Source organism: Neopsephotus bourkii, unplaced genomic scaffold (genome assembly GCF_033783945.1).
Source record: "Neopsephotus bourkii isolate Nb327-2 ecotype Australia unplaced genomic scaffold, CSIRO-AGI_Nbou_v1 NB_1634, whole genome shotgun sequence".
NCBI lineage: Eukaryota > Metazoa > Chordata > Aves > Psittaciformes > Psittacidae > Neopsephotus > Neopsephotus bourkii.
Window position 1 is genome coordinate 5,828,095 of NW_026902109.1, and position 108,324 is coordinate 5,936,418.

General features: G+C 39.1%; 1 long non-coding RNA gene across 1 annotated transcript; it reads right to left on the bottom strand.

Moving 5' to 3' along the window:
- Positions 1-25,151: 25,151 nt before the first annotated feature.
- Positions 25,152-95,149, bottom strand: LOC133223260 (uncharacterized). The gene is made up of 5 exons (XR_009728506.1): positions 95,044-95,149; positions 92,372-92,417; positions 80,764-80,880; positions 48,405-48,503; positions 25,152-25,333 (listed from the first exon to the last, which is right to left on the bottom strand). It is a non-coding gene; the product is annotated as an uncharacterized LOC133223260 (long non-coding RNA).
- Positions 95,150-108,324: the final 13,175 nt, after the last annotated feature.

The window sequence follows — 108,324 nt, forward strand, 5'->3', positions numbered from 1 at the left end:
TTGTTAGATCTCTGATATCGTTTTATGACTACAATTTAACATCACACTATGCCTTAGCATTATTCATATTATTTTCCAGTCTAACAGTCACAGGAAGATTTTACAGTCCACCAGAGAGAGGATTTATAGCAGGCAGTGGAGAACACTGGTTTAAGATGTCTTCTGAAACGTTTCAGATGTGGTTGTCCATTACAACGGGCTTTATTTTCTCCTTTGCCTGTTTGTGAATTCTTTTGAGATTAAGAAACTTGACACACCAGCATATTCCTAGTGCTCTCCCAAAATGGTTTCCTTCCAGATCACTAATACTCCTTCAGACTGATAAATCAGAATTAATAGGGCACTGGGGAAAAAAAAAAAGAAAAAGATTCTGAACCTTTTTTCCCCTCTCTCCATAAGAACAGTTATCTGCTCTGATGTAAATTTTCAGCTCAGTGTAGTGATAATTGTTGGCAGGTATTTTCTTTTTCCATGAAATATGCTCTTCATCTTCTTGAGTTGCTTTATCATTTTGTCCGAAGTGAATTTATTTCACCTCTCTGGACTTCACAATTCCAGCTTCTTCTTCTGCCCTAATAAATTTTATTTCTAACGTATTTTTCTATCACTGAGTGACAGGTAGGTTGAACACTGTTTCCTAAAGAAGACATTTCAGCCTCAGGAGCTCTCATATTCTGGGAGTCCAGGAGCCAGATGGACTCTTTATCTCATTGATGTGTTTCTTTCTGATCTGAGAAAAAAAATATTCCTTTTCTTTTCCTTAGCCCTGAAAGTGACTTCTTAATCTAGTGCCTTTTTTTGGAGAAAGGTCTTTGGTAATAGTCTACTCTCAGACAGGATCTTTTTAAGCTTTTTTCACATATAGGAACATTTGCCTGCTTCTTCTGCCTAGAAGGGGGTTTAGGTCTTTATGCTCCACCAGTATGAGTTACATTTATCCCACAGAAGTCAGTAGAAACACGCTACTTCACAAAACCTGAGGAGGTGGCCCAAGGTCTTAAATCTGTGGTTACTTTCAATTTAAGATGCTTTTAAAATGATTCACTCAAAGCTTTCAGCACAGAAAAAACAACTTTTTTTTGGGGGGGGGTGGTAAATGTCATCCTTCCTGAGAACAGGAATTATAGTGAAATTTATGTGTTCTGGCCCCTTAACTGCATTAGTCAGCAGTATGCAGTGTAAAGTATTCTTTGTCTTAGTAAATCAGGATCCCCCTAATCCTATCCTTTCCTCAGATTCATCATGCCTCATAACTCTTCACATGAAGAAGGCTCATGTGGAGGGCTGTGAAGAGTGGTGTCAACAGAATAAGGGGAAAGCAGAGTGATTTTACAGTTACAGAGCCAGCACTGTTTCCTTCTGCATCTCTGCATGGCTTTCCTAGGTCATTATCTGATTACATCATTGTATGATTCTATGATCTTGTGCCTCACCAAATTTGGCAATGATTAAAAAAAAAAAGGGTCTGGGGGGATAAACACCCCAAACAAACAAAAATCACCACAAAAATGAGTGTTTCAGAAAGTCTGGTTGCTTCTCAGAAAAGTTATTGTCAAAGTTTTACTTAAAATTTTTATGTTTTCCTCTGCATTAATTCCCTGAATAAACTCCTGAAAGTGAAAACTATGGAAACACTCTGAAAACCAAGTGATTTTTAGAGTGATGATGAAATCACAGAACCACAAAATAACTGAGTTTGGAAGGGACCTCAGAAGGGATTTAGTCCAACCTTCTGCTCAAAGAGGGTCAGCTGTGGGGTCAGACCAGGTTGCTCAGAGCTTTATCTTTATCATCACAGAAGCTTTCAAGGAAGGATGGAGACTACACAATGTCCCTGGGCAACCTTCATGATTAGACTGTTTTTTCTTTTAGCCAGGCTGAAACTCTCTTGTTCCAATTTATGCCCATTGTGTCTTGTCCTCCCACTATGCACCATTGTGAAAGAGGCTCTGTCTTCATAACATCTTCCTGAGTTCCAGCAGGCTGCTGTTAGGTGCCTTGAAAACTTTCACAACTCTAGGCAACAAGCCCCATTTCCTTAGCCTCACCTTACTGGACAAATGCTCTAGCCCCCCCAAGCATGTCAGTGGCCGTCTGCTGAACTGTTTTGGTTTACCAGTGTCTTTTCTGTACTGACAGAGAATCCAGTTTTGCTCTCTCTCTCCCTTCAATCTGCTGACTCTGCCATGGTTTGTGCAGCTCAGGATGCTGTTGGCTGCCTTTGCTGCCAGGGCACACTGCAGGTTCACGCACAGCTTGCTCCTGCCAGGACACCCAGGTTCTTCCTTCCCAGCCACAGGACTTTGTATTTCTTATTCTCAGGTGCCTTTGTGCTTCTCATTTGGAAATTTGATGAGCCTATACACTCTATTGTCTCCTCCAGGCCATTGGCAAAGATGCTGAAAAGGATAGGTTCAGTAGGTACCCCTGTGGTGCACTTATCATGAGTCTCTGAGTAGGGGACTTCCTCTGAACCTTCTGTCCATCCAATCAGGTCTCCACACACTCTGACTGCAACATTCTGGCCTGGATAGAGTAATACCGTGGAAGAGTGTTGCAAGCCTTGCTACTGTCTTTAGAAAACTATTGTATTGAGCAGTTATTACATTTGGAAAAATACAGCATGGAGAGAACTTTTTATGTTTCACAGTTAACTTTACAAAATGTTCTTTTAATGCCAGTATCCTGCCCTGTCTTTAGTGGTTTTGAGAAACTGTAGACCTAATTTTGGTATCAGACCAGGTCTTCACTGGAGTAACACCGCTGTCACAAAATCTCTTGATTTACATCAACCTAAGTGTTATCAATGTCAAACTCTAACTCTCTCCAAGCTAGGTGACTCAGGGTAGCAATAGTTTATCATTGCTTTTTTCCAGGCATATTGTCAGGATTGTGCAATGTTTTATTTGTGGTGAAATTAAAATATTCTGAGGAGATCTAAGTTTCAGTGTATGTGTGTTGCTTTGAGTAAGAAGCTTGGAGCAAAGAATCAGAATATTTTTGATACGACGTGCAAATCAGAACAGATGATGGCTCTGACTCCTGAGCCGTCCTGAGGCACTTGCCATTATTTTAGTTGCTCTCTTTCCATATTGCTAGTGTAGTCAAAACCAATTGTTTCAATTAGCCCTTCAGAGTAAAGCCATGTCAATGTCTTGCATAAATACAATGATCCCTACAGCAATATGCAAAATGTCTCTTTTCACATCTCACAGCTTCTGTGTTGACTTCTGCAGAACTGTAATTAAGTCTAATTAAGTAGACTTACGGAGTTACACTAATGGTTATGTATAAGTACATGTCCCTCACAGCTATTTGTTCAAGACATTCTTCATATCATTTAACTTGCTTCAATTATGCATATTGTATTTTGCCTGCTGATGTTTTTGCATGGTAATTTTATGAAAGTAAAAGTGGCCTACAGGATTTTTCAATATTATTAACTTGAGATCTAAGAGATTTGACATACAACTTAGTTTCTTTCCACTACTTTTTAAACTCAGCTGCTATTAAAATCACTCCCTGCACTTAAAACTTATTTCATATGTATTTTAATTATACCAGAGTAGACATAAGATAATGAGAAAAAAGATGAAGTTTAAATAAAAGCTTTTCTGTATTTTGATATAAATAACTACAAAGTTTTGAAAATGAAAGTTTGAGAATGGACTTTATATAGAAATAAATTCATTATTATATTAAAGAATATTGCTTGCCTTAGTCACACAAGTTGTATTTTGCAGACAACAGATTTACTAAATTGCCTGTCTTTGCTCTTCAGGAACGCTGCGTATACAATGTAAAGTTGTTAGATTCAAGAAACATTAAACTGTTCAGCCAAAACTTGATGAACTAGCTTGAAGGTATGTTTCTTCTCTTTTTTTGCTTACTTGAAACAGTAGTTTTTCCCACCAGAAGATTAATCCAGCGTTCATCTTGTAGATGTAAACAATTCCTGAAAATAAACAATACTCAAACCAACATCCAGACTTCAATATGTAAATCCTTGATCTTCAGCCACACTCTAGTGTTATCAGCAATTAATCTCCTTTTCAAACCACCTACACCAGTGAAAGCAACTATAATAAATATTAGCAACCTGTTGCTTAGTGTAATCCTGGATTTAGGACTTCCTATTGATGCAAAACACATCTATATGTATGTTGTCTGAGGGGAAGCATCTGTAACACCTCATTATGCTCTCAACTACCCGTAATGTTTGCAGTATGGAAAGAGTTCTACTATATATTTTTACATGTAAGACACAACATATGTGGACAACATGGGGTTTTTGACAAACCCATGGTATATATATGGATATGGATATGGTATATCTAGAAGCAATGAGAATGTATATCAGTTATGAAGGCTTGTCAAGACATAAAGAGATTAAAGACTACAGAGATCCACACCAAAACCCAATAGTTCTCCTATAGACAGGAGGAGACAGAAGATGGCTTACAGAGTGCTAGCATAGCATAGCAGGGAAATTCACACAGGCAATAAAATTACAGAGTACTTTATCTGTGGGGAAAACCACAGAGGCCTGTGTGACACATCTGAACAAACATCTGCTTGTATATCATAATTAGCATGAGAGTTGACAAAAGAAAAAGCTGGCCAGTGTTCTGAGGTAGATATATCTAGACCGCCTGCAGAGGATACTCTACCAAAAAGACTGAAAGATTTTATTTAAATATAAAAAAAAGCCTCGTTTAGTCTTAATAAAGCCTGAAGTGTTTCCTTTAAAACAGAGAGAGCTCACAGCACTGTGTGTCTTTGCTTTTAATCAACTCAGAATCTTTCTAAGTAGCAGCACGCTCTGTCACCAGACCCCTTCAGCCACAAGGAGGCCTGCCTACATGTTCACCACCTCTCCCAGTAGTCCTGGAGTCTTTATATAGGAGATACAGGCTCTTGGCTTCCTGCCGTAACTCAACTGTTTGTCAAACCTTGCTGTTCCACAAGCCTGCTCCCCCAACCACACTCAGTGGCTCTCCACTATCTCCAGGGGTCCCAGGATTGCCCCAGGGGGTCCCATATCACCCTATCTTCTTAGAAGATTGTAGCATACTTTGTGAAGAAGAATACGTGTGTAAAGCAAGTGTGATGTGTCAAATCTGTTATTTTTTTCAATTAAAGGGTTATTGTTGAACTGAGTAATCTAACAACCAAAAAGAGCAAAAAAATGTCTTGAGATACCAGAGAGAGCAGGTGAAAGGGTGATGGATTTCTGAAACTCTAGACTTGTCTGGACGTGGTTTTGGCATCTTAGGGCCTACACTTCCTGTGTCACTGAAGTAGAGACTAAGGAGACATGAGTTACATGGACACAGAAGTCCTGATGTTCTATCAAAGAGAAGCCAAACACTCATTAAAACAATTCAGCCTTAAATGCCTATTATCTACATAGATGAGTAACCTACATCAGGGGAGGAAGTTCAAATGAACTGAAATTAAGAAACAGATGCATGAAGAAACTGAATCAAGCTGGTATTAAAAATGAAATAAAAGGCAGTAGAGGAAAAAAAAGACAGGACTGTTTAAAAATGAAAGCACAAATGAACTGTAAGAAAATTAATTGTGGCTGTTGTTCTTTGGGTAGTTAGGTTGCTGGTTTTAAAAGTAAACATCTATGTTCCCAAACTATGCAGAGGAATAACAGGCTGGTTATCTTCTTGGAGAACTATGAAGTCCTTACAGAAGCATTAAGAAATACAATTTTGCTCAACTTGTTTAACAAATAATTGAATGCACAACTCTGGATGACAGTTATGTAACTTCCCCCAGGCTTTTGTATGGCCAACAGTTGTCAAAGATTCAAATTAGTAAACTTTTCAGATTAATTCAATCTCATGTGTCAATCATCTAAGAAATTATTTCTACCTTAAGGGTAACAAACACAAAAGAACTACCATCCTTGGTGCACTCCATTTTGTTTTGTTTACTGCCTTTGCTGTTGGTATCATATAGATGTTATTGTTCGTTTTGGTATTTTTAGAACACTCTTTTTAATATCTGGCATGTGACTGCCCTGCAGTGAATAGCAATAAGAAGCTGTCAGTTTAATAGGCTTGCTCACAGATTGCTCTTTCTCTGTGCTGTCATTGTATGTAAGATGTACAGAGCCACAAGCTAAAGCAAAATACTCCTTAGTGATGGAACAACTCCCTCCATGCCATTATTACTGTTGTTTCTTGTTGTGTTACTGTGGAGCTCTATTGTACTAGATGCTGTGCAAACTCGGAACAAAAAGTTTGTTCTGCTACAGAGCCTATACTGCGCCAACCATAAAATTAACTTTACACCACAGATCCTGGAAGAGCACAGGAAATAAATTAGCAGATGTGGGAGAAAGCTATAAAGCCTGTCTTGCTACTCAGGACTGGCTCCATGTCAGGTGAAGTCCATGTCTTTAGTGTAAAACCCAGGTCAGAGGCTAACTACATAAATCCTGATACAGCTTTCTGTGGGTGACCAAGAGGTCTCTCTGGGCAACAATCAATGGGAAAGTTGAATTAATCCACCCTTGTACAGTTCTAGTGACTTAGAAAACCCAAATCCATATTTTCCACTAAGGATCAACTACTCCTGAAGCAATTTCTGATGATCCATCCTACTGGCTCGAAGACAACCAGCGGCAACTCCGTAACATCCCCCAAATCCCTTGATCTGTTCCAGCATTTAATCACTCTAGTCATTAGCAGGTTTTCCTGTCTTCTAATCCCACATCTCACCTGCTAAACCCGTTAAGTTTTATCCCCAAAGTAAGCAGAGATGGAGAAGATTCACTTTCTTTTTGCAGCTATCTCACAGAGAGCTGAAAAATTAAATAATGTCTCTCTCCATTTCCCCCTAGTCCTCAGCTTTGTTCTCATAGTCCATGTTTTTGTTACCCTTAATAGTTCTTGCTGCTGTCTATTAGGATCTCTGAAAACTATCCCACATCTTTCTTAATATGCATGCCCACAGCTGGACACTGTAGTATGGCTGAGGCCTTGGCAATGTGAAATAAAGCAGAAGTAAAGCTTTATCTTGTTTTGCAGATTCTTCTCTTGCTTATGACATCCCCACTGGGATGCTTGCCTTTTTCTTCACAACATGACATTGCTGACTCACATTCAGTTTGTGAGCCATTTGTATGTTCAGATTGTTGCAGTAATGGTAGTTGTGCAATTAATTATTCCTGTCTAAATATTGACACTTGTTTGTGTGTAACCTATTATAGCATACCGCATCTTTCACACCTATTTTGTGAGTTCTCAGTTTTAATTCACAAGCTTCCTCAATTCCTCCCTTATGTTTTATACTTGATGTCACATCCCTATGTAGAGTGATGACATTCATCCCCTTAGTGTTAGCATTTAAGTCCATTATTATAGGTCTTGAATTCACACTTACCAGAGAGAGTCTAGTGTCTACGAAGGGCATCACAGCACAGCCAGTAATGCTCCATCCCTGCTTTCCGTGAAGGCTTTGCTGATGATACCTATTCTGGAGCAGCAGCAGCATTAGTGAAGTTGTCCTAGCAAACATGATACGAATGCTACAGACAGAGATTTATAACGACTTTAACACCATAAGAAGGAATTTACAGTACAAATTGGGTTAGAGACTTCAGTAACTTCTCTAAAGCAGCAGTTTGTAATCCTAAAGAGATCTGAAGGGTGATGTCTCAACAGAAATGAATTAAAAACTCAGCACCTTGTCTTGGCATGCCTGGGTATAGAACACAGAAATAGAATAGGCACAAAAGGGTCCCGCAGATTGGCCAGACTGTCCCTTGATATTCAATTATTATATGAACTTCAGTGCCTTTCTAAGACAATCTTTTTAATATGAGAAACCAGTTTAACCACCAGAAATATCAACACATTTTCTTTATGGTGCAATAGTCGCTTTGTGACTTATGAAAATGAGCCTTACAGAAGTTCTACAAGAGCTGAGAAGCTGAAAAGACCAAGCTGCATTGCTCTGAACTTGCACCTTTAGTGCTCTGCTGTTGAAATAGTGTTTCTTTTGATAAAGGCCTAGTCCTGCATAAACCCCACAAAGCTAAGAACATTTGATCATTCCTTTAGGATAAACTAATTTCCCAGAAACCAACTAATACATTTTAGAAATAGCTGCAGGCAAATGTTAATAAGAGATTAATCTTTCATGCCTTTGAGAACCTTTTAGACAAAATGAAGATACATTCAACTTTCCCTTGAGTTCCAAATGTGAATGAGATCAACCAGTTTACATATTAACTTTTGTGATGAGACATCATTTCAAATGGAAAAAACTTTTGCTGAGAGGAAAAAGATAAATACCTTATTGTTAAGCCATGTAAAACCAGTAGCAACAGGAAGTTACAGTAACAAAGCTTGTAATAATTTTCTCTTCAGATGGAACTTTCAGAGAACACTCAGACCTTCTTCTCAGTCTGAAACCTCCTTTGGTTTTAGAGGAAAATTCTTTGCAAGCAAAACAGGCCACCTTTGATTCATTCATGGCAAGGAGAGAGTCCTGCTTTCATTAAATTAGGTAATGAAACACTTCATTTCCATGGATGGAGAAAGAGGCCACTTTTTAGAAGGCTGACAGCTTGTGCATAGGGTGAAAACCAGGAGTGATAACTGGTAACCTCAGCTCTGACAAGCTCCAATAACCACCTCACCAGCACAGATACCAGTGACCTGTCAGCCCCTGTGGGGCACAGCCCTGCTGATGGTGCATAGCCCAGCCCAGGCGAGGGGTTTGCCTGTATTGCTCATAGTCCTTTAGCCTCAGAAACACCAGCTGGCCACCTCCTGTGAGATCTCAGGCCAGTTTCTCTCCACTTAATTCAAGACCAGCTTTCTGTAACAAAATACTGTCCTTTCCCATCAAAGACTATTCTTCCCTAACTTGCAAAGTATGTAACTTGCAAAGTTTGTAAGATTAGATACTGTGAAACCTGTTTCATGCACAAACAGTTCTTTTCACAACACTGGGGCACTGAAACCCCCACTACCACTTCCTGCACCATAACTAAACCAATATGGCCTTAGCATTTTATGAAATACTTGAAACTTCAGTGCATGTCACCCAGTGACTGAGTTTAGTAGATAGTGATAAACTTGTCAAGCAAAACAGATGCCTTTGCATCATGGCTATTTTATACATGTATGTACCTGAGACCAGATAGTATGAACAGCACTGCACCCTAAGGTTTAGCAATCATATTTCTCATTGGTCTTGTCTTTTTTACAAGGTTCATCCCACTGCACAAAAATAAACATTTCTGTTTACTCTCCCTCCAGAAACAGGATCTCAGAAACATCATAGTGATGCAGGTGTTTAAGATGCTGGTGCATCATGTCACAAAAGGTTGAAAAAATTTATCCATTAGAAGCAATAAATAAACTTCCTTGATAGTGCAAGGCTGTGAATACCAGTTTCATGCTACTGCCTGTTTTCAGTAGTTTCTATTCTGTGATTAATTGTTTACATGGTGTTCAGTGTTAAGTGCTAGATAACATATTATTCTTAGTGCTATGACAATATTCCCTGTTGACATCTTTTAGCTGTCTACACGTCTTGCGGCAGACTTGGCAAACATTTCTTGAATATATAATGTTTGCTCACTCCTCTGAGTACAATGTTAAAAATTTAGTTGGGTGAGATTTTTAGATCCCATCTTTGTAGCACAGTTGCTAGTACTCTTGCAGTGTTCTACATTATTAATTTCAGATTAATTTTACCCTCTGGCAGTACACATTTAATGGAACTCCCTGTACAAATACTTCAAGCAAAATGCTGTATTTACTGCACATTTATCTAAACTAACAAAAATCAAAAGAACACTGTTGACATCTATGCATTTGTGAGTGAAATATTGAAACCTCTTAAAAAAAAAAAATCAAATGAACGTATTATATTTCAGTAATACAGCTCCACTTTCAGTGAATGCAGCCAATTAGGTTTGCTGCTTATCTAAAGCAGGATTTATTCATCTGAACAATCATAACTAATCAAGCTCTTTCTACTTATCTTCTGAGCATTTCTCCAGTGTGCAATGTCCAAGTACAATAGAACAAATACCATATTCAAAGCAAAATCTGTATTGACTTTTCTTATGCTTCTCGGTTCTTTCCCCCTATCAGACTGCTTTACATCAGAGTGAGGGAAAAGCAGGCTATCTAGGCAGCTGTTTACACATTCAGTGGACACATCACTGGCTCCCAGACTTTCTTTAGATAAATGGTGATTATCCTTTTCTTCAAAGAAAAATAAGAAAGCCCAAGAAACTGTCGTCACTTTACTTTGAAATAACATAGTGAATGTGCAGAGCAGAACTGTTAAAGATTGGGGTCCATGTGAGTACCTGGTGTAAACAGAACTGAGATGCACTTTGATAAATTATAGCCAAGGAATGGGACTTCAAGCCCTTTTTCATAGAAGCTGACAATTTTTTGAGGTTATCTGTTTGACAGGAAAAGAATATCTGCCATCTGTTAGCGTGCTACTTACACCAATCAGGTGCTCAGATGTAATGGCAAAGGGGGAGAGCCAAACAGGCATGCCTGAGGTCTCTTACTAAAAGTGTATGCTGAAATGTAGACACAAAGTAAAAAGTAGCCTAACAGAAGCTATCTAGGACTGACTCTCCATACCAGGAAGCAGGCCTACATCTTCACTGTGATAGCCAGATACTGTAGAAGTATAGATACCAATCAGTGATAGCTGACAGGAAAACAGGCAGAGCACTGTCAGTGTCAATAGGAACTCATTTTTTGGCTTCAGAGACATGTAATACAGCAGTACAGTCACCCTGGGGTCTACATAATCCCTGTGAAATGAAGAGCAAAAGAAGGCTGGCACCATCATCCCTTCTATCACTGGTACTAATTAGGTCTGGGTTCTTACAAAGGAAAGAAATGGTGTGTATTTGGAAAAAGAACAGAGATTCATCTGAAATGGAACAAAAGTAGTTAGTAGAGAAGACAGCCGTCATGCACATGATCTCTAAGAACATTCTGTTTCCTCAAAGGTATCAGCAGTAAGATAATACACTGAGAACACCTGCCCTATGACTGGTTAATACAAATCAGGCAATTGTCTAGTTAAATATGTAAGGGAAAACATGAGAGGAAAATATATACTTAATAGTAGTTGTCCAACAGTGGATTATAAGGTTTCCATATCTTGCTTAACTGGACAATGCATATTTTTAATTTTATACAAGGGAAAGTCTGTACACCTTTCAGCTCAAGGAGCTATACTGTGCTGCTGGGCTCCATCTGCATTCAATTCAGTTTTCGCATTGCACAGACTACTTAGGCTGAAGGGATTTTCCTCTAGATCCCTCACACTTGGGTGAAGGAGAAGAACTTGGAACCTGCTGGTTTTCAGAGGTAGCTAAAAGGCTATTCTGGTTATGCTGTTCTGGAAAAGGACACAGAAGGAATTTGTGTGCCACTATGGTGAAAGGGAAATAGCAAATGTCTGATACAGTCTTGTCTTTCCCCTGTCCTCCATATATTCACTGAATCCAGTGAGCTTCAGTATATACTGAGACATCTCTCAGGGAACCACTTTTGTATGAGGAAGTATGAAAGTGAAACTTCTCATTTAGAATCTTACTGTAAAGAATGTGGATGGCAAACTAAAACCGAGCTAAAAAAGCAATAAGGATGTTACTGTATGCAAGTAGCCTTGCTAGGTAAAGAGAAATAAAAACAGTGTTTGGTGCAATTTTAATTTTGGGAAGGCACTGAAAAATTCCATTGGTTACAAAACATACAGGGTAATTTCCCAGATTCTGTCATTTATGAATGAGGAAATTGGCTGCAATATTTCTTCTTGACTTTATAACTCTGCTAATAAATAATACACTAGCATACCCAATTTCATAACACTAAATAAGATAAGAAAGATTCAATATTCAGTAAGCTCACTTATAGAAATCAACAGATCTTCCAGCCAGTTTATGTTCAGGAACAGTTGTTCCCCACCTCATCTGAAGTTCACGTTTCCAAAATCAATAGACAACTGAGAAGACCTGTAAGCCCTTTTCATACAAATCAACAAGTTCTGAGCTCTATCCTGCTGTTCCCAGATAGGTAAATTAAATAATAATTGTATTACCAACAAGACCTATAGACTCCCTTCACAAGTCTGATGCCACATGATTTCCGAATTTCAGCCACTCTGTGTGTATTGTAAAACATTATAGAAGAACAGCTCAAAGAACAGAAGTACAAAGTATGTGTGAAGCATTTACATTTCTGCAGTATTTCAAGTATTTCAAGCTTAGTTTTCCACCTTAAACGAGGATTAGCATTCAGGGCAAAGAAAGTGAGGTGGGCTTGGAAATCCAACCAGCTTTTTCTCCAGCCTTCTAACTGGCTAGAAGACTCTGTTAGGGAGTCTGAGACCACAGCCATATGGACAGTAATGACAGTCTGTTCAGTGTCATCCTCCTATATTATTCTGAGACACATGCAGCTTTTTATAATTATTATCTGAACATTGCCAGTTAAATGATATACATGCTGCATGAAAGAAAAATCAGCATCCTTTATAGATTATTTGACTCCTCTTTTGAATATTGCAAGGCTCAATACCTAAGTATAACTCCACGGCTACTGTCCTTTCCTGACAGTGAAATATGAAAGGGTATATTTTCCTCCGTACAGATGAGAATTTCAAGGGCAGTGAATTTCATGCTTTTCTTTGCCAGAAAATTGTTGTGATCTGAATACATGTTAAGAAAAATTACCGTGCTAGCAAGTGATTAAGAAAGAAAACATTGTGTATCAGTGCAAACAAATGAAACGCAAATAATAAAGACGGGTAACAAAGCAGCTCAAAGTAGAATTCTAATCCCCTTCTAAATTAAATATTTTTAAAAAATAAATGCCTAAAAAAAAAGTGAAATGTAGTCTGTTCTGGCCTCATGCCCCCTCCCAGAACATAATTGAATTTACTGCCTCAAAGTTACTCCTGACTTACCAAGGTGCAAACAAGATAAGAATGAATTTCTGAGCATCTGCCTCAGGGTGAACTCTCAGCTGCTGAAAGATTAAGAACAGGAGTCACTGCAATGCTCTATGCCCTCTGCAGCACATCATTGACTAAAACAGTCATGAACCTATTATAACTTATGAGTTAGGATGGCTTATGGTAGCTTTGCATTGCCAAAGCTATAGTCAGGAACCACAATGTATATTGGTCAATGTGTCCCTATGTGCACCGTGAAAAGACCAAAGTGGTGCAATAAAAGTCCCCCACCATTTCTGCGAAGGTTAAAAAAATAATAAAGAAAGAATCAAAGAAAGAAAAAGGAGAGAAACCATGTCAGTAGGAGCTTGGGGCATAAGTTAGAGCAAGAAGGTAGCTTGTAGAACCTAATGATGGCATAGAATCATAGAACAGTTAAAGTTGGAAGAGACCATCTACTTCCAACCCCTCTATGTGGAAAGACAACTTCCACTAGACCAGCTCAAAGCCCCATCCAGCCTGGCCTTGAACACTGACACAGGTGGGGCATCCACATCTTCTCTGGGCAACTTAGGAGACCTGCCATTCCATGGAAGCTCTCATCATGAGCAGAACCTGAGTTACAACAATCCTCTTTTTCCAGAGGCTGTGTCACTGCTCCAGGTCCTCCTGGGTCTTTGAAAACACTGGGAGCTGCAGGAACCAGGTTAAGATCCTGGGCTGCATTATTTGGAGCATATTTAGCAGATCAAGGGAAGTAGCTATTCCCCGTTTGATACCTGTGAGATGACAGCTGCCGTACCCCATCCAGTTTGGGAGCCCAAGCACAAGACAGATGGACATTGATTTGAAGTTGGTGCTGCTTTGATGAGGTGGTTGGACCAGATGATGTCACTTCCAACACAAATTATTCTATAACTTTAACAGATGTATTTTCCTGGGTAGCTTATTTTCTCCTTACCCTGATTGTACATGCTTGAATGCTGCTAATGTCTTTTATAACCTCATCATCACAATCCCATTCTTCATTTTCCTATGGCAGTAGCTATAGGTACATCTCACTGGCTCCTCTTCTTTCTCTTCCTGCTTGTCTCATTTCCCTTACAGCCGCTGTTATACCCTGTCTGGCAGAACAATTTCTAGTAGGTCACACTTATGTTTATGTCAAACTGGGAAGGTTTTGGACCAAAGAGCTGAGATCATGCTGATGAACAAAATGTTCTCTGAGTCACAAACACTTCTTTGCTCCCATTCTTCTTCCTGGTATAATGGAAAATAGTCAGTCTGAGTTGCAGTTCTTCTAAATCCTTTTTACAAGGAACAGTTTAAAAGGGACAAAGCACTTCATTTTCAACCTAGCTTTTTGTATAAATTAGTGTGAATTAGAGGCAGGAGATTCAGATTAGAGTCTCTGATATATCAAACTACACTGCAGATTAGAGGTCAGCCTCAAAAGCCAAGGCACCAGTCTGGCTTTCTTGTCAGCCTCTTTAGGCACCGGATGGCTGCTATAAGGTGTCCCCAGAGTCCTCTCTAGGCTGAAGCAGCCCAGCTCTCCCAACCTGTCTCCATAAGATAGGCTCTCCTGCCCTCGTCTGGACTTGCTTGAGAAGGTCCACATCCTTCTTATATTGGGGACCCCAGAGCTGAGCACAGTACTGTAACAACAAAACTTGTGCTACCTTGTTGTGTTATCATCTTCCAAAACCAATTATTCTAGAACGTGCTGTCAAAATATCAGTCAATCATCAACTCTACTCTCCACAATTTCTAGAACTAATGCATTTTCTTGTATTTGTTTCAGCAGTGAAGAAAACCAGCAATAGCTCCAATGGCTCATAAAGAAGGAAAACATTTTTTAAACTTGTTGGTCACCAAATCACACCAGATTCCAGGGCATGAAGACATACCAGTCTGTGTATAATGCAAACCAATAGGCAAGGTATGCATGACACAGGTTCATTGGATGAGGACTGAGATATGCAGGAAGAGAAGCAGCATTTCATGCTATGTGTGTAGCATTTTTATCACCTATATTTGCATGAAGAGAAAAGGCATAAGTGCGCTTGTCTGGGTAGACATAGTTGAGCCTTGTTTGAAAAGGACTGTCCTGGAGTTCACCACTGTTGTGTCCTGGAACCTGAACAACTCCAATCATATATATACACAGGAGCAACATGATGCCTTTGGGTATTCTACTTACAGGCTGAGAATTAAGCATGATCACAAGTAAGCTGAAGACACGAGGTGCAGAAATTCTGTAAGAGCTGAAACTTCATTTATTAAAGCATTTGATTGAGGGTGGCCAGCAGGAGCTCTCATGGCATGACCACTGATTCTCTCCTGTGGGAGAGCTGTGGCAGTTTAGAGCTGGTGAGCTAGTTCAGCATTTGGATGTGACATTCATGCAAGTGCAGAGTGGAGGCAAGCCACACTTCCTATGGAGCAGCTGGGGGGACAAGGCATAAGGAGATCCCAGTGGAGCGTGCTTCACCATGATCTGGTTTTTTTCCTCCTTCATTTAGTTTTTCGTCCTTCACAAGCACAACAGTAAGAAGTATTTCTTCCTCCTTAATGCTCCCAGTGCAAAACACTAACTGCGTATTCCTGGTTGAAGGGCTCAGATGTTGAAGGGAAAAACCTCCTGAGGTTTACAGGATTACATTTCCACAGCTCTCTCATAGCCCCCTGCATTACAGAAACCCCCCCAGGTATATATAAAATTCAAGTCACACACTGCAAAACACATCCAGCTCAGGAAGAACATTTCCATCTTCCTTTTTTTCACAAGTTACCCCCAAAAATAATCTAGAGAGAAAATATCCTTTTACTTGAGTGTTTATTTGGTCTTGGCAGACCATTATTTGTTCCCAACTGATCGAATGCTTTCCTAGAGATGTTTACTTAAGCACTTAACAGCTTTCCTAATTCAGTAAATATGGGAGGGTATAAACATATTGCACAGCACCAAAAAGGCCACAGGGTCCCTGGATCAATTCTCCTGTCTTTTACTGTTAGGAACTGGAATTTCCATTCTACAGGGGAATTCTCATTATGAAAACAATTTTTAATACTAAAGATATAAACATAAAATTTTGTGCAGAATGGAAATCATCTTCACTGTACAGGGAGACAAGGGGAACTGAAAGAGGCCAGGCAAGAAAGGAACCAGAAAACAAATCAGCCAGACTGGGATTTGCTTATTTACCTACAGACTGCAGCTAGCTTAAAAGACCCCCAAGGACACTGGAAAGGCACAGAGCTGCTAACAGAGGTCCCAGAGAGCCTGCTTACCTTCCAGGCTGCTGTATGGCAAGAACTCTGTTAGGCAAACCTGAATTTCATCTGTGCTGGATCAAAAGTATCAATAGAATTCACACAGTTCAATTTAGTCAAATGACCATTATCCAATCTGGATGGAAAATTTCCATCCAGGGCTTAATAACTTCTTGGGACTGTTAGTCTACAGCTCATGGAATATGAATGCCATACCGACATCATTTGTAAAAATCTTTTGGAAACAAGTGGCTATGCCTTTTCTTACTAGCATGTAATTTCTGAGATTCCAGTTTCATTATGTCAGGACAGATACATATAAGGGGAAGTGTGGGCTGCTCTGAACTTAACTTTTTAAATGACTTTTTACTCAATTTTCTTTCCAATATTCAAGCAATGAGCTTATTTAAATTGAGTAGCTTATTACACTGCCTAGGACAGAAATAACATTAAGATGATAGAAAGGCGAAATGTAAGACGATAATCCACCCTAAGTAAGCTCTGTGAGTCATTTAAACTAGGTGATGTTTTACTTTTTTAATTAATTCAAAAAATATTACTTTTACAGCACTAAGTTTTCACTGCAAGTAAAAAACATGGTACACTAAAACAGGATTGTCTTTAATAATCAGAGCTAGGGCTAAATCTGCAGTCCTCACAGAGGCAAAACACTCAGCTTTTACACCCAAGAAGCAATCCGATTTGGGCTGGAACTGGTTCTTTTAAACCAGATATTGTAAATAGCATGTGAAGAAGGCTTAAATAACCAGGAGGAGCCCAGGATTAACAGAAATTATTTCAAGACGTTTTTCAAAACAATGTTTTGGGTAAAAATGGCAGCTGAGGAAAAAGAATATTTTAATAGGCCTATAAACAGATTCCTATTTCCTTCTGAAATGCAAATGATGAATTCATAGCTTTTCAACTTTTCAAAACAAAAAGCCAGGGTACGGCTTTCACTTTCCTAGTAACAAGTGTTTACGTTGGCACACAGTCATGGGCTCAGAAAGGGCTGTCAATTTGGAAGAAGTCATTTTTAAAACACTTACTCATTTTCAGCTTCCAGAGTTGCAACCGATAATTAAATTCCTAGTTTCATTCTCCACAGACAAGCATGTTCCTGAAAAATGAATGGAGACTTGTCACAGTATATATTTAAAAATGATAAAGTGAGAAAGATCTAGATTGTTCCTCTAAGGATCTGGCCATCACACAGGTCAGGCATGAACTCAGACCTCTTTGTTTCAAATCATGTGGAGTGCAACAGACAAGTAATTGAGATCCAAATAAGGAAGTTGCTTTTCTCCAGTGGCTTCACAGGCCTCAAAGTTGTTCTTAAAGTTGCCTTAAAAACATGGATGAAAAAGCAGGATGTGAAAACAGTAGCTGAAAGGTACTGCGGGTATTTTCTGATCTCTAACCATGTTTCAGTGCCTGATGTAGGAAGCCATGGGCACCTAAATGCATTCGTCACCGTAAATTCCCATACTGAAAGACACCAGTTACCCATGTGGATCAATAGTCTAGACCTCTTAGCTGCTTGACAGAGGTAAAACAAAAAAGGTGGGTGAGACCTCTTCCTCTATAAAGAAATAGCTCTTTCTATGTAATTCAAGCGTCTAAGTGCTGTTCAAACCACTGAGCAGGAGCTGAAATGATGGCTAGGAGGGATAACTTAAGTATTAAGTTTTACTATTGCAACTTTTGTCTTACTATCTATAAATAACCTTTTGGCATATTTATTCTTCCCCAATTCTGTACTCTCAATATGTAATGGAACATTTGTTTCCACTCGTAACAGCCAAATCAGCTACACGTTATTATCTCTAGATTGCAGGTCTGAGCTGCATCTTCTATTTGGTTTCAATGCTTGGACTGAAGGAATGATAGTAATGAAATGAATTAGTGCTATTTTAATGTGAACATCATGTATAGCTGATTAGCTAGCAGGTAGCATTTGTTGTCCATTAATTTGTCAATGGGGATTTTAACATTCCTAGTTCAGCACTATAATCTGGAAAATGTGTGATAGATACCATCTCACAAAGAGCTGTTTTGATCTTTGTTGCAGGCAAGACATTGCTCAACTAGTTGTCTGCTGATTCTAGACACTAGTTCTAAAACTGGAAAGAGGAAAACAAGCATGGTTGTTAGCACAAAGGATATTTCACCATTGTTTCCTGCTTTCCTCCCCCTCTCAATCTTTTTTATCCCTATGAGTTTCTTCTTTAGGCCTAGGCATTCTGGCCTCGGTATAGTACACTTAACTCTGTAATTCACTACACATTAAATTTTATTATTTTCTCATTCAGAGCTGTATCTCATGTTCGCTTTTATTTTCATAGTTATTTCCTTAATAGTTGATTAATAGTCTAATGGAAATAAAAGTTCAAATTTTGTTTCATTTGATAGGAGTGGCTAAGGACTTTGGGCTCATCTAGTTAGGAGAAAAGGAGGCTGAGGGGTGATCTCTTTGCTCTCTGCAGTTTCCTGAGGATGGGATGCGGAGAGGGAGGTGCTGATCTCTTCTCCCTGGTATCCAGTGATAGGACATGTGGGAATGGTTAAAAACTGGGCCAGGGGAGGTTTAGACTGGATCTTAGGAAGCATTTCTTTATCAAGAGAGTGGTCAAACACTGGAACAGGCTTCCTAGAGAGGCAGTCAGTGCCCCAAGCCTTTCAGTGTTTAAGAGGCAATTGAGCAACACCATTAACAACATGCTTTATCTTGGTCAGCCCTGAATTGGTCAGGCAGTTGGCTTAAATGGTCATTGCAGGTCCAATCCAACTGAAAGGGTCTATTCTATTCTAATTTATCTGCAGTCAGAGGTTGACAGTAATTAGGAGCTCTGCTTTGAAAGATAGTGGGATTTAATTTAACCCTTAACAGCTGTTTCCATTTTGTATATTTCATGTAACAAAAAAACCCTACCCTTACGTGGAACTGTAAAAACTCATTTATACAGCTAAAAATGAATCCCGTAGAGCTTTCTAAAATACAGCCCTTTGAAGTATAAAAATTACTAGAATAGCTTTCTGTCACGTAAAATAAATTGATTGCTAGAAAGCAAGATATTGCAAAAAAACCCTATTTGGTAGAATTCAAAAGTAAAATTTAATTCTACCATATATTTTAATACAAGTAATGTATATTCATGTTCATCACTGTTTCCAGATTCATAGATGAGGTAGACATAGCAAATATAAGACAGAAAAAAATCTTCTAATAGATCTTTAAGAATTCACAAGTTAGCTCACAAATTTCAGATTCATAAGAACAGTAGTTCTCTTGCTCTGGACAAAAGCGTCAGAACAGGGATAAATAATATCAATTAAATGTCTTCAACCTCACAGTATTTTATCAGGTATGCCAAAAATAACCTGAGAAGCAGCACCTCTTGCAAGCAACTATTTTTTTATCTACCATCATTTGATCTAATATTAACTAAAAATGCATGGAATGTCCATTTTTATTCTGAAATTTAAAAATTATGTTAATTAGATAATATATAAATTATGTTAACGTGGTAATCTATAAACAGGAAAAGGCTTACAAGAGTTATTTCATCAAGTTGCCAAATCCCTTCAACTCACATTCATTGTGAAGATCACCGGCAAAAATGATCAAGAATTGACTTTCTGAAGCATATTTTTATAAGATTGGAAAATAACTTATTAATATAAAACACACTTTTCCCTGGAGATGAGGTGGTAGTAGGGGAAACCTATTAAAAATCAAGCTCAGCATGGAAATAAAGACCAGATCCAAAAGAGGACCTTGCTCATGCTGAACAGGTTGCTCATCATTCCCCATAATACTTGTTCAGTCTGGTGAGCAAGAATTGTGCTCTAAGATGTGTGAGTACCAAGTATAAGAAACAACAAAACCCAAACCAAGATGGTTACCATTAGCTTTAGACTAGGAAAGTCTACTTAGTCTTCACTAGATTTCCCAGGGCAAATACCGAGAGAAAACTGAGAGTTCTCACATCAATCCTCCCAACTGACCTAAGCAAGACAGACTGAGCTGATTTTAAAGCAAGCACTGCAAATGGATTGCTTTGTATACGCAATTATCTCCAAATCAACCTGAAACTGTACCATGAAGAAATTATACCTTTCTGCATATTAATTTTCAACAGACAACATCTGTTTCACTATAACAGATCACTCTATATGCAGAATACAAACAGTAACAGGGAAAGTCAGTGGTTTATTTCGATGAAAATGGACTAATTCATGTTGCAGCAACTTTCTTTCACACTTCCACATGCCAGAAAGCACCTTTCCATAACAAGTATTTCATTCAAAAAGGCAAGCACAAATAACCATGAATGCAGAAATGACTGGGGGTCATCACTACTGTAATAATAAACATTAGGTGATGTTTTCCAGGATTATGCCATGATTTTGACTTTTTGGCTAAATTGTTTCTTCACCATCTGTTTCATAATGGTCCTCACAGGTGGCTGGCTTACTGACAGACATCTCTTGCATTCTGTAATAGGTGTTATACTTTAGAAGGTGTTATCTTACTTTTTTTTTTAAAGCATGTGATGGTAGTTATCCACAGAAAAGGAGTCTAATAATTTTCATCAGCCATCCCATCAACAGTTTTATAACAGAAATTAAAAATAGGTTGTAGGTAATGTTTAGCATCAATATTAACCTAGCTGTGAGAGAAATTTTCAACACCCTTGTAACTTGCGATGAACTGAGACCTAGGTACACAAACTGGTAGGGCTCATATAACTTTTTTTTTTTATAAAAACCTGCCAAAGAAGTCCACTAAATGATGGGGAGATGTAATCCAACAAGCAAACCTATTTTGTGACTCCTTGTGAGAGGAGCTGGAGTTTTGAGCGCTCATTAACAATGGCAGGGAGTACCTTAGACTCAGCATGTGCATGGGACACTCACACCTGCAACATTCTAAAGTTGGGAGGTTATGGGAAAGGAAACTTGTAAAACTGGAAGGAAAGCATGTCTAGTTTGCTTACAGCACCTTGCTACATATGCAAGTTTCTTGCTAGCAAAATCTGCTTTGTGTCACTGAAGAGGGGTACAATTTCTTATGATACAAACCCTGCTTAGTTCCCTGCTCTGGGAGTAAGATGCAGGGTCACTGGCACTGTAGTGACTGCAGGTGACTAATGCGTTTGTGGCTGACTGTTGTATAAAGCAATGAGAAGCAATACAGCAGTCCAACCTTTCAGCTCAGGCAGTTATCAAAATATTCACCATCAAACCCATTTTTTGGTATTTCTCTTGTGGAAGACTAGATTTATGACACTAACAATTGATACTAAATACTATGATACTAAGTACGACCCTTTTTACTTTATATTAGGAAACAAAATTTGAGTAAAGAATCCATTTTCTGTCTTCTGCCTTCCAGCAGGGCTAGACCAGCATAGTTCAGTATTTTTCTAGGTGGGCACAGAATACCAGGATACCTACCCCAGTCGTACAAAGGCAAGTTAGCAGCTCCTAGGTCTGGCCACATCTGGGTACAGCACCCACCCACCAGACCCTCCCCCTTCACACGTGGATTCAGTACCATGAAAGAGGCCCCAGGGAAAAGCAGTAGATCAGATGTGTTCCAGCCAACTGGCCATTCCCCAAATCACACCTAGGATACAAGGACTATACTTCCTACTTTGGAGGAGAAAAAGAACTACAGAAATGAACAAAATCACCTTCAAACTCCCATTTTCCTTCTGCTTAAAAGTTCCAGAACCTTTGCTAAAAGATTAGGGAAAACAGTGGTCAATTTATGTGCAAAATACAAGCAAAAAAAGACACCCACATAAATCCCATGGAACAATTCAGTCAAAATGTTCATCAGCAGCTACTAGAAGTACCCCTTACCACAACTATTTTAGGTTTGGGGCAAGCTCTGAAAAGCACTCATTCTTATTACACTGATTCTGTGTGGCTTTGATAGCCTACAATATACTAAATATGGAAAATAACAGAGTGTCTCATAAGTTTAGAGATGAAAGAAATACATTTGGTTATCTGTGTCACCTTGACAGGACATTTCTCTCTTCCATATATTCTGCAGTATTTTATCTAGTCTTTTTAAAATTCCTGAAAATTGGTAGTTCCATGCCCTTCAAACAGTTTCCTCAACATATTTCCTTGGCAGAGATTGCTTCGTGATGTTCAGCTCAAACAAATGTGCACTTTGCTCCAACTCAGCCATTTTGAGCTACAGCTCATGGCAGAAAAACATCTATTTCAGCTGTATGGGGATGTTTGGGTTGGTGCAGGGCATGGATTGCAGCATCTTGAAGACCTTTGTAGTCATGTGGCAAGTACCCACCTTTATAGGGGAACTGCTCTTCCACAGAGGATGCAGCATCCTGAAGGAGCATCTGACTCCTCCAGCAACTTCCTATTACTGAGACCAGTATGCTAAGGAAACTTAGGGAGCTAACTCTGTCAAAGCTTCCTGCTCTGCATGCTACATGGCTTCTTTTTTTCTTTTTCTTTTTTTCTTTTTTTTTTAAAGTATCATGGGATTTAGCCTTATGTAGTTACTTCTTCTCTCTATAAATTACTCCAGAGCTGTGCTGGAGAGCCCTGATGGACATAGCTCCATGAAGATTACAAGACAGTAGTTCCTACATTGTTGTCTTCTTATACCTAATGGCATCTCTTTTTTTTTTTTAACTCAATAAATCATATATTAATTCTGATCTTTTAACATTTTTTTCTTTGAAAATTAAGCATTAATAAAATGAATACAAAATTGCTAGTTTAGGCATAATGCTATGAAGAGCTTTGAAGGATATTAAGTTCTACCCTGCAAGCACTGCTTTACATAATTCCTGCTACTAGTTTCATATAATTCAAGGACAAGCAACATGATTTGACTCGAGTAGCCATTTTCACCTGGCCTGGACTTTAAACACGTACTTAGATTCACTCTAGTTCAATTATCTTATAACATACTAGCTTAACTAACCCTGTGCTTAGCATTTTGCTACCTGAAATCCTACAGGCTTTTAAAGCCCTATACAAGACTGCCAGAGCAAAAAAAAACAGGAACCTTCTACTCTAGCTAAACCCCATATGTCACTGATAGGAATGGAAGCAGTTCTAAACCAACAACCTTTCTATGCAGGCAAAGTCTCATATAATTAGAGCTAGCACTCACTTTATCTGATGTACACTTAGTGCATTTTAGAATCACAGAATAGTTAGGGTTGGAAAGGACCTTAAGATCATCTAATTCCAATCCCCCTGACGTGAGCAGAGACTCCTCATGTTGGACCATGTTGCCCAAGGCTCTGTCCAGCCTGGCTTTGAACAATGCCATGGATGGAGCATTTAGCACTTCTTTGGGCAACCTGTTCCAGGGTCTCAATCCCTCACAGTAAAGAACTTTTTCCTTATATCTAACCTGAACTTCTCCTGTATCAGTTTACACCCATTACCCCTTGTCCTATTGCTACAATTTTGCTGAAATAGACTTTTTTTATGGCAAATCTTCATGTTAATATCTTCACTTTCATCCTGTTGTCTCTTACTAGGCAGGTGCAGAAAAGAGCTGGCCTTGTATAGCCTTGACTGTCGGGCTTTTTGTCAGCACGAGGTGCTGTCTCATGTAGATATATATATATTTATACAGACTCTCTCACAAAGACTCATTGCCAAAGGTCAGTAAATAGACAAAGTCAATCTGTAAGAATCCTTCTGTATTAGTATTGAATTTCTCTGATATATTTCTGTTTGGAATACAAGAGAGGAGCACTGATCCATGCTTTTCTTACAGAGCTGCTAAATTGCTGCCATGCATTATACCACTAGACCTGCTGAACTCTCAGGTGCAGTTGTATTTGAAAACTACAGAAAATACACACTAATAAGAATCCTTGTCATGACCTGCTGTCCTCTGCAGATGTGAGGAATCTGACTGACATTCTTGACTGACTTTAAAAGCCCATCACTATTTATTTTTTACTTTTCTGCACAATTTTTTTTAGTTCTCCCCACGTACACAGACAATTACTTTGCACATCCAAGTGCCAGTTAAAAACTAGATATTACCACTTACTCATTTCATATATCACTTGCATGTTTTACTTAGCCAGATGTAACAGCCTTTCTAGCTCCCAAGTGAAAGTAATATTCCTGATGCAAAGCAGGACATACCAAGAAAGTGGCAGGTAGTAATGAAATATGGTGCAGAAAACCCCAAGTTAGTGTGACATGAGCCAGGTTGCTCACACAGCCAATTGCAGCAGTACGAGCTCAGCATGAGAACATATGAATGGAACAGTATAACCCTGAACCCATACTGGCTTCCCATTTCTCCACTTGAGTAGGCAAATGTAAGAGTCAGAGAGGTCAGGGGATGAAGTCTTGGTCACAGTGAAGTCATGTGGGGCAGCAGCATCGATGTGCACTGTGTGGTGCTTAAAGAGCTGATACCTAACCCTGGTTTCCCTTCAGCATAGCACTTCTCTACTCAGGAACTTGCAGAGTTTATCACTCACAGCCAGAGCAGCTTCTTGCAGTTTTAGGTTAGCAAAGCAGAGATGAGATAGCTTCTACTATGCCCCATGAATGAAATTAAGATGATTCCATGAATGATTAAGATGATGTGCATTTGCCTGGAGTTCAAAGTAGGAGTAAAGCATGCCCCTATTATTTGCTAAACAGAAAGCTGTGACTCTCTATTATCTTAATATGCCTGACATATTTCACTTCTCTGACCCCCAAGGTACACAGAAATTGCATACAATAACAGGAAAAAAAAGCAAAGTAAATGCTGTCACGATGACTTGACGTTGCCTCTTGCCTAAAGCGATTTGATATAATTAGCCATCTCACAAGTAAATCCTTTATATTTTATTCTTTCATCCATTTAAAATAAAAACTGTACATTGGCATGGGTAGCTTGTCATTTTAATACACTTTGATGTTTGCAAGCTTTGAAATATCACGTTCAAATTTGTATGCAAATTTGTGTTTCCAATTACATACTCATTAGTTCTTCTGGAACTTCATCTTAATATTCACAAAACATTTGTAGCTTCTTCTGTTGTTTTCCTGAATTGCTTTAGAATGAAACCCACTATATAAAAAAAACAAATGAAGAAATCCATTAACACTCAGTAACTTTCTTAAGCATCACATTTAATTTCTAAGGATGTTATAATTTGTCACTTCAAAAAGTTCAAATATATATGCATACCCCATCTGATAACATATTAAAAAATATAAGCAAATGGTTTTGTGTGTATAGCATTGTCAGCCTCCAGAAATGCCCACCTCTATTACCTACTCACTTGAAAGCCTTGTCTTTAATGTATGTTTTTGTGCACATGAAATACTGGTTCACATCCTTACATGGTGTGAAATTGGCATTACTGCTTAGAAGTCAGTGGAACAAAGCAAATTTACAGCAATTATGAATCTGGTTAATTTTTTGTTTAGTTGTCCACCTCCACTGAAAACATGAATAACATTTTAATCCCAAGTGAAGTAACAGACACATTGTTAAGAGAACAAACCACGAATCTCCACTGCCAGAAAGATGAAATTCTGGATGAAATGTATTGCTTATTAGGATCTAAAATGAGAATGAGAGGAAAGAAAAGCTGGGAGGGAGCATTAGGTCATCCAGTACCTGAAACCACCCTGCTCAGGAGTGATGGAATGGAAATGTACCCAATTCAGATGCTTGTCTAACCAGTTCCCACAGATTTTTCCAAATATCTACTTTATAAACTTTTTTTTCTCTACATATGATGTATCAGAGCCTGAAAGTACGACACATAACAAGGAAATCCCCAACTCATAAATGTGTCAGTGTCCTGTTTAAGAGGTAAAAAGTGGAAGGCAGCTACTAGAAATAATATGAACTGAAATTAAGACTGAAGCTGTGTTGTACCTGTAAATAGACGAGAAACTAGGCAATATGAGAGGCATGTCTTTCCCTCCTTTAGCATTCAAAGCGAATACGGTCCCACTGTGCTCTAAAAATGCTGACTTTCTCAGACTTTCATCCTCTATTTTGGCTAAAACTTGCACTCACTATAACAGCAGAGGAATGACAAAGATAGAGGCCAACTCCATCAAAATAAAAATGGGCAGGTTTCATGCCTATTGCACACTTTTTATATCAGCAAAGAATACTATAAACAAAGGTAACATAGGTTCATACATCACTATATATGTATGTAAGCAGGCTTGAACATGTAACAAGCTTCTTAGCACTAATAAATTTACAACAATATGTTAAGGTTTTTTTAATGACTTTAAATTAACTGATCTTCTTAATTAAACTTTTTTCACTAAGAAGTAAATCTGTGCATGGACCAGATCAATTTATTCTAGCATGCCACCAGCATACAAGATGGGTATTACAGAACACTAGCAATGCAGATGTTGCTCCAGCAGAGCTAGTTCTCTTCCTAGAGGCAGACAACAGTAATTGCAGTGCAGAGAGTGGGAGTAACTCAGATCAAATTTGCAGCATTTTCTCACAGTTCTATATTTGATATGTGTGAGGCTCAGCAGAAATCTAAGGGTTAATTTTGCAGGTCTTTAAAAATAAGGTATTGGAAATATCACCCTCCTTCTGAAAGCAGTATCTTAAGGCAAGTAATTATCTAGAAGAGTGGTAACACAGTGACAGTCCATAGGACTGCTCTCTGAAATCATAAACAGAAAGTGGTAACCTTAAAACAAAAGGCATAAACCAATTTGAAAGGCTTCCTGGATTCTTCTTCATCTTTTTACGCATTTTGGGTATGGTGAAAGCAACTACACACAAATTATCAGCAATTTCAACATAAAGCAGAGAGAATAGAAATGCCTTTGACAAATTATTATAAACTACTATCAAAGGCATTACTTCAGTAGTGGATATTTTGTGTAATAAAGTAAGGGTAATTGCTTCAGGGTCATTTGCAGTTTGCATATGTCAAAGAGGAACCAAACAGCAACAGTGAATTCCCGCCAAGCCCCAGCCATACTGGGGGACCAGCACTTCCCACCACATGGCACCACTACATGACTTGACTGCAGTGAGCAGGCTGCCTGATGGCATATCTGCAACACACCTGCAGCATCGGCAGAAGGCCCCAAGAATACAGGAGCCAGGAAGGCCACCTAGCCCAGCACAGAGGGCCTGAAAGCTGTAGGGTTGTTTTTTCCCTCCTCTGTATTGCTTTAGGGGTGGAAGATGAAGCCAGCTTGCAGGGTTTCAGCCAGTACTTCTGCATAGTGTCAGCTCTCAGTAGAGCCATTTGTTTGGACTGGCAGTGGAAGCATGCTCTGAATTCACTGTAAATACAGACAAATGCCTGCACAGCAAAAACATTGTTGGAGCTGGTTAAAAGGTGGCCACCTCTCCTGGTCCAGACCAGAGGCTAGGAGATAAGAAGATGCAGGTCCTCACCCAGTCTGTACCACTGGATTCTTTCATTTGTTTCAGACAGAATTTCTTACCAACTAAAGCTTGTTCTTAATAGGGGAGATCTCTGTAACTTCTCATATCAAATACGTTTTTATATTTGAAGGCACAATCTGAATAATTTTTATATATTAATAATATCCATGCCAGCCTTTCACCATAGTTACAAAGTCAATTATTTTTTTTAAAGACATATGCTTGCTACTAATTATAGTCTGCTCGCTTCACTGGAAATAGAAGCCAAATGACTGCAAATTAGTTTGTGCCAGAAAATTAGTTTGTGCCAACAGTATTTTATATTGCAACTTCCTCAAAAATTGGCCTTGGAAATGGAGGAGTAGTTAAACAGGCAGAGAATGCTAGAGCTTGGAATGCTCCCACACATCCTGGGCAGCTATGAGCAAGCAATTTTGGACAATGTCCTTCAAAGCTTTCTGCTCCTCAGGATTCACAGTCCTGCTTTTGAAAGTCCAGCCAAGTTCCCATCTGCAACTTTATATAAATCACATTCAAGATAAACAAAAGGAGACCTCAGTATCAAAACAAATTTGTAAGCTATTCACAAGTGAATTCACTGGATCACCTAATGGACAGGTATCCTGGAGAAAAGAAGGAACACTTGTGCACATCTGACTATATTAACACAGGATACAGAGAGACACCCAAGGAATAGAGAAGTGGCAAATACTAAGTTAAGTCAGGAAGAAGGGAAGACCCTTGAATAGATTTTCATCTATTTTCATCAGCAAATGCTGAATTTATGTTCACTTATCATCCCCAGTGATTTGGTAAATCTCCAAATCTCACAATTGTGTGAAGGTGCATTCTCTCTCCTTTCCAAAAGAAGAAAATTTACAAATAATTTATTTTTAGGAGAGAGACAGAATGTTAGATATCTACCATCTCAAGAGGCTAATCTGACAGGTATTCAAGATATATCCATGAATTATGAATAGCCTGTCCATGATTATCAAGAAGTGGAAGTAATATGCCTCAAGAAACTAAGTTAGAGCTATCTTGGCTAATAGCATAATTATGAGAGCAGGAGGACTACTCACAGATAAAACAGCTGTTCCTGTAACTGTATGCTCCTCAGATTTCATCAGGGATTCTTTTTGAGAGGAAGCAACTGACTAGTGGGATATTCCAGAAAAGCAGGACTCTGCCATGGCATTATTCTTATTATAAAAGCACAAGTTTTATGGGGTGGTGCATACATTGGGGATTTTTCTGATTATATCCAGGTCACAGAATCACTGAAGCTAGAAGAGACTTCTAGGAGTCGTCAAGTTTGACACCCACCACAGCCCCTTTCCCCCCAAAAGACAAGTAACTTAGCAAGTTGTTCAGGGCTATGAACTTGGATTTCTACTATCTCAAAGACTGGAGACCCCACAGCTTCTTCAGGTAACCTGTTACAACATTTGGGCACCCTCGCAATAAGAAAATTTTTCTTATGTTTAAATGGATTTTCCAGTTTTGGTTTGTGCCCACTGCCTCTTGCCCCATCACTGGGCATCACTGAGAACAATCTGGCTCCATCTTATTTTCACACTCCTGTCAGGTATTTGTACACATTAATAAGATCCACCTGAGCCTTCTCCTCTCCAGGCTGAACAATCCCAGATCTCTCAGCCTCTCCACATGAGTTCAGTGCTCCAATTTCTTAGTCATCTTTGTGCCCTTTTGTTGGACTCCTTCCAGTATGCCTCTTGTATAGGGGAGCCTAGCGCACAATGCAGCACTCCAGATTTGATCTCACAAAGGCTGAGGGGAAGGATCACTTCCCTCAAGCTGCTAGTTACTCTCTTCCTAATGCAGCCCAGGAGGCAAGGACCCAATCTTGGATCAAGGTCAGCCTGGTGTCCACCGCTACCCACAGGTCCTTTTCTGCAAAGCCATTTCTCTGACATTGGAACCACAAGTTGCACTAAGGTTTGGGATTATTCTTCCAGAGGTGCAGGGCTTGACTTTTCCTTATACTAAACTTCAGGAGCTACATGTCAGCCCATTTCTCCAATCTACCCACATCCCTCTGAACATCAGCACAATCAGCTGGTGCATTAGGCACTCCCCCCACTTACTGTCTGCAAACTTACTGAGCGTGCACTCCATTGTGCCATCTATGTTATTAATAAAGACTTTAAACAATACTGGCACCAACATCAACCCTTGGGATACACCACTCATGACCAGCCTCCACGTGGACTTTGTGCCACTGGTTATGAATGATTCCATTTACACATTACTTCTTCACAGATTACCAATCTGTAATGAGGTCAGGTAAAACTGAACTCCATTCTACACAGGTAGAATGAAGTGTAAGGTAAAACTGAACTCCATTCTACACAAATAGGTAACTGAGGAACAAAACACCAACATAGCACTTGTGATTGTGATGGCTCATCAGAACTCACTGGCATCTCTCAAGCCAGAAAAGAAACAGAGGAAATAAATTGCCACTTCAAACCAGCAGCCATGTGAGATTAGAACTGTGACTGCCAACGGGGCATAGAAACTTCTTTGCAGTAGATTTGGGCTCACATAATCCAGTACTGTCTGATTTTCTTATCTTTAAGTTACTTGCTAGCTTTATGTTTATTTTGATAAATAGAGCCAAGAAAACTTCATCTACCCATTACTGATTAATGCAGGGAAAATCCAAAGGATTATTCCTACAGTATTATCTAACATGTACATGGCTTAGATGAAAATATGTGTTGACAGTGCAGCATATATTTCCTACTGAAATGAAATTGGTCAGTAGAGTTAAAATAGCATCCAGTTGCATAACCTGTCCCAGAGGACCAAGTATTATTCAGAATGTTCCTTACCTTTTAAATCTGAACACAGCCAGGGCATCCAAAAAAGTGGGCCAGGTCTAAGAGAAGGGGATACTCTATGAGTGGAATCCCACACACAAGAACTCAACACACCCACACTGCTCTCTAATGTTCCTGTTTTCACTCATGCATAGGTCTTAAATCATCATAACCTTCTGGAAGATTGATTTATCTGTCCTACTGGAAACTGCTTACTTGTCAGGATCTTGGCAGATAATCTGAAACTAACCTTGTCTGCAAAGTTATTGTCATTATGAGACTCAGTTACACTTTTTGCATTAAACTAAAAAGGAGTAGGGAGCTACATCCTTTCTGCTGCAGGTGTGAGTTGACTCATACACTTCCTCATAAAACTGGGCAAAACAGTTCCAGTAAAGGAATAATACTGCCAAACCTTCATCAAAACCTTGACCCCAAAGTCAAAAATACTCTGATAATTCTCTAACAAAATGTATCATGTCCTTCCTCCTACGTGCCTTTAAGTGGTTCACAGTGATTTGAGATTTCTCCCCAAAGTCAGTGAGTTCTCCCAGTTGAACCTCAAACTCCTCCTCTGAGCACGCTTTGAGTTTTCTTTTGCTTTTGCTGTTGGAGGAATGGTATGATGAAGGAGTGAGTGAATCCTGCAGCAGTGAGAGGTTACTAAAGCATTGCCCTACACTTGATTGGTCTTTTCTCTTTTTCCATTAATGCCATTTCTCCTTTGTAAATTATCTCCCGGACTACAGCCACTCCTGGATCTCAGCAGACATCGGAGCCACGCTTGCTTTTGGTAGCACTGATTTATGAAGTCCTTATAGGGATAGGCTTAATCTATCACAGGAATTGTTTTTTTCTCCTCCCAGAACCCAGTATAGCAGATGTGATGAAGCACCTGTATAATAAGCTTTCTATGCTGTCACTGCTTGAGGATGTGGTTTACCACACTATATGTGAATTATGGCTTGCATTCCGAGCTTAAGTAAGCCTGGGCAGGCTGAATGAATTATGAAAGTGAACTGTGGAGATGACAAACATATGGAATACAGTGGCTGAAGCTCTTGCTGAAATAAATGAATTGGTATTTGGCAGCAGAAAGCGGAAGATCCTGCTTGTGTTAAACTATTCAAAGCAAATATTCCAGTACAGTAAAACAATGAGTCGGAGACCATGGCCCTTTTGAAAAGACTAGCTTGTAGTTATTGTTTCTTTTCCTACCTGTCAAGTAAGTCTGGGAATAGCTGCTTCTGCGTTTGTCCAGCTGCATTCCTTTATTTAGTCGCCAACCTACTTTGTCTATGAGAAACTGTCAAAATTTGCTAATGTGAAAACACAAGGACAGAATTTGACCCTGCATTGAATACTGGATTGTTTGGACAAATATTAAACATGTTTCACGTAAATATTTTAATATTCCAAGATTCAACAGTGCATTCTTTTTCTTTTTCTTTATTTTTTCTTTCATTTGAATACACAGATTTAATATCAGCAAATGCTTAATGTTTTTTTTCCATCAGTCTACCTTCAAGCCATACTCTTGGTAGGCAGAGTTTTTATTTTAGGAAGATATGTGTCTGTCTCATGTAAAAGGACAGGACACAAGATAAGTTAATTTGTTGATAGTTCATCAGGTTAATTAACTTGAAATAATCATCAAGGAATACCCTACTTAATAAATCTAATGGGCTGCTTCTAGTACAGAACACTGCAATCTTTCAATGATATCAAATACTATAACTGGCTTATGTTTTCAGTTATTCAATTAATAAATAAATGGCATTTATGACAGATTAATTTGAAAATCTGCCTCCAAAGATTTTTTTCAAATTATGCAAAAACGTATTTTAGAATCGCGTTTCTCCCTATCAAGAGATGACTGAGGAGTTGTCTGTTCTCCTGGAGTTAAGGCAGCATTACTATGCATGTGAGAGCTTTCAATCAGCCACAGAAAACTGACAATCAAGATCTAACAGTCTGTAATGTTCTGTAATGTAAATGTCTACAATTCCTCTCTGAATGAGGAAAGGGAAACACACTTGCTGCCAATTCAGCTGAAACATCACATCACACTGAACCAATTCCAGGCTTTGTGAGGGAGAAGGAAGTTCTGTGGTTACTGCCTTCCTCATATACCTTTGGTCCTTCTGTCAATTCAGGCAATAGTAACAACCTGATTCATTGAAAATCAGCATAGATGTCAATTTCTTCTTATACAGTGTATAAAATCCTTCATCTATTCAACTTAGCACTCATGGAATGAGATGCAGCAGTTTTGAAAACATATACAGCCCGAAAAAGGCACCTTTTGCAATTTTATGCTATTTATTGAGTATCTCACTCTGCAATTACACTAAAACCTCAAAAGATTCCACAGAATATTTCCTATTTATTACAACCATCTAATTAAGATTATATAAATTGACATAGAACTATGTAATCTTTTCTGTGTGGCACAAGGCACATGAAAATGTGGTAACAGTAACAAGGAAACACTATATATTTGATGTGTTGTAGAGAAACAGCCAAAGGGACGTGGATTTGGTAGCTAAAGCCTAGGGCAAAGTCAGATCCATTTCACTTGGTTGGAAAGAACTGCTTGGCTTGAACAAGATTCAAATATATCTGATCTTTTACCCATTAAAGAAAGAAAGAAAGAAACAACAGTTGAGCTTAATTGGTGACTTACACATGATTTCATGGCTTATCTGACTCAAGGGATAATGGGTTTTTTAAAAGCTTAAAACCTCAGCTTAACTCAGCTAATTGGTTTTACAAATACATTATTTTTAAGAAGCTGCTGCTAAGACAACTAGTTTTAGAACAAGCTCTCAGAAGTACTCAAAGTGAGGGTCTAAACATAACAACATTGTTGTTGGATCCTTTTCTGGTTTTATTTTAGAATACCCTGGACGTTACATGATGTGTTTTTAAGTCCCACTCAGTGTTTTGGCATGATTGAGCACAGGATGCATGGCAATGATACATGTTTTAGGTGGTTCTTTTTTGAGATAGGAGTCTGTTTCCTTCCGTCCAGATCTTTAAATCAATACAGGACTTTTCCATCAAGATGGAAAAGAAAGCACATTAAAATCTGCTAGCCTCTGTGCTAGGCTGTACAGGTTTATCAAAAGATGTACATTGACAGCAGGGAAAGGGGAGAAAGTAGCATAAAAAAACCCCAGTATTCTTTGTATTTTTAACCTGTTTGTGGCAGGGACCATAGGAAATGCCCATTACACTTCACAAGTAGAATCTGTTTCTTTTTATTTGGTTATGATGGGGTTTTGCTTAGAGGGTTCAAAGGAACTTACGCATCTTCACTAGCTCACTGAAAATCCACAGGAAGGCAGGCAATGCCTTTCAAACTAAACACCTCATCCAACTACCAAAACCTTTGAAGTTCTTCCTCTGCCCAAGGTATTCAAAGCCCTTGGCAGTGGAGAAGAGAATTTCCTGGTAGGAAGCTCTCATGTATCTTTTTCTGGCTGTGTGGGGAACTAAGGTGAATCCTGGCTTAGCAAGAGGTGAGAGTATTTGTAATCAGTTAGGGCTGACAGAGCCCAAGGCTTAGATGGAGGTACACCCTTGGTTCCTTTTAGCTCTCTTCCCTGCAAGCTACCATTGTACAAATAAGTAGATAATACACTGTTATAAGGATATCATTTGAAAACAATTATGTCACTTGCCTGGACACAACTTCTAGAGCAAAATCTCTCACAGGAGTCCACAACACAAAGGATTTTTTGACGAAAATACATCAGTAAACTTCCTATCCAAGAATCACTGAACTGCAAATAATAATTTTGAAATCTGTGGGAGCGGAGGCCCTCCTTCCAAAGATATTCCCGAGAAAGGCTGGTGTAGCTAAACTTGCTGCTTTGACACTGTTAAAATAGATGGAAGTTTTCCTTTCAATGTTATTTAAATCTGGTCTAGATAGGAAAGTCAGGCTATATAAAAAATATAAGTCTATCTGATTATGTTTTGTAGTTCATCTTCAGAAGCAATAGAAACATAGTAATATCTTAAATGGATATGTTATTCTGTATATACTTATCTCCGCATGGAAAGGCTAGATGACCTATGGACAAAGTACCATAAAGCACCTTTGTACTCTACCCATCACATTACTGCTTGGCATTTCAATACACACAAAACTAAACAAGCCAATAGTCTAAACCCAGTTGCTCACTGACCAACTCAACAGAAAGGTCAGTCATCCTCCTCAAGTCATCTTCATTTACACATCTGTATAACTGTAATATTTATCAGGAGCTGATCATCTCCAAGCAGTTGAGTTATCATCTGTGAATAATAATAGCACTTCTCAAGTTTGTGACTTCGCTTCGTAACTCCCCTAAAGTTTCCCTGGGATCTTTATTTTTTCCTACTTGTTCTTTCATATTTTGGAAGGTCTGTTGGATTTTTAAGCATCTAATAAAAATGCTTCAGGGAAACAAATAGCTTTATTTTCTGTAACGGACTTCAAAAACAACTTCTTAAATAATTATACACTATGTTTATAGATTCTCCACATTCATTGCTCTGTTTTGCTTTAGTCTTTTTCTGCTATATTATACTAGTGATCCTCCTTGCAGAGGTTTGCAAAAGCACACAATGATCCTACATTTGACTGTTTCATTTAGGTATTTCACACCTGAAGACTCCTTTGTGTCTGCTAATATCATTTTTCATACAGTTGTAGACTTAAAGTATATAACTTGTTTTCATATTTCTTTTACCCTATCACAAAGACTTTTAAAAGTTCTCAAAAAAAATATTGCAAATTGAAAGCTTATGCTATCAGCATGAGTTTCAACAGGTTTTGCCTCACCCTTTCTTATTATCTGAAATAGCCATTTTATCTGCCAGAAATATCCTGATGTCACTACAGAATAAATCGTATCTTTAGGCTATATTTTTTACTTCTCTTATAAGCAGCTAGAATTTAGCTAGATACCAGTGTATGCATTCACTTTTCTAAAACCTTCAAAATAACCCAATTTCTCTTTAAGGTGTTTAAAAGTGCAGACTGGAATATGTCTAAGAGCATATAAGTTGTCATTCTGAAATGGAAAATGCACTTTTTTTTCCATCCCACAAAAAAATAATGTTCTTTAACTGGAGAAAAATAACTTAATAATAGCCTCAGCTGCCCTTTGCATTAAGCAGTGCCTACTTTCCAGTTCCACTCCCTAAATAATTATGTGGAAATGGATGTTATTATTAGCCTAGGTTGATCTGCCTTTGCATTTATAGTTGAATTTGTATCATACAAAACCAACATTTCCATTTGCATCTTTAATATTCTACCTACCTTCAAATGTTTTCCACAGTTTTTGTTTTCTTGTGGATTAGGTATTTTTCTTCTACTTGAGCAGTTTAAATAATTTTCACAGATTATGCATTTATTTATCTGAAGGTGATTTTTCTTCAAAGTCTGCTTTGTTTTTTTAATAGATGACTTATTCTGTTATTCTATAAACTAGAACAATATTAACCCAAACAAGACAATCAATTGTTTTACTACTGTAGAAGTGTTGCTATTATATAAGGAGCAATTAAGCTTGGTGTGGCTTCCAAGTACACTTCCTACTTCCTTAAATAAACATGAGTCATAGACATATAATTTAAGAGAGTGCTACCATGGTCTGAACTGCTACTGAAAACCAGCCTCAAAGTCTTCAGCAGATCAAACCCAAGACCGATTTCAGATTTCATTGACTGCCCTTATTGAGGTTACCTTGCCCATTCTAAAGTATATCATATGAAGATATCTATTTAGCAATTTACTCTCAATACACACCACAATACTTTCTCAGGTCAAAGTGTTAAAAAAATGATCATTAAAAATGCTTCAGTGTATCTTCTAGCCAGCCTAACAGAACTTAAATGGCCTAATCACAAAGTAGAAAGCTCAGCATGGATCTTTTTGAAGGATCTGGAATCTAGGCATTACACATAAAAACGAGTACACACCCTCACACAAAATGTTCAAGCACCCTCAAACAATCTGGCTCTTTCACAAACACTTGGAAGAGATGTAACTCAGATAAAAATAACTAGGCATTGATGTTATAACTATCACTTCCTTCTAAAATTCTCAGGAATAATCTTCCTACCCACAGAATCCTAAAGCCATCAAGATCAATGTATTCTGTCCACATATAAATTATCATCTGACTGCAAAACTTAGTTTTTGCCTCAGAAGCAAGCTAGAGTCACCTCAGGAAAACCTGAGTTCAGCCCCACAAGTGATGCTTAGTTAGCCCAAGGGATAAACTGACAACACAGGGGAAGTGCAGCACAACTAGCCAACATGATTAAGAAGGGAAAGCCCTACTGGTTCACACGGTTTTGAGAGAGACATCAAACTACTAGAAAGGCAGGACTTTGCTGTTCACCCACATTGTTCCACTGCTGCTGGAGCTGAGAGCCCGACAAAGAAAAATCCATCTGCTGGGAGGCCATAGGTTGTCTGTCATCAGGAGCTACACAGGGGAACTGGAGCTGCTGGTGCTCAGGAAGAGATGAGCTGGGGACCAGGTGGAGGCCAGAGGAGCCGTGCTGCCACAACACAAATGGTTGGTAAGCTGTGGGGTAAGAGATACTCTTCAGCTTGTGTTGTACTAATTACGCTAATTTCCTTCCATCAAATTTCAGTGTTGCTCATCACCAAGGAGATGATCTGCTTTTATATAAAAGCAGAGTCCCTTTTGTGTCCTAGCTATTTACAGAACCATCTGAACCAATCCCTTAGTCACCCTAAGCTCTGTAAGACAACATGTATGTGAGCAAATCTTGTGTTGAATGTCTTAGAGTAAGAAATTCCTCCAGGCTCTGGAGTTCAGAGCCTAAGAAAGGACTGGAATTGACTGCTAGTGTACACCATGGAAAATGCTGGTGTTTATAGCATCAAAAAACATTTTAGCCACATTACTGTAGTAAAAAATTAACTATATTGTGGTGCCTTGTGCTTTTTTCCTGTTTGTTGTTGTTTGATTTGAGCAATTTGGTAATTCATAATTAGTCTTCCAGTCTCAGAGAGATTTTACCCTTGCAAGGGATGACAGTAATGTAAAATGGCACAAAATAAACACTACTTATGGCAGAAGGACATAAAAGCAATGCTTGTGCTATATGACTGCTGGAAGGGGTTATTTTACTAGATTGGGTTTTTCTTAGTTGATAGTTTTCATGAGTTACTTAAGAGTCTGTCGTCAAAATTTATTTACTCTAGTCAATCTGTTATTACAGAGGTGAAAATCTCCACTTCCTTGCTGTCTCCCTGCTAGAACAAGCCTTAAACTTTCAATGGTTTAGGTTCATGATAATGTACAAAAAAGAAATTCCAGTGTAGGTAGATGTTGTAACTGCAGACCATTAATTTTTTACAGTCTGTCAGCACTGAATACATTTAACAATGATGTCTGTCAGACACTACAGTTTTGTGAAAATAATTAGTATTTGTACAATGTTATCATATCCAAAAATGAAAGTATTTCTCAGAAATTTCTGTGAATGCTTATGAATTAGTAAACATAATAGTCCTCAAATGAAGGAAGCAAGTTCAGTTGCAAATCATTCCTGCAGCATAACTTTAAAAGGTAGAGGTAAAAAAATAGAAAAGAAATAAAATTTTAAAAAGAACTAGGCATCTAAAAGCTTATAATTCAGCCTCCTTGAAAAGGAAACCTGAAAACAGAGCTGTCCCATTTTCTTAAGTCAATTAAGGAAACTGGGGTTTACATGTAGACAGGTTTGATTTCCAAATATGATGACACATATTACTTGTGATGGCAGCATTAGAGTAACAGAGAACACACTGTACTGCTGGCACCAGTCCAGGTCTCTTTGAGAGCTCCTGTTGATGAATATGCTGCCAGGAAGGGCCTAGATATTGCTAACAGAGGAAGCCAGGAAAGAGCTTCCCTTAACCAAAAAGATAATATTATTCTTTTCAAACAAAGAAGTACTTGTATCACATTTCATTTGCACTGACTCAAGCATTCACAGTGTACAGACTTGCTCTCACATGTTCATTGTCAAAATGAAAAAGCATTTTTAAAATTACTTTTTAAAAATGCTTAAGTCAAACTAATCAAGAGAGTCCTTTACATCAGTCCTCTGAGAACAGAACACTCATGACAGAAACCATTAGTCTTGAGGATTTGCCTTTTTTTTTTTAATAGAGACTATACTCAGTTTTTTAACTTGCCTTGGTGAACACTTCCACATATGACAGTCTTACAAAATCTGTGAATCAAGACTGGACATCTTCTCTCCATTTCACTATCCCCAGTAATAATTGCTATGCTCTGTAACAAATGCTACGCATCTAACAAATGCCATTCAGACTATCTGCAAATGCACAGGTGATGTTTGCATAGAATTGAAGTTCAGAACACACAATTCTTTGCAAAATGATAGCTCATGTTTAAATTACAAGTCTTATAAGTCCTTGTCTTGACTGGCACATCCGAAGATAATATTACTAAAGTTATAAAATCCACAGGCATAGGCTCAATAGTCTGTGCTTTAAGAGAATTTGAGCTCACATAATGGGGCTGTTTTCAGTCTGAAGACTCCACATATTTTGTTTCTCTTCTCCCTTCCTCCCCCACTTCTGTTTGTACATTTCCAGAAAAACAGCAAGAGCCACATCAGTTCAATCATATTTCCTTACAAGTCTAATTTAGCCATTCAATGTGGCAATGTACTCTGAGTTGAATTTGTTCTGCTGCTTACGTTATTTAAATATATCAATAAATCTGTTTCTCATCTATATTTAGGGAACAACAGAAAATAATGGTGTAGCTCTTCAACTGAATAAACTAAATAATAGCAAGAATGTAGATAGCAGGTGAATTAAAAGACCAGGTGAACCACTTCATTATAAGTGAGCATTATTCACTTATTGAATCACTTCCAAGGAAGATCCCATATTGGGAGAACAACACACAAGAAGATCGCACAAACACGGAGATCATTCTTGGCAGACATTTCACCCCACTATCCTCTCTGGGGTGGGATAGGAATTAAACAATTGTGGATTTTAGATGCTTTAGAAATCTGAAGTTCAAAAATTCTTCCTAACAGCATCTTTGCTTTAACTTAAGGATATAATTTCTTCCTACCTTTACCTCAGAAAGGACAACACATAATTCCTTTTTCTGTAGCCATTTAAATATTTGCAGTTCTTGTGTGCCCTTCTTGTTCATTCTTTCTCTATTCTCCTTCTCTTTCCCTATTAACCCCCACCTTTTTTTTTTACCTTTGGCCTAACTAAATATGGACTCATGGCAAATTCAATCATATTTTCTTCACAGATAACTATGTCTTATGAAAATAGTCCTTTAAATAATTTGCAGATTTTACAAAATGGCAATAGATGATCTGAAGATTAAGATCATACGGTTCGCACTGAGCACAACCGTACAATTTTGTAGAAGCCACAGGGCTTGGCAGATTTAACCACAGGCTTCAACAGAAGCAATATTTACTTGAATATTTATGAAACCCTTTGGTTCAGAGCTATTGGGTGCTCTATTTAAACCATTTATCTCCAGGTCTGTACTCTGCTAGCATCTGCATTAAAACAGAAAATGACAAACAGCTCACCACACATGGGAATGTGCTGGGACATCTTCTATTCTGAATTATTCCCAGTTAAGCTAGGTGTGTGTCATGACAAACCCCTATACTCTAAAATAAATTTTGGCATGAATGTTGTTTGAGATCATCCTAAATACCAGAGCTAAACTACAGGAGAAGGAAAAAAAAAAATTGGACATTTATTACGAGAGTATCTTGCTGATTTAATAGTGCAGTTTTATCACATCCTACACAGAAAGAAGCCTACCAGTGAATCTTGCTAGCTTCTATCAATACCTCTGATTATGCAGGTTTCTTATTTTGCCTTTCATTCTATCCCTCAACTTGGCCTTGAGAAAACTTGTCAGCATGCTGTAACTATGCTGCCTGTTGCTGTGAGAAACAGCTATGGTAAATAGGACATTAATCCCTTCTGTCTTTCATTTATTCCAGGCATGGGGAGCAAAGCATCCATGTGAAAAGGATACCTATAGATTTAAATCCCAAGTGAAGTAATTGTTTCATAAAGGCACTTTTCTACCATGTAACATTATCAGAACTTCAGGAAAGCTTCAATTCAGCCTGAAGTCCCTGAGCTGGGTAGCCTGAGTTGCCCCCCATCACCACTCTCTACCCCAGCACGGCTGGTGAGGAAGACCAACCCTAGACTGTCATTTGAGGGCCTGAACAGGAAGCCATGCTGGTCCAATGTCTGAATTGCAGTAACTTCAGAAAACCTCTATGGCCATTTGGTTTCACCAGGTGCCAAAGACACAGGAGGATACAGAAATGGCTTGTAGCTGCCATAAACCAATACCATTTCCACTCTTCCTCTCAGTCTACAAGTCTGGGACTTTTATGCACACCAAATAATTACTGGAGTTTAGATATACAACTAAAATTATGTCAGATTTAAATGGGTGTAATGCATACCTTTCCCAGCCCCAAGGAATATGGAGTTTTACACTCATAAATACATTTTCACTGCTAGAAGGATACAGGATTTGATACACCCTCTCACAGAAAGAACTGCTTGCAGGATCTTATCTCCACTCTGCCTGAGGGACAAATTAGGCAGGGACTGAACATGGATGTTTTGTAATGGCTAACACCTCCACTATGGGAAATTTCTTCCTTATGACTTACAAGTACAACAAATTCCTTATTTTTATCTTTAAAAATAATAATTAAAAAAAAGAAAAACAAAGAAAACTGTTTAAAAAAAGCTATTTGCATCAGAGCCATCTCATTCTTATGCTCAGAATTGTATTATTTTTCCAAATATAAATTGCCACATTTGAGAATGTAAATCATCAGGCTTAACTGAATAGTACAACTGCATTTAAAAGTGCACACACACAGATATGAAACCTAACTTCATTCTTGTTCCTTCACATACCTTATATGCACAGTGCAAGTTAAAAAATGGCAGGGCTTCTTTAAGGAATTAATCAATGCTGATGAATAAACTTTTTTCAGTTGAGATAACTGACCCCTCCATTTCCTCTCCGTATATTGAAGATACTTACTCACAGTTTGCTTTGTTTCATTTTGTTTATCAAATCTTTTGAGGAAAAGCCTCAGCTCAGATGAACTGTTCTGAGCAGTTCTGCCTATTACTGAAAACCCAGAATTTAAAATTGCTTATCCAAGTGTTAACCAAATTCCCCAACTGATCTTCTCTTTCCTCTCAGAATCATTCCTTATTTCTTATTTTTTCTATCACAGAAATCCATTATTGTATCAAAGGGATGTGAAAGTAGAGCTCTCACAATCTCTCTCTTATACACTAGAACTGCAGATGGCTCCAATTCAGTCCCTGCTAAAATAATAGAAGGTAAATTGCAATACCCACATAATTCCACATGAGCAGAAAATGGAAATTTTGTTTGCTTATCTGCAAATTTGATGGCATAATTTCATATGGATAGAGACAATTAGGTAATCCTTTTGTTTTAATCTTTCATAGCTCTTCATTGTTTAATTTTCACTGAAAACAGCTGGTAACCTTTATTAATGAAAACCGGGTTTGTTTATAACATTATTTTCTGTTCAACAGGTTTGATAATATATACTATGAATCATTTAAAAGGCCTGTATAAGTCAAATATCTTGACATTAAAAGCAAGGCCTTTTGCTTACAGATAGTAAGGTAAAGTACTTGATTTACTGAAAGGCTTAACATATATGACAGTGCAAATCAGCTAAGAAAATGAAAATAAATTGTATTATGCTGCTTGCGAAGAGAGCTGACAGAGGTAAAAACCTTTTCACACGATGGCTCTTCTAAAAAATAGATTAAAAAAAACATTTCTTCAATTAATCTCTATAGCATTTTGGGTCTTGTTCCAGTAGTGACACACATGTAAGGGGTAATAGGGAAAGCCAGAATAAGGGAATGAATTTAGAAGATAATAGACTCCATTGGCTAGGGAAAAAAGTAAGCCTTTATTGTTATTTAAGACTCTCACACTGCTGTTTCTCTTGCCATCAGTGGATCAACTGTGAAAATCCACATTAAAAATACACCATTCTCTTTACTAAATGACATGCAGTTTTGCATGTAACTCATAAGGCAAATTCTAGACATGTATGAAGAAGACATGTATTTATATTCAGCATGCTACACTTTATCATACCCATATCCTAAACTAACCTACATGTAAGCCATGTAAGACAAATTTTATATGTATGTAGCTATGCATGTGGTCCAAACAGAAAATTCCACCTTCAAATTAATAACAATTCTTGAAAAGTTTTCATCCCAGTAAGATGTCAGATGTCTGGTGTGAGTTGTCATTCAGAGAGGGTTGTCTATGCACACAGCAATGAGGCAATATGAAGCAATGAGGTTATGTTAAATCACATCAAGAGAGAGAATGCTAAGGGACAGGTGTGTTTCTGCCTTCACTACCTAATGGAGATTGGAAATAGTTTTTCACAATTCTACAAAGATTTTCTTCTGCTGAAGGGTCTGACTGAACTCCCCCGGGACCTGAATGATACATCTATGTCACCCCACTTTTCTGGGTATGACAACAGTTGCAGCTGCACTGAAACAGCTAAAGAAGCATGGCAGAGCACAGCCTTTAACAAACAGGTTTATACCAATAAGAGCTGAGGACCCTGCCACTCCATGTAGACTTCAATCCCACTGTGGCTATAACACTGAAGTTCTGAATTAGGATATTTGCATTAAGTCATAAACCCACTGTATTTCCTTCTCCTCATTTTCCATTGTTTTATAAGCTTTTCCCACATTTTAATTAGGACAAGCTCTTCGCATGGGAGTAAAATGTCACTGCAAGTGAGTTACTCATTTGAACCTGCTCCAAGCTAGTAAAACTAGGAACACCTGATGCAGGCAGCAGAATCAGGCCCATATGCTTTTTATACCAATTTCTGGCTTGTAATCCCATTAAGAACACTAATGTAATGTTCCAACCCCCATGGCAGAGGGGCTGGAGCTAGATGATCTTAAGGTCATTTTCAACCCTAACCATTCTATGAGTCCATGATTCTTTTCAGAAAAGAGTGAATAACAGGTCTTTTTGAGTTTTATTTCATCTTAGCAGTTACATCCTCACTCTAGGCCAGTGTCTTCTGTTATGATTGCTTAAAAATCATTCAAATTAGAGTTCCAAAGAATAATATAACCGTGTGAAACTGAATCATAGAATACCAGGTTGTGAGGGGACCTCAAGGATCATCCGATCCAACCTTTCTTGGCACAGTCCAGACAAGATGGCCAGCATCCTGCCCAGCTGAATCTTACAAGTGTCCAATGCTGAGGAATCCACCACTTCCCTGGGGAGATTATTTCAATGGCTCATTGTTCTCATTTTGAAAAAATTTCCCCTTGCATCCAACTAGACTCTCCCCAGGAGTAACTTGTACACATTACCCCTCATCTTTTCCATCTAACTCCTTATAAAAAGGGAATCTCTGTCTTCTCTTTTGGCCCCCTTTAAATACTGGAACATGATAATAAGTTCTCCCCTGAGCTTTCTTTTCTCAAGGCTGAATAAACCCAGTTCTCTCAGCCTTTTCTCATAGGTCAGGCTTCCCAGTCCTTTGATCATCTTTGTGGCCCTTCGCAGGACCCTCTCCAGCCTGTCCACATCTTTTTTGTAGAGTGGGGACCAAACCTGAACATAGTATTTCAGGTGTGGCCATACAAACACAGAGAATAGTGGGATAATGGCATCTTTATCTCTGCTGGTGATGCCCTTGTTGATGTAACCCAGCATCCTGCTGGCTTTCTTTGCTGCAGCAGCACACTGCTCACCCACACTGAGCTTGTTGTTCAAATATACCTAGAGATTCTGTATACTTGCTTTATTCCCTGCTATTGCATGATCAATCACTGACTCCTTCTGTTGTTTTCCTCCACATGATTTCCATATATCATATTTGAAAATAGTATTTTGCTCTTTATACTAGACAAAAAAATTAATGCATCTGTCTCTATGATATTTGTTGTGTCCTCTTTCCTAATGAGAGTTTTTCATGTTAAAATGGGTCTATTGTAAAAAATACTATATTTGCTAGTGTCTCCAGAGTCTCGCTCTGTAGACATGTAAGGGAGAAAACACAGTGAGTATAGGTAAATTGCAAAGAATTCGGTCACAAAATTGCTACGTTCCTGGTAGACCTGTCCTCAGAGTAATACTCCTTTGGCACAAAACTAGCACAGCAGACCTACATTACTTTCTATCCCTTCCAGATTTCTGAGCAGGAACAGCAAGTTCCTTGGGTGGATGGTCTATTTTTCAGGTTTTTCACCCTCTAGCTCGAGATGCAATTTGCGAGCAAACCCCTGTATTTCAAGGTGCTACAGGACTGTAGAACTGTTCAAACCACAACAGGTGGGAAATGCCAGTTCACATTTTTTCTTGATAGTCTGCCACCATGGAAACCTGTAACACCCTAGAGTTACCAAGTAAGTTACCAGCTAACTGTTGAGTAAACTTCCAGCAAAGCCAGGTAGTTTGTTGGGTTTTTTTCTCAGTTCAGCTTCCTTCACTGTTCAGCTAAACCCTGGACTCACACTTTTTCTTAGAGACCTCAGCAACCCACTCCAACAACATGCAGTGTCTGTGTGGGCACCTGTATGGGCTGTCGGTGCTAGTGCTGGTCTCCACAGGAACCCACAGTTCCCTTCTGACGAATGGGAAGGGCCCAAACATTAGGAAGCAGCACAGAAAGCAGCAGCAAGCAGCGGAGATGGCCCACAAGCAATGGTGTTTGACATGATTAACATGAAATTTCTCTGGCTAATCTTCTTTTAGATTTTGGACTGCATCCCCTGTATACCATGTTAGAAGCGTTAAGTACTTTGTAAAATCTGGGCTTTTGTTCTGTTTTCTTTGGGATAAGGAATAGTAGGGAGAGTTCTATTTTCATTGATACTGCTTATCTCACATTTAACTACTAACTATAAACTTGCTTTGCAAAATGCATCTTCTTGTTGTCACTTAGGAATCGTTCTTTGGTATGAAGGAAAGAAGAGATGGGAGGGGTGCCTAAGATTCCATCCCCAGCAAATGTTTCACTACAAAATGTATTTTCCTCTACCAGAGGAGGGGATTACAAGAATTTTGTTGTGCAAAAATTTGCCTGAAGCAGAATTTCTGTGCTACAGGAAGGTTATCACAAATGTAGACATTGAATGTGATCAAAAGAGGTTTTGATGGAAGAGAGGAAGACACTGTTTGCAGAATAGCACTGTTGCTTACTTTGACAAGTGAAATCCAACCTTGCTGTATTGCCCTATGGAAAAGGTTGGCTATGCCTCAAGTTTTTGCTCACCAGAGTATATAACCCTTAAATCACAACAGCTCTGTCCTGCCCTGACCCTTTGCAAGCACTGTTATGCTCAGTTATCAGGAAATTTTAAGGGAAGGGAAGGGAGGGGAAAGGATGTGAAGCTGAATACCAGAAAGGACAGAAGCAGGGAGGGAAGGGAGTAGAATATTTTGACCCTGGTTTTCAAATAAACGTGTCTGGGCCTGCCTGGAAAAACACCTATTTGCATGCAGATGGAAGAATTTTAAATGAATTATTTTACCTCCAAAACTGAATCTGTTTTCACCATCATGATTCCACACAGTCTTTTGTCCTTCCATTAGATGCAAAAAGAGATAAGCAACAGCAGTTATCCCTGTAGAAGGATGGGGACATAATTTATTCCTGTCTCAAGTAAATACTCACTCATAGTAATTTTTAAATTTTGAAAAGTTCTATAACAGCAATCGTATAGTATAAAATTTATATGCACACAAACACACATTGTTTGTGGGTGGAGAGACCATGTAAGCATCTGATGTTCATCTTACAGCTGAAAAACAGATTACCAAAAACTAATATTAAGATGCCAGATATTTTCTTCCACTGCACCATATAACAAGAAAGGAAAAGAAGATCTGGTGGACGGATCCTGACATTAAGGGAGTCAGGAGAACAGAAAAACTGAGCTCCTTCCTTTTCTGACAGCCCAATGACATGATGCCAGGCTCTGGTGGCTCATGGCCCAGGACTGTTTGAGAACAGATGGAATATACCATGTTCCATTCTGAAATTAGGGCAAGTAAGGGAAAGAAAAAGCAAAAGCAAATGAAGCTCAGATCAGTACTTCCTGACCTGCACTTCCTCCACAGTGCTTGATCCAGAGCTTTTTGAAGTCTACAGAGAGAGCTCTGCTGATTTCAAATAAATTTGATTCAGAGCCTGAAGGAGGAGGAAAAAATGTGTGGTATGGCAGAAAGCTCACTACTATCACGGCTCTCTGGAGGTGCACAGAACTTTGCCCAAAGTCATATGTGTTTATCAAATGCTCCTCTTCCTTGGATTGCCCTTGAGACATGTTCCATCCAGCAGGACCCAGTGAAAAGATTTAAAATATGGTTTCATTTGCATATACTTGACAGAGAACATAAATGTTTTTTCAGAAAATCTGTGAGTCAAATAATGCTTTTCCTCCCCCTATCTGGAACAAAAGAATATTTCCCCCTTTTCCCAACAAAATGTTCCTGCAAGAACATTGTATTAACTCTGTATATTACTTGAAAATTTTCAGTGTTGCCTTTTTGTTTTTACTGAACATATTTACTACAATCAACATTTCTTTGGTGTTTTAAGACTCGTCTTGCCCCCTACAACCACTTCCAGTATCTCCACAGATGCACATTCATTTCAGCGTTCTATAACTGGAAAGCATTTCATTTTTCCCTCTAATAGCAATTTATTTTGATGTATTAAAAATGTCCATCAAACTCTCTGCAACTACAGTCATTATAAAAGACCTCAATATTTATGTGGCTTCATTCTGATAGAATTCTCTCTCTCAAAAAAAAAAAAAAAAAGAGAGAAAAGAAATCTATCATTCAAACTACCTCGTCATCCAGTTTTATGTGTATCAGATGGTTAAAATAGCTCTCTGAAGCTTCATACATCATTCTGTCTGGAAAATAATCAAACAATGCTCCCTTTCCTCTCTCTCCCAAAATAACCACATAACCTTCATAAAACACTCTGAAATAATAAATTATACATAGAAGATATTATGTATTCAAATACCCCATGCTCTTCATGAGCAAGCTAGTAAGCATGACATAGTGTGAGCATTTAGCTTATGATGGTTCCAGAGGACTCCATGCTGCCTGCTCTGTCTCAGAAAATACAGGGTCAAGGCCAATAAAAGATGAAGAAAATTTAAATTCAGAATGTATGTAAGTACTTGCAATGAAAGCTGTGATAAGGTCCTAAACTCTATAGCCTTCTGTTTGACAAAATGATTAGAGGAGGTTTCAGTGTTCAGTTGTCAGAAACTTCTTCACTGCTTAAGCTGAACACAATGCAAGAAACAAACCAAGCAGCATATATGCACGTGATAACACTTTCAGTGGAACAAAAGCTGAGCAGACAGCACAGTTCACTTGGTGTTCCTGCACAGACAGACATTTGAAATGGCAGATGGACAGGCAGCAATGGCTTTGGAAGGGTCCAACAGGCTAAAGAAGAAGTTAAAATGCCATATTTTAAAATGTGACAAACAAAAAAGCTTGATCACATCTGCTGGTATGGCCTGCTTACAGAGGAAGTTGAAGTTTGGGCAAGGGGAAATCAAATGCCTCCAAGACTACCAGTGAAGCAAAAAATTACATTAGCTTTACAGCCTGAAGCATATTTGTTAGTATTTAACAAATTATGTGCTTCATTTAAATACCGCTGCTGGTAGCCAAATAAATTAAAGACACCTCATTAGGCATTAAATCAGTGAAGTTAAAAAATTTAGAGGCTTTTCTTACCTTCTGTCTAGGTGTCTTTCCACTTGTACAGTCAGTGCCAATACGGACCTATGTCACAGAGGCCTTTTTCCATGTCATTTGTCTCTAGGCATCCTGAACCTAGGTGGTTATAAGGAAAGACAAGGCACACATACAATCTCAATCACAGTTCCACAATCAAAAATACAATCACTGTAATATCCAAAATGGAATGACTGAAGCATTTGCAGCTCTGAAGGCCCCCTTGCTGCCCTCTGATAAAGACAATGAAACAAACATAACCAAACATAAAGAACGGGTTGTATTTCACTACCATGCTGCACCAAATACAGGTATAACCCTGCACAGGAGAAACAGGGAGGAGTTGGACAACCAGCTTCTGCTCTTCACTTCTCCACCTCTGTTAGGTAACTTTGGGAGAGTTGTTTCATTGCACATGTTTTAGCTAACATGTTTGTAACATGGAAATTCTAAGCCCAGATTCAGACTAATTTTCCCCTAAATTCCTTTGCAAAATATTTTTTCTGGTAAACATTTCTGAAGATCTACAGCCAGGCAGTAGGAAACATGTACAAAAGCTGAGGTAGAAATTAGGCTCTCTGAATTTAAGCCTTTAGCCTCTTTTGCAAAGTCTTCAATTCATGGAAAGGAAAAACACACTATGAATCACATGTAAGTACATATAACCAGAGTTAGGGTGTCAGCCTTGTATGCCCTACTCACCTGTTTGTATCACAATGGATAGGAAACAAAGACAATACGGAGCACTTGTTAAGTATTTGAAACACTTGCCTCACTGTATTGAAGAAATCATGCTAGAAGGAAAGACAAATTAATTTTTCTTATAAATGCTTAATTCTCTGTGGAAGGCAGTCTGGAGAAACCAGCACCTTTGCAAAATTGCATTGTGAAATAGGCATGTCAGGAAAAAAACATGACATTTTCTGAGTAAAGCACATGGGCTTTTTAATTCTAAATGTTATTTTGGGACCAGGTTTAGCACATCCAATTAAAAAAAAGTATTTAGTGATGAATAAAAAGTTTTATTTGATCAAAAAATCTTTCCTCACTCCCTAGGATTTCTCTTTTGCTTGGAACCAGAAATATTTTTGGTTCAGGTCACCCAGTAGCATCTAGAGTAATTTACTCAGCCCTGCTTAGGGAATATTTGAAAACCTGCAGAAAACTTCTCCAACTGTACTGCAAAGAAAAAGAAAGAAAAAGGATGATGACAACGATTGCATAACTCATCGTATGTAACTAGTACAAATATGTCTCAACATTTCTGAAAATATTTAAGATTTGCTATTCCTAAGTGCCAATTTCCTGTTGAAACTAACAGGACCATTTGCATACATCTGATTAAATGTCTTCCTAAAGGCTTTGCCAAGTCAAGATACATGAAGTAAAGGATAATAAAGAAAACTGTTGAATAACTTGACAGTTATCACAAAATTTCTGAATAAATTACATGAACAGTTTTACCTGTTATGCCATTTTGGCATGGAAGTTTCTACTTAAAACAGCTGCTCCTCTTTAATGAACTGACTTGTGATGATGACTGATATCTCCTGTCTCTGCACACTGGCATTCCTTAAAGTGGTGATAACCATTTAAAAGGTCCTGCTCAGCCTGACACCAAGCCAATGGTGAGAAATAAGGAAAATACAGACTTCCACCACCAGCAGCAAAAGCAGTCAGGTAAAGCTACATGTAAATGATGCTTTGAAGTAACAAAAATCAGTAGGAATAAATTAACAAGCCGTATGTCAGCCATCACAAGTAAGTTCAGGCACCAATGTTAACTTCTTGCTAGCTTACTGGTCCAAAAGCATGCAGTTATTTCTCATCAGAGGAAGAGCCAGATGCTTTTTTAGGGTGTTTGTGTTTCTGACACTGTGCTCTGCTTGTTCCACTGTGGAAGCCTTTTGTAAATAGATGGCTGCAAAATGTATCAATCTTTTCATATCACTGTAATGTAGAATGAAGTTCATTATGATTTGAATTAGGCACATAAAATACATTGTCTTTAATCTGATTAGGCTCATCATATGCTGCCAAGGTCAAGAAAGGCAATTTATGAAATGTGATCTTGGAGATACCAATAGCATATTGATCTCTCTCTTTTTCATTTTACTTCAGACTTACAAAGTGTAATAGAGAAACAGTCACATTTCTATTAAATGTAACACTTCCCACAGCATATTTCATTTTCAATTGCAGTTCTCTACCTCACATGCTATTTGGTGATTCTAAACTGTTCAAAACTAAAGCACCTGTATAACCAGCATCATTTCAGCAGAATTCCATTAATATGTTATATAAATACTGATTTTGAATACATTTTTCATGTTAGCTCTTCAGAATATCATATTTAGAATATGTATGAAAAACTAAGCATGTTGTAGCAATGTATACTCAAACTAAAGAAGAACTTGTGCTTAGTCAACTATGAAATCTGTTTTCACTGCTTTTGAGGAAAAGAGACAAAGCCGTGGAAGAAGTACTATGGATGCTTAGTTTGGTAGGAAGTAACTCATCCCCATGTTCTTCAAGTAGTGCCAGCCAAGCTGTCCCCGAAGGATTATAATTCCATGAAATTGCTGTAAACTGCAGTTTAGACCACATTGTCCTTTTCTCCCCTACCACTCCCACCATGACAATTTTGCCTGTGGAGCTTTGCAAAAATTTGTCCAAAAGCAACAAGTCCTGGCCTTTCCTGTTTGCCAAGTCAGTGATGTAAAAACATCCCAGATTCTGGTCTCTGCTTTGCCCATAGGATGCAGCATTTAGGCAGCATATATGGGAATGAATAAATCAGAGCTGTTCCCTCTACATTCACATTTGCAGCACTCCCTTCCCATTTTGTAGGGATGTCTGTCACCCCAATTTCTACCCTGGTTTGAAGAAAGACTGGGTTTGCAGGAGCACTGATATCTGTGAGAGATGCTATAGGCCCGCCTTTTCTCTGTCGCCACAAACAAATGCAATTAAGGTACATCGTAGTTTTCCTACATCAGTACTAGTTCTTCCTAAACTTATCTCACTTTCCTACAGTCACCTTTTCTTCAGTGAGAAGAGCTTCTCACTCTGTGTGTAGCACCAAAACAAGATTTCAAAAGAGGAAAAGGTGACTCCCTAGCGAAGTATGTGACAACAGGGAAAAAAAAAGTCTTCTGAACCACTCTCTGCTTATCATTACATGCATCACACAGATGAAACCAACAGTTTTGGATAATTTTAACTAGAGAAAGTATGCATGTTGCTAGCGGGGGAAAAGTTGGATCTGCATTGTTCCAATCTGCCTTCAAGATGGCAACAAGAAAATCATTATCCCTATCAACATCTGAGAGCAGAGCTCTGAGCTAGGATCTGTAGGTTGACTTTAACTGGGCTGCCCACCCTAAGCCCTCTGGAGGACTCTGCTCACCACCAAAACCCTTGGAGCTTCCCTTTCTTCATCCATTGGCCATGGGCTCTGGTTCCAGATGCATGCCAAGATGCAGACCTTTCAGTGTCTCCATCATAGACTACCTGGACCCCACCTGGCCAAAGATTGTGAACCACTTACTAGAGCGGAAAAAGGGAAAAGAAAAAGGAAAAACAGAGAAGGGCAAAAAGAGGAAAAATACAAAAAGGAGGAAAGGAAAAATGAAAAGGGAAAATAAGAAATAAAGATAAAGAAAAAAAGAGAAAAGAGAAAAATAAAAAAGGAAAAATAGGAAAAAAAGGAAAAACAAACCTGGGGAGGGGGGCAATAAATGGATAGGGGGAAACAAAGGAGAAGGTAAAAAAGGGAGAGAGGAAGATAGCAACAAAAAAAGACCAAAATCCTTTCAAACACAGGAAAACAGAGTTTAACTGAGGAGATCAGAAAGCAGGATCATAATGAAAAAGAAATAAACACAAAAATTAAAATACAGTTTATTTCTCCCAGCATATGCAAACAAATAGCATCTCCTATATGGTGCCCAAAAGACAGATAAAGTTATCCTCAGTGGTTGCTTGAGTAAAAGGGCAGCTGTACCACAGGGCTACTACAGCCATTGGAATTTATGCCATTGATGAGAAAGCATTTCATACTGAAATGTGTATGGTCAGCAGAACATAAGCATTAACTTATTGCCTGTCATATTTTCATCTTTCATTTCAGTGTTCTGAATTACTCATCCTGGTCACATTTAACTTTTTCTTTTTTTTTTTTAATTCTTTATATAATGTTAAGTCTCTATATAATCTAAGTTCAGGGCTCTGAAGCAGCAAGCCTCTAAAGCATATATATCAACATAGGCTCCTTGAAGTGCAAAATAAATTTTTACCAAATGCAGTTACCATTCAGCACCAGCAGAACTGCAGATACATTTGTGCAGGAAGGAATACAGTGTAGGCTCTGTGGTGCCTTCAGGATGAGAGTGTGTTCTGTGGAGGCAGAGGGAAGTGTAACACATAAAGAGCAGTGGGTGAATTCAATCTCCTTGCAGACAGCTGAGATGCAGATAGAGGCAGCTGCCTGCTCAGAGGAAACTTCCTTCAAACCTATGGGTTTCAGCATCAAAGCCAGGCCAAGACTGCTGTGACAGCCACACCACCCAGGGATGTACAGCACCACAGCGTGCACAGCACAGCTCACTTTCACAGAATAGAATAGTTTGGGTTGAAAAGGACCTTAAAGATCATTTAGCTCAACACCCCTGCCATGGGCAGGGACACCTTCCACTAGATCAGGTTGCTCAAAAGCCCCATCCAACCTGGCCTTAAACAGTGCCAGGGATGGGATTTCCACAACCTATGTGGGCAACCTGTGCCACTGTCTCACCACCCTCACAATAAAGAATTACTTCCTTATCTCTAATCTAAATCTACCCTCTTTCAGTTTAAAGCCATTCCCCCTTGTCCAATCACTACACACCCTTGTAAAAAGCCCTTCTCCAGATTTCTTGTAAGTCCTTTTAGGTACTGGAAGGCTGATCTAAGGTCTCCCCGGGCCTTCTCTTCTCCACAAGCCCAACTCTCTCAGCCTGTCTTCATAGGAGAGGTGCTCCAGCACTCTGATCTCTGTAGCCCTCCACTGAACTTGCTCAAGCAGGTCCTTGTTCTGCTTGTTTTGGGGGCCCCAGAGCTGAACACAGTACTACCGGTTGGATCTCGTGAGAGCAGAATCACCCCCCTTTTGCTCCTTTTGATGCAGACCAGCATACAGTTGGCTTTCTGGGCTGCAAGCACACACTGTTGACTCATGCTGAGCTTCTCATCAACCAACATCCCCAAGTCCTTTTCCTCATAGCTGCTCTGAATCATTCTCTGCCCATCCTGTAGCTGTGCCTGGGACTTCCCTGACCTAGGTGCAGGACCTTGCATTGGCTTTGTTGAACTTCATGAGGTTTGCATGTGCCCACCTCTCAAGCGTGTCAAGGTCTCTCTGGATGACAACCCTTCCCTCCAGTGTGTCAACCACACCACACAACTTAGTGTCATCCCCAGATTTGCTGAGGGTGCACTGAATCCCACTGTCCTTGTTGCTGAAAAAGTGCCAGTCCCAACATCGACTGCTCAGGAACACCACTCATCTCCAGTGAGATGAGACTGACTGCCCTGTAGTTCCCTAGATCCTCCTTTCTTTCCTTTTTTAAAAATGGGGGGTATGTTTCATATTTTCCAGTTAGTGGGAACTTCACTGGACTGCCACACCTTAGTATTCACTTCATCTGACAGTTCCCTTCAGGACCTGTGGTTGCATCTCATTAGGTCTCATGCATTCATGCACCTTCAGGTTTCTTGAATAGTCTCAAACCGGATCTCCTACAGCAGGCGGTTCTTCATCCTTCCAGTCCTCACCTTTGCCTTCTGTGACTTGGGCTGGATAGATTCCAACTGCATCTTCCACTGCAAGACATTAGTTTCATAAAAATCACAGGGATGCTGATTTTGGAAGTAATCCCCACTGACTTTGTAAATGTGTTCCATAGGGCTATTGCAAATTTGACCAAAGGGGCTGGGGAAGTCTGTGCAGGGTCCGAAAATAACAAGACAGTTTGCAGTCCATGACCTTTATCTGTTAAAGATTGTACTAAGGTCTTTGCTTTAGGTAGCAAAGACACATGGCTGGGAGGAGAGGCAGCTTAAGCTGTATGCCAGAACATTTAAACACCTGGAAAAAAAAATTGTTTACCTCCACATTGTTTTAAAGGTTTGAAAGTCTTCAGTGCTGCATGGGATTATCTCTTTACTTATTTATATATTTTACAGATTTGCACAAGCCAAACTAAATATATAAATTTCATTCCAGAGGAAAAAATATTACATGCCTGGGGGGAAAAAACAAAATGAGTGTGTTTACCTTAACTTTGCAATTTGAAAAGCAATCTTGAGAAGAGAGATTAAAAGCATGTGAAACAGGAAGTGTGCCCTTTAAATACCAACTTCTAATTGCAGTGATGTGAATATGTAAATCTAATTACATTTAAGGATTAGGTGTTTTATTAAAACTGCCTTGATGTAAATAAATCGTAAAATCAGTTCTTTTATTAAGACTGATCATTGATTTCTGTTCTCACATTTATTAATAATAACTAACAAAATATCAGAGACTTACCATTTCTATAAGCACTGCAGTGATGGTTTTGCAGTAAAGTGAGATTGGATGCCCTAGTTCTCAGCTTCAGCTTCAGCTGATAACTAGGGTAACTAATGTAATACCTGTGGTATTACATTAATGCAGTCCATGACAGGACTGAAAAAGAGCTTAATTTCAGCAGCATAGCATAATATCTCTTTAAGTCTTAAATGGCAAGATATAGTTCAATTAGATGAGATTTCCAATAATTTTGCCCTTCTTTCTAAACTGGTCCATGCATCTTTATTGCAGATAATTACAGCCCATTCTTCAGCTGACCAAGATGAGGGCCTGTGTCTGACAACTGACAAGAACAGCCCTGTTGGTTTTGGCTGAGCACACCTCAGCACACAGGCACACCTACACCCCACTGCCCTCTAAACTCAGCAGACAGCACTTGTGCAGAAGTCAAGTAGCCACCCTGTGTTGAGCTCACCATTTGTGCTTCAGCTTGCAGAAAGGCCGCAAAGCTTCAGTGGACAGAGTAACTACTGCTACAAGTGCTGGTTTCTCTGGTTTCTCTGTGCTTAGTCCAGCTCCACTGTTGTAAACATACTGTACCATGTTTGTCTAGTTTCTTCGCTGAATTTGACTTCAGCATCCAGTCACTGATCCTTATTACATCTTTCTCACAAGATCAAATCACTCTTAATGTTACTATTTCCTTCTCTGAAGACATCCATGCACAATATAGTTCACGTAGAGCAAAGGAGACACCTTATCATTTAGGGCAGTCAGTTACAGGACTATGCACATCGTTTGCCTTCCAAAAAAAGCCCAAAGCATGTGGATCAAAATCTTCCCATTAATTCTCTTTCCCAGCTATTGAGTTGTGAGATATCTCTGCCAAGAAACGTTTGAAAAATTGTTTCTTTCCCATCTCTCCATTTCCTTCATGTGGAAACCAATACTTTCGCTCCATCATTTCCTGTAATTTTTTTTCATTTTCCAGAACAAGACAAACAGCAGCTCTCTAATGAGAACACACTTCTCGCATGTATGTAGACCCAGACAGCCCTGACATTTTGTAGACTATTGGCAACATTGTAAATTTTTGCAACTTTAAAATAATACTAAGAATAATGAAGTCTGTGTAAAGCCCCAGTACTAGAACGAGAGAGTGCATGATAATTTAAACTTTTAATAAAATTTACATGTGTAGAACCTGTACATGCCAGAAGAAACATACTCTAAAATATCCCAAGTAAAATGGCAGGGAACACAAACCTACTACTTATCGTACTTAAATTTTCAATTTGTAAGGCCTGTTACGGATATTCAGGACTGGCTTTTGGATTCTGAACATTTTCTCTCTGGTAATACTGAATAAAGGTAAAGGTGAATAAAAGTAATCAAGCTTAAGAAATATCTTGTATGAGAGCAAGATTAAACACACATATTATAATGGGGGGAATATAACATTAAAGAAAAAGTTAGATTGCGTTTATTTCATGTTTGAATGGAAAAAATCATTTTGTTTATATCAGAAGTAAAGGCTTAAGGGTAACCTTTCTAAAAGTTAAAAGAGAAAGATTTCACAGACTGTTAAGCTTCATCTTCTGAATATCTTTTCCAGAACACCACATTAGTGAAATCCTCAACTTTCTCTTTCACTTGATTAATTGCTGGTCATATTTCAAGCACCCATGCATAATACTTTGACTCAAAGGTGCTCAGTACAGTTCTACAATCATTTAAATGAACAATTCATCTTTTGCAGACAAATTCAATTTTACACAGGGGTACTCATTCCTACACTTACATGTGGACACAGTTAGAGACCACATGAAAAAAGTAGAGGAAAATTGAAACAAGTCTTCTTGATGACTCTTTTTAACTGCTGATCTACAGATGCAGATACCATGTATATTTCTAAACAGGAAAAATCATAGCAAGATGATGCACCAATGGTCTTGGTGTGGGGTTTCCTCTTCATAACATAGGAATAGAGGATGATTAAAAGAACTGGAGAAAAGACTACAATCAAGACTGGAAACATGAAAAATGCTAAGTCCTAGTTTCTCCTAAGGAACAAAGTTCCATGCAAAATGCAGGGTTTACCTCTCAAACTGCAAGTCATTAACACCGTAGTAGGCAACTGTAACTACAACACTCATATACCAATGGACCCGCAAAAGGAAAAGAACATGCAGGCACAATACTGAGACCCCACCCCCCCCAGGGACTTGCATACCCTTCCCAGAGTTTCAGAGCCTTTAGCTCAGAACTTGCTGTGGATAAAGGAGCAGTTCTAAGTCAAGAAAGTAAAAGCTGTATTTATATTTCTCCATTATCTTGAAATCTTCAGTGAATTCTGGGCAAAATGAACATGGGTATTTGCAAGTCTCCCTTCCTGCTGTTCTGCTCCATTCCTGAACCTGTGCATGTGTGTCCATGGCAGGTAGCCTGCTGCAAAGGAAGGTGGAGATGTCTTGTTCCCCACTGACAAGAGGGAACAGGCTCACTGACAGCAACAGGCCCTCAGTGACAATGGCACCCTATGAAGTGAGAGGCATCTCCACAGCCCAGGGTCAGCGTTTGCTCACAGCAGCTTGTGGCTGAGAGCAGCCAGGGTCAGCAATTTCACACAGCTCAAACTCTCTGAAGTTCCCTTTGCCTTTCTCCCGACCTTCAGATGGGTGCACAGCCACCATGTTGACATACCTCTAATTTAAATTCGTACCCAAACTGATTATGGTATTCTCACTTCACTGCCCTTGAATGCCGCTGAATTAAGACACAAGGGTAATAAATGCACTACCATATTAACAGTGATGTATCTCCCCATTTCACAGAGCCAATGCAAGACTAATTTTCCTGTGGAAGTCATACTGTTACTAGATTTCACTGCTATTAAGAATCAGTTAAACATTAATTAATAGGCATTTAAACTTTTACTACAACAAGTTTAGTGAAAAATTCTCCATTGCCAGAATAGTAATTGGCTTTCTAATTTTCACAGATCCCTTAAAAATGATCTTTTCTAACTGCATACCCCATTGCTCCACCATTTTAATATACAGTTCATTTGGTAATCATGTACAAATAGGCAGATAACTAATCTATTTCTTCTGACACTTTGTTTTAAAATCCTATTTAATACAATCACTTCCTAAGAGAACCAAGAGTTTTGCAGGAGAAAAAAATGTGAATGGAAGCATTTGTCAGCCTTAAAAAGAAATACAAGAAAAGACTGATAATATTCAGAAACTCGCTGACATTCCAATAGGAATAGTCATTTCCAAGCACTCTCTCCAGGAGTAAAAACATAATGGAAAATTTAGTCTGCTGTTCCTTGCTTCATGCTGCAGTATCTCCTCATCCAAAAAAAAAAAAAATCAATACAGGCTACTAATTTGTTCACCCCATCTCCAAACACTGTGAACGCCTTAAAAGGTGAGCTGTAAAGGTCTGAGAAAAAGAAAAAAAAAAAAAACAGAGAAAGTAAAAAGCAAAATTGCGATATAAACACTCCATAATTAGAAGTCAGACATTTCAAACTGATATTTAAATTATACACTGTCTCTCATCATCTTGTTACAGTTCTCAACCTCCTCACTCAGTTGAAACAGCCATAAACAAGGATGATTATTTATCTACCCTTACTGACCAGCCGAGGAGCAAAGAAAAGGAAGATAAGATTTTATTCAACAATCTAGAGCTCTTTTTTTATCCTTTTTATCTTAGTTTTTTTCCTTTGCTTTTATATATAGGGAATAAAAATAAACAGAATCATAAAACACTGTATAAAGTCAGCTTCCTTTTGCCTTCTTTCAGACTCCTTTCTCCAGAATCACTCAGTCAAGATACTCATTTTGGCAACTGAGTGCATGTTGGTACATCTCAGCTGGGTGCAGAGCTGACCAAAAGCGGATGAGCAGCTTCAGAAGCCAGAAGGAGAAATGCCATTCTGCATCATGCCAAAGTGCTGCTAATCTGGTTTTGGTGAGTCCATCTGCATCTTACACACAGGCTCTGACACCAGGCTTATACCTACAGCAGTTCTGAGTAGATCCTCAGGAAAGGTATATTGTACCAACTTCACTGATCACAGTATAGTTACACCATTTCAAACCACATTGATATTTTCCTTAAAAGCATCAATAATCAAATATGTTTTAATCCTCCCAGGCATCTGTAAGGGCACAGCTAGACAAACACTAGATCTTGTGGGATAAGACTATGTATTTCACCTCAGAATTTTTCACCACCAATTAAGACAAGATCAGGTGGCAAATATCACTGCTCAGAGATGATCAAAGACCTCCCCAGTAAATTCTTTGCAAGTGTTTTTATGAAAGAGCAACATGTGCTCTTAAAATGTATTCTTTGAAACTGCAATCTTCTTCATTTAAGAAACCTTAAAATAACTGGCTGATGGCCTTTCCTGATTTTCAACATGAAACCTACCTAATACCAGAGAAAAAGAAAAGCCCACACCATTGAAAAGGTGACTTGCATGCTTACAGAGACATCATGACCTCATCACAGTCTCATATTTAATTTAATGCTGTCTTTACTTCTCATGTAACACCAGCAAATTAAAACTTCCACATTTTGAACAATTATTGATTTGTCTGATTTATGAATATAAAGAAAGCTAAGTAGTTGAAATGTTATTTGAGCTGACTGAATTTGGGCTTAAGCTGGAAATCCTTTTTTGCAATACAGGCAAAGCCTGCCCTCTAGAGCATTACTGTCCCTTCATGAGAGAAACCTGTCTGTGTTAACTGACAGTATTTACCAAAGAAAAGTGAACTTGTGGGATTGCTTTAGTAGTTTCTCAGATTAATTAAAGTGACAAATCTTTTAAGTTAGAAATATTTGAGCCTTTTAGCTAGAAAAAAAATTTCAGGTTAAAGGTTAAATCGTAATGAATTTTTAGCTGGATGAGAAGGGACACTGGCAAAGTGTAGCACAGGAAGCCAAACAGGATGCTTTAGTACCACTAGAGCTGCTCTGCAAAAGATCAAAGGAACTGCCTTTCTGAGACACACCAAAGCCAATGATGAGCTGCCATCCACCCTCCAGCCGCCAGATGTACAAAAAGAAGGCACAAAATGCCCCATAGATACAAAAAATTTACACATTCCCAGCTGAATACCACTGGCACAAAGTCTCAGTGACAGTACTTGTTGCAACACACACCTGTATTATGACTCTGGTTATTATATTGAGTGTGTATAACAATGGCACTCAGTACCACCTGGAGCTGCTGGCTGCACTGGAGAAGCATTTGCCTGGCTTTTGATGGAGCAACCTTGGGTTTCCCACCCTGCACCCAAGCAAATCTGATAGAGCATGTAAGAAGGAGGGAGAGACAGACAGAGGAACAAAAGGATCCTTGCTATGTCCTTCCACCACAGCACCCTTTTTTGTCAGAGTAGCAAATTCAGTTATGTCTACATGTTAGCAGCAACATGCAGGGCACAGCAGCACAAAGACGATCTTTAAACCCTTTCATCCCATACGCAGTGATGTATATTGTACCTGCTTGGATAAGGCACAGTCTGACCTAAAACCAGATCATAGGAAACAGGAGCACACAGATGAAAAGTCATTGTCTCAGCTCATGGTGTCTTTGGCATGGTTTCAGATACCCTTCGAGGATGCAAGGCAGAGTACTTTACAAAAAAAGTACAGGGTACTTTTTAATCCTGAAGTACTTTACAAAAAATGACAGGCCAGATTCTCAGGGCATTTGAGAAAAAGGCCGTGATTCAAGCCACCCAGATACTCATACTTCCTGCATGGGTCCACTTCTATGCTTTTCTAGACCTTTCAGGCAGTAGCACTATAAGATACGGCACGAATATGCAAAAGAAGAGGAGGGGTTTTTTCAAGGGATTAATATTAGCCAGCCTTAGAATTTCAACACCCCACCATAAACGATATGGAAAAATCTTGGGGTATATTTATACAACTGCTTGAAATCTTAAGCTTTGATCTGGAACAGCCCAGGCAGTGGGGAGAAGCAGAAACCAGAGTTTCGCCCAAGGTGACTTTCTCTGTTTGGATTCAGTTCTTCACCCTCACCCAGCCATCTTGCAGAGCAGGGAACATACAGGCTGCCATTGAAGGGAGCAATAGTTTGGGATTTCCTTAGAGAAAGAAGCCTGCAGTTTGTAGTGATCTGCCAGAATGTGGCAAGAGCAAGTATTTGGCATAAGGTGGAGGAAAGGTATTTGTGGTAAATGACAGTGAAGGTTCAGGGTTGTGCAGACAGATGGAGGCTCACATCAGTGAGAACAGGCAGAAAATGAGAGCATCTTAGTGGCATATTTAATTTCCATATGCTTGTTCTTCTAGGCAACAACCTGAGCAGCTGCATTCATTTCATGCACAGACATCTCTAACAATCCTCTCATATATGGAAATCACTGAAATCACAAATCAAATATATCTGTCTCCCTGATGCATTGCAAGAGCCTTTTCACTAGGCACATCCACACACTGCAGCAGACTCAAGAGAAAAAATAAGCAACAATGCACAGAAAAAAATGTTTGATTGTGCTCCTCTAAGCCTCCCAGGAAACCTTAAATAATTACTGCTATTTAGAGAGGAAACGTAATTAAACTACTTGGGGTGGACAGAGCCCTGATCTGATGAGGGAGGGTTGTGTGGCTGCAGCAGCCAAGGTGGTATGAGAAAGTATATATTTGCTTACAAGCTGTTAGATAGAGCTGAATTTACCTTGCCCACTCCTCTTTACCAGGTGAGTATATTCCTGAAACTTGCCTCAAATGCCATCATCATTCTGTTAATCCTCACAAAGATGCAAGAGGATCCTTCTAATGACCAAAGGAATTAAAAATCTCACTTCTACTTTGTGTTCAGTAGACAGCACAATTGACACAATACCCCCTTCTCCCACTAGGAACCAGATCAGCTGGTGCTCAGAAAGAGCACATCACTTAAGAGCCAGCACCTTCTGCTTGGATGTGTCTTGCAGAGCTCAAGATAAAAGATCAGCTCTGATAAAAACCAGAGAGAACACAGTGCCAGGCAATATAGATGCAGACTACTTGCCTTTTTACTGTACTTGTACAGATAGTAATATTAGCTATTCTAGTTTTATTCCTTGTAACATTTTTCTGTCTATTTTGGGAGCTGGAAAATTTCAACTGCATTAATATGCTTCAGTCCCCAGTCTTGTCGGAAAATATTTTTGTTCCTCTGACAGAATATGAATCATTGTAATGGACTAACTTAGCTTCCACTTCCACATAATAATGTGAGATGCATAAAGAACCAACAATCTGAAAAGCACGCTTAATTTATGTTTGAGCAAAAAGGGAATGGGACATGCAAAGTATTTGCCTTCATTAAAAAGCGTTTAGACTTCCGTGAGCTTTGTGGATATCATCTGATGACATTTCCTTTGCTGCTGAAAAGGCTGCCTTGCAAGCAACAATGATGCTGGACTTTTAAGATCTGAACCAGAAGATGCAGTGACATGAAAACAAAAGACATGTTGTGTTTATCTAATCCTTGCACTTCACATTCTACTTGGATTTGAAAATGGGACATGTAATAGCAGATGAGGGCAGTTCTGCATAAGTAAATGTGCACATGGTTTTATGGTTTACTGAGCCAATGCCTAGAATTATTTTTTTGCCTTCTTGACTAGCTTGAATGTCCATGAACACTTCCATGTCAGGCTAATAATTCTACAGCATTTCCAGAAATGCTCACAATGTGAACTGGTAAACTAGCAGAGTCATTAAACTTGAGAACATTCTTACGGGATAATTTCAGATGAACTATCACTACTACTTCAATTGTTGAATATTTTATATGCTGTTATGCTGCTTAAACGGTTAAATAATTACTAGATCTAGATTAAACTAATACACAAAATGCAATGGCTGATTTTTTTCCTGAACATTTTTAATAACTTGGCATTAGCGTTAGAAAGAAATTTCAGGAATCAGCTTCTGAAACTTCATTTCTAACCCAACATTTCAACATTTTTTTGATTAGAAGTTCTCCACGGAAGTACAGTATGAGTTCTTTTTAGTATTCTGGATTGCACACAGAAAATGGCTTTTTAGAGCAGCAGTTGATGTCAACTACCTGGACTTGTGCAAAGTGTTCAACACTCTCCTGCACAACATCCTTGTCTCTAAATTGGAGAGACATCAATTTGATGGATGGACCACTCAGTGGATAAAGAACTGGCTGGATGGCTGCATGCAAAGAGTTGTGTTCAGCACATCGATGTCCACTTGGAGATCAGTAACAAGTGGTGTCCCTCAGGGGTCAGTTTTGGGACCAGTCTTGTTCAACATCCTTGTTGCTGACATGGACAGTGGGACTGAGTGCACCCTCAGCAAGTTTGCCGATGACACCAAGCTGTGCGGTTTGGTTGATACGCTGGAGGGAAGGAATGCCATCCAGAAGGACCTTGACTTGCTTGTGAGGTGTGCTGATGCCAACCTTATGAAGTTTAACCATGCCAAGTGCAAGGTCCTACATCTGGACCATGGCAATCCCAGGCACAGCTACAGGCTGGGCAGAGAAGAGATTCAGAGCAGCCCTGCGGAGAAGGACTTGGAAGTGTTGGTTGATGAGAAAATGAACAGGAGCCAGCAGTGTGCACTTGCAGCCCAGAAAGGCAACTGCATCCTGGGCTGCATCAAAAGGAGTGTGACCAGCATGTCAAAGGAGGTGATCCTGCCCCTATACACTGCTCTCATGAGACCTCACTTGGCAGTACTGTGTACAGTTCTGGTGTCCTCAACATAAAAAGGACATGGAACTGTTGGAACAAGTCCAGAGGAGGACCACGAGGATGACCAGGGGACTGGAGCATCTCCCATACGAAGACAGGCTGAGAAAGTTGGGGCTGTTAAGCCTGAAGAAGTCTGCATGGAGACCTCATAGCAGCCTTCCAGTATCTGAAGGGGGCCTACAAGGATGCTGGGGAGGGACTTTTCATTAGGGACAGTAGTGACAGGACAAGGGGTAATGGGTTAAAACTTAAATAGGGGAAGTTTAGATTGGATATAAGGAGGAAATTCTTAACTGGGAGGGTGGTGAGGCACTGGAATGGGTTGCCCAAGGAAGTTGTGAATGCTCCATCTCTCGCAGTGTTCAAGGCCAGGTTGGACAGAGCCTTGGGTGACATAGTTTAGTGTGAGGTATCCCTGCCCACGGCATGGGGGTTGGAACTTGATGATCTTAAGGTCCTTTCCATCCCTAACTGTTCTATGATTCTACAATTCTAATATCTCTTTTACATACAAAATAATTAAGAGACTGTGCCTAGCAGGTCAGGTACAGTGGCAGACTTGGAAGTCCAGAAAACTCTCTGTTCTCTTTAACACTACTTCTCTGCTCCCATTTGTCCTCTACTGTGAAAAATAGAACCCAGAGGGATGAAGCAGGAACAATCACTTTCCATGCACCCTACTTGCAGCTGCTGCCACCAAATCATTAACAGTACTAGTAAACTAGCAATAAGCAAACACAAAGCCACACCCTCAAGGAAAGTAGATTACAATGGTTCTTCTTGAGTCAGCTGAGATCATATCAGCAGGCCAAACACTCAGGAGAACATTCCAAGTGGGATATATATACCAACCAGAAAGTTAACTAAGTTAAACTGCTTATTAAAGTAATGAATATGCTAACTTAAAAATTTTGGGGAAAAAACAAACAAATAAAAAACCAACAAAAAAAAGAAAAACAATGAAATATCATTCCCAAAATTTAAAGTGAGAAACTTAAAAATTCCAGTATGAATATTTCTCAAGTTTGATCTCCTGGTTGAAATAACAATAGGAAAAATATGTCATGAAGCCCAGTTTAATCAAATTAGGACTTCTAAGTATGTTCTTCATATAATGACTCTTATATGCAAGTCTAGAGAAAAGAACCTCAAAACATTCCAGCTAACATAGAGCTCAAAATCAGTCACTTTATTAAACTGATTTTTCACCTTTCTTATACATGGATAAGTTGATTTACAGTGGAAGAATTATGAGCTGTTTCTCCACTTCAGAAGCATGGATCTGTAGAAAACCAATAGCAGTGGAGGCTGACTGGAAGAGTATCTTTGAAAACAAATCTCATTCCACATTTACGGTCAGTCATAACATTCATCCCACTGCTAATGAAGCTGTAGATGCCTTTCCATGAAAAATCTATCAGTTTTGTAATATTTGTACTTCAATCATAAACATTTTCTGTGAGATGCAAGTATATAGACTTGCCAACCATGTTCCACCTCTGTTTCACAGCTCTGCAGTATAAACACAGGTTTTATCCCTCAGAAGAAATTGGCTTGGTTAGTAGTTGAAAAACATTGACAGCATTAAAAAAATATGTCTGGCCACTTTTTTTCTTTTTTTTTTTTTGAGTAACATAAGCCTGAGAATACTGAAAATTGAGACATTTGAGTGACTTTGTAGTGAATCTTTTGCTCAAAAGCCAAATCTCAGAATACAACAGAGTGAAATTCTACCACATGTTCACTGGCATCTTAAGTCTCAAATTTTGAATGCACAAACATTCACCAGCCTTCTCTGTCACCACGTCAGGGAAGCCAGAAAGGAAGCTGGCAAATGGGTCAACAACACCTCCAACTCAGAGCTCTTTCCCAAGAGACTCTCTCTTTAACCACCATTTCTCTGAAACTGCTAAGAGAAGAGCACAAAGGAAGTACCAAAGGCTCCAGTGGTGTACAAATCCTCTTGGCTTTTCATCTCATTGCAGCTGGAGTAAATAGAAGAAAATGCTGATCAATATCAGCACATTCAGCAACATTGCCACTACCTGCACATTCTCTGTACTTCCCTATCTTTTCATGTCTTCCAGCTCCAGTGGAAAAAGACCAAATGTGGGATGGAGCCCGTGGATAGAATAAAAGGTGGAGGTACTTGTTGCTCCTGTGGTGTTTGCCATTTATCAGTCTCATGAGCTCATGAGGAGCGCATAATTAGTCATCAATTTAATAGTAGGGGAAGTGAGCTGTTCCAGTAAAGCCAAGTGAAAGGAAGAAAAGCCAGGTTCTGTTTACCTACCGTTTGTCTCGTATTCCACACAATATCTGAAAGCTCGGTGAGTACCTAACAGTCCAATTATCAATTCTAACTTGTGTTGAAAGGACTGGATCACAGAATCATAGCATCATAGAATAGTTAGGGTTGGAAAGGACCTTAAGATCATCTAGTTCCAACCCCCCTGCCATGGGCAGGGACACCTCGCACTAAACCATATCACCCAAGGCCTTGTCCAACCTGTCCTTGAACACTGCCAGAGCAGTGTTGGAGCATTCACAACTTCCTTGGGCAACCCATTCCAGTGCCTCACCACCCTAACAGGAAAGAATTTCTTCCTTATATCCAATCTAATTGTGCAGAACACTGTCAGATGTTTTGCACAAGTCCAAGTAGATGACATCAACTGCTCTACCCCTGTCCATCAGTTCTGTAGCCCCACCATAGAAGGCCACGAGATTGGTCAGGCAGGATTTCCCTTTAGTGAAGCCATGCTGGCTGTCACCAAGCACCTTGTTGTTTTTCATGTGCCTTAGCATGCCTTCCAGGAGAATCTGCTCCAAGATTTTGCCAGACACAGAGGTGAGACTTAATGGTGGTCTGTAATTGCCCGGGTCATCCATTTTCCCCTTCTTGAAAATGGGGATTACCCTTTTTTCCATTTGTTTGGAACTTGACCTGACTGCCATGATTTTTCAAATGTGATGGACACTGGCTTAGCAACCTCATTCAACAGCTCCTTCAGGACCCACTGATGGATTTCATCAGGTCCCATGGACTTGTGCATGTTCAGGTTCTTAAGATGGTCTCGAACCAGATCCTCTCCTACAGTGGGCCCAAGGTCTTCATTCTCACAGTCCCTTCATCTGCCTTCCAAGACATGGGTGGTGTGGTCAGAGCATTTGCCAGTGAAGACTGAGGCAAAGAAGTCATTAAGAACCTCAGCCTTCTCCAAACCCAGGGTAGCCAGTTCTACTGATAGCTCCCAGAGAGGGCTCACATTGTCCCTGGTCTGTCTTTTATTCGCAATGCACCCATAGAATCCCTTCCTGTTATCCTTAACATCCCTAGCCAAGTTTATTTCTAACTGGGCCTTAGCTTTCCTAACCTGGTCCCTAGCTTCCCAGACAACATCCCTGTATTCTTCCCAGGCCACCTGTCCTCGCTTCCACCTTTTTATAGGCCTCTTTTTTTCATTGGAATTATTCTCAGCAGCTCCTTATTCATCCATGGAGGTCTCCTGGCCCTCTGCTGCACTTCCTTCTAGTTGGGATGCAACACTCCTGAGCTTGTTATGTGGCAGGTACCATTACAAACATGGAAAAAACTGTGCCTTTTTGCAAGAAAGGAATTAAGGGGCACACTGGCCCAAAATGAAAAAGGAGATTTCTGCCAAAAAGCCCCCCCGCCTTTGAATAAACCGTTATTTCCACAGAACCTCATGTGGAGAGCATGAGAAAGGTGATAGAGCTACATATGCCTATTCTAGTCACATCATCTTGAGAAGAGTTCCAAGACCCCAGCCAACCAAGCAGTGTTTTTCCAAGCCAAAGTCAGCCGTTCCATCCTTGTAAGGGAAGGTCTTGACTTGAAAGCCATTGCACAAGAGGTCTAAGAGAGGACGAGATGAAGGACTATGATCCTTCCCACTAACCTGAAACTTCCTGGATTCTGTGAGGGGAGAAGTAAGTGAGAAGCACATGTTGAAGGAAGCAAAAAAACAGTTAGAGCTCTTGCAGCCTACTGGTGAATCAATCTAATCTGCTGGTCCTATAGTCAAAGAATTCATAGTCCCAGGTCTCATAGCTGGTAGGCAGTCAGATGCTTGATCTGAGCTTGGCCACCTGATCAGTCCCTACCCAGATCAGTGGTACTTACCCAAACAAGATACCACTGACAGAACCTTGTTGTAACAGATTGGTACCTTTTCAGACAGCAAAACTGATTCAGGTTTTGACACTAAAATGTAGCTTGTCTATTCTGTGACTGATAATACAGGTGCCATTTCACCTTGACTGTTGTGATAGCAGTAACATGATAGAAATTCATTCTTAACAGAATACTTTCTGCCAGAATATAAAGATATGTTAATAACACAGTGGTAGTGAATTTGGATTCTATATATGCTAAATTATATTTTTAGGTCTAATTCACATCCTGTTCACATAAAATGAGGAGACAGTCTTTTGAAGGCACTGTAATTACATCAGGTCAAACTGATACAAGAAGAAAATCAAACCATTATGAGTACGGGTTGGAGCCTGGGTAGATGCTCAGCAGAACAAACCAGAGCAGATTCACTGCCTGATGTATTTACAAAACAACAGCACAGATTATATTTTTAAATTCAACTGAAGCTGATTCAGAGTAATACAGTTAGGAGGTCATACACTGTGCTGGTGCCATTCTCCAATGGATAAAACTGTAATTGTAAAATTTAATTTTTCTCATTTCAAATCTTTAAAGTACAGAATGAACATTAATTTATCCTTATGCACCATGTAAGACATTTCAAACCTATTCCTATGCTAACAAACTTTTTAATGCTAAAAAAATGAAAATAATCCAAGAAAAAAATACATTTACTGTGCATAATGAAAAATAAGAGGGTCAGGGATGTTACTGAAAAGTATTAGAGCTTACTTCCAAGTACAAGTCTTTGAACCTAGAGAATTTTCATGTTTTATAGACTCTAGGTCTTATTCTTCTCTTGCTAAAAATGAGTTTACGTGACAGGAATTAGGTAACAGCAACTCCTGTCTCACATGAAAGGGAAGTCAGGAATTTGGACACTTGAGTGAATGCTACCAGATCCCCTGATCCTCTCATAAGAGTTCTCCTGAAGTTGCTGGGGAACAAATTGCCTCCATTTCCATACTATCTGCAAGTGCAAGTGTTCATTCTTCCTGCTTGAGCCTGCCTCTCTATATCTCAGCCCCAAAGTCACACTTCACAGCCTCCTGGAAAGTCTCCCATCCTAGTGAACTGCTTTTAAAGCACTCTTAAAACAAAACCTTCACTGATTTTAATGGCTAAAGTTCGAGGGTTTTTAAACAGGAAAAAAAAGATATAAAAAAAGGAGTGCTTTTTCTGTATGTTTATGTAAAGAAAGAAAAGACCATTTTGTTCTTTTCCCTTCAACTATCTCTCAGAACAAGCTTGATCAGGCCACAGAGATGAAAAATGTGCAATATCTAGAGAGGAGCTTTTTAGGCAAAGACAAAAAAGAACAAGCGAAAACTAAACTGTCACATTCAAGGCTAAGGTTTGTTTAAAACCACAGACTTCCCTTCTGACAGTCCAGCTTCTAAAGCCAAAAGGCAAAAATTTCATCACTTAGTAGTAGTATTTAATAAGGGAAAGGGGAAGTAGGGTTGCCTGAGCCCCTAAGGATCAAACTTATGATCAAATTTATGCTCAAATTCCTATTTTTTTGGAGCCTATTGGTACAGTGGCTGCTCCGGTACAGTATGGAGCCTTCCCACTACAAGAAAGGTGGCACAAAACCAGGTTAAAATGGAAAGGTTTCCATAGGACAAACTTTCTGCATAGAGCACAGCCCTCCATGGATATTCTGACAAAGGAAGTCTTCAGATCTAAAAAATATCCACAAGAAGATACAAACAAAATCAAAAAAGAACAAAACTTACTAGCAGTTTTTGCATTCAAGTTTAAAATATGCATTGTTTAAACTGGAAATGACATTTTGTCAGGAAGCCAGCTTTGCAATTCCTTTTATTTCATTTTTGTGACAAAACCCAGCAGCACGTCTTTTGCAGTTCTTCCTTATTTATTAATTCCATGAATAAAAGATTTTTCTGGTGACTAATTCATGCTGACTTTTTGGCCACCAATCCTGCCTTTTTATTCCTTTAGGGAATAGATTTCCTTCTAAATTTAAATAGTAGGGCTGAAGAACACTTTAATGATGGCAGGGTACACAAGTGTTACCCTTTTTCCTATAGCAGCTGATCTACCTGCCTCCAGAAAAAAAATCCAGTGTCTGAATTAAGGAATTTAAATAATTCATAAAGACAAAAAAAAAAGTCTACATAACTTTGTCAAATGTTGTCAGCTATTTCCTTAGATGATGCAAATAGGCACAGTAAAATACTACCAATTTTTACACCATTTAGCACTGAAGATCAGAAGAATCACTAGTCACAGCAAACTGAGAGCAAGCCTCATGAGAGTACTTATGGGACTTATTTTAAAAGCACTTTCTTAGCTTGAAACAATGGAAATCCACCTTGTATCACCCTATAACAGGAGGAGCCATCTCTATAGATGTCAGAACTCTAAGCTACTTTAACTACAAACTTTGTTTTTCATTTTAACTATGTGACTATGCCAAATAACCCTGAGTAAAATGAAAAAATTAAGTCCCCAGTGACATTAATGATAAGCCACACATTCATTTCAAGAAATCCAAGATCTCAGTCCCAGTTTATTATTCTAAAATGGATAACCAACATTTCAGCTACTATTACTCTAGAACAATGCAGAATTTAATTCGAACACCTGTAGCCAAGAGCAGCCCAGTGTCCTTCAGATCAATGCACAACTCTACAATAAACAATCATGGAACAACCTGACAATGGGAAATTTCTTTAAAACCCAGCAGTTTCATCAGCATTAAATAAGCTCTGGAATGAATTATTACCTTTTCTCAAAAGCCACGGGAACTGGTGCCAGAAAACTCAAGCATACAATGTTTTTCTGTGCAATAAAATTGAAATAAGTAAGGAAGGCATTTATCACCTTCATTCTCAACTGAAAGTCAATGGACTCCCTGAACCTTTTTTGAAAACATATTCCATCAGTGTTGGGTGAGAGAAAGGCCACAGAACTCCTGCTTGAGCAAAAGAGAGAACTGTCACTTAAACTCCAGGGAGGGATTTTTGAAAGTGAACCTGCATGCTGCTGACTCCATAACTGCTCTAAGCAGCATCTCAGTGTAGCTTTTTCCTTCTCTCCTTTTCAAAGAACGAGGTTAGCATTCTAGCCTAGGTGCATATTGGTGGAGAAGAGAGAGAGACCAGAGGACAAAGAGTGTGAGTTCTAAGACTAAGTTTTCTTCAAATTAGTATGTGTAATTTGTATATCGATGTTCTACATCTGTGCAATGCATAAAATCAAACAGCAAAAAAAAACTAAAAATGCAGTCTGTAAAGTAACACTTCCCTGAGGTAAATGGTGCAGCCATTAAACAAAGAAATCAAAGTCTAGTAAGAGGGAAACACACTGTAATGGAAAACACACAATGGCCATTGGGCTGTATTTCAGGGCTGGTAAGACTGAAATAGAAACAAGTCGCTTTATCACACCCATCCCTATGAGACAATGCAAGTGAGTTCACAGCTTGTGATTGTCTCTGTATGGTCAGAATATGACAGTTTTGTACTTTATTTCTTTCATATTACTGATTCAGAGAGCATTGATGCATTTTCAAATATGATTATGTGCAATAACAGTATTAGAGAGATGTTGTGTGTGCATAACGCAGGATTCAACGCTGAAGACCTTTTAGACTTCATGTCTCATGTTTTGCAATGTAAATGTTTTCCATTTCCACTTTGCATCACAAAATAATGAATGAGTATGTTACCAACAATAGAATCAAAAGATGTCATTCCCCATAATCTTTGCTGGTGTATGGTGAAGACTTAGGAGACACTGGAGTTTCCTGGAGGAACTTGTTTTTAATAACAGTAATTCCAGCTTCTATTCAAAAGCACCCACAGATCCTCAGAATGCCACACACCTTCAGAATACTTTCTCCATTAATGTATCTCTGTCACACTCAGTATCTCCCAAAATGCATGCATGGGAAGAGTACAGATGACTGGGACACCAAGAAACATGACCAAGAAAAAACTACACATTACATTATTTCAGGCTTCTTTTCATAGATTCATAGAATTATTTAGGTTGGAAAAGACCCTTAAGATCATTAAGTCTAGCCACTAATCTGGCACTGCCAAGTCCACCACCAGACCATGTCCCCAAGCACCACATGATTTCAAACACCTCTGATAATCTACATATCACCTGTAATTAAAAATTATTGAATATTTGCAGTCCTTATTCATCTGCTCTCATCCTACAGTGTTAACCCTGCAGATAGATAAATTACCAGGTAATTTCCAGGTAAAAATAACAGCCCCTGGGGACATTTTAAACAGTAAGTGTGAAAGAGGTAATGTCTAATGTGCTAATGGGATTTTCAGAATTCTTTTCAAACAGGAGTTACAGCCAACATGATTTTGAAAATCTCACTTGGCACCTATCTGGAGTGTTAGGTTCTTGAATTTCTAAAAAGACCCACATGACCAGATTTTATGTGATACCTGTGATGTACTTGGCATATGTTTAAATTCCAGTGGAACATACAAGAATCAGCCTATATATTACTAATTAATTACAGAGTATCAGTGAAGTTTGAGCCCAGGGCCAAGCTGGAAAGGTATCGTAAGAAAATACTTGTGTATTTCTTTTCTCACACATGGAATTTTAGGCAAAACTAAGAGAAGACGGGGACACCAGAGATGAAATTAACACCACCATGCTATGGCAAATTCACTTTAGGTGCTTAATTTCCACTTCTAGGGTATTAAAAAAAAAAAAAAAAGAAAAAAAGAAAAAGAAAAAAAGGGTTTGCAGATTTACCAATGATTCCATCATTGAGCTCGAAGTGGCTCTTTGATGACTGCAGATTGTGACCTGAAGCAACAACAAAGCTATCAGCTGTGTCATTTCTGGCATTCAGCACCTTCTCACTCTCTGGTCCATGCCTCTTCCTAAGCATTTATTTTGCTGCTACTGGAAAAGAAAGTATACAACACTGTTATAAGGGAAGATTATCAGTTTATAGTTTTAGCTGCTTATCTTGCCTTTAAAACAAACATTAAAGACCAGAAAACCTGCTGGACTAGCAGCAACTTCTAACTTTAACATTAAAAAACCCTTTAACTTAGCCCAAGGGAGCATCAGCTTCAGGTGAGAACTCAGTGTTCAACATAAACTCTTCCTGTCTCTCAGTCTCCCTGTCACATGTTTTTTATTAGTAACACGATAAGAGCAATACTTTCAGGCTTTCAGCCTGGATTCCTACAGTCTCTGTGATTATTCCTTATTTAGTAACTGAAGCTTGCACTTCAGAAGTACTGAACTTGTCTGGTTATGGACTAAAATGATGTTAGGAAAAAGGATCAAGGTGGGATAATATAAGAAAAGCATACAGTAAACTAATTCCACATCTCTTTTATGTTGCTCTGGCAGCCCCAAACAGATTCCACCCTCTTTAAAGTTACTTTATGCTATTAGGCCATTATAAAGGCTCTGGCGAGAAAAGGAATCAGTACCAGACACCATTAATTGAGATCTACCACTTTCCCAGTTCCTCAAAATAAGCGTGATAACAACTCTACTCATTACAGTACTTCAGCAGGAAATAAAGTAATAACTGTAGCACACCTAAGGGTAATACACTTGTAACCCACTTCCAAAAAAAGGCAAACATACTGATTTATCTATATAGGAAAAGGAGCTTCAGTTCTGCAAACTTTCTCAAAAAACACCTGTCTTGTGGCATAGAATGGCCAGTGGCTGCAGAAGACAGCCTTGGGAATAGAGCACAATACCACCATGTTACCAGTACTAGGGTGACCCCTGCAGCACTCCTTTCAAAGGCAACATGAAGACACTCCGGTAAGTTTTGTTCAGATGAGCACCAGCAATATGCCTTGGACAGCATTCCAGAGCAACAGAAACTATCAAATCTCTTAGTTTTTGCTCCTGAGAAAGCAGTGATAAGCACCAAAGAAAGGTCTCACCAGTATTCTTGGGCACTTATAAGGAATATGGAAATGTTACATTGCCTCTTGTTGCACAAACACCAGTCAGTTTTCAACAGTGTCAGTGCAGCTTCTAGCTCTCTAAGCAAGAAGAGCCTTTATCATCTGCAGCATGAGAGAAGGATGTCAGGATTCTGCTCATGACTAATGACTTCACGCTGTAATGCTTCAGGACTACACCTTGAGTTTAATAACTTCAGAAAATTAATGGAAGATCTACCCAAGCGAGAAGAAGGTGGAAAGCTTCAGGACTGCATCTTGCACTTCTAGATGCACATCAATATTTGTTTCAATGTCTCCCTTCAGCTTGTAGCCTCCGGTGTTGTGAGATGTGGACATGGTGGGGGAGAGGACAAAAAAAGAAGAAAAAATAAAAAAGAATCACCTGAAAAGAAAGCTAAGTTAACTGGGGAAATTACAAAGCTGGCTTGTGCAGTGAAAAGCCCAGTGTACAGACTTGATTGAAGCTTTCAATATAAGGGAACAAGGACCTCATTTCAGCTCCTGATCAGTTTAGATTCATGGCCACAAAGAAAAGGCTAGGTAAGATGGTTGTACCTCCTGATTATCATGAAAGGTTTCTACTTAAGAGTTTCCTTTGTTTCCTTAAGATAGATTTCTCACCTGATAAACACTACTCAAAGTTCACAATCAGAGATCACAATAAATTTCACACACTAATAGACTTTTATGCCAACAATTCCTACAGCTTCCAAAATTTAATTCATTGAGGAAAACTTTCTGAAAGCACATGGCCTTGAAAACAAAGCAAACAGAAGGAAACTCAACTTAATAAAAGGAATGTAGAAGTTCAAACAAAGATCAGCAGTTACAGGCACTCACACTTCACAGCACAAAAAGGAGTATGTTCAAGTAGAAAGAACAACAGGTACTGATATTATCTGTAGAACTGTAGCTTATCCATAACTATTTTCCATTCAATGAAAAGCCAAAAGTTGCCCATCTCTGACTTCAGGATACTATCAACTGACACTGAAACATGGCACTACCAAAGACTGTTTACATCAGGATAACTATCTCCCATTCATCTTCTCTGCCATCAAGAACTTGTTTGTGCAGATCCCAAAGCAAAATTTGGCTGAGAAATTATATCAGAATTAAAACACCCTCAGAAAAAAAATTGTCTCTTTCCTATAGAGCATGTTTCTTTTGCACAAAAGCAGATACTGAGTTACTACTGAAAACACACTTAGCAAACTCTACTGCATGTACAATCAGGTAGCCAGGAAAGAAGTTTAATTTAGCTAATAAAGCAGTTACATGTGCAGCCTCCTCCTGTATTCAAAAGCCCAAGGGTCATTTATTTCAGTTGCTCTTAAGCAAGAACACAAGATCTGCAAATGCAGAATTTCCGTAGTAAGAATCCGTGCTACGAAGTGTCTAAATGGGCAATATTTTCCTTAGACTCCATCTGCCCAGCCTACTGCACCAGATTCTCAGCTGATTTGAACTGCTGCACTGGTAATATGGCCATTAAGAGTAGCATCAATATGGATGTTCCCACATGCTCTCCCCCAATCAGTTTGTTAGTTCACATGGAGACTCAGAAAAAAACACTGCAGTCTTGTGGCTTTGCCAAAAGTTTATTATTGAAAGGAGGACTTTTGCTCTCTGGAGTGTAGAAATCACAGCTGTTCTTGATGCTGGAACCAAGACAGGCATTCTCCCCTACAGTCATGCAAGAAGCAAAGGTTAAGTCCTCCTGGATGTGACTTCCTCACTGCAGTAAATGAACATCAATATGCTGTTGCCAGTCAGTGAAACTTAAAAGCTGGTCATCACCCCTGACAAAACCTTTAACAGTTCTGTGAACACTGCACGTGTACCTCAGTTTCTTCCTTTTGCCTTATGCTGCTTGGAAGGGATGGATAATGGACTAAACACTTAGCTTGAGGTAGAAGTTTAACCCAAGTGTGGTGTGTGGCAGACAAGATGTTAATAGTCTGCACATACTTTTTCCCCTTCTCTCCTGGTAAAAGGAAAAAAACCACACATGTGAAGCATATCCTGCTTCATCCTGCTAAAATGAAAACAAGAGGATGGATTTCAGCAGAAAAAATACTGCATGGTGGTCTCTTCTCTCAGAGCATTTGCAAAGACTCCTGAATACTCCAACCAATGCCACACACACCCTTTTACCACCAGAGCCAGTATCACAGTATCACAGTAGGTTAGAGATTGGAAGGGACCTCAAAAGAATGTATGTGCCATCCTATTTTAGATGAGTCATTTAAAAGTGACTCATCTAGCTGCAGTTCCCTGATATGAACCTTGATTCTCCTTAAGTGTAAGGGAAACTCAGTCAGAGTTGATTTATTTCTCTCTGGTGGAGTCCTGAGAACATACTATAATGATACCGTAACACCCAGCAGCAGTGTCAAAGGAACCAGGCATGGCCTCAGAAGAGGGTAATTCACCTTTCAGCAAAAGCCACACCAGGCCAGCTCTGTGAGGTGTTATTTAAAGAGGCTTTAGATGCAGAGCTCTGATCAAGAGCTTGCAGAAAAAGTTAAATACCACTCTTTATTGCTACACTTGGGCTACACCTAGACACTGCAAATTCTTCCTGTGTAACATCTCTAAGATAGCAACTTGCAAGATCACATAATCAAAATCCTCAACCAAGCCCTCACACAACAGTCATCTGTGTCTTAGAGACATCCTCTTCCTTTTTTGATGCACGCAAAGACTCCTTTCCTCACCTGCCATAGACTCACAACACACTTTTTCTCTACTTGTTCCCACTTCTCTAGCAAAAATGTGTGCTCCTTGTTTTCACTTTCAGGGACCCTTGCAAAGCCATCCTTCCCCTTGCCATCAACTCTTCCATAAACACCCCACATTATAACCATTTCTTCAAATGTGTTAGCAGCCTGGAGGCCACATATGCACAACAGGCCCAAGAAGTGAGCACCCTGCTCAGACAGAGCAGAGCTGGGATACTTCCACAGCCAACAGCACTGATTACATCAGTTACTTTCACTCTCCCAAAAGGTTGTGTACTGGGTTATGATCTTGAACATCTAGGGAGAAGGAATCAGCTCTATCTTTGCTCTGACTGCTTCCTAGCAGTACACCACTGAGGCCATTTCTGCCCAAAGCAGGGTTTCTGCCATGCAGGACCACTTGTAAAATGTCTTCTGCCTTGTCTATAGCATTCCAGCAAGTTCTTCCTCCAGTGCAGTCATAAATCTCTCTGATATTCCTCCCTGGATAACATGTCGATTGCCATGGCATTCTCACAGACTTGACCTTGCTGCTCTGAGTTTGCGGCCATGGACTACGCAGTAAATTCAGTTTTAACTTCAATGTAGCATACATACCCCCTTACAAAAATGCAACTCTTAGCTAACAACTCCAGTAAGACAAATACATTCAGCAATATTGTATTTTAGTACTAGGGAAAAAGGGGTCAAGAGGGACGGCAAGGCATCTCTGAATCACAAACAATAACATTTAAAGTAACATTCAGAAGTCAGGTTTAAAATTCTGAAATAAGTCAAAAATAACAACAAGGTTGAAGTGTTATGCTAGATAGCAAAGCAGAGAATTGCTCTCCATAATGATCTGCAATAATCAGATGATGCAAATCCCAGGACATGGCATCAGACCCAGGCAGCTAGTCCAGTGACTCTGGGCATCATCCTCTTCCTCTCCAGGCTGCATCCCCGTCTGCTGTGAGTTGGCTACCAGCAGCAGCCTCTCTCTAGCACAGAACCATCTGAAACAAATGTTCACAAATGGCATATATTTTTCTTGCATGTACATTTTCCTTTCAAAGTTGTTCAGATTCCAGCCAGGGAAGCTAGAGTCAAATGCTGACAAATGAGGTCCTGGCAGATTATAACTCTAGAATACCCCAGATGACTCAATGATGTGCTGGCTGTGTACAACTCCCATGAAGTGTCAAGGAAAACTGCTGATTCCTAATATAAGCATTTGCAAGGATCAAATGAATTAAAAAAAAAAAAAAAAGGCAAAACAAACCCAAACACCTATATGTGACAAATCAGAGTGTGTGTTACCATTTGCTGTAACAACACAAATGAGCAACTAGTATAAACAGCCTTTTTCCTAAAGTTTGGGAGCCTGACTTTCCTAGACAGTAAGCTGATCTTGATCTGAGTCAAAACAGTTTTTGCTGTGGTCACTGATTTAACAGCAACAAGACACAACTGGCAAAAGGCAAAATAAATGAAAAAAAAAAATTGCCTCAATTTTCAAACCATCCAAAAACATCAATTTCTGCAACATTCATCTACAGAACTTTCAGGCATTTGCTTTAACTTAATGAAGCTTTTGGAAAGAGCTTTACCATTCCTCATTCAAAAAGTAATTAAAATAATTTCAATTTTATTCATCCCTTAATTCTGAGGAAGAAGTCTAAAAGGCTCATCATCAATAGAAATAAAAGTAAATGTTAAATAGTCCTTTACCTAACTTAATCCATGCAGTCTGATCTCAGTGCTATATTTGCCAACATCTCTACAACAGTTTAGTATGAGCAGTAATCACAGGCAGGGTCTGAAAGCTGTTTTTTTCTGGCAAATTTGTGTTTCAATGCAGAAAATGTAGAGGGCTCAAATGAAGAACAACTGCTACACTTGGCATAGATATGCTGTTCACATTCTAGTATTTCTGGTTTGGAGTTTTAACAGGTGTTTATATCGCTTTAGTAGGTGTTAAAATAACAGCATAGCCTTCTAGCAGCCTAGACCCTCACACCACCCATCATACTGTCATCTAACATTCATTTTGCTTATTGTGAGTAACAAGAGAAGGATTAGCCACTTTCTTCTTTTTTCTTTTTTTTTTTTTAATTTGGAAAACCAGAACTGCTTAATAACGTACATTACGTTCCTGGTGTGGAAACTGCTGCAGTAAAACTTAACGGTGGGAGAAGAATTCTGCGAGACTCAACAAGAGTGAACTATTTTGTCTGAAGTAGCTGTATAAATTCATCTTTTATTTCATAGCATGATAATGAATGAGGAACGAAGCATATTTGTCTCTCTGTTTCCCAACATAGCAAATTTCTCAGTGAGCAGTTGCGTTACCAACAGCACTAGAAAATTACAAATTTCAAAATGGAATGTGTCTTACAATCATCATAGAGTGGTGATACTACAGCAGTGAAGACATTATCTCAGCTGTATTTAAATTACAGATTTCACTGATATCCTATTCATTCTTAGCAATGAGCTGCACACATACCAAAATTTCTGACAAACACCAATTCTTTCTCTTGCCTCACTGTTCAGCAACTGCAAGCTAGTAGTTCAGTGGCACACTAGTGTTTGCACTGCTTTTCCACTGAGCTGAGAAGAGTCTAGAAGGGACTAGAAAGGACCACGTTATGGTGTTTTACAGGATGAGCAGGAATCTCTGATTTGATTTCAAGGAGAGCTGAGAGATGACAGATGTGGTGGTGAAGGGAAGTATAGATAAGCATTTTTGTGGCATGATGTTCTCTGGAGCTATTACTACAGAAAGTGACAGAAAAATGTAAAGTTGTTTTGGACATAGCAGCTGTCTGAGAGTAACACAACAGCCTAATTAACTGTATTTAAAACACAGCTAGCCTAGGGGGTTGAAAAGTCAAGTTAAATCTCACAGGACCCAGAAGGAAGGACTGTGCCAGGATTCACTGAATAACCTTCATGTTTTTCCACCAAGGTAAGAGGCTGCTGCACCAGTGTTGCTAAGGCCTCTCTTCCTCAGCTTGCTTCTCTAGCACAAGAACAGATTTTATGCATCTTTGCAAGGTAGTCACTGCAGTCTCTGCAGTGTTCTCTCTGAACATGTTTCTCCACTACCCAAACAGTAGCAGGGGCTCCCATTTGCCTGGGGACATACAGGAGCAGCTATTGGTATAAGTGTTTTTATAAAACTGATAGTGGCACTGCTCTTATTCTGCTGCATTTTTGCTTCCACATCACATGTGGTGCTGTAGGTAGACAGCTGGAATTTCTGTGCATGTGTTGCATGCAAAAGCAGTTGCATGAGTGTTCCCTTTTAGTAATCTGTCTGAATTCAGTGACTCAGACAAAACAGAGACACCTGCAAATTTTCTTTTGTTCAGAGACTATGCTTTCTCCTGAGCCACATTACACACAAAATGTATGTGGGGTAACCCAAAGTGAAGAGTGAGCATAAACCAGTTGCCTTTTTGTGAAGCTGTGTAAAAGCTTTGCATCATCACCACAGCCACCACACCTGGCAGGATTTAAGTAGTACAGCAGTTAAGATGAAGGAAAAAAGTAGAGGAATGGCAGATTTTCTTGTCAGAAAACTCTGAATTCAGCACTATCCAGGCTCTCTCAGTGTTATTCTGGGATAGAGAGATAGAAGCTTCTTATGCTCATCAAACTCTGCTATTTCTTAGTACTATGCTTGGGCTGGTGCTTGCACATTGGTTAGACACTCTCATGCCGCAGGACAACACAGCAGAACGTAGGATACTTGCCATGCAGAAATAGTTGCCTGCCACACAATTCTGTTTTTTCATCAACATTTTGCAAGAGAACTTGCCACACTGGAGTTCCACACTGACATGAGACTGAGGTTTACTTTTCTACAATTTGTTTTGCCACACGTTTCTGTGTACTTTCACAGTTTCAGCAATGCCTACAGCAAATAAAGCAACTAGGCTGCGCATCACTATACTGGGAGACACACACTACCCAGTTTACTCCAGATCACACTAATAAGGCACCTGATTCAGCACCCATGCAGAATTCCCTGAGGTTTTCACTTCTGCCTTATCAGCACCACAAAGCAGCTACCAATTTTGCTCAGCTTTTCATTCCTGTCAAAAAATGCTGGATGACAGTGTGTAGGCTTTTACAAATGGATTATGAACCTGAAGTAAAACGCTACTGCTTACTTGTGTGATTCCAGAAGGTTCCAGCACACAATTAACATCTCAGCAATTGCAGTATGCTGCCTTAAAAAGCCACAAGGAACATAACATCAGATCTTGAAAGGAAACGGTCAGGACTGTCTGCCACAAAAGAGCATATGCAGAAATCTACATACTGGAAAGCTGTACAATAAAACAAAACCACACATCGTATAATTTTATGTGACTATTAATGAGACTTGATATCCACACTGTGATCAAGGAGAAGACTGGCCTTTGTCTCAAAGCTTCTGACATTTTCACATACAACTATTTTATTCATAAATGTCTGCTATAAATGTATGCTATGCAATCTGCTGCAGGAAAACGTGGCTTTTGTTCAGATAGAACAAAATTTTTGTATTGCCAAAAACCTGTGTTCTTTTCTGTACATTTAAAGATCAGAACAAAGGTAACATTTACCAAAATAATGGAGGGATTGGTTTCTTGGCTGGTTTTCAATAACTTACAGATTGTTTCCGTTGTTTTAATATCCGACCAAAATACAAAGAAACAGAAATTACAATGAAGAATTCAGTCAGGAAGAAAGAAGAACAAACAAATGAAGACCCCCACTCTCTAACCCACCCATCTGGCTTTGTAACATGCTTTTGTGTTATGCAGGACAGTATTCTGAATAAGTTTATTGATTTATTCTTGTCTTCAAATAGAATTACAGTCTTAAAGAAATAAGTGGATAAGCAGGCTTCCCTTTAATTTCTCAAACATTTACAAACAAATCTGTCTATGCACAGGAGAAATAAGCAGGGCATATAAGAGTTCATCATTTTTAGGTGAAAACCAGACCTTTTAGTATTAGAGGTACTTGCATCTTTCACATTACAACTGCCTGCAGACATTATTCTTTTCTGGCTATCATTGAGTTATTAGAGCTTTCTCTTGCAGTCAGCACAAAGTAAAGTCTAAAAGAGGAGGTTAGCACAAATGTTGTCAAATACTGGTGTACAATTACTGCCCAGACAGCAAACTAAGAAGTAAAGGGTGTTTGCCTTCTTCCCATCTTAAAATGAAACATTTTGGAAACAGTTTTAAAATCTCAGTAACTATTCCCGCTTTAGAAGCCTTAGTGAAAAAGATTTCTCTCATAACATGTCTAATTGAAACAGTATTCCCATGGTGTAGGGTAAGATGAGTATAGCATGAATTGGCAATAGCTCAGATTTGAGTCACCTCTCAGAGATGTAATTTCATTGATTTCAACTAAATTACTTATGATTTGTGCTACAGTAAGAAAGAAAAAAGAGGGAAAGGAAGAGCTTTCATCTTGATTTTGTACCAGAGAAGTCAATAGCAGTTATTCTGTTGACTGCAGTGAGTGCCAGATTCAACTCAGAGCCTGAGGAACACAATTTTACAAAATCTAGTAAATTCTGTTGCAGCTCCCTGGAGTGAAGACCTAGATGGACAGTTCCTGCTTTCCTCCTTTTTTTTTTTTTTTTTTTTTTTGCTGTCCACTGTTTGACCTGAAAACATTAGTATCAAAGGGCAACTCTTAAAAAGCAAACAAATTATCTCAGAAATGTCTCTCCCACTGTGCACAGCAGAGTGAAAGTGCTCATGTGTTTCCTTCCGCAGACACTTGGGCAGTATCATGTGGGACTTGATCCTGCAAACATCACATGCTAGTTTCACTTTAATCACCCAGTAGGAGAGTAATTTCATGAGTGAGAGGAACTTGACTAAGTATCAGTAATGAATCCTGGAATCCATGCAGTGAAAAGACTGAGAAGCAGAGACTTCCAGGTAACAGTGCCAGGAACAGTCATTACGGTTGTTCTCAAGAGTTTGTTCCCTAACTGGAGCTTGTGCCTCCTCTTTATTTGGCTGCTTTCTATGAAAATGTTAAATCTTGCACTATTTACATGCATGAATATCAATTTGTTTTCTAAAAAACAGAGGAAAAAGCAGTATTTAATAATCATAAAACAACTTGATTAACTCAGCCCAGTGTGTTTTCTGGATTCTTAACAATTTGCTACAGCTAATGGTCCTTGCTTTTGCCTCACACCATTAATTTTCAAAGTTATCATTAATCTCCAAGAAAAAGATTGAGCCTTGATCATTATTGCTTAATTATGTGGAAAAATAGACAGATTGTTAATATTAAATTGCTTTACAACAGGCCAGCTAAGTTATCTTCAATTCTCAGTGCATTCTACAGCTGTCTTTTCATGTCAGGTAATAATTAATAAAATTATTAATTTAAACAAAGATTTTTACTTTTACTAGTGAGAGAGAAAAATCTTTATTTGAGCTTATGAACACTCTTATTTTACTACTCAACTCCTATTGTATTTTGTTTACCATATGTAAGCCCCCAAGGTAAAGCAATTGCAAGCTTTACCTTGACATTTCTATGTAAATTGCTTGAAGTTATGCATGGAAAACTCGTAAGACAGGTTCTGTCTTTCAGAGAAATGGGAGAATGTTCTTCTAAAGACTAGAAGGACAAATTTAAGATCAAAGTTATGAAAATAAAGGTGGACTTAAATATGTAAAGTCAGAGAAGTCTGACTTCTCAGAGAAGTAGGGAACTTTTTATTCCTTGCCCCATTTATTTGGTAATCTCAGCTACCCCCTTAGACTTCAGCTTTCAACAAGCCTTCAGTGGACAGCTTGGTGAAAGCATCCTATTTTTCTAATCAGAAAAAAAAAATATTTTCCTGACTCTTCACAACTAGTCATTGAAACACTGAGGGGCAAACAACTTCTGAATGAAGAAAAAGGCAGTTTTGGCATATACTTGACAGACAAAGCACACCAAATTTCTTTTGGGTGTAGTGCCTGCACAAGGTCATCTTTTGCTCCTTTATCACCTTGAGGAGTGAAGAAGCGAGCCTTAGATAGCTCAAAATCTAGCTATATTTAAACAGCTCTAAGTGCATGAAGGGCTAAAGGAAGGCAGAAATAGAACATCTTCATCTGCCACTTTAATTCAGGTGGGTTTCTTCTCCAGTGTTAGTAGAAAGGCTCCCATTAAAGACAGGCACTGGCGCTCACATAAGGGAAGGAAAGGAGGGCATTAAAACACAGCTCCCCTCCTCCAAGAGTCTGCATTATTTTTCACAAAATTCATACTTTCCCACCCTTTGTGTTGCACATATAATCTGAAGAATCAGAAATGTGGACTCAAAATGATTTCTGGGTACTCCATCACTGATGGAGGATTAAGTTGACATCAGCAGATGCTCATCTGACATGCTCCTAAAAAACCCTAAGGGTTTATACAACTTCCGCAGATACCTTTCACCCTTTCAAATCTACCATTAAAATTAGGGCATTTTGCCTGTTTTATAACTGAAACAAATTAAATAGCATCACCAGTTCAATGCATTGTTCCTTAGCCTAGCAGTGACAGAAATTATTCCATTTCCAGCAACTGCTTACATATCATTAAACATAACCCCTGCCCCCACTGCCAGTCCTTTTTAGCATAAACAAACCCCATTCCTTCTGCTTTCCTTCATGGGTCATGTTCGCTAAACTTCTTATTTCCCAGCTGTCGTTACATTTGCACCTTCTCTCAATACGTCAGGATCAATTTGTCAGCCCTAGTGAAGCAAGAATGTCCTACTGAGGCATGAACACACTGGCCAACAGATTGTTTCTTTGGCCATTGATCTTTTAAGAGAAGCAACTGAACAACATTTTCCCCAAAGCCAGGCAGTGTTTATATTCAAGTGGCTGACCCAACTATTCTTTCCAACATATAATAATACATTATTAGTTTATTATATGTTAATTCCTGTTTTCAAAATAAGATAGGATGTGGAAGACTACTAATCAAAGCTTTGCAGTGGAAGATGACAGACAAAGTATGATTAGAGATGATTCTCCCTTTAATGAAAACATTCCTCTTTTTTTTTTTTTTTTTTTTTTTGAGGTTTCTTTCTTGAAATGGGGAGAAAATGCTTTTTCCTGTTATTACTTTCTGTTGTCATCTCATGGACACTTTCCTCCCTCTCATTATCCAAAAGCACATTCCCTTATTATTCTGCTTTAATTTCCTTCAGAGGATAAAAGATGACAACAGTTTGTGTCCATCTAGCAGGCAGAGAACAAATACTATGTCAATCCAGAATTCAGTTAATTTAATTCAGCTCAGGAACATGGGAGATGTGAACAATTTTTGTGACACGAAGAGTAATGAAAAGTCGACAACACGAAATGGAATTATTTTACTATTACAACCAAGTCTGACAAGTTTTGGGGTCAAATCCCCTGATCTAGATGACTTTTACAGGCAAAACCTTAAATCCTTGTCACTTAGAAAGAAAGTGTATACCTCATCTTCAAAAAAGTTCTTTAGCAGAAACAACCAACATGATGGTCAGGAATTCTTTGGCAATATCTCTAAGCCCAACCCTACCCACTGGCTTTCACTGTATAATTTTTAAGTTGTTAATGTATTGCAATAAAATTCAAGATACAGATGTTTACACACCATCACATATTACTATATACCACATATGGCAAGGAAACAATTCATTAGGTGATAGTATATAAAGCAAAGTGCCCCAAGGAAAACCCAAAAGCACAGTGAGATCATATTGATAGATTAGTATTTCAGGAGGAAGAGTGGGAAATCTCCCCTCTCTCCTTCAAGCTAACTCTTATCATACCAAAATAGCCAGCACTAAAACCACTTTTATCCCAAGGACAAAAAATTATGAACAGATTTGTAATTAGTAATTCTCCCCCATATCTCCAGTGCTGGATGTTCCTTTCTTTTCTTCCTTTATCACGTTGTCTTGCCCCTCCCAATTCTGTGCGTGACCACAAAATACTGACTCTTTCACAAGCATCTTTTTTTATGATGACAAGTGTGACCCTATGTACTTTATTTCTGCTGCCTGAAATGCCTTCCTTGTTTTTCTCTCTTTTTTCCTCTCTCTCATGCTCTCCCTCTCTCTTTTAATCTCAGCTGAACAAATCTCTTTTGCCTTTTACTTCTAGTGACTAAGAGCCAAAGCAGAAAGGGATTAACTCACCAAAGGTGCCTTTAACTCTGTGAAGCACTGGGGGTAGAGTCAGTGCCTGATAAAGTTGACAGGTATTAAAGCTCTGGTACTGCAAACAGGCATGTGATTATATCTTTGCACAGAATTAAATAGATATTTGAGCACTGAAAAGATTGGGGAGTTCAGCTATCTCACCTTGGGGAGGAGGGAGAATAGCTACAAGTGCAAAGTACAAAAATCCAACATAGCAATATAGTATGACTCAGAATTGGCATATCCACATTGCTAACCAAAAAGCATTAAAACAAGGAAAAGTTGCAGGACACCTTCAGGCCAAGAATAACTTAGTACCATACTACTCCATCACCCAGTCTGTTCATGCTTTTTGTTTGGGATTTGGTTTTTTTTGTTTGTTTATTTGGGCTTTTTTATGTGTGTGTTTACTCAGGTCACCTCCTAGGTGTTCAAGGTGCTTACATCAATGCCATTGATAGTAGAGTCTGCATGCCATAGTCCATAAGGATTAGCTGATTTAATTTCCAAAACTCACCGCTCTTCTAAAGAAGCTATTTATCAGTTCTTAGGGCTGATAAATTTAAATGGCAGAATTTGCTCTCAAATGACTCTAAAATAACCAGTTCTTTCTCCCAGTTAAAACACTCTCTTCTAATGACTGTTTTGACTATTTGTAGTCAGACTGTGAATACAGTTTAAAAGACGAAGAGGAGAGTCAGTCGGAGGTAAGCTCACCTCTGTTACAAAAACCTTGATGATGCTTATAGGCAGGAACTCCACTGCCAGGGACTTACAGCCCTTTGCTGAATTTCTGCTACCCATTCCCCCACTCTGCTATTTGCTCCATTAGCCTGCTACCCCCTGTTAGCCCTCAGTCCTCAGCTGACAGAGGGATACACAGTTTCCAGTTCAGGTCTCAGCAAAGGTGCATGGCTACAGAATGAGAGCCGGCATGCTGGGAAGGGGGAGGCACATCACAATTTAAACCCCAAAGTATACTCCTGAATTTTACAATCAACTAGTTTCAAGTGTTACATGCACATTTTAAAAAGCCACAGCAGACTTGTACATTGTTGTCTGCTCATTTCTCCCTGTTCCAAATATATTTCACTGCAGTATTTGTTTCATGTTGCCACTAAGAACATACGTCAGCTTTCTTGCTGCTTTTCTGTCTCAAGTACAAGGGCAGAGGTAACTCTCTCCATTAGGTCAACATGGCATGACTGTTCCCAGGTTCCTCAAGCCCCTGTTCCTTCACAAGTCTCTATGCACAAATACTGGTGTAATTCTCCTTTACTCTATGCTCAGCAATAGCAGTAAATTATTATTGTTCTTCAGCACCAGTTGCCTAGAAAAGACTAAATCTTTTTTTTTTTTTTGTTTTTTTTTTTTAACCTGGAATAAAGCAGCTATGTGGTAAAAGTAACAAGCACAAGCACTCCCCCTTGCTAAAAGGAATCTGAGAAGACCTCAAGTGGAGAAGTAACACCTACATTTGCAGAGGCAGTTGCGGGGGACAACAACCAGAAAATCCCCTTTTTCAGTGATGCCAGTCCTCAGCAACTGCTTCACTCCCTAAACACCAGTGGAAAAAAATGGGGGGCGGGGGGGGGGACGGGACGGGGGAATACCCAGAGCCCCGATTTTTCATCCAGTGTATTCTGTCATTTACTTGCTAAATTAGTCCCTTTTACTTGATCCTTGCAGGAATTCCTATGTGAAGTACAAGAACTTACATTTATTCAGGTGATGCACAAGGAGCCAAATAGCTACACCTTTTGCAGACTTCAAACCCAACAAGCAGTAAAACCACAGTGGCAAAAAATCAAGTCTTTTTTTACCATTTTTCTTCGGCTAGAATGGTACTTCATAATACCCTAGACATCCTCACGGAAGATCTTTCTTTTCCTTCTGGATCCTTGCCAGAATGCAGGCAATATAGCAGAAAGTAAGAGCACAAAGCAAAAGCACTTGTGATAGTAGTTAGCAGAAAAAGTTAGGGTTTTTGACACTATGCTCTAATCTTGCCTGAAGAGCAGCAGGGCCTTATAAGCTACATGCGGCACCAGTGAGGTCACTCTGGACAGACACAACGCTATGCTCACAGTGTTATCACTGCACAACCCAGATCACCACAGCTGTAAAGTCAGCACACCCCAGGCACAGCTTAGAGTAACAACGCATTCACCCACCTGGAGTTTCCTTCCTCTATTTACTCGCCCTATTTTGTACATCTTGCACCACAACTCCTTTAGACAAAGCTAAAGGTAGCTGTAAGTAAATCGAATTCTTTAGCTCCCCTTTCCGGTGAAAAATCTGTGGTGAAAATGGACCTAAGAAAATAACAGCACCTGCAACAAAGCGTTTTGATATTTTGGAGAGAATTATTTTCATGGAGCTGGCTACAAAGTAAATCAAAAGTATATGCTTAGTTTTTATCCCAACAACATAAAACCCATTATACTAAATCATTCCCCATGGAAAGATTTCAATATATATGAAACTGTCAAAAATGTCCATTATATACATAAAGGGTACTATGTTATGTACCAAAAAAAAAAAGAAAAAGACAAAAGGAAGTAATAGAAAACCTAATGACAAATGGACAAGATAAATGAACACCTACCACAGAGGCTGGACAATTCCTAAATGGCAAAGGGTCAGAAAAAATTCCCAGGTTATATTGTAAAGTATTTCTATTATCTTTGGGACTGAGTAGAGCATAAGGAGTGCTATCAATAAATGTCCATGTATGTTCTATTGTTTGGCTCACTACAGCCTATTTCAATTTTCACTGACATGTTGAAGAAAAAACAAACCAACCAAAGCCCCCAAAAAGCAGGCCTGCCAACTATACAGAAAGAGACTACTAAACACACTATTCTATACTTTGTGTTTAAAAACACTCTGAGTTGTATATGCACAGAAGTACCACTACCTTCCTTCACAAGCTAATAAAGAAACCTCAAGGAAACATAAACCATATGCTAAGATAAGTGCACGCTGGGATAGTAGTCATAACTTTGTATTTCTTTTTAGAATTCCTTTAAAATATTCATGTCAGATAATCTTAAAGCATCCTGAATTTTAAAGAAGTTGAAAGGAAAAACAACCGATCCTGAAGAATAAACTCCCTATTTCCAAGTATAAGCCTGGATTCGCAGGAGCCCATATTCTTCTGATAGCTCCAGTGGTCGCAGACTGATACACCTACATTGGCTAAAATAGAGTTACCGGTGCTGAACAAGCACCAGTATAAGATAGCTAATGGTGTGTTCTGATCTTTTTGTTCCCTTTTCTTCAGCTTAATTCATCTTACCTGAAATAAAATGTGCATTACAGGGGCAAAACAAGCCTTTGAACTTTAGACTCAAAATGTTTTCCAAATTTCAGCCTATAACATTTCACAAGCCTTCTGCAACCTCTTACATAAAGCAATACAAGAATCACCTGTGCTTACGGGTCTCTTACACGGACATGAATCAGCATTATAAAACACTGACATTGTAATCTCTGAAATGGACATAGCACACACAGACAACCACTCTGAAAGTCCTTGCTGCAAGTCCCAAAGTAATTGCTTGGTCCAAACCTTGAAATCTTTTATTGTTTTGTTTCTTGAATACATTTAACAAACTCAATGGCACACTATTAACATAGCTGTTTGTTACTTATGTCAGCAGCTTTTCTTCATGCCCATTTGTTACTAAACAGGACTGAAAGCAGGAGTATCAAACCATCTCAAGTCAGCACTGCACTCTAAACCAGTGAAAATGGTGAATTTACTTCCCTATTCATCCTGAGATACAGTCTCCTCTGAGATGTTTTTCACATAGATTTCAGTAGCTACCAACTGGTTAAGACAGTATATTCTCACATCTGCCCAGTCTCCAATTTTTAGATTGCAGTCGTAGCATAGGTATTACTACCACTAATATCCATAAGCAGTTAACAAATCAAATCCTTATGGAAAAAGCCACAGGGATTAAAAGGAAGTGCTGTGTTTTGCAGATTTTTTGACTATTCCAAAATACTAGAGGAAGCTACACTCTTTAACAACTTTACTGTAGAAATTCTGAACTACTGTGTGGAAAACACTTGCTTTCAGTGACATTCCGTAAACTAAGAGTCATTTCTACAGCACTTATTAGCTGCAATACTTCCTCACTCTGACTTAGCAGGGCTCCATGAAGTAGCAGTTAAATACAGTGCCTCATAAGAGCTGAGGAAGATGCAGACCTGTGCATGCAAGTGATTCCAGTTAATCTTCTTCCAGCTGTGTGACAGAAGAGGCACATTCTCTCCAACAAAACAGTCAAGGCCATGGCCAAGATGGCAACTTGTGAGGCAAGTCTTCAATCCTCAGATCTCCAATAGACATTATTTGCAGCCTTGGACTAATATTTTCCATCCCTCATTCTGTGAAATGGGAAGACCAGCCCTTCCTTCCTGCCACTTCCACTCCCTTTTTGCATTGTGACACTGCACAGTTGAAGAAAACCCACTACAGAAAAAAGTATCTCACTGAGGTAATGATATGCAGCTAACATGTTACACACCTTAGGATACACTTTTGTCTTGGTGTATATGTACATCAAGTCAAGTGGCCTCTGAAAAAGCTTGCTTGGTCACCAGAAGCAACATAGGTGTATTAATACAGCATGAGATACCTCTTGCTAATACTATATTTTGCCATATTGATACATCACTTGGAACACCATCAGTCTGCTGCCCATCACAGTTAGGGCAAATGATAATCCTACCACATTTAGTACAACATGTCCACAATTGCTACATCACTGTGGAGACAGTGTTCTCACAGGAGAATGGATAATTGGTACATAAACTCTGAATAATCCTGAAAGATACAGCAAGGCCATGAGAGGCCCAAGGAAGTTTAAGCAAGCAAGATAAGAAGAAGCTGTAATTCACTGAGTTAATGAGAACTGTGGGCTGTTGGCAAGCTTGCAAGGTCAAGTTCTCACACCTGTGCTTAACCAATTACATGTTAGTCGCTAAGGGTCTTCAAGACATGTATCCAATCATAATATGCCAAATCACTGTAAGTGCCTGTAAGAAATGGTATATAAGGGGTTAAAGCTTTGTAATATATTGGCATTCGCTGATCACATTGATCGTTCCTGCTCTGTCCGTGACTCCCGCGTCGACACATCACCACTACTGAAAGCAAAATACAGTTTGGCTGGTGTACACAAAGGAGTCTTGAACCTGCAATGTCAGGCAGTCAGTGAGACACAACTGTACCTACAGTGTTGTCAAAAACTGCACAGCAGGATTAGGCTAAAATGCATTAAAAAAAACCATAGTTGCAAGCAGGTTTTAGAGTCAATGTGCACACTAACAATTCCCCTGGTGCTTCTCTCTGCCTGCAAAGTCAGCGTAACAATACACATGGGAAGGCATTACTTCTACAAAGGAAAATCACCATCTTTTTTTAGTTTTAATTCCTGAAACATACACACAAAAATAGAGTCCCAGGAGAGACCAGGAAAGTATATGTTACAATAGCTTAATAATAATAATAATAATTACTATTATCATTATTATTATTTATAATTAATTATAATAATGCTTATTATTATATTACTATTATTTTAAAAAAGCACAAAAAGGGAGAGAGGTTTGATCCTGCAAAGTTAAAAGCATTCTACCCTTGAATTAACAAAGCATTTCTGTCTTTACTCTCTCTTTAAGTTCATGAATATTCCTCACGGAACTCAGTTCAGAGGTAAGTATATGCTTAAGTGCTGTGCTGGGTAAGAAACAGCAGTTTGAGCTCTGCAGAATCAAGGATTATGTTTAAATCTTCTGTGGCTGATTTTGTGCTAGTGCTTACCTGAATGTCTTTGCTTACCTGAATGTCTTCTTACTGTTTCATTCATTTCTGATGCATTAGAAATCATATCGTTATATTGAAGACTAAATATATGCTCCTATGTATCACAATTGCAGACTTCATGATAAAGGAGAAGAAGGCTTTTAAAAGACTTGGAAACACTCATTTCTTGACTTTATTTCTAGTATTATAAACTGAAAACTTTTTGCTACTGACAGAATTAATGCACATTCTCTGTATAATTTCAGTTTTCTAGCAGAAGACTTTTATAAGGAGGAAAAATTATTCAGTTTCTAAACATTAGAGATAGTCAAATTGCATCCTAATTCCTTTTCCCACATTTTGGTTTGCACTACACTGATGCTGAAGCTATAGTGTGCCCACAAACCATCTAAGTTCCATAGAAGTTACCCATGCCCTGGATAGACATGTAAAAAGAATCTGACATAGATGTTTTCCTCTGCACAATGACGATGGAATCACCCAGTTCTTTGATAGCTACACAGCTGAAGCACACTTTCATCTCAGAAGAAAGTATTTAGCAGCAAACAGAACTACCAATGGTAGCAGCCTAGCTACTTACTACTACACAGAAAAATAAGCCAAATACAAGTAGAGAAAAATTCCACAACTGATAAACCAGTCACAGTTGATAAATCACATGAACAAAGATAAGCAAAGGCAACAGTAATGTCATTACTACTCTGACATTGCCCTTGTATTGTCTGTACATACTCACTTTTAATACAGAGTTTCTTTCTGAAGCATTAAGTCTTCACTGAAGGCTGAGGGAAGAAAAGCAAAAGGAGACTTAGAAATAACTCATGCTATTTTACCTTGATATTAAATAAATATTCAGGCAATAGGAAAGCCACCTTACAACCATGCCATCAGCCTCCCATACTTGAATTCCCTTATTGTTGCAGAGCATAGTAGGTTGCGTATTTTTGTTTGGTTGGGGTTTTTTATATATGTGGACTTACAAGAAACCTGCAACTAGTTAACTTACTTTATTAAAAAGGTTCTCAACGCCTGTAAGGAAAGGACAAGAATGGAAAGCATGAGAAAATACAATGCAAATTGGGTCAGTTTGAGCCTTGAGGTGCTTAATGCACGTGAAAAGAGTATTTGCAATGAAAACCAAATTTATATTCTAATTTTTTCAGTGTTATGAGGAATGAAACAGGAATGCACTCAAACAGTGCCCACTTTGTTAAAAATGCAAACTTGTCACACATTGCAAGCTGAATAAATTACTGAATGTGTGGCTGGTGCCACACACTGCTCTTATCCCCAGGATTTGAATAAAGATTCAACCAAAGGCCCAGACCCGTGAAGTTGGCAAAAACGATATGCAGAATTCCATAAACTACATGCACATACACTTAGAGAAGACGCCAAAGTCAACCTGCATGGATATCTGAAAACACTAAAGGTCTGAAAAAGTCAGTCTTTTTTACTTATATTATTCTACAATGTTTTAATTCCCAAGCAAAAGAGTTGTTCGATATCCTTGTAGCCTATTTTCCATGAGCAGTTCCTGTAGAGTCAAAGATGCCTCATTCTTTGATGGGATTACAAGTTTTGCTGATAAACACAAAAGCAGAAATAAAATATACTCTGAATTCTGTAAGGTTTTTAAAGTTCTAAAGTGTATAGTTAATGGATTAAATACTGACTAAATGACATAAGTGTTGAAAACAAAAAAAGAAATGTAAAAAGAAAAAACTGTTAGAGGTAATCATGACTCAACTGAAGTCAATTCCATTGATAACAGAGTATTTACACTCTGGAGGTAAATACCACATCTCTGCAAATACAACTAGCAGCAGACAAAATCAGACTGATAAACAATGAGTAGGAGAAGGTATTCACAGATGCAGATGTTTTTTAAGCTGAATTTACACAAAAACCCTGTGAAGTTGTAATGAACCCAAATGTAAAGTTATAAAGCTGTGAATGAAGACTGTAATCCACACCTACAGAGCAGGGAACCCAGCCTTGCACAACAGCAACTCTAAAATAAGTGCCAAGTTCCAGTATGACCTTTGGTTGAATGAAAGAGAAGTCACAAGAGATCTGGAAGTCATTCTGCTCATCTCTGAAGCACTGCTGAGGATCCATAACGAAATACTGCACAAGCACTTCTTACGTTTTAAGGACATTGAAAAATTCAGAAGGATGCACAGAAGAGGTTTAAGGAATCAAACTAAGGGACAAAGAAGAAAATATTAAAAAGCTGCTTTAAATACACTTAAAAAGAAAAAAAGGCTCTTAAATCCTGCAAAATAAGTCTAACAAGACCCAATGATAACAACAAAAGTGAGGCACATTGAAATTAGATAAAGTTTCTAATAGTAAGAATAATAAACTACTGAAATAAGAGAAGAAATGGCAAGCTCCCTGTTCCTAGTACCTTCAAATGACTGGATAACTTTCCATTAACGCTGTTTTTCTCAAACATGACAGTCACTAGGTCAAACACAGCCTGTATTCCCAGGAGGCTGGAAAATTGATATAACTATAGACCCTGACATAAGAGGTGATTTCAGCAGTTCACAGCCAGCAATGTGAGCTTCCTTTTTTATGTCATGTCTACAACTGATCCCGTGGGCAGTTAGAAAAAGTGCCACCTGAAATTGGGTTTGAAGTAAACAAAAATCTCTCTCCCCCTTCTCTTTAACTCTACTACCACAGAGTTTCTCTGTGCCCTCTCCAAACCATCTAGGTCTACTCCACACAGCTTTGCTCAGACAACTCGTCAGCTATTCTGAGACAGTAAGTACACATTACGCTTCTTCAAAATGAGAATCACAGGTGAAGTTTATGAGGTATTTAAAAAATATTAATCATACTATTACAACATACTCTGGTTTATGCTGCAAATGTGTCTCCCTACCCTCAATTTTCTTTAATCATAAACAAACGTAATTTTGCATACTCTACCTGAATATTCCATTTTATGATAGCCAAGACCAAAACTGTCTTAAAATGGTCAATCATCACAGAATTTATATTGCTTTGCCTTAATTTTTTCCCCACAAATGCACATAAATAAAACAGAACTAATACTGCTATGAACTTGGATAACAGAACTTGACTTGAGAGCTTATTTTAGTGGAAGAAATGCTTCTTTTCAACACAGCATTTGTGACAACCGCTGTTTAAAAAAAAAAGAGTTCATTTGTGTGATTGTGGCTATCATGACCTAAAAAGATTTCTTTTCCCTCCTGGAGGCATCACACAGTTAGGTAAATCCAGACAGAGAAATTATGTAGATGCAGAGAAACAGTAGCTAAGGAGTTTTCTGAAAATCTCACCCAAACTCGGATGAAACTGCCCAGGTATTAGACAAGACCATGTGTCTCAAAGTAGAGTTTACTTCCTGCCTGTTTTTCATCTCATGCTTACTGCGATTCTGCACACAGCAACTGCGCTTCAGACTTCTTGCTGGAAGCTGGAGGAGGCAGGTCACACCTAGGGCAAGTGAAAGTGCACTGCTAGCTGCAAGCTTTAAGTTATTTCTCAGGGAGCAGCAGGGTACTATGTTCCCTCATTGCAGTGTGAGTCTTGCTGTCTCTCTCTTGGAAAATGCAGCAAGGCAGCCCTTGCACTGCAAATAGCTCTCAGATTTCACCGATGTTTGCAATTCATTGCCAGGCAAGGATAAGAATGTTACATTGTCCAAACAGATCGGTTATTCTTTCATGCTGCTTACAGTAGTAAGCATAGCTAAAGCACACCAAAGCCAGTGGTGGAAAGCTGGTGTACTCAGTACCTGTGAAGGAGGACAACCAAGCAGCCAGGCACCATTATGTTTTGCACCTGTTTGGGAAAAGTCCTCAAGGGCATTCCCACATATAGTCAAATCCAGAGCAGTCACAGGAGGGAGCAATCTTCGAGAACAAACACTATGAGAAATCAATTATAAATATGGTGCCAAACAAAGAAATGAAGGCATTATGGCTGACATTACACTTGACTTTTCGGTAGTATTCAAGAAGCCACAAGCATGGTGCACCCACATTCACCTCTCCAGAGCACCCTCAGAGACTTTGACTCTCCTCTGACACTGCTAGGCTGAGCACCATTCCTCACCTGACCTTTTCTTCACTGATCTCTTGTCTGGTCATTGTCTCTCTTCTTATACTGCTATCCATTTCCATATCCTTCTTGAACACCCGTTTCCAGACTTGCAAGGGCCTTCTGGATATGTGCCTTTCTTCTTCCACTCTTTGCTGTCTTCTTCACTGAAGCCTCATACTTTATTCTCTCTGCTCTTCTCAGAAATTTCTTCCCTCCTTGTGCATTCAAAGGGTTTTCACACTGCCTGATCCGAGTTCTTAAAAAGATCAAAAATAAGGATGAACAGTTATTTACAACTTTGTGCGTGTGTGTGATTGAAATCTAAATTAAACCACAGAGAAATGACACAAGTAACAGCATCTCCATTCAACAAAATGCCTGTTTATACTCATATACCAAGAAACACAAGATTTATTTATAAAAAGCAGTACTTCCAAAGCATAGTTCAGTGTTTTTTCTTAAGTTGTGTTTAATTTGATGTTTTTTATTCTAAATTACTTTCCTTTCTTTTTTAGATGTTACCGTTATTTTACGATTATGAGGTAGTCCTCACTCCTTCCTCACTTTGGGACTCATCTTGATTTAAGTCTAACTTGTCAAATTAAGCACAAGCCTGTTAGAAACCAATCCCCTACAAAATTGCTTTACTTTCGTTATTTTCCCTTACAGGGAAGGCGAATGTGAGAGAGGAAATCTTCTACCTTTGGGGTGCCTAGTTACATCATGCCCTGAAATAAAAGAAATATACATTTGATATGAGAATACTTCCTCCTGAATTCCTCGGATGCATTATTTCTCTATGTCAGACAATTTACCAGCCGTCTCTCCAGACTTCCTTGTCTCCACACTGCATTCGTGTTCAGTAATTGAGCAAAACTGTGCTTCTCTTTTTACATGGAGAAGACTGTTACCAGTGCAAAGGCAGCCTGGCCAGGAAGTCCTGAGGGAAAACCACTTTTCTAATATCATCCCTAATTGTATTACTCATCAAACAGCACTACTTCTCTATGCAGTGTCAGTAGCTTAGATGACTCCTGTCTGCAGTGGAACAGGACTGGAACAACACAACATTAGGCTTTGGGTTGGCTGACAACCCGCCAAACCCACCCTCCTTCATTAAGCTTCATGCTTTTCCCAGGAGGATAGAAGATCAGTCACTCTGGGCTTGAACTTCCCAGTGGCCATTCTCCAAGGGCTGCCCTGTACTTGCATGTACAATGGGTTAGAGAGTAGCACAGAGCAAACCCTTCCTGGCCCACTCACCTCTTGGCTGTCACTAAGTCCTGCTCCTGGATGTTAGCAGCAATGTTCCCCTCTCAGTAGTCCCAGGTTACAGCCTACAGGACACACTGTCCCCTGAGAGATTAAAACCAGCATACCAGCCACCTCAGGGAAATGGCTGCTGCCTCAGGCAAACAGCCACCTCATGCCCACCATACATAAGGAGCCTCAGACAAATAGCCAACTGGGTCAAATGGTCATCATAAATGGAGAACCTCATGCAAATTATCTGCCTCAGGTAAATGGCCACCACATATGGGGCTCTGCAAGCAAATGGCTGCCTCCAGCAAATGGCCATCACGTGGGGCAACACTGGCAAATACCCACCTCAGACAAATGGCAGCCACATGAGCTCCTACCTTTGCCTGTGTACCCTGGAGTACTGAGAGCTGCAGGACACACTGAAGTCAGCCAGGCCAAAGAGAGAAGTTTTCCTTTTGTACCTTTCACAACCCCAAAGCAGGACTTGGAGTCCCATGCTGGAGCAGCTGTACCCAGGGAGATGCTGGCCACCTCTCCCCTGCCATAGGGCCACCACTGTCACCAGGCCCACTCTGGGCTCACTACCCTGCCTCTGCTCTGCAGACATGCTATCCACAAGTGACTAGCATTACCTCTCCACAGCTGGTTTGTGGGCTGAGGTTTATTTGGGGCAAAAGAATGACAGTGCTGCCTTGCACACAGGCTATCCATCACAGTTTCAGGTGCAGAGGCACAGTGTGTTCCCTTTCCTTCCTCCTGACTGCCCTGAGGCATCTATCAGCAGTGACCAAGCAGCAAGCCACCCTTGTCTGGGAACTGCGCTCAGGAAGTTTGCAGTGTGAAATTAGAAATGGAGAAATAAATTGTGGAGGTATGCCCTGCTCCCAGAGGCTAAACTCATTGCCACGGTGATCCCAGAGAAACACAACCCACGTCTGAAAGGAGGAGGGAGAGCTGTGCTGTGGAGGTTTACAGCCACTCAATATAACTCACCATGAGCAGCACATCCACTGGTCTGGAAAACGGGGGGAGGAAGGGGAAATCGCATTCCTTTCTCAGGCCATTTTAGTTAATACCTGCTGTGACCATATACTCGCTCATAAAAACAATCTCTGCATCAAATATTAAAGTATTTCCATGGAAATCTCTAAGTTCTGTACTTACGGCCCTCAATCTTTTTTGTTCATTCTATCACTCCTTCTTGAATAATTAACACCAGGTACAAAATATCTTTTACATTAATTCCTACTACCACTAAAAGAGCAGCTCCATCTGATGTCTACCACTTAGTACCAAGTGATGTACAATGCTGATTTACCCTTTATATTCAAGTTTTTACATAAAGGGCAACACTTTTCCCACGGGTACAACTGAAACTTTCCACCTGAGCATGCTTTCAAGAGACTTGCCACCAGAGGACCAATGCCTGGAGAGAGATGGGCATCACAGCTGCCCTCAGCCCTCTGTTCTGTGGCATGGCTGGCTCCTGAGTCTTCAACTATTAGCATTTTCACACCTTTTGAGCTCTGCATATTCACTTTCATCTGCCTCCTCTCAGGCACCACCATCAAGCCTGCCTCAGCTTTCTGCACACCCCCAGTAGGGCATCAGGTCACGGCCCCAATGCCAGGTGCTCCTCTGAGACTCTGCACCAACCCGAGGGACAGTTCATCAGCTCCTCCTGCTGCCTCTCCCAAGCATTTTCTATCCTTTTTACCTTCCCTTTTTACTTTAGGCTGTTGCCATGGAAATCCCAAATTACGATCCCTCCTCGGCCTCTCTGAGCCCCAGGAACCAGCCCGTGGAATTTTCTTTCCTCTGCTACCAGCAGTCTCTCTTGGATTGTGTCCCCCCTGCAGAGCAGCATTCTGGGTTCAAGCTGCACTTTAGTGAGTCCCAGTACTGCTGCAAGACGAACCCCACCCCACATCACAGTCTGTCACTGCACACCGTAACAAATGTAGTTAAAAGTGTTGGATAATTCAGCTAAAAACATAAATAAATCAGAAATGCTCTGGTCCTTCAGTTTGTCAGGGCTCATCTAGTAATATTCAGAGTGCACTGCTTAATACAATAACTATGAATTAACTTAAAATAGGTCATTTTACCACAATAAAGTAGAAGAGATTTCCAAAAGGAAAAGGAAATGCTAACCTACATATGCCATTGAAAATCTTCCTTCATTTTGGCTTTGTATACATTTGATATTACTGTTGGCGAATTTTGTAAAAAGTATTTGTACCTGAATCAGGTTAAAGGAGTTAATATGAAGGAATAAACCTATATTTTTCAGCAAAAGTACAAATAATATTTTTTCATTTCTTGATTAAAATGTCATAGAATTGAAGAAAATATTATTTTCAATGCAATGATGCTAATGCTGTCTCTAAGAATGATACATAATGCAATAGGAAAGACAATAAGAAGTGAGCCATATGTATCCACCACAATTCACTGACAGGTGCTTTTTTTTTTTTTAACCAATATAGTGTCTAATGAGCACAATAACCAGAATAACAAAAAGCCATTTTCACTTCCAACACACTTTACAATGATGCTTTTGCAATTTAAGTACTATTCTTAATCCATTTTCACAGGCCTTTACCTTAATGCAACAAAATGAAAGTGACCCTAGGGACATTTTCTCCTCTCCACTACAGACAATACAAGCAAACTATGCAAACTCAAAACCGTGAAGATTGTTGCTCTTAAATGGGACTGTCTCCGTCAGAGCACAGAGACACTTTGCAGACACTGAGGCATAACTATGTATTTACCAGCAGTGTAATTTGCTACACTGTGATTCGTGCTGCAACTGTGGTTTATAAAATCATAGTACAATTATTTAATTCAGTTCAATTTGCAAAACCCTCTCTGGCAATTGGTTAATAATAACTAACTCAATCTGAGCAAAGCACTCCAATAATCACTGTATTACCTTTTTTTTTTTTCAATTACTTCGCGGTTAAGTGCAAATTTCTTACCTCTGAACAGCTCTACTTGAACTTACTTAATAATGATCACCTTTGCCAGTTACAAAAGCAACGTGTTAACTTTTCTTTCTTACAGTGAAACAGCAATTTCCAATGTGACATAATAATAAAGAAACCTAATAGGTATCCAAATGTGAGACGCTGTCAAAAGGAAGTAGTTTTAAATTTTCTTCAAACAACTGCCATTGAAAAGCAGTGTTATAGTCAATTATGCAGAGCAGCATACAGAAAAAACACACATACGCTTTCTTTCAATTAAAATTACACATTTCAGTCATATAAAAAGACAAGATTTGTCAAGCTATTTTACTCACCATAGGAAAAAAAATGGGAGGAAAAAAGGGAAGACAGAAAAAAAAAGAATAATAATTTCAGAAACAGTAATTTCAGAAGCATACATTTCAAATTTTGTTTTATATAAATTTATGTGGTTATGTTTTCATAACTACTAAAAGCTGAAATAAAAACCATTTTATCTAAAAATTATATCTTTTCTCCAATCTCATTTTAGTAGAAAAAAAAACAGAAAAGCTATTTTAGAATGAACTCTTTTCAGGGTGTTTGCTACCTGGTATAGGAAAAAAAAATCTTATTCAAAAGCTGTGTTTAAAACAGATATGTTTGTCATCTCCACAGAAAACCTTAACACTTTTTTTTTTTTTCTTTTCATATGACAGCCCTTTGAAAGGACTGAGGCAGAGCTCAGGCATTTCAAACTCCTATCTACTGTCTCTATCTAGAAATAATTAATTATTGTGACCCAGTAGTTTCCTGGGAAACAGAATTGGTTTGGGAGCTTCGATTAAGAAAGCATGGAAGACAGACCTGCTGTTTATATCCCTATCTCTTCGAGGACTGGTATGTATGTATAAATAAAACATGTTTACATTTTATATGTTTAAATTACCCTTACCCACCATACTTGCATCACTGCTTTCCTCTTGCCTGAAAAACTGAATTGCAAAGCCCTACATAGGCACCATGGCTTGGGAGAAAGGAATCAGGTACCAAAATCATGATATGTATCACAAGAATGGTTCGAAGTGTACAAGGCCACTCCATTTCTGCTTTTGGGCGAAAACCAGCTCCCAAGTAGCCAATGAAACATTTTCCCCCTAACTTCAGAAGTAGGATCATGTCCTTCTTTTCATGATCAGGTTCTGTGGACTAAAAATGAAAAACGTACCCATCCCTGTTAGCAATCACAGTAGAGGTGCCAATGAATGAATTAACAGGCACAGAGATTAAGCTCCCCTGCTCAGCTTTTAAAAATCAATGTGCTACCAGTAAGCAATGCCATCTCTACACCTTTGTCTACGTGGTTGTCTGCCATTTGTTACACTAAAGTTGTTAGCAAGTTGAGACGAGGGATGGCAGAAAAGTGGACCCTAAAATATCCCTTAATTTGGTGTTTGGTCAATGTTCTGACAAAGATTATCAAACAGGTTGGGTGACACTCATGGTCTGCATGTTGATTAGCAGTCTGACAGAAATAGTGACACAGAAAAAAAATTGTTCTCTTGTCACCCTGGATAATGTTAGAGACATCCTTGTGCAGTTTTACTGTTGTGGGATAAGTGATAAATTATGCATATGGCACAACATCATGCTGATTTTGGGGAGGGCATCATGAAGGTGAAATGCATGCCTTCTGTTCATGAATGTCAATGCAACTGAAGTCTTGGAAATGGATACTGCTTTCAGACTGCTACAAAACAAAAAGGACAGAAGACCGGTTGCCTAGGTGCTTGCCATGAATGAGGACTGAACAGAAACTTCACTGTTGGAAAAAGCAACAATTGAAGATCAAAAAAAATCATGCACACATCTTTCCCTTATGTGTGTTCTTTCATTTGATTCTAGTTCCAAGGTCATTTCTCTTATATCAATAATTGTCATTATATGACATATCAGTAAATCAGTCTGTCCCTTCCAATATTTTTAAGCAACTTTATCGATTCTTTGCTGCAAAGTAAAACACTTCATTGGAGAGAAGTTGCTGACAGATCACAAAAATGCACATGTTGATACCTGCTTTTGGCACAGACAAGAACGTGAGTGTAAATACTACATCAAGAGCACCCTTACACCAGCCCAGGTACCTCCTGCCTGTGATTGGTACCTGGAACAGAACCCCAGAAGTCAGCTTGGAATGTGACTGTAGGTCACACACAACAGCCTGAGATTTTACTGACCGTGTAGAACCCACATACAAAGCTTTACAACTTAGTATTACATTGATTACACAACATGAAAATACACATCCAAGGACTGAAGCGAGAAGAAACATTAATGTTAGAGGGAAAAGGAATCAAAGAATACCACAGAACAATGCCTTTTAAAAGTCTGTAAAATATGCTTGGGAGTTGGGTTTATCTTGTGACATTAATAGGAGCTGTTGGCATCATTTGATACTACATTCTGTGCAATCAGACATACAATTATAGTATCTATGATGCCAAATATCTCTTAAAAGCTTAATCTGACATGTGTCAATCATGTGATAGAATTTTATACAGGCATTGCATATTGAGCTGTACAGACCCATGAATACATTATCATTGGCAAAAGGTCAGGGTTTGCTTCTTTTTGTTCCCTATGCTGTTTCTAAAAGAGCAGAACAACCACTTTACTAATGTCAGGACTTGCTCTACACCTAGGTGTTTCTGTCAAAGAAATCATATTTGTTTCTTTATCCTTTGTTGCAAAGATATTTTGAGCTCTCAGGAAATGCTCAGATTACACAGGACAGTCTTCAGATGGCTCTGCCCTTCAAACACAACAGCAGTTCTAAAATCACCTTCACAAAACATCGTATCAACTTTGATTCTGTCATGCGTTGTACAAAACAAGACATATCCAGTGTTAGAAAATCCAGCAATGTCTGACTGCTCACTGAACAACAAAACCATTATAGCTCATGGTAGAAGAAAAGGGGTGGGTTCACGTCACAATCTGATCTGCCCACAAGAAAGCTGTTGTAAAAGACTGAGCAGCAGAAGCTGAGCCCTAACTAAACATACCTAAAAATACGTTTTTAATTGTGATACCAAAGACAGTGAATAGGAACCTTTATCAGTGAGAGAAATCTTTCTTTTTCTTCCATTATAAGACTATGTTTCTTTTCACTGGAAATTAAAAAGAAAGAAAAAAAATAAGAAAAAAGCTAGCTTGAAAGCAAATGGCTTCTAATGAACATCCAAGATTTAAATAACTTGTATTGTCGGAGCTTTGTGTGCCTCCATTACAGTCCTTTACAAGATCGAAAGAAGTGAAGTTTTTTAGTTCTTTGTTGGTTGGGAGTATTGAATTCCAGTTTTGTCTTCCTCCATCCTAACTGCATAACAGCTTGATGTCCTCTGTGCATTTGACCAATATAACCTCCATTTTACTACCTGAGTCCTTCCTGAAAATACTGAATAGAAACAGGCTAGTTTCTATAAAATGCCCTCCTTAAATGCCCTCTCATTCTGACAGTGACCTACTAGTTTTGAGAGATTTCCACTCCATTGTGTGCAGTGTTCTTATACTGGATATACTTCCCTGTGTAATTTATAAAGATATCATGAGAAAAAAGTCAAAAGTTTAAGAGAAGTCAAATTATATATCCCGCTATGTACTGTGTCTATTATCCTGCCCAAGAAAGAAATCAGATTAGTTTGATGTGATCTGTTCTTCACAAACCCAGAGGGTTTGACTGTTACATAATTTGTCCCAGAACCTTTCCTGGGGCAGAAGCTGTGCTAACTGCTCCTGTATTTCTCATGATTAGACCATTTTTCTGCCTTTATTCCACCTGAAATCTTCAAGTGAGAACTTTGTGAAACTCAACCTATTAATAAAACCAGTTACACAAAAAAGATAAACATAACTAATGTTCCAGAAAGAGATCTGCATATGAAGAAAAATACTACTTATCTGAACAATCCCAGGAGTATCACAAAGGACCATGGCTCATCTAGTGAAATTGCCAGAAACCAGGAACAACTGGGACGGCTTATTTTAGTAAGAATATGAATCAGAGGGGACATGCTGGAAGGATACAAATGAGTGCACAGCATAAAGAAGTTAAGCCAAATGCTCCAGTTAATCCTCCTGTGATGCAAAACAAACAAGCCACCACAAAAACTGAAAGGCACACTTTCAAATGATAGAAAGCCCCACGTTCTCCTTTTTGAAAAGGACAGTGTATAGACTCTTGTAAAGTGTTGCAACAGTCAACAAAGAGGGAAAATGCCTAGCAGAGAGGATTAGACATTTTGTAGATAAGAGCCAGAAGCAAATGCCACCCCCTCCACAGAGGATCAGCAAAGCACCAGTTTGCCGTTTTGAATCTAAACCAAGAGCACAGCCATAGGGAACTGCTACAGCGATTAACTCCAGGGTCTCAGCACTGCCCTTGATGCTGAAGTGCTGTCTATGCCCACCATAGGCTTGCTCTCCCAGCATGTTCCTACACTTGTGTTTCTGCCAATGATTGCTGGATACATTCTTCTGCATCTCTCCCCCTGCTTTCCTGTAGTTCCTTCACCATTTTGCAGCCATATAGCACCTGATCAGTCACAATCACTCTGCAGGAAGTACTTGCCGTAGGACCAGAAATTTAAGCTACATGACCAGCCCACAGAGTGCTGTGGTTAAAACTTGACAAATTTTCCCTTGCTTATGACTTCTGTGTTTGGGATATTATTCACATTTCCATGCATTCACTTCCACAACTCACTTGGCCTTTTCTCCTCCTTCAAAAATCACCCCCTTAACTGAAAAACTGAAGGACCCATTTAGCCTGGGACCACCACATCAGCTACTGCACTGTTCACACCCCTCTACCTCCATAGCAGCCCACTTCTTTGTATGATTAAACCTAAACAACTTAAAAGCCTTTTATTTCAATATCTTTGCAAAGTTCACCTCAGCACAACTTTTGTTTGTATTCTCACTTAGCCCTATATGCCTTGCCCACCAAGACATATTTACTTCACACTGTTCAAAGCTTGCTCTGAAGACAGTTACTAATTTCCTCAGGGCTTTTTATAGCACCTGACAATATTAGCATTTCATAAGTATTAGAGATGTTGTGGAAAAAATGCCATTAGTTTGAACAGAGGGGAAGGGGGGCATGGCAATCTTTCCCTAGAGACACTTCTAGCAAAGAACTGATTAAAAAAATAATGCCAATATTACACAGGACATCGTTGTGCCCAAATGAGATACCTCATGCCTGACTTTTTGGACCAGCTAACGCAACATCGTGGTTATCAGTTCAAAGCACATCTACCACTGACTTGATCTGCAGCTGCAGGTCAGCACTTCTGCAAATCAGACTCCAGGGTCTGTAATGATTCATTACAGAAAAGATCACACAGGCAATCACAAGAAAAGTGCTTAGTTCACAGAACTTGTTCCATAAGAATATACTGACAAAGGCACTGAGCAAAGCCAGCTCTCCAATGCACTGTTCAGGTGAGCCTTCATTGGGATGGCACTGCCTTGTGCCCTGCGATCTCCAGCTATATACAGCATAGACCACTGGTCCATTCAAAGCGCCCTTGCTTCATTTTTTTGACTGACCCCATATTCCTCAATATTTTTTTTCATTATCTGCCCCAAGAAACAGCTTGCAACTCATCCATTATTCATTCTTCCCAGTCCAATGCTTCCATTCAGTTTGCAGTTTTATATTTAAAGGCCATTTCAGATGGTTGCACAAGTTACGGTAAGAGCTTGACTTCTCAAATTTCATGTCTTTTGCAAGTCTGTGGTCACATATACCTATACTACAGCAGAATTAACAACCAACCATGCTTTTCACTTTTCTATTTAGTGCCTTATAAGAACCATGGAAGAACACCACATATGCAGTGCTCTCTCTCTCTCACCTTTTTCTTTGCATGCACACACCCCTAGGCTATGTGGGTTGCAATCTGAGAGAAAGAAGGCAGAGCACAGGACTGTTACATACAGACTGGCAAAGCTTCTGTGGTTGGGACCAACATTCAGACACTTCGCCCCACACTCTTTCCATGCTTAGCAGCAGTAATTTTTTCCTTCTGCCTCAGGCTTAGGAAGAACAAGAAATACATGACAGACTGCAGCCCAAGCCAGTGCATGGGGTTTGCACATCAGTTTCAGCCCTGCTTCTAAGGCTCAGCCTGGTGCCAGGATCCCACAACCAACTGGGACAGCTCCGCCAGTCAAGCAGAAGTGGTCCTGGGACCAAAATTCACTGCTACAGCTGAACATGCGAGGATGGCCATGTGCTGAAAGGTTCCTGCTTTTGCCTGAGGGATGATGGCATCAGCCATCTGTGCCCTACTGCAACTGGGCAACAACTTATATCTCCCCAGAGCAGAGAAGTACAGCATTTTATCCCAAAGTTTCCTCCTCTGCTGATTTTATCATGCTGTCCATTTCCTCCAGCTCACTGCTGCAGATTCCCAAACCAACTACTAAGTGAAAAGACCAGAAAACATCTAGGTCACGGAGAAAATAAAGTGCCACTTATATAGTGTCATTATGTTCAGCAATACCTATATGGAAAACCAACAAAATTTCCACTTTGCTGCTGCAAAATCCTAAACCAGTAGGGGAAAAGAATAAAGGTGAATTTTTAAAAAGGCAAAGAAAAGTGTAGGGGCAATGAACAAGAATTAAACTCGTGTTTTTACACCCAAGCTTTTAGTGTGGAAAAAACCTAACCCAAAACCAACAAACAAAAAGACCCCAATAAACAAAAATTTTCATTGTACCAAGGGCAAAGACTCATTACTAAGATTGTATATTGCTGGGACATTTGTGGGGGAATGTGATACGTAGTCTGGGTGTTAAACAGTTGCAGTTAAACATGCCCATCAGCAATCAGTGATTCAGATCATTTTATCCGATAAGCAGCCATGGGTATCTGCTGAAGAGAGACACTGCAGTTTGTGTTTGCGGTGTTGGTTTTGGTACATTGACCTAATATCACTGTACTGCAGACAATCAACATATTTAGAGATTTGAAGAATGATGAGATTTAATTTTTTCAGTGCCCCAATTCTAGCTAGAAAGGCATGTGTGGAAGCAACTGGCTTTTTCACAAAACTGTTATTAAGTGCAGATCTTAGTTATTTGAAGTGGATTTATTTTGCTAGAGAAAGGTGGATTTCTCTACTTGGCTACCAATAGAGTGCATGCCCTTGAAAGATTAATGTTTGCCTGAGGAATTTTTACATTTCCCAGCTGGAGGCTTTGCTGTCACACCACTGCTTCTGAAGTTCACACACTGTAGTCAGCTGAGGGGCTCGCAGTACATGGCATGTAGTACAACCAGTACCCCCATGCTCCCAGCAGTTGCACAGGATCCCAGTCTCCATCAAGATCATGTGCACCCAGCCACTGCTGAGCGATGCAACCTGTCTTGGAGCTGAGGTGTGTGCTACGGTCCTGCAGTATTCCTCGCTGGTATCTGATGAAACTCAGCTGATGTCAGAACTTCCCTGTTTTCAACAGATCTCACACTGATAAACTCAGTCTCCAAGAAGCTGACCTGGACATGACTGTAGTGGTAAATCCTATTACTTGAATAACACTGTTTGTAAAACATTAATTAAAAGGGCTGTTTATTTTTGAAAAGTAAATATACATATACACACATACTACAGCAAAACTACTACTGTTGGATAATAAGAACATATCTTCTATTTAGGCCTTGTGGGAAAAAAACAAACATTTTTTGGAAGCAAGTGAGAGACATCACCCTACCAAGATGGCAGTAATTAGCAAGTTCCTAAAAAATACTCCAGTATGAATAACAATCCTTCAGCCAGTGATCTGAGAAATCTTATGAACCACTGGTTTAGAGGAAGAAATTGAGGAGCCTGAGCTAGGCAGTCTACACAAAGTCAACACAGTAACTGCAGCCTGGTGCTGAATACCCAGGTGGCAGATTTACTCTGAAGTTTATTGTGTCTTCTCTATATTTTGTTCTTGAACATAGCATTTAGTTAGCAAAAAGATATTTACTGCTCACTGGAAGGATACATGATTACTCAGCAACTTGCATCACTGCATGTTTTTACTGTTTATTTCAGTTGTGCCACTTACAAAAGCCATTGCTTTTGGCAAGTCAATAAAAAAGCTCCCATCATTCAAAGGTTCAGCCCTTGCCTTTGTCAAATCTATTAGAAGATAGATTCTGTCATTTACAACACTTTTCATCTTGCGTAGCTCTAAACACCAGCAGCTAGATTGAGATTGCCTTTTCAGAGTTCACAAGGGACTTTTACTGCTGTCAGATCTAAGCAAGACTTAGAAACTATTTCTCAAAGCAAGATTTATTGGAGTGTTAGCATCTGGTGACAGATGTTGA